General features: G+C 40.7%; 1 protein-coding gene across 3 annotated transcripts; it reads right to left on the bottom strand.

Moving 5' to 3' along the window:
• Nucleotides 1-27,334: 27,334 nt before the first annotated feature.
• Nucleotides 27,335-93,324, bottom strand: hnf4a (hepatocyte nuclear factor 4, alpha). 3 transcript variants are annotated; one of them, XM_068000546.1, is made up of 12 exons: nucleotides 93,137-93,324; nucleotides 78,520-78,564; nucleotides 66,091-66,265; nucleotides 62,018-62,112; nucleotides 49,472-49,578; nucleotides 43,941-44,096; nucleotides 40,211-40,298; nucleotides 39,921-40,073; nucleotides 36,143-36,379; nucleotides 34,406-34,528; nucleotides 31,993-32,174; nucleotides 27,335-29,426 (listed from the first exon to the last, which is right to left on the bottom strand). In XM_068000546.1, exons 1-11 carry the CDS (start codon nucleotides 93,207-93,209, stop codon nucleotides 32,032-32,034), a joined length of 1,395 nt encoding a protein of 464 aa, XP_067856647.1. In that variant the 5' UTR covers nucleotides 93,210-93,324; the 3' UTR covers nucleotides 27,335-29,426; nucleotides 31,993-32,031. The 3 variants fall into 3 exon arrangements, with proteins under 3 accessions (XP_067856647.1, XP_067856646.1, XP_067856648.1); XM_068000545.1 differs by lacking the exon at nucleotides 93,137-93,324 and adding an exon at nucleotides 92,446-92,687; XM_068000547.1 differs by lacking the exons at nucleotides 78,520-78,564; nucleotides 93,137-93,324 and adding an exon at nucleotides 92,446-92,686.
• Between the last annotated feature and the right edge of the window lie 50,855 nt (nucleotides 93,325-144,179).

Here is a 144,179-nt window from a genome sequence, read left to right as displayed (position 1 = left end):
GAAACATTCAGGAAACACTAGTCCTATCAGAAGGATTGAAATTAAAATAAAGAGGGACATAGAAATTTGGATTTCCAAAATTCAGGGCTAGGTTCCTTTCAGTTAACAATGAAATTGGGCTAGGGAGAAATAATATACTATGTAGCAAAAATATCTACAAGATGGATATTAGTAAAAAGAGAGCTGGAGAATCTTTTGAAGTCCATGATTTCTTGATAATATGGTACACTGCAGTTTTCTGTACAGTGTATTATGATTGTCTTTGTTTCTATCATGATGTGAAACATTTACCGAATGAAACTTAGAAGCAGTAAGAATATGTTGTGTGCTTATATAAACCTAATGTTGATAAAATGTAAACTCAAGATGATCTTAGGCAAGACCAAAAAGAAGGTTGAGGGATAAAGTGAAAATTGAACCAGAGTGGCTTCACTCAGGTTCAAGAGGAGGGAATGTAAGAATAGGATTTAAAACTAGGAATGGTCAAGTATCCCATCTCGCATAGAACTCCCAAGCATCTTAGCAAGTGGGCAGATGTTGGAGGGGGCAGAGTCGTGTCTTGGGTTTGAACAAAGAGACAGAGAATGCTGAAATTTCAGAACTGTAAAACACCCAAAAGTCAAGAGAGGGTCCGTATGTAGACAAGAGATGAGGTTGCCGTGCAAGGCTGAATAGAGGGGCTGTACTCAGATAAGAAGGAACATAACAGAGATGAAGGTTCCGGTCATTAGCTACGTTATGTAAAACAGCTTATCTTGAGTTGCTAATGCGATGTCAGCACAGTGGGATGACTTACGATTAGGAGATAAGGCCAGAAATGCTCACGTGCAGAACTACGCAGCCGAATAGTAAAAAGATAGGGCATGCTTCCTCCCAAAAGTTAGAGTTCTCGGGAGGACAGTCAGAAATCCATTGCCCAGGCAGCCAATGGAGGTCAGATCTGATCAGTCTGAGTTCGCAGGAAAACCAGATTGTATTGATTGCTCGTAATTTAATATAACCTGAAGACAGTGGTAGTGTTGTGAGTCAATCTATTAAAACTTGTTCTTTAATAACCAATCATGCCTAAATCACATGAGTAAGTTTTTGTTGAAGGATTAACAACCCTTTTGCAGCGACAGAAACAGGAAAATATCTGCTAACAACCATCTTCCTTTTTTAAAATTCGTTCATGGGATGTGGGCATCGCTGGCGAGGCCGGCATTTATTGCCCATCCCTAATTGCCCTTGAGAAGGTGGTGGTGAGCCGCCGCCTTGAAACGCTGCAGTCCGTGTGGTGACTGTTCTCCCACAGTGCTGTTAGGAGGGGAGTTCCAGGATTTTGACCCAGCAACGATGAAGGAACGGCGATATATTTCCAAGTCGGGATGGTGTGTGACTTGGAGGGGAACGTGCAGGTGGTGTTGTTCCCATGTGCTTGCTGCTCTTGTCCTTCTAGGTGGTAGAGGTCGCGGGTTTGGGAGGTGCTGTCGAAGAAGCCTTGGTGAGTTGCTGCAGTGCATCCTGTGGATGGTACACACTGCAGCCACAGTGCGCCGGTGGTGAAGGGAGTGAATGTTTAGAGTGGTGGATGGGGTGCCAATCAAGTGGGCTGCTTTATCTTGGATGGTGTCGAGCTTCTTGAGTGTTGTTGGAGCTGCACTCATCCAAGCAAGTGGAGAGTATTCCATCACACTCCTGACTTGTGCCTTGTAGATGATGGAAAGACTTTGGGGAGTCAGGAGGTGAGTCACTCGCCGCAGAATACCCAGCCTCTGACCTGCTCTCATAGCCACAGTATTTATATGCCTGGTCTAGTTAAGTTTCTGGTCAATGGTGACCCCCAGGATGTTGATGGTGGGGGATTCGGTGATGGTAATGCCATTGAATGTCAAGGGGAGGTGGTTAGACTCTCTCTTGTTGGAGATGGTCATTGCCTGGCACTTATCTGGCGCGAATGTTACTTGCCACTTATGAGCCCAAGCCTGGATGTTGTCCAGGTCTTGTTGCATGCGGGCTTGAACTGCTTCATTATTTGAGGGGTTGCGAATGGAACTGAACACTGTGCAATCATCAGCGAACAGCCCCATTTCTGACCTTATGATGGAGGGAAGGTCATTGATGAAGCAGCTGAAGATGGTTGGGCCTAGGACACTGCCTTGAGGAACTCCTGCAGCAATGTCCTGGGGCTGAGATGATTGGCCTCCAACAACCACTACCATCTTCCTTTGCGCTAGGTATGACTCCAGCCACTGGAGAGTTTTCTCCCTGATTCCCATTGACTTCAATTTTACTAGGGCTCCTTGGTGCCACACTCGGTCAAATGCTGCCTTGATGTCAAGGGCAGTCACTCTCACCTCACCTCTGGAATTCGGCTCTTTTGTCCATGTTTGGACCAAGGCTGTAATGAGGTCTGGAGTTGAGTGGTCCTGGCGGAACACAAAGTGAGCCTCGGTGAGCAGGTTATTGGTGAGTAAGTGCTGCTTGATAGCACTGTTGATGACACCTTCCATCACTTTGCTGATGATTGAGAGTAGACTGATGGGGCGGTAATTGGCCGGATTGGATTTGTCCTGCTTTTTGTGGACAGGACATACCTGGGCAATTTTCACATTGTCAGGTAGATGCCAGTGTTGTAGCTGTGCTGGAACAGCTTGGCTAGAGGCGCAGCTAGTTCTGAAGCACAAGACTTCAGCAACAGTCGGGATGTTGTCGGGGCCCATAGCCTTTGCTGTATCCAGTGCACTCAGCCGTTTCTTGATCTCACGTGGAGTGAATCGAATTGGCTGAAGACTGGTTTCTGTGATGGTGGGGATATCGTGAGGAGGCTGAGATGGATCATCCACTCGGCACTTCTGGCTGAAGATGGTTGCAAACGCTTCAGCCTTGTCTTTTGCACTCACGTGCTGGACTCCACCATCATTGAGGATGGGGATGTTTGCAGAGCCTCCTCCTCCCGTTAGTTGTTTAATTGTCCACCACCATTCACTACTGGATGTGGCAGGACTGCAGAGCTTTGATCTGATCCGTTGGTTGTGGAATCGCTTAGCTCTGTCTATAGCATGTTGCTTCCGCTGTTTAGCACGCATGTAGTCCTGAGTTGTAGCTTCACCAGGTTGGCACCTCATTTTTAGGTACACCTGGTGCTGCTCCTGGCATGCTCTTCTACACTCCTCATTGAACCAGGGTTGATCTCCTGGCTTGTTGGTAATGGTAGAATGAGGAATATGCTGGGCCATGAGGTTACAGATTGTGCTGGAATACAATTCTGCTGCTGCTGATGGCCCACAATGCCTCATGGATGCCCAATTTTGAGCTGCTAGATCGGTTCTGAATCTATCCCATTTAGCACGGTGGTAGTGCGACACAACACGTTGGATGGTGTCCTCAGTGCGAAGACGGGACTGTGCGGTGGTCACTCCTATCAATACTGTCATGGACAGATGCATTTGCGACAGGTAGATTGGTGAGGATGAGGTCAAGTAAGTTTTTCCCTCGTGTTGGTTCGCTCACCACCTGCCGCAGGCCCAGTCTGGCAGCTATGTCCTTCAGGACTCGGCCAGCTCGGTCAGTAGTGGTGCTACCGAGCCACTCTTGGTGATGGACATTGAAGTCCCCCACCCAGAGTACGTTTTGTGCCCTTGCTTCCTCAGTGGTGCTTCCTCCAAGTGGTGCTCAACATGGAGGAGGACTGATTCATTAGCTGAGGGAGGACGATAGGTGCTAATCAGCAGGAGGTTTCCTTGCCCATGTTTGACCTGATGCCATGAGATTTCATGGGGTCCAGAGTCAATGTTGAGGACTCCCAGGGCCACTCCCTCCTGACTGTATATTGTACATATTGAATAAGGCTGTGATTAAAACTGCCTTTGCCCTTTAAAAGTACTGGCACTCCCAGTGAACCACAGAGCTGGAAATTGAAACCAGTTTGTCCAAGATCTCTATTGTGACAACACTGGTGTTACTAGAGCTGTGAAAAACCTGTCTGAGTGTAGGAAATACTTTTGAAATTAGATATGCAGTGTTATGTTATCTAGGGCAAGTGTTTAGAGCATAGTTCACAATGTTAACATTTATAATTGCTAATTACATTAGCTAATTACATTTAATAGCAGATATTTAATGAAAATAATGGAACTGTCCCTTTTATTCCTTGAATCTGACTAATTTAGTTTTTTTTTGTCTATCTTCTTTTCTTATTTTTTTTTGCTTTGTGATGTTTCTTGCCTCACATCTTTGCTTTTGTCATTCTCTAATACCATATTTCTGCCTTCTTTCTTTCAGCTTTCTTTCCCAGGTCTGGTTTATTTCACACTCATCCTCCAAACTCTGTTCTTCAGCCAGTCTTTCAGCTCCTCATGTGTCTTGATCTTGTTATGAGTGCTCTCCAGTTTCTTTCTAACCTCTCCCATTGATGTTTAGCATCGCTTTAATATGCTTAAAACTTTGAATCTGCGTCAGTCCATCTTGTTGTCTTCACTTCGCTCTGTCCTGTATGATTTGTGTTTCTAATAATGGAATTCTTCTTTTCATTTCAATATCGTACTTGATGAAATTTCTCTATTCCGCTGAGAAACAGACAATAGAATCACTGATATTATAATAAATGAAAGTATAGCATTGAAAATATTAAATTGCAGAACACAAATGGAACAATATTGGACATGAAATAATATTTAGTTTTATGAACAATAAGAGTTCTGCTGTTTCTGGTTTTTGTGTCGATTCCTAAACATTTAGACTCAAACTCCATACTTAAGAAATAATTCAGTGGAGCAGTGCCTCATTGCATTGTGCCAGGATGCAGCAGGTCCATGCCCTCATTCTCAGCCGCATTGTGTGGGAAAGTATCAAGCAGAGGGCTGAGGGTATCCTGATGGAGATGGAGGGAAGATTGGAGGGAGTGTCATATCAGACTATTGTCACACACCAGTGACCAATTTTTGAGTAGCATTGCCAGAAGTCTGCAAGGAGGATGTCATTTGGTATTCTCGACTGGGAGTTGTGCATGATATTAGGAGATTTAAGGAAGGGAAAGATATGGGTTCTTATTAAACAAGTATTGTCGCAATGGAGAGTATTTTGGTAGGCTAAGTTTCTGCAACAGTTGGTCCATGTTGGTCATTGTATAAAGTTCATGCTGTTATATATGCATTGTGCATATAAGAATACTTTACATCCATTGCACTGTGTACTTTTGTCATGCAGTTTTTCTGCTTTTACTTCAGTTTTTAGTTGAACTTTACATAATGTTTATTAGTTGTAGAAACGGAACACAATCAGTGGTATCATGAATTGTGTCACTGCACATTCCTGTCTTTATAAATCAAACACACAACTTTGCTAGACAGTATGTTATATTACAACAAAAAAACAATAACTTAAATTTATTTATATAGCACCTTTAACATAGAAAAATGTCCCAAAACGCTTCATAGCAGCGTAATCAAAAAAATGAACACCGAGGCAAAAAAGGGCCGATTGATTGGGTTGACCAAGAGCTTGGTCAAAGAGGCGGCTTTTAAGGAGGGTATTAGAGGAGGAGAAGCTGAAGGTACAGAGGCATTCTTGGGAGGGAATTCCAAAGTGTGGAGGCTAGGCAGCTGAAGGCATGGCCTCCAATGGTGGGGTGAAGGGTGGTTTCACGTTTATGTGTAATATAAGACATTGTGGTTGTGGTTTGCTTTGCATTGGTGGAAGTAGGTGCAACATTCATTCAATGATTACAATATTTTTAAAAATCAATTTACTGTTATAATATTTGGTTGTGCTTCTACATAAATGTGATCACCATTAAAGTTATTGGAGGAGATTGTTGGTCTATTAACAGTGCAGGTGATTATACTGAAGGGGGTGCTCAGAGACCATTCTGTACCTTTTTTTCTTTCTGAATAATAATTTAAAATGACCAAATCCAGAAACATCTGAAAAGTAACAATATAGTGTGAATAAACTCACCTGTAATATTGTTTAACTATTGAAAATGTAAAGTATGCTTTAAATGTATTTTGTAAGCTAGCCACCAGGTAAACACTAGAAAAACAAAATCTGTGCCAAAACTGCAGTAACACAATATAAAGCAATCACATACCTTGTATCCAGGGCGTTCCCACTGATCTCCAACAGTGACTTGCCCTGGAACCACATTTGATTGGTAAGGCTGAAGTAGCAGGAGAATGTGACAGTTTTCAGGTTTATGTTGCTCCACTAGGTGGAACATGTAGACTGCATGAATCTCATTAAATCTGACCAAGCAGTGGAAAATCAAATTAGTCCAGTTGCTGCCAAACCGGTAAGACAAGGGAAAAATCTCTTTTACGACTTGTGGTGGTTAGTGGTAGTGGAGCAGCGGTGTGTGTGGGGAGTGAAATACATATGGATACCCCTGGGACCTTGATCCAGGCTTCAGATTTTAACCTCAAGTTTAACTATGATGATGGGATATGTCCTAAACTATTTGTTATGGCGTCAGACATAGGTGACAATGCCTTTTGACAATTATCAATTGACTACCCAAATGGAACATGAGTTCACATCACATTATACGGTTGTGATCTTTGAGCCAACCTGTCATCTCTTGCAGTTTTTGATAATCCTGATACGCCAACTATCTCTGAATTGATCTTAAGAGACCAAGTCAACAACAAGGGTGTATCCATTTCAAATTGTGATCTTTTTCAGCAGGACTTTGGCCTAGTTGTTTATGGTAACCTCCTATAGGTGATATTTGTAATCAAGTACCTTTAAAGCATTTTCAACAAAAACACTTTTTACTATTTGGTAACAATTTACCATTACTGCTTGATGATTGTCATTTTCCTATGTTCGTGTGTACCAATGCCAACAAAATTTAACCAATAAGGGTGTATCCAGAGCTTCTGGGCATTATATCTAATTGAACACTGATGCACTGATGTTGATGAACTGCCCTGGTTAATGGACTGCATTGGCCAGAAAATGGTTGGGGATGAGCAAAAAGACAATGAAAAATATCTCTGTGCTAAGTCACAATATGAAAAGGCTCCATCTTCAGCTTAACAGAGGTACAAGTCAGATCATCTCCAAGCTGTATGATTCTCAGACAGGCTTGGTGTAGCCCCTAACATTTAAAAAAATATTATTTATGAGAAAGTTTTGTACTATATCTGGATAGCACAAGGTAGCCACAGTGATGTTATTATTCCCAGAATGCACTGAAGGAAGAGTAATGATGGATTTCTCTACACTTCAGAATACTTGTCAGAGAAGCCAGAGGACCCACTTAAAAATCTAAAATTTATAAAGTTTGCATCATGTACTTTTAAAATATTTTGCAAATCCACTGTTTAGAGTTGTTTCTCATCCAATGACATCACTATTACTATGTCAGCAGAGCATTATGGCATGGTTTTATTCTGTAAAGTCCCACCTTCTCCACCACACCTAAAATGTGTATGTGGCATTGTAAGATAAGCTTTATTCAGGTTTAGTACAGGTGCCACAGTAATAATACATTGTGAGTTGTGCTGGAAAGTTTTTAAAATGTTACTATCTGGAGGCCTATTTCTGAAGACCTGGGAATAACCTTAAAGTTCCTTTTGTAAAATTATTTTTGGAAGAATTATTATTATAGTTTGGTTAATGGTAATAGGTTATTTATTATGCATAGGCACTATTAATCAACCTAATAGTTAGCTCATAAACTAAACAGTGGTCTGATGCACAAGCATTTTGTGAGCCCTAATAAATCTACCTGCCGACAATTAATAACTTCTTGCTTCTGGCACACATCCATTAGGTGTGGGAAAAGTTGGAGTTTGAGAACATTTTCGACATGCTCATGCAGCATGAATCATGCTGATTGGCTCAAACCTCTCATTCTGTAATAAAACGCCCACTGACTCTGTGTAAAACTATTTTCTTACTGTCTTTATTTTTCTTTCACTAAAATGTAACCAATGAACAACCAGCAACCACCATAAAAGCAACCAATCAAATCACTGATTTTTTTTAAACCATGCACTTTAGGTGACTACCTCACCATATGCCTGAAAATATTAAATGTGTAACATACTAAGCAAATTAAAAAAATAAGTTAGAAAAAACGTTCACAAACTTACTAAGAAACTTGGATCCAACAACTCCCCTTCCCTCTCCCCCACCACCCCTCCAATTTCACCTGGCTGGCCCTCTGAAAATCCTGGACTCTGGGTCCAACCTTCTCCACTCTCCATACTTCACAATCCCCATTCAGCAGGCCTGCCTCTTATGTTGGGAGACCCAATGTAATGGACCCTATGTAAACAAATTCCACATGCACTGGAGTCGTTCCCATGTAAGAAACTTAAGTGCAGCACATATCCTATTCCAACCAATTTACCTCACTGTTAAAACATAGATATTGTAATGTTTTATTGAATTTAATTTGTAGGTATAAATGATCAACTACTATGAAGCAAAAAAAATGTTATTGCCAAAATGTTCTGGGGAGGTGTGCCTCTGAACAATCTTAACACATGATGGCAGTGGAGCAATTGTGTACAATTTAAAATTTGCTACCTAAACCTGTGTAAATAGCAGTGTCTCCCCAACATGCTTTGATCATCCTACCTTGGAAACTTCATGGTAATAAAGGAGGTAATTTCAAATCAGGGTCACTGCCCTTTCTTCATAGCTGCAGCCATTGTTTCTGCTGTCAGTTTTAAAATGTACCACTGAGTGGCACATGACCTTTATCAGCTTTGCTTAACTGGACCCTGCCAGTTCTGGTGTGTTGAATAATATATTTTATAATAAGTAGTCAGGCAATCCCTTAGCAATATTAGCTGCTTAATTTTATATCATTAGAATTTCTTTGAGCAAATCATAGGCTGGGAATTTATATACAGTGTCACCACCACTTAGAAGTGCTGGCAGGTAAGTCAGTTGCCTTGTTTTCATAGCATTTCAGAGTGGTGAACGGCGGGATTTTTCTCTAACAGTCGGATTTGATCATTAGGATTCAGCCTAGAAACACAAGGCGAATTGTAAACCCGAAATTTGGATATGGGTGCTACCACTATTAAGAAGTGCTAGTTAGAATTTTTGCTATCCAAGGGTATTAAGGGATTATGGAGCCAAGGCAGGTAAATGGAGTTAGGATACAGATCAGCCATGATCTCATTGAATGGCAGAACAGGCTCGAGGGGCTGATAAGGCTACTCCTGTTCCTATGTTCCTAGCAGGTAAGTCAGGCGCCTTCTTTTTCATAGTAATATCCCCAACAATCCATTATTGAATTGTTTGTTTTACCCACCCACCAAAACAGACCAAGAACCTACAAGCGAGGAGCAGTGATGGTCAGAAAGTAAAAATAATACACCACTCTGAAATGGTAAGAGGAAAAAGGCAGCTGACTTACCTGCTAGCACTTCTAAGTGGTGGTGACACGATATGTAAATTCCCAGTCTACGGTTCACTCAACAAAATTCTAGTGACATAAAATTAACCAGCCATTATTGCTAAGGGATTGCCTGACTATTTTAAAATATATTATTGAACAAACCAAATCTGGCTGGGTCCAGGTCATGAGCCACTCAGTGGTACATTTTCATAGTGAATAAATAGAAATAATTAAATAAACAATAACTGAAAAAGAATATGTATTGGGTTAAATATATATGTATGTATGGTAGTATCAGAGTCTAGAGTGATGTTGGCAGACAGGGCAGGAAGCAGCAGAGCTAGATGTGTGACAAAAAGGGTGACATAGAGGAGGGTAACCATGAGCAACTACAGGGCATTGAGAAGCAAGTGGTTACTCCTGGGGGAAACAGTACAGGTATTAAGAGTAGGCAAGTAGTGATTGTGGGATTTATGAACAAAAAATACCATTTACCCATGGAGCTGCTTTGCTGAGACCTTGCAATAAAATTAAGGCAGCTCTGCTCAATCTCTAGCTTGAAGTTCACAAGATTACGAAACAAAGCAAAATAATTCTGGAAGTATTTTCAGAGTGTCAAAAAGTGCACAGTACTAAATCTAATACTTTTAAGAGCAGAGCTGTGGAATATTTTGATTTGATTTGAAGTAATAATTCATTGTGGAGATTATTGTTCAATTTATAAACTTTGCCTTGAAGGGTCAGTACACGCTGGCACATAAAATATCTGCCTCAGCAATGTGATGACTCTCTTCACTTTATCAGAGATTTTATGGTTATTTGCATGTGGGTGGAATTTACAACAGTAATTGCCCTCAACCCAACCTTTTTTATTTGATACAGTAAACTAAAATGATTATACTAATTGACAATCTAATATGGCTTTTACAGCTATTTTTTATATCCAGAAAATGCCTTAATTAAATGTACCATTTTAGTTATAGTGGGCTCTGTTTCACCTTGGTATAACAAATTTTGGCCCAAACTACTGAGATTGAGGAAGAATTTGTTCCACCCACTGAATCTAAGGTTTTAAAAAAAATTGTTCTTGAGATATGGGCAATATAACCCCTCCCTAGCTGCACTGAGAACATTAGTAGTCAACTACGTAGTGCGGGTCTGGAGTCTCCTGTAGGCCAGACCAGGTAGGTGTCCCTGAAGGACATTAGCCCACCATTTGGATCTTTACAATAAAATGACAACTTTAATGGTCATGTCATCCCCCTCTCAATCTGGCTGGCCTGTTGGACGGGAAACATACAGAAAAAAAAATGAAAGACATCCTTATGTCCAAATCGTAAGGACGTCCGGGAAACCTGTACTTCCGGATTTCCCGTCAGGAATTCCTCTTCACAACCCCACCCCCCCCCTGCCCTCTTCCCGGCTCCCTGTTAAAATTTGCCTCCATATGTTTGCTCTCTGGCTGACCCTATCAGACTTGCTAAGTAAGAGGCATTAGTGCTATACAAAGAATACAGGCTTGCATGCTTGGCACTAACCCCTATGCCACTTCCTTATTCCATCAAAAAAGTCACAATCTGCAGTTGATTTTTATTTTAAACTGGTGCAATATTTATTATTTAACAAAATGAATAAATCTAAGTGGACTCCTGTTTCCAGATTGACAACAGCTCATGGCCACCCTACTGCAATCTCTTTCCATGCCTCTGATTCCTCATCAAATTTAGTAGGGGAGAATTTCCATGGGGCTCTCCTAATCTCCCACTGTAATTTCAGCAGAAATTCTGGAAAACAATGTGAATGGCCATTATATTCCACTTATGCTGTTTCTCTGAGAGTTTTGCTAATCATTTGCTGAAGTTACGGCTACCTACCTCTTGCTGTCCGAGTGAGAATTAAAGCTTGTTGGTAGGAAGTGCTCTTTCAATCTTTTTAATGTAAATTAAACTACTTTTATAATAGCACAAATGATAAACAAGTTAATAACCTGATAAAGAGATGAGGAGAAACTTCTTCACTCAGAGGGTAGTAGGTCTGTGGAATTTGCTGCCCCAGGAAGCTGTGGAAGCTACATCATTAAATAAATTTAAAACAGAAATAGACAGTTTCCTAGAAGTAAAGGGAATTAGGGGTTCCGGGGAGCGGGCAGGAAATTGGACATGAAGCTGAGTTCGGATCGGTCAAGGCCCTGTGGGTGGTGGAGCGGGCCCAGGGGCTGAGTGGCCGGGTCCTGCTCCTACTTCTTGCGTTCTTTAGATTTGAGGTTAGGATCAGATCAGCCATGATCTTATTGAATGGCGGAGCAGGCTCGAGGGGCCGATTGGCCTACTCCTGCTCCTATTTCTTATGTTCTTATGTTCTTAAAGGGAAAGGTATGTTAAAAGTACTTTAAATTAAGAGAAAATATGTTAACTTCACACATCATAGAAAAAATACAGAAAATGTATGTGAAGGATTGTTTTGGATAAGTTCTAAATTATGCCAATTTATTTCTCATGACATCAACAGTAATAGTTTCTAATTCCTGTTCAATAAATCAATATTGGTTTGGAGACTTTGGGGGTGAAATTGACCTTTGGCAAGGGGGTGAAATTGACCTTTGGCAAAAGCGTGAAACAGGCAACAGAGAATTGGCTTCACTAGAAAAGATAATTGGGTGTAGTGTAAAGTGGGTTGCTGATTCAGTGCTGCAGCCAAACTTTTGTTTTTTCATTATATTCTGTGGGTGTACCATTCATTCTGCTATTTATTATGCTGCTTGCATAATTTTCATGAATTGACCTTGCAGTTTTGGTTCACTAACCAAGACTGGGTCACACATTTTGGCACCAGGGAATACTGGTAATGTAAATAAGAAATCTGCGCCATGACATATAATATACATAAATCTGTACTGTGTGCCATTTATAAGACAGTGCAGATGGAACAGAATTTATCCCACTGAGTTTCTAGAGTGATTCATGCTATAAAATGATCGATTTACTGATTAATGCTTTAGCCACCATAAATCTATAATTAGTAGAAGACGACCTCCAGAATGATTCTTCATAAATGTAGAATACAAGTAGACTTCCAGTAGCACCCTTTCGTGACCAGTCATTCAAATGCATATTGTGGAATTACAACATACAAAACAGGCACAGCTCCATAGAAACTTTAACAAACTAATAATTACTTGCCATAAGAATTTTTTAAAGCCAGTACTCTGCGCTGTAAACACAATTATTGGCTTCCATTTACAGATTTTCAGGATCAAAAGAATAAGAATGATTATTATGTAAGCACCTTGTAGTGTCATCAAAGTTGTTCACAGTACATAAGCAATCCTGATTTTCCCCTCTCCTTGGTTTATTCAACCATATGTAATTAAAAATCTTGCATCTAGTGCAGGCAATCTTGCATCTAGTGCAGGTACATAATGTTGCACCTCTCAAAGGTGTAATGTATCTACAAAAACAATGTGCTTTTCTCAAACAACTGCTCTCTGTTAAGTTAAAAAATATTGATTGGATCAAAAATCTGGCTGACTAAATGCAAACTAATCAAAAACCAGTTCCATTCATTAGCAAGGTAGGAAAACAAGCTACCTATGAACAACCACCAACCAATCAAATTGTTCAAAATGTTTGGTGTATTGCTTTTCAGGTCACTGAGTATATACATCTACAAATTATAGTTATAACATAAAACACATTAAGAAAATAATTCTTACAGATCTCATCAAATGTAGTCATAACCCACCTATTTTATCTTAGAAATCACCATAACAACTTTCCTCTGCCCAGGTTGTCCTTTTCTCTGAAGCTATGAGCTGGTTTTATTGGTTTTCAGTTCCTGCATTGTTTATCTGGGCTTTCCTATTAATATCTCCCAAGTTTTGAACATGTTCCACCTCAGTTGAGCAGCCTGTGTTTTCAGCCTGTGGCAGTTAGGAGCCTACCTTTTATGCCTGACAAAATCTCATCCTTTGCTTCTCTAATAACTAAATAACATTGAGAATTTGTGCAACCCAACTTTATTTCTCTATGGAAGTATCAGAAATATGTAAACTTAAGTTTGTAATGCTTACTTTATTTCTGAAATCTCTATTGCTGAAGAAAGAAATAAGGACTGAATGCACAAATAACTAACTAACTAAGTATTTAAAACTATCTTTCTTTCTTTCTCTCTTTCTTTTTCTTATTCTCTTTCTTTCTTTGTCTCTTGGCCAGATACCTAGCCTCACTGCCTCCAGGCCTTGGTCCAACCTTATTACTTCTTGGTTTCAACTCTGAGCTGTTTCACAACCATATCCCCGACACCACTGCCTCATGACTTCTAACCTCATTCTCCTGTTTTTCGCTTCTAGCATTGTATTCCCCACAAGTCTCAGCTCCCTGATCATGCAGACCTACTTTGTGTCCTGGACTTTGTTCCTCCCAAACACTAATAATAATTAATGCAATTATGTAATTATAATGCAAATTGTCCCCAACAAAAATAATAAAGGATCAATTTTTCTTGTATATCAATCATATTAATAGGTGTAATATTTTTGAACAGACAGAACACAACAATAATTATTAATAATACAATCCGAGCTGTGTCCCCAGGCCCTAGCCCCAATTCCCTTCATAATCCAGCCCCAGGCTCCAGCCACATGCTCCTTCCAATCTAGACATACACCAGCTCCCAAGTTTCTGAAAGATTAGATCATTTGTGTAGCTATCAGAGGTGTCAGATGAGAGAAAAAACATATAATGGGCACAGAAAAGAGGGAAGCATACAAAGGGGAAGTGCATAAGAGGCAAACAGAGTATCAGAAATACAGAATCAAAAAGAGAGAAAGGAAGACAATCAGAGTAAAGGACAGAAACTGTGAGAGATATAGAGAAGAGGGGAGAAAAAGAAAAGGAGCAATTTTTTTTTGTTTTATTTGTTCATGGGATGTGGGCATCGTGGTGAGGCCTGCATTTATTGCCCATCCCTAATTGCCCTTGAGAAGTTGGTGGTGAGCCGCCTACTTGAACCGCTGCAGTCCGTGTGGTGAAGGTTCTCCCACAGTGCTGTTAGGAAGGGAGTTCCAGGATTTTGACCCAGCGATGATGAAGGAACGGCGATATATTTCCAAGTTGGGATGGTGTGTGACTTGGAGGGGAACATGCAGGTGGTGTTGTTTCAATGTGCCTGCTGCTCTTGTCCTTCTAGGTGGTAGAGGTCGTGGGTTTGGGAGGTGCTGTTGAAGAAGCCTTGACGAGTTGCTGCAGTGCATCCTGTGGATGGTACACACTGCAGCCACTGTGCGCCGGTGGTGAAGGGAGTGAATATTTAGGGTGGTAGATGGGGTGTCAATCAAGTGGGCTGCTTTGTCCTGGTTGGTGTCGAGCTTCTTGAGTGTTGTTGGAGCTGCACTCATCCAGGCAAGCGGAGAGTATTCCATCACACTCCTGACTTGTGCCTTGTAGATTTACCTACAGGAGAGTGAGAAAAAGGGTCTGAGATATACCCAGGGATAGAAAGATGACGACAAATGTGTGTGAGAGGTATGAAGAAGAGAGTGGAAGACAAAGAAGGACAAGTAGAGAGATAATTACAGGAACAGAGATCGACATTTCTTCTACACTTTATCTGCAAGCAACACAATGATCGATTATTCATCATATGATAAATGCACCTCATTATAAAATAATATATTCTCCAAATTATTGTGTGCATTGCCATAGAAATTGTGCTTTTATCAATTATCTATCCTATGTTTGAAAATAAAGACTACAACTATCAACAGGAATAAATTAAGATAAAAAATATATCCACCTAAAATATGTTATTGTTTATTACAATTTTCCCATCTAGTGGGTACCATTTAATTTTCATGCAAACGCTATTAAATACAATGATATTCATTAGGGTTATCGCCCTATTTTACCTAAAGCCCTGTGGATGTCACTGAATAGTATCTAAATAAATTGTTTTAGTAAAACCTGAAGAAAAGGTATTTCTGCAGTCTGATTTACTGTTGCCGAACTCTGTCTACAAATCAATAGATCTATCGGACATTAAACAAATAACGTGATACTAAAAGTGTAGTTGACAGTTGAAATGGCTATAAGGTGTACAGATAGAGGATATGACATGGAGAGCCATATGATGTAATAAATATCTGCACAGGTGAGGCTGACAGAATGACTCACAAGTGAGAACTCATGCGTGAGGTCTTATAAATGGAAATTTTTATTCATGTCATGGCTGTAGAAGTTTTATTTGTGATACTTGTGTAAGTGTTCAAGTGAAAACAAAAGTCATTTAATTGAGTATTGTTTTTGTACCCCAAGAAAAATCTGCCATTTGTATTTCTTCACATGATTTAAAGGATGGATCACATTATGGGAAATAAAGAGCCAGGTTTTGCAGTCTGGAGTGGATATATGGATCAGTTCAGGAGTCTTCTAAAATTCTGATGGCTGACTAGGACAGGAACTTGTGTTAGATGCCTACATGAAGGATAAGGTTTGATATAATACACAGTTACTGAAATTGGTATGAGAGGATACAAACAGGTGGAATTTTTAATTCAGAGACAAAACTTTATTCAACAAGTATCAGTAACTTTCCTTTTCTAACCAAAGGATGAATAATTGATCCATTATGAAGTTTTCTTGTTGTATTTATATTTAACTTTTAGTTTCTTGTTGAACTTTTGTGTTTCATATTTATATTTACTTGTAGAAGCACAGCAGGGGACAAAAGGTGGACCACAGCTTTGAGGGGGGCATTTGTATAACATTTCAAATTAAAAGCACTGGACTTTGAGTAAATGTTTAATAATTCTTGGGATGTGATGAACTGTGGTAGCATCTGTTATTTTTCTCCCGAATTTGAGTTCCAATCAAAGAAAGAAAGAACTTGCATTTATATAGCACCTTTCATGACCTCAGGATCTCCCAAAGCGCTTTACAACAAATTAAGTACTTTTGAAATGTAGTCACTGTTGTAATGTAGGAAACACAGCAACCAATTTGTGCACAGCAAGCTCCCACAAACAGCAATAAATTAAATGATCAGATCATCTGTTTTTTTAGGTGTCGGTTGAGGGATAAATAATGGCCAGGATACCGGGAGAACTCTCCAGTTCCTCTTAGAATAGTACCATGGGATATTTTATGTCCACCTGCTAGAGCACACAGGGCTTCGGTTTAACGTCTCATTTGAAAGACGGTACCTCTGACAGTGTACACTCCCTCAGTACTGCACTGAAGTGTCAGCCTAGATTATATGATCTGGATTAAAAAAAAATTGTTTGTCTTGTCAGAAAATTGAGATGTGTGTTTAAAGCTAAATTAGCCTTTGGCAGGGCATATGAGCCCCCTCAAGCCTCCAGGTACTGTATTATACTGAAGAAAAAGAGGCAGCATTAAGTGGAATTCTGGGAGTAGTAGTCTATTGAAGTGACATTCACAGAGTGCTACTGGTACATTCTGGGAATCTGCTACTTGGTTGATAACTTTTTCACTCAATGACCAGGGGAATGCAGCTTAACTCAAGGAAAGGCCTATGTGGAGCAAATCACCCAGAGGGATTGCTAACATATATTGGGTGATTTTATGGGTAGGTTCAGTATTTTCTTTCATAATTACATTTTTTGTGAGTTTTTTTGTCTTATAGAAATGCTATTTCCATGACTTTATAGTCAGCTGGGTCACAAATAAAAATTGGGTCTGGAGCCACTTTGGTTGAAATGACAGCCCTTCTCTGGGATCTTTGTTGATCTATATTTCAGCAAATTGCCATGCTTAAGTTGCTTATTTGAGCATGACATTTGTTTTATTTCTGCTACAAGTTTTAATGTGCTACCCATAGATTTAATTTGTAATGTACTAAATGCAAGACTTTTAATTATATGGATATAACTGAAGCATATTTTTACTCCATTTATGAGCACAAGAGCTGGTCGAGAAATTCATTTGATTTTGAGGTAGAATGATATCTGAGTATGATGAACAGAGTCCATCTCTAGCAACACTAGAGTTCTAGTAAAATTATTTTCAATACAACAAGAACAACAACTTGCTTTTCTAACATGCCTTTAACCCCTTCCCCTCCTCTTACAACCAAACTCTCCCCACCACCATCATCTTCATTTGGCAAATCATCTTCCACCATTTTCACCACCTACAACATGATGCCTCGACCAATCACATCTTTTCCTCCCCTCCATCTCTGCTTTCCGGAGGGACTATTCCCTCCGTGACACCCCGGTTCCATATTTCATCACCCCAACTTCCAGTTGCACATTCCCCACCACCTTCCCATGTAAATGCAGGAAATGCAACATTCACCTCCACCCATACTGTTGTCCAGTGCTTCAAATACTTCTTCCGTATAATCTAGTACACGGTATTTGCTGCTTATGGTGCAGTCTCCTTTGCACTGGGGAAACCAAACGCTGATTAGTGACTGCTTTGCTGAACACCTCCATTGTGTCTGCAAGTGCAACCCTGAACTAACTGTGGCTCACCATTTAACCCCCCTTCCCAGCCCTACTCTGACCTCTCTGTCATTGGCCTCGTACACTTTTCCAAGGACGCTCAATGCAATCTTCAGGAGCAATATCTCATCTTTCTAAGGACTGTGCAACCATCTGGTCTGAACATTGTCCCCCAGTAGTATCTGACTTTAGCTATATCCTCATTTTCAAACTTGTTTTAATTTTATATCAGCCCCCCCCCCCACAGATTTTTCATGTTTTCCATCTCTTCCATTTTCACTCACTTTCTTAGCTATTCACATATCTTTTGTTTCTTAAAGGTCTTAATATTCCTGTCTATTACTTGACTGAGATGATCTGTAATATCATTCCACTGATATTTCCTCTCTGTCTGTTTATTTTATATACATACATACATACACACACTTTCCCTTTTTCCTATAGTATTAATATGCTTGTCTGCCTCTTATTTTTCTCTTCTAAGAAGGGTTCACACCCGAAATGCAAACATGCGTTCTCTGCACTGAACTGATCTTGTGCACCTGCAGTATTTTGCTTTTTACATTTATTTAGATATTGGGCAGGTAAAAGCATATTGTGGTTCATTGGTAGATCCTAGGTTTGCTTAAGGGAGTTGTCAGTAACTTAACCCAAGGAAGTACCTAGCCCAAAAACATAACTAAAACAAACAGAAAAACAGAGAGACATACTAAAAGTGAAAGTGTGTGACAGCAGCAGGCATTAAAAAATAAAGAAAAAGAAAGACTTGCATATATATAGCGTCTTTTACAACTTCAGGACGTCCCAAAGCGCTTTACAGCTAATGAAGTTCTTTTTGAAGTGAAGTAACTGTTGTAAAATAGGAAACGTGGCAGCCATTTTATGCACAGCAAGCTCCCACAAACAGCAATGTGATAATGACCAGATAATATGTCTTAGTGATGTTGGTTGAGGGATAAATATTGGCCAGGATACCGGGAGAACTCTCCAGCTCTTCTTCAAAATAGTGCCATGGGATCTTTTATGTCCACCTGAGAGGGCAGACGGGGTCTCGGTTTAATCTCTCGTCCGAAAGGCGCCACCTCCGTCAGAACAGCACTCCCTTGGTACTGCACTGGAGTATCAGCTTAGATTTTGTGCTCAAGTCTCTGGAGTGGGAATTGAACCCACAAACTTCTGATGGAGAAAGCGGAGCCACAGCTCAAAGAAAGAGAGAAAGTAAGCCATACAAAGAGAAAGTGTTTGAAAGGCATAAAGAGTTAGATACATATAAAACTGACAAGGAAAGACCCAGTTACCGTGAGTGTGAGAAAAAGAGTTGAGGCACAGAGATACAGTGTGTAAGAGAAATAGAGATAGAGGGAGACAGAAAGATTGGAAAACGGGAGGATGCAAGACTGAAAGAATTAGAGTGGGAGACAAATAGACTTAATTTTGTTTTACTTCTGTCTGTTATGGAGGATTAATTAGTTATTCTTTTACAATAAATTGTTATTTATCTTCTCTACAGGGCCAATTCAACTGGTTTAGTCCGTTCTATCAAATTCATAAAATAAGACAAAGTCTAGTCATACAAAAATAAATCAGCATTCCTTTTATTCTCAGAGAATAAAAAAAGTTTCCTACTTATGAAAAAATTGTGGAGCTTCTGCAAGTTAATCATTGATTTTATGTGGCGACTGATGAGTATATTAGCACTGCAATGCATTTTGGTTGAAGTACATTGTCAAAACAGATTAAACTGATTCTTAAAAACAGCTGCGAACTCCATTTTAAATACGATTATCCTTTTTATTCTAATGAATGGGAAATAAACCATTTGTTTGTAAGCTGTAGCAAGATGGTGAATTGATGATGTCAGCAACTCACAGCAGGCACTTTTCAGGGTATTCCAGATAACCACAGTCACAGACAGCATTGTGAAAACAAATTTAATTGGCTAATCATGTCATAAACTGAAACTCCATCAGGTCTGCCTATGTGGAGTTTATTATAACAGTTGTGCAATGTCATCTGGGTCATTGCCTTTTTCTGCTAGTACAATAGATAATGCTGTATGGAGCAAAATAAAATATTATGTCGAAACAACGGATCTTACTGTCCTGGCTTCAAATTACAGATCCGAGTTAAAATCCCCATATTATGCAGCTGATTTTTACAGCTGTTTCCTAAAGCTTTTTCTTTCCAGGATTTGTCTCTTCCTCTGTTGAAGGGTGTGGAGATGCCGGTGATGGCCTGGGGTTGACAATTGTAAACAATTTTACAACACCAAGTTATCGTCCAGCAATTTTATTTTAAATTCACAAGCTTTCGGAGGCTTCCTCCTTCGTCAGGTGAACGATGTGAAAATGAAATCCTCGAAAAGGATTTCATTTCGAGGATTTCATTTTCACATCGTTCACCTGACGAAGGAGGAAGCCTCCGAAAGCTTGTGAATTTAAAATAAAATTGCTGGACTATAACTTGGTGTTGTAAAATTGTTTACAATCTGTTGAAGGGAGTAACTCAGGCAGTGGTTCAATCCTGCAGGCACTGAGATCCCTTTGGTAACCCATCTAAATGGCCATTCTTCATCTGTAAGCCTGGAAAGTGAGCATCTGCAATCTATTCATCCATAGCGCACCATATCCTGGCCTCATCTGACCCCACTCACACAACCGTCAGCAGGTGTCATTGTACTGTGTCATGGTGAGGCACCTTGGCTGACTCCAACTCCTCCTTGTTGATCAGGGTCCTGTGGCAAATTGCAACACCACCCTGGCTGAGACCAGCTTACTGAGCATAGATTAGGAATCGAATGTGGGATCTTACTAGCTTGGTATCAAACTGCACAGAACATTTATCCACTGAACTCTGGCATTTTTTTCTCTGGGAAGAGAATATGATAGCCTGAAATTGCATAATACAAAAACAAAGATCACAAGAAAAATTACAGTTACAAACATGAGAGCCCCAAAACAAATTGGGGGCTGAGTTGGGCCATATAGCGCCAGTAGTGTAGGTGCTACGAGGACTCCTAAGCACCGAAAATGTGTGCGCATACTTCTGGCTTGACATGCGCAGGACACCATCTTGGTAAAAGTAGTTGTGCAGGCGCACCTAACGAATGCCGGAAGCATGTAGAGTAGGGAGATTATGATATAAATCAATGTGCATCACTGATTTGAAGCAGCCGGTGCCATTTTCAAACTCCCGCTCCAGCCTACAAACTGTCCTAACCACGCAGAACTGAACAGGAGTTAAACGGCATGAAGGACGTCACCCTCTGCTCCCAACCAACGCTATTTAAAGCGAGCATGCAGAAGGTACAGGTTAGTTCCTGGATTAGTTATTCTGGCTGCTGGTACAATTGTGGGTGTTCGTGGAAGTTTCTTATACTTGGAGAAAGTTGCAATATTATATAGAGAGTGGTTTGGGTGGTCTTGCAGCACTGTTAGTGGCATTTAAAATAGTGTGCTGAACAACATTGCTTCCAGACATGGGTAGCCTGCTAAGACTCCCTCTGGGAATTGAACATGACTGGGAGCATGCAGAGAGGCCACACAGAGCAGGACAAGCTGCTAGAAGAGGGAGGAGGAGAAGGAGGAGGCGCTGCAGTGCACTCAGCAGGAGGCTATATCCAACGAGGGCCTTCAGGGACTAATTTTCCTCCCTCAACTTCAGCGACGACCAGTGCATCCGACGGCTGCAGTTCACGAGAAAGGTCATGACTGAGATTTGTCACAAATGCAGCCTTAAAGCAGGGCAAGAACAGCATTGCCTGTGGCTGTCAAGGTTTACCGCTCTGGCTCCTTTCAGGCTGCTGCTAGCGATATAAACAACATCTTGCAGTTTGCAGTTCACCAATCTATAAGGGAGGTCACTGAGGCTCTGCACGCACTCCAAAACAGATTCATCATGTTCCCTCTTGCCAGAGACAAGCAGCAGGAGTGAGCACGAGGGTTTTCTCGCATTGCAGGCTTCTCCATGGTGCGGGTGTTGTCCCCTCATGAAGTGGCTCATGACTCTGGTCCAGACGCATGCGCACGTGTACAGCAGGCATACAATGAGAGCCAAGCTGTCACATGGAACATCATAGAGCACACCATAGGCGTCCTCAAGGAACACTTCCACTGCCTGGACCACTCTGAAGGAGCCCTGCAGTACTCAGCTGAGCGGGTATCAATATTTGTCGTTATATGCTGCATGTTGCATAAACTTGCCATTATGAGGGAACAGCCCTTGCCCCCGCCTATCAGATGAAAACCTGAGCTAGAGAAGGAGGAGGAGGAAGAGGGAGAGGAGGAGGAGGAAGTGGAGGAGGAAGTGGAGGAAGTGCAGCAGGAAGTGGAGAAAGAGGCAGGGAGGCAACAAGGTAGGCAGGCCTGTCTGCCAGGGCTCTGCGAGATCAGATTATTAATGAGAGATGCCAGTAAATTCAAGGACACCTCCCCATTCACCAATAGTCCCACATTCCTTACCTTTCCACTCCCACATGACCATCAAATCATCATCCTTATGATTACACATTGCTTCTTCCCTCAGCTCATCAAAGAAATGAAAGCCAACACCAAATGCAAATCCAAATCCAAATTTATCAATGAACATACACAGTAAAGCAAACAAAATTAGACTATTCACCCTTGTGCATTCCCTTAGTGCCTGTCATTCGTGTGCCTTTACCTGTCCTAGTGCTCCCATGAGGTGCATCCCCAGTGGCTGGAGCATGGGTGGTGAAAGGGCTGCTGACCTTCAATTGAGATGGCCATGGAGGACGACCTCAAGCAGCTCTGTGCCAGGATGGCCCGGCTGTAGACTGCACCATCTCGGCCTGGGCTGCAGCAGCCTGGCCTGGCTGGTTGACAGGCAATGGCAAGGGCACTGTCGAAGTGGCGGGGGTGGGAGAAGGAATGCTGTCATCTTGAGAGAGGACAGCAGGTTTGTTTTCCATGGCGCCACTGCCACTCTCCCGGGGCAGCGCCTCAGCAATCCTGGTGATCTGCTGGAGAATAGATCGCTGGACTGCTGTGACGCCCTGTAAGCCCCGTTCCGCAGTGATAACCGGAGCCATGATAGCAGCAGCCTGAACCTGTAACATAGCAGTCTGAGCTTCCAAAACAGCAGTCTGAGCTCCAAATGTAGCATGCAGACCATGGATGGCAGCTGTTTGTGCTGCAATGGAAGCTGTTTGTGCTACAGTGGAAGCTGAGACATCAGTCATCAGACGCTGCATCATGGTGGGTTCCACAGGTGTGCTGATGGAGGTGACCACCCGTTCCATGTGAGAAAGGATGGGCTCCAAGCTCTGCGCAAAGCCCTGTGCCAAGTTGGAGCTGGACTCCTCTATGCCCCTTGACATTGTGTGCAGGCTTTCTGACAGGTTTTCCAGTGCACCAAGCATTTGGTTGTGTATGCCCATCAGCCTTCTTTTATAGACTGGCCCATCGATGTCATCATGTGGCGCCTCTGTAGCAGAACTAGTGTGCGACCTCGCCCTCTGTCAAGTTGGCACCTACTGTATCCATTTCCCCTGCTCTGGCTCCTGCGCACTTGTGCCCGTGTCTCACCACATGTGGATCTCTCCTCCATCTTAGCCTCTTAACTACGTGCAGAGTCAGTGTCTGAGCTGGTGGCTGCAAGTGTCAGATCGAGTGTTGGTGTGTCTGCATCATCACTATTGTCTTCCTCTGCCTCGTCTGATGGTGCCAGCTTCAGGTCTTGGGTATTTGAAATGACAAAGGGACACGGGGTGAGTTGTGGTGAGGGGAGAGGAGAAAGTAAGATATGCGTGCTCACACCATCTGCAGCACATGAGTCAGAAAAGGTTGTGGGATGGGGGAGAAGTGGGAGGCGAGAATGAGGATTAGGTATGCAGAGACCCTCATCATTGATACCTCCAGCACCGCCAGTAGCCACGGCCCCAGCGATGGACGCATTGATCACCAGCACGGTGTCCTCCCTGGGGTTGAGGACGTGTAGGTAGGCCTGTCCTCCCCTAAGTCTTTCCTGCTGCATAGTGTTATGCGCAACATTCTCATGCAAGAAAGAGGGAAGTGTGTCAGTGTGTGTCCTGCAAGATGTTTGGGTGATGTGGCCATCATGATTGAATAGCTGTCAGTGTGTGTGAGCTGGGAGTTGTGGGATTGTGGCTTGCAAAAGTAGTAATGTGTGAGGGTGAGATGCAGCCTCTGATTTGCAGGGTTGCGTACTGATTGAAAGAGTTTGTTGGAAGGTGGGTGATGGGGGGTATCGCACATGGAGCAGTGGATGAGGCTAGTGGTGCAGTGGATGACGCTAGTGGTGCAGGTGATAGGATACGCCACGTGACAATTGAATGCACTCACCTTGACCACTCATGTGAAATCATTGAACTTCTTCCTGCACTGCATCCATGTTCATGGAGCAATGCTCTGGCATTTACCTCATCCACCACAGTCTCCCACTGCCTCTTGAGCATATGTCTAGAGGGCCTCCTGCCCCCTTGCAGATATAGGATGACCCTCCATCTGTCCACCTCTTCCACCAAGGCCTCCAGTGCACCGTCTGAGAACCTTGGGTGCCGCTTTCTCGCAGGCACAGCCATTCTCCAAATCTTCCAGTCCAGGAATCACTTCTCACACCACTTCCTGCAGTTACCGTCCACCTCCCCTTTAAGAGATGCAGGCTGCCTTTATGTAGTGCTAACCACGCCCAATATCGGCTCGCTGCTGGTGTGAGGAGACGCTCACAGCGCAGTTGGCTATGAGATCAATGGAGTAGTTTTTGAACTAAGAATATAAAATTGTACAATCATATGGGGTGAATGTCCATAGAATTATATAGAATCTATAGCACAGAAACAAACCATTTGGCCCAACTATCTATGGTGGTGTTTATACTCCACACAAGCCTCCTCCCACTCTAATTACCTCTTCCCATCTGTCCCCATATCCCTCTATTACCTTCTCCATCATATGTGCATCAAGTTTCCCCTTATATGTGTCAATACTATCTCTTTCAACCACTCCATGTGGCAGTGAGTTCCACATTCTCACCACTTTCTCTGTAAAGAAAGTCCGCTAAGTTCTTTATTTGATCTGTTAGTGGCTATCTTATAATTATGCCTCCTTGTTCTGGACTCACCTGCAAGTGGAAACAACTTGTCCACATCCATCCAATCGAACTCCTTCATAATTTTAAAGACATCTATCAGACCTCCTCTTAGTCGCTTTTCCAGAGAAAAGAGCCCAATCTGCTCAATCTTTCCTGTCAGTTGCATCCTCTCAATTCTGATAACATAATTGTGAATATTTTCTGCACTTTCTCCAGTGCTTTTTAATATCAATTTCGTAGTATGGAGAAAAGGATTGTGCACAGTACTGCAAGTGTGGTCTAACCAAGAGTTCATATAATTTTGACATTAACTTTTTGACATTAACTCTCTGCTTTTTATTCTATTCCTCTAGAAATGAACCTCAATAATAAAAACAGAAATGCTGGAAATACTCAACAAGTCAGGCAACATCGGTAGAGAATGAAAGAGTTAACGTTTCAGGTCGATGACCTTTCATCTGATAGGTCATTGAACTGAAACGTTAACTCTATTTCTTTCTCCACAGATGCTACCTGACTTGCATTGAGTATTTCTAGCATTTTCTGTTTTTATTTCAGATTTCCAGCATCCGCAGTATTTTGCTTTTGATTTAATGAACCTCAATTCTTTGTTGAACTCTTTATGGCTTCTGGCTCCAAATGCCCTGACCTATGTCATGAATGTCTTTTGTGGTACCTTATCAAAGGCCTTCTGAAAGTCCATGTATACTACATCCACTGCATTGCCTTTGCCTACTCTTTGTGTTATTTCTTTAAAGAATGCAATAATGTTGGTTAAACATAACCTTCCTTTTAGAAATCCATACTGACTATTTTTATTATATTCTGTCTCTAGATGTTTGGTTATCTCATCCTTTAGCAAAGATTCTAGTATCTTTCCTACCACAGCTGTTAAGCTAACTGCTTTTTAGTTTCCTGAAATAGTTCTATCTCCCTTTTTGAAGGTAGAAATTACATGTGCTGTCCACCAGTTCTCTGGCACTATTCCTTTTACTATTGAATTTTTATATATAGACACCAGTGCTTCTGCTATCTCCTCCCTAGTTTCTTCCATGGGGGCTCTCTGCCTGTCTGCTGTAACTTCGGTGGACATGCCATGGAAACTCTGGAAAAACGTAAATGGTGTTTACACCATTTTTATGGCATTTCTACGGCTCTTCTGTTGAAGTTATGCTGGACGAGCAGAAGAGTTCCCATGGAAATTTACCCCCATTGAATCTTAAAACTCATGCCCCCTTTGTCAAAAGGTCTTGACAGTCCAGCCTATGGTCAATATGACTGTGGCGCACTTGAATAAAGTGGATAGCAACCTTCCCTGAACAAATTATGTTCTCTTTGAAATTGGCTTATGCGTCTCTAGAGGGAGCCTGAGTGTAAGGGCACTCAAGATTAGGATTCAAACTAATGGCTGAGAACTTCATTTTCACCACCTGGGCTGTAATCTGGCAGAGTGGATTGTAATAAATTGGATAGCCAGGTGGTGAAGGATAGAATACTAGAGTCTGGTCTTCAGTTGCTTCCAAGCCTTTATTCACAGAGCTCCACATTACCCAATCCACAGCCTAGATAAGCTCTCATATAAATGGATACAGAGAGTCCCCAATTGATACGGACCACCTGAATACAATTAACACTAATTGATATAAATCATATGGATACAATTAACATGGATCACCCGCCCTTTATAGAAGCCAGCCCCATTTTCATTGCTTGTTTTAAGGCAGGTTTTATAAAGGCTGGGCGATCTGTTCCGCCAAATTACTGCCCAGGATGTGAAGACAAAAATCTACCCCCAAGTTTCCTAGTAGAGAATCTGGTGCAACACTTTGCCAACCTGAAGACATTCAGAAAAGCAGAAAAGTGGGTCTCTTCAAAACAAATATTAGGTCAATTATATAACAATGGGAATTGGTCTTTATATTTGTAAAATATTGTATAGTTTGGCTTTGAGATAGGTCATTTTTATTGAATATTATTATTGAAATACTACATGTAGTTAAATTACAAAACATTAGGGATCACCAAAGTCAAATAGTCTTAATTGCTTTTATTAGGAAACAGTGTCCTTAAGCACATTGAAAAGGTATATTGTATAAAGTCTACATATCTATGTTGAATAGTTGAATTTTTTCAGCTAGGATCCCTCACAGATCATTATTATCAATAATGATATTGTATCTCCAAAGTTCTCTATTAAAGTAATATTACAGCATTGTATATGAATGGATAATTGCAACAATTGATTCTCTATAGCAACAAGAACCATGTCCCCAGTGTTACGCATTAAAACTAATAAATTTACTGAGGAAGGGCCCGAAACCTGAAAAGTTCATCCATTTTTTCCCTTTACAGATGGTGATTGCCTTGCCATGTATTTCCAGCATTTTCTATTGTTATTTTAGTGCAATTGCTGAACTGTGTTTTAAGGCCAATGGTACAAATAGTCAGAAACAACGAAAAACATAGAAAAGACCTTATTTATTATTTTTGTTTTTACACAGGTTAAAGGAATGGCAACAATACATTAACAAGTACAGTATTTAGCAATGAGGCAGTATTCATCAGAGATTTACAGGCACTGTTTTCATTTGCAATGAAATATCAATAAAGAAATACCTTACACACAGTTAAAACTGAAAGGACGAAAACTATAAAATGTAAAATGCATGGTTGTGCTATTGTCTTAATTGTCATTAATCAGTGACATGATTTATAAAAATAATGTCATAGTATCATGAAAAATTATATCCATATTACAATAAATTAATTAGAACTATTGTCTTTATTTGTTATATGTACAAGTAAATGCTACCTGGCTGCAGGTAGATGAAGAACTATTTTCTTTTTAATTTTCTCATTTTAGAGCTTCTGGCAGTTGTGAGCACTGGAACCACACCCAGATGCTGTAAGCACTAAAATAGTTCAATATATGAAGTGCAAAATCTGTAGTTACAAATCTATTAATGCTTTATCATAGGCACTTCTGCTACACGCAGGTAAAGACCAAACTGTCTGTCAATGTGTGCTTCGTCACTATACTTGGTGGGACATTAACCCTTTGGCAACTGAACTGTGGTTTGTAAAACATGCATATCATTGTCATCAGAGCAGATGTTTAAAAGAAACATTTAATCAAATTTAATATACACAAACACATCAGAAGACAAAGAATGCTGTATTTTGTAAATAAATTTTGTAAATAAAATCGTTGGACTATAACTTGGTGTTGTAAAATTGTTTACAATTTGTAAATAAACACACACATTCAAACAATTTATTTTTGCTGTGGTATAGAGGAGCTACTGTCAACCAGAAAGATTATTTTGAGACTTGAGAAATCAGCCTGCACCCGAGATAACTTAAACTGGCAGTAATTGTGTAGAAAATTTTGGTTTTTGATTGGATAGTTTAGGCTTAAATGTCACCCCTAGCATGAATTCTTCATTCTGATTGGCTGAACCGTTATGTGTTAACCAACTGGCATTATCATACAACAATCTCCAGTGAGAGATAATTTCTCCTCAATCCACCAAACACTGTGAGTTAGAAGATTTCTCCAGTTATTGTTGAGCGACATATCATTTCGCAAAGCTAGCCACTCTGCGAATATTAGCCTACGTTAGGAGCATAACACTGCTATTGATTGTCACAAATGAGTCAGGGTATAAGGCATCTGCTAGCTTTTTGGTCTGAACCTCTATCAGCCTTTTCCTTTGCTATGGTTTTAGAATAAAAAGTCAGAGGCATAGCAATGTAAATATTGATTGTAGATTTTCAGACTCTGATTGCACAATTGACCTCAAGTGTGCAATATTGCCCTTAGTCATTAGCTTCAGGACACTCCTGTAACTGCAATCAATATTTTACAGAGTTGGCACTATGGCTTTGCCTGTGCCACACCAAGTATAAAATTAGGCCATTATCTTTTAGGTTGTTCAGCTATTATAGGGGTAGAATAATAATATTTCACAGACTATGTGCTAAGTCCACATTGCAGCATCAATGGGCATCTTGCATTATAGTGAGATTTCTTGAAAAAAAATCAGTACAATACTTGATGGATAAAACTAATTTGATTACTTAATAAACATTCAACCTATAAATTGTTTGAGACACAGGTCTTAAAGTAATGCAAGAATCAATATATTGTAACATGCTCAATCAAGGAGGATATTTTAAACACTGTATTCATTATTACATTATAAGCTGTGACTTTTAAATATGCTTTTTATAATGCAATAAGGATTTGGTTACAGTGCTATAAGTCCCCAATTTATTAAATAGGCCAAATGCTATCCCAGAATTAGTTTACATTAAGAAAGGTATTTCATGTTAATTGGAGTCTTTTTTATACATAGAAAGAAAAAAAGAATCACCTTGTTTTAAATAAAATGGCATTAATAAATATGCTTGAACACAAATATTCTGTTTGTAGACTTTAAGGAATTCACAGCACAATCCAGCTGTAATATCATACCAAAAAGTAATCGTTGCTGTCCACGTTTCAGCAAGTAGAATAATAATATTTCGGCATATTTATAATTCTGGTAACTGAAAAAGTAAAGAATTATACAAAAGTTACATTTTGGCCATGTTTTCATTAGCTCATTATTGACATTTTGAAAGAAAAGTTTCTCTTTTTTTGAATTAGATCACTGAAAGGAGCAGATCTGCTTATTTTTTTTTAACTTGAATTTTCATTTTATCAGAGGGTCTTTCTTTTAAATAAAATATTCCTGAGGTAGTGCACCCTAAATTTTTAATGTGTTTTGTAGTCCTTCTAAGTCATGTTGGAGCAAATAGACAGGCACAGCAGTGTCACTCTAGCACGCAGAGTAATGTAGGGTAGCAGGAAGGATGGAAGGGACAAATATTCAGCTATTGATTCCTCAAGCTGATGTGGATCCAAAATGGCAAGCCTGGTGGAGGAGGGGCTATAACAGGATAGCTCTTTTAATGTTTTTCAAAAGGGTGTATTATTGTCCTTGTAAAAAGACTGCATTTATCATTGTTTGTAAATGGATGTGTGCATTGATGCAATTGTTGATGTTGATAGATATATGAAACCCACATATTACTTGTTTGCACTGCAGCTGCAGCAACACCAACTTCCCCTGCACTCTTAAACAGATTATGGAACAGCCTGCCCCAGGAAGTACGCCTGCCCAAAATACTGTTTACACCGCTTTTCCGGAGTTTCCACGATTCTTCTGCCAAAGTTATGGTGGACAAGTGGGAGGACCCCCACAGAAATTCACCCCAAAAGTACATAAAAAAGAAAAAGAAAGACTTGCATTTATATAGCGTCTTTCATGACCTCAGGGCGTCCCAAAGCACTTTACAGCCAATTAAGTACTTTTAAAGTGTAGTCACTGTTGTAATGTAGGAGGTAAAGGTTGACAGTCCAATAGTCCTGGTTCTATATGATTCATGTGTGATTCCTGCACCTCTCTACTATAAATGAGATGACATATTGTGGCTGCTATGTGGGAGAAGCTGATATTTGAAAGCAGGACATGCTGTATTGGTGTAGGATCCACGTACGTGGCAGTTCAAGTAAGTACAGCTGGGATAAAAGATGTGAGGCTCCCACATGACATGTAAGGTACATGTATTTCACATATACTTGTATCTGTTTGTACAGATGTGCACTGTACATTGAAGCACAACTATAGTTTATTTTTAGACCTTTTCGATGGAATTACTGGATCAGCAAATGTTACCACTACTGTAACTGCATCAATGATAGATTGCTCTTCAAATCTTTTAAGTCCATTAAACATTTTATATAGTAATGTGTATAAAATCTCTTTTCTGATATATACATCTACTCAAAGTTTAACTATTGAAATGGTATAAAAGAGAATCTTAAAAATATGGAACAGGAAAGTACACTAATAATAAATGAAGAGAAAGAACAAAATAGCTGAATTTATAGAAAAATCCCAAATACTTTAAAATCATAAATATTAGACGAGCTAGAAGTTCAATAAGATAGGTGAGCTGGTTTTCCACTGAAGATAAGCAGTGCTCAGAGTCAAAACATTGCATATTCACCCTGAGTTCATGTCCAAAGCTAGTTCACATCTTAAAATTCTTTAAACATGTCAAGAACATACACTTTATTTGTGTAAATTCACTTGAAAAACTAAAGAGTCAATTTTAACTTGGGACATTTGTGGTCGGCGGGTTGCAGGGGCGGGAGGGAAACTCCCATGGAGAGTTCAGCATGAGACTCAAGCCATTTCAACATCCGGGCTTCATTTGAATACTGCAGCACTGTCTCCTGTCCGAAACCGGCGGGAGTGATGTCGGGGGGGAGCAGAAATTTGTACAGGAGCTCAAGAACACCAGGGACCCAAGGGAATGATCACTGGCATGAAGTTAATGTTGGGAGGAGGTTTCACGGGAGATACTGGCTCTGGGACGGAGAGGCAAGGCTGGGGAGAAGGCACAAGGACTCCTTGGGGAGCACTCCTGCTCTTCCAGGCCCACAAGAAATCCTCAGAAAAGTTCTATTTAAAATCTTACCCTGGCCACTCCGCTTACTCCCGCCAGGTCCTGCTGTTTGCTTTTGGCTTTGGCCCCGTGCTGGCCTCTTGTATTTTTCAGTTAAATTGGTGTTGCAATGCTGATGACATCACCGGGCCTTTGGAATGTAAAGTAAGCCCCTGCCTACCTGTGGCGGGCTGCTCTCCCATGTCTGTTCTCGGGTGAGTTAAGATGTGGGCGGGGAAGCATCTGGAACCTGGCATGACTCCTCCGCCATCTTAAACTCCACCATCATAATAACCTGCCTGTGCCATACCCGCCGGGCAGGCAGAGTTAAAATTGACCTTAAGATGCAGGAAATGATTGTCGTTATATTTAATAAAAATCCCAATTTATCAAATGAATTGAACCAACTTTTGCACACTGAACAGCAGTCTTTTGGATACTTAGGGGTACAGTATTACTATGACAGTCGGTTAAACACATATCTTAACATTATCCTTTTGCTTAGCTTTGGATTCATCTGCATTGTCTATTAAAATGGAACATTATTCTTATTATTAAAACACTTTTTATTATGTAATCTTCTAGGTATGGAAAATGTATTTCGTTATTTATTTATTACTTTTGCTCTCAGACGCTTCCCAATTGTGCAGGTAAGATGTTAAATTGCTTCTCGTTTTGGAATGGTTTGTTGAGGAACGGATGTTGGTGGTTTTGATACTGTAACTACAGAGCCTGCTACCAGTTTGTATGGCTCTGATGCAGAACCCCCAGGCGGAGAAGGTAATGGAGTTTCAGGCGTGGCTGTGGTATATAAAGAATATATATAAAAAAACAAAAGAAGTTGTTAATTCTTAAAAAAAACAAGTAATAAAAACAACATACTGAAAACATATAGGATTTGAAGTCACAATAATTATAAAGAATACAATACTATGAACTCTGTCAAACACATAGGAGCCGAAAATCAACAGCCCCTTATGGCACACTCTCACTGTACCTCCAGTGCGAGTGTGCTGGATGGGCCCAAAATTAGGGCTCTATCTGCTTCTTGCCAGGAGTCCCCATGTCCTCGACCTAGCCGCTGATCAGGGCATAATTGGCAGTATACCTGGATTGTGGTCTAGATCCCCAAAGAAAGAAGAATGAGATTTTAAAAAAATGATGCCTCCCCTTACAAAGTGGGTCGGGGGGGGGCATTTACTTATTCTTTCCAGGCGGGACCCCTCCCCGGACAGGCAGCATTCAGCCGTTTTTACGGCTTCTGGGGCAAGGTGGGCACCCTAGGTGCACCCATAGTGGCTCAGGCACCTGCCATTCCAATTCAAATGAAGGGATCTCTCCCTAACTCCATGAACTTTGGCAGGGTCAGGGGTGGAGGTTCTGAGTGGGTAAACCTGGGCGCTTATATCAGAAAGTGGCCCCATGAATTTTTGTCCCCTTACTGTTCTTAATTTTTGATAATTCAATTTTTTGTCCCTCTTTTGGTTATACTGTGAGCAATGGTACTGCTAATAGCCTCTGCTACAGCTACTTGCTGACTCGCTGCTAGGCAATGCTTAAAAGTGGTCTGGGTGATTCAGCCTCTGATTTTTCCTCTCTCATTTTTTCTGAAGCATCACTGCCTCCATAGTGTACTTAACTAAAACCATGGCAAAGAATTTCCTCAGAGCTGCTACCACTCTGCCACCGTAACTTTGCCATAAGAGTGGTGCTAACTCCATTTGTGTGTGTAAAAACGGGGTTTCCACTGCACTTCTGACAAAGTTATGGTGGTGGAGCAGGAGCTACTCCAAGGAAATTCCTTGACCATGACATTGTTATCATGAACCTCTGTCTAACCCTCTGTGGCATGGTGAGTTTGTGCCTTGTGGCTCTGCTCTATCCTTATATAATGGTCTCAAATCCATCAAGTTGGTTTGCATTAAAATTAATCATTGATTTAGATTCCCACTGGAAACATGTGGGCAGTAACCTAGCTGAGCACTGAAGAACAATAACAGCAATATGTATTGGTTGCATCTTTAATGTAGTAACAGACATCCCAAGTTGCTTCACCAGGGCGAGAATGCACACCAACAGTAGTAGGAGAGGATTTGGGAAGGTGACTGAAAATAAAGTCAAAGTAGTAGGTTTTGAGAAGGCTTTTGAAGGCGAGGAGAGAGGTAGCAAGATGGAAGGATTAAGGAAGAGAGTTTCAGTCTATATGGCTAAACTATTGAAGCTTCTGTCACCAAAGGAGCATCGGATGTTGGGGAGGGGGTGGAATTCAAAGGAGGCTAGAGTTGGAAAAGTGAAGGGAATGGGCTGGAGGGGGCTAGAGAGATAGAGTGGGGCAAATTTGATGAAGAATTTGTAAACCAGGAAAATAAGTTTATAATTCAATGCACTGAGGGCAATGGAGCCAATAGAAATCAGTGAAGACAGGGGTGATAAAGTTAGCATGTGGATGATGGAATTTTGGATGAATTGGAGTTTGTGTAGTGGAGCTTGGGAGGCTGGTGAGGACTGCATTGGAGAAGTTGGGGCCGGAGGTAATGAAAACATTGATGAGCATTTCAGCAATAGTGGGGCAAAGGTGAGCTAAGGGTAACTGGAAGCAATGTTGGAATATAAAAATACTACATTTTATGATAATTAAACATATGTGCCAAAAAAAAGTCAAGGTAATGTACTGATTAGAATGTAGACTTTTCTAATATGATGAGTTTACAGTCTTAGCAGGGCTATTGTTGGATGTGTCAGGCAGAGATTGGGTGCTTTTCATCATTGTGAAAGGGAACAATCAGAAGTCTGATTAAACTGGGCTGCTCCTGTGCATCTTATAGAGCAATATTAGCAGAGGCATAGGTACAAGTTGTCAATCTACCCTTTCTGTTGGAAAATGATTTATGATAAATTAAAAACAAAGTAGAAAAAATGTGACATTAAAAATATATAATAAAAGTTCATGTACTCTCAATTATGAAAAACACCTATTCTGCAGTGACAGCAGTGGTAATTTCAACTTTTGGTTGATATTACTTAATACTTACACATCTGCCCATTGTGTACTGGAGCAGGCATTGTGCTGGTCACTATCACATTACTTGCCAGATGCTCCTGGACCAGATGAGGATGTAGTGAATGGTGTGTATGTGGCGTTTCATTTGCAGTACCTGAAACACAAAAAGATACTTGAGAATCCATAAAAAGAGACTAAGAGGGTGAACTTCTGTGGGAGTTCTCCTGATTGTCTGCTGGAATTTCAGCGAAAGAGCTACAGAAATTACAAAACAACGGCATAAAAGCTGTTAACGCTGGTTTTCTGAGCTCTTTTTTCCACAGCTCTTCCGCCAGTTATGGTGAGTGATCGGGAGAATCCCTGTTGAAATTCATCCCCTTGGTTTCTAACATTGTATTAAATACTGAACTGGAAGACATCAGTTATACAATTTTGTGTGTGTGTGAGAAAAAAGCATAGAGTGGAAATACAATAAAGGCTCCTTGTTACCAGTTTAGGATCTGCCATAGATATTCTCAGGTACAGCTGAGCCTCTTAAGTTTAGGGGAGATGCCTGTACTTCCCTATATCTAATTATGATAGCATAATTCAGAGGTGTAACAGTGGGACCCCCATGTGATCTAAATTGGATATCGTGTCTTTCACATGTGCCCTCATGAATGCTTGTCCAATCTTTTTGAAGGTGGACCACAAAACACTTGGTAAGATGAGGGCAGATATAAATCATATAGCTGCTTTATTTCACATACAGCAAGTGAATATATGGAACAACAGTCAAAGAATATTCCACTTATTTAGCTCAATCTCACTTCTCTCCTGAAAAACATAGGGAAAAAATACTAAATCATGGACTCTATCCCCATCGTGATCTGATATTTGTTTTTAGCATTACCTTTCTTTCAGACTACTACTAACTGCACAAACTGACCTGCATTTTTTAGCTTCCAGTTCCAGGCCAATTGTTGTATCTCACAGACCTCTGTTCAAAATCTAACTGCACTTTGTGTCCCTTTTTTCCTTTTCTCTGTTAATTCTGGCCCAGGAATAGAATCGTCCTTGGATGCTTTTGTGGGAATCAACCATTGGAAACGGTGTTTAAAAAATAATTTGTAATATATAACACTATTCAGAAATGGCTGCAATTTTACGTTTTCACTTTAATTTTTAAATAGTCTTTAAAAATTTTACAGCATGTATTGATTTCCACAGAAAGAGAGCAGGATCTGAAACAGACCAGTGATGCTAACAAGTCTGTGCCAATGCTAAACTTCAGTTATTGAAGTAATGATATCACACTGGCCATGGACAATTTAATAATGTAAGGATAATTCCTGCTTCTGCATTATATTACACTCCAAGTATATTAGATGCTGCACGAACTACAGAGCACCTCTGATGCAGTATAACATTTAGGGTGGCACAAAAATTAAGAAGCCTGTCATTGTCAGGAACAAATTTGGTCAGTTGCTGGGTGGCTCATTACGATAGATACGGCACTTGCAAATAGAAAGGGAGGGGGTAATCAGACAAAAGTGGCATACTACAAACAATCCTATTGCTATCTGATGGGCTGGCACTGAAAGAGGTTGTGGTATGGTCTAAGGCCTCCAGCTGAAGGAGGGCTCTTAGCAGTGAGCAGCTCCTGCTAAAGCCACCATTAAAAGGGGTGTGTCAAATTCAAATCTTGTCCTCATCTTTAACATGAGTTTTATACTACACTGCACTGGGTCAATCTCAGTGATATATTTTGTTTAAAATTGTTCCTCACCTCCCAGAAGCATCTCTTGAAGCAGGTTGTCAATTTTAGCCATTCCAAAGAGTTTGACAAACTGGATTTGCTCTATCATTTGCCATGTGATGCTCTGTAGAGTGGGTAGCAGTAGCAGCAGCTCCCCAAATCGACCTCGAGAGTCATACTGTCTGTCATTAATATAGTCCTCCAAACTGACTTGTACCTGGAACCGCATACGTTTGATTTTGGCAGCGTTACTGAGTCCTTTGGCATCTATGGATAGAAGTTAATTCATAATTTTAAAGCAGCATTAACCCACCCTATTCCTTGAATTCACCAGTAAAAAGGAGAGACTATTTTGATTTATAAAGTTAATGCAGCCTCCATGTTGACATTTATTAAAATAAATTTTATTTGTTTCACACTATAATTATGTACTACGTGCTGTCTATGGAACCTGGGTCAGGCTGCATGTGGCTGGGAATGTATCAACAATGCCCAAGTAAGGCACAACACTCCTCTAGCACTGCAGGCAAACAGTATCAGCATCGATACTTAAATAATCCCTACAAATGTCAAAAATCATTTGAAGAGACCTTTTGTAGATAGATTGTATTTAATTTTCCTGACTCTGAAGTTTTCCCATCAAGATCTCACAAGAAATCTAAAGTAAGTTGCTATGAGTTTGGAACATAGACAAATATCGCAATTGATGAAAAACATATATTCTAAATTAAGTTTAGAAACTTTCTATATTGATTTCTAAAACAAACCAAGCAGAATCTAAGGCTGTGAATTTCCTCAGAGCAGCTCCTGCTCCGCCTCAGTAACCTGGCCAGTTTATACGCATAAACGGGGTTTCTGCTGCACTTGCAGAAAAGTCACGGTGGCAAAGCAAGAGTGGCTCTGAGGACATTTCCAGCCTAAATTTTGGTTTAGTTGGAGATTTTGTAATTTGGTGAGTGCTGAATTTCTGTGCCATTAGAGGGACCCGGTGCATATCCCTGCAGGCAGCAATGTTTTTGTTTTCCCTTTCTCCCCAGTTTTCTTTCCTGCCCTCTTCTGAAAATCCTGACTACATGCTGGGGAATGATTCCATTGGCACCTGTTGCTCAAGTGTTCATTATTCATGTCTGAACCATGGCATTGAGTGTTGGCAGACTATTCAATCAAGGGCTGACATCAAAGCCAAACCTGAGTCTGTCCTCATTGGCAGTCCACAGAAGCCCATTCCAGCAGAGGTCACTGGACTGTGATCAGGAGTGGAATCTTACTGAGGGAAATTGTAGCATCTCTACCACTGTCCCAGCTGCGATCAACTAACCAGCAAAGACCCAGGATGGAACCTGTAACCTTCCTGTTGGGTATGGCTCAGTTATTTACTGGATAAACTTGCTAAGCCATCTAGAAAGCTTACGCAGTAAGGATTAAATAGAAATTGGAGAACAAGTAAAACCATGCTTCTCTTATGCACTTCTCAGCAGTCAGTTACATATTGGTTTTGGCAGAAACCTTCAAACAGGTCTTCTGCCTCCCCATTCAGTTGGGAATGGTGTGTGGCCCAGGAACAGAAAGAGGAGAAGATAGTTTTAGAGCATTAAAGTTTTTTCTAAAATGATCTTTTAACAGCACAATATGTTTGGCACTATTTACAAATAGCACATTGGCCATAAACACTGACTGTGAAAATGTTACATTAAACAGCTGACGGCTGTGACCATCTACTTGTGTGGAAAAGTCAGCTTCAGGATGTCACGGCAAATTATCATTGATGCAAACATTCTTAGTTTTGCAGTGATGAGGAACAGTTCTTTAATGTGTACAGCTTGACATTCATGCTTCTATACTCAGCATTGTAAATACTGATCTGTTAATTGTTCATCTATGAACTAGAATCTAGCCAATGTAAATACACTGTCACATCTAATCTCTCTAAGCAGCCCTACGGAATCCCATTATTTTAAATATTAAACATTTGTCTGGATTCTTCTTTTGATTTATAATATATTTTATATTATGTGATATGTTTCCTGGTAAATTGTTTCACATAAAATAACCTGTTATTGTTATATATCACATATGTCACCAGGATCTCAGCCATTATTGTCCTGGCTATCCTTTCATCTGCCTCCCATAGTCAATGCTCCCAACAAATAATAGTAAGAATACTCAGTAATTATTTTTAAAAAATGATAGACTATGGCCTGAAAATCTGCGGCCGATCTCTGGCAGACTCCTGCTGTACCTTTGGCAGGAACAGCCATTGCCCGGCCAGTGAGTCGAAGTTTTCAATTGGCCTTTGCCCACCCCTTACAAGGCCAGTAATGTGGAGTGGGTAGGGACTCTGAATGTCGATGATCCTACGCTCTGCCCCACTTTGGGACCGGCAGAACTTCAGGGACTCCAGGCAACAAGAATTTGGCCTGTGAAAATCTAATAAATAGGTTTGGATGAAGAAAGCCTTTCAGCCCTTTCGATCTGATGCTTCCTTAACCTGTAACTGAATATATAATGCACCGATACACAAATGTCTGCTAGTGAATTTAAGGGAATAATTCAGTATCTCAGTTCTGGTAATATTATGAACTGTTTGCTCTTTATTAGCTGTTTATTCTCATATATGCTGAACGTGGGCACTGATAAAGGTTTTTCTAATGACCTCTATGTAGAACACATGATATCAACTCATAAAAAGCATCCTAATTTCAAATGAATTTTATGGTTTAGGTTAACTATTCACAATACTATATATAAATGAACAAGGACAAAACTTCATGTTTAGAACGGCAGTGGTGACTTTTGGGGTATCACTTGGATCAATAGTTTAGCACAGTGGAATTAACCATAGAATCTACAGCACAGAAACAAGCCATTGGGCCCAACAGGTCTATGCCGACATTAATGCTCCACACGAGCCTCCTCCCACCCCTCTTCATCTAACCCTATCAGCATAGCCTTCTATTCCTTTCTCCTTCATGTGCTTATCTAGCTTCCCCTTAAATGCATCAATGCTATTTGCCTCAACTACTCCTTGTGGTAGCGAGTTCCACATTCTGCCACTCTCTGGGTAAAGATGTTTCTCCTGAATTCCCATGGGCTTATTAAAGCAATAGAGAGGATCCATTTTATTCTTTTTATTTTACTTATTTGCCAATTTTCTCCTCTCCCCAAGTTGTTATTTACTGCTAGGACACTTCTAAGGGCACCAATTGCACTCTGGTACCTCAGCTGAGCCAGTGCTGACCTGACTTGGTGTCATACACATGTAAGTACTGGATAACAATCAGGAGAGAGAACTGTGACTGATTTCTTCCTCTCACTAGCCTAAGTGTGCTTAAGCTAATTATAGTGCCCCAACTGTTATCCTGGCACAGATCAGCTAATTGGGCACGGACCAGGGATTGAACCTTGAATATTCTGGTCTGCATAGCTCAGTATTATACTGGGACCTGCCTTTACCCAATATGGAAAGGTTTATGATTTTTAAATTCTGTTTTATAAACCTAGTTAAGGGGAATTGCAAAGTTCACAGAAATAATTTCACTGTTTTATATTTGATGATTACATGAATATAATATTTACTGACTGTTACCTCCCAATAATAAACTATGGATTATCATTTTATGTAGTTTCATCGAATGTATTACGATCAATAATGCTTCAGTGTAAACATCATTTTGCATCCATGACACGGAACACACTGACCATCAGTATATGCCATCACACCATACAAACCCATTTCATAAACTGCCATTCTATATAACAGACTTTGATTTTGACATAATTCATTTTGTTTCATGTGTCTGTTGCCTACCTGGATCAAAGAAAACAATTGCTTTTAAGCAGGCATATTCATTGTCGTCTATCTGAAGCTCCTGAAATGTCTGAACCAGTTCATCTAGAATCCTGGTTGCCACACGGTTTATTTCCAGCTCTGGGCAATTGTGGGGGATGATGTAATCATTTCCTTTAGAGAAAAAAGAAAACAGCATAGATTTTGGGGATATTTCCCTAACATTTTGATCAGACATTTTTTTTAGTTTAAAAAGGGAAATTAAAAAAAATGAACAATCCAAACAGAATGAACAAAAATAATGATTTTACCTAACAGCAGGACATCTTTGTACATCATGGAACGCTTTGCAGCTCCAAGCAGTAAGTGCTCCCCAGCATGGGCTCGTAATAAAGCAACCTACTCAAATAACACACATGACCATTAATCACCCTGCATTCCTAATAAACAGCATTGTTGATTATTATAAAAATCAGTGAACCTTGCTACTGAATAGCTCATTAGCCTCCTTGAATGCACATATAATGTAGGATTCATTTCTCTTTAAGTTATTTTATAGTCTTTGACTCACCAGATATTTAAGCTAGGCATCTTAAAATTAGGGCTAGGCCATTTAGGAGTGAAATCAAAAAACACTTTTTCACGCAAATAGTAGTGGAAATTTGGAACTTTCTCTCCAAAAGGCTGTGGATGTTGGGCTCAATTGAGATTTTCAAGACTGAGATTGATAGATTTTTGCTAGGTAAGTGTATCAAGTGATATGGAGCAAAGGCAAGTAAATGGAGTTGAGATATAGATCGGTCATGATGGCAGAACAGGCTTAAGGGGCTGAATGGCCTATTCCTGTTGCTATGTTCCTATGACAGTAAAACGTGCAGAAAGCAAGATCTATTACAATGAAATAATAGTGTGGTGGCATCGTATGGATTCACAGACCTTGTTAACCATTTCCTCAAATGCACTAATACCCAGTCTGCACTCAATTTACCTTTTCTGTTAACAGTGCACAAATTAACTCTTAGAACAGCCTGTGCTGAAGTTCCACCACTTTGGCCTCTTGGGAACAGATGGAGCAGCTGTTGCAGCACAGTCTGTTCCAATTTGAGCTTCTTCCCAGTGTTCTCTCCACCCAAAGACTGACTCAGTTTGATCTATGGTTTAAATGGTTCTCTTGATTGGTCTATGAGCTGATACAGGAATATACTTATTCAGTGACAAAATCATTGTGTTCACTCAGCATGGCTTCTCATTTTGCAAGTTCTTTTCAGCACCTGTTTTAATATATTCCTTTCATACAGTGTCAGTTAGGATGTTTAACAGTACAGTAATGGCATCCCATTTAGAAACTGGGCATAATACAAGCTACACATTCGAGTGCACCTAAGACGGTTGTGATTATGCCTCAATCATCTCTATTCAGATTTTTTTGTAAAAGGCTGATTTCCCTTTTCACTGAAAAATTCAAACCCTTCTTTTGAAGTTGCATCAACTTTCACCTTCATTCTTGGCTAAGCTCGGTCACTGGTTTAGATCTGGCACTGAGTTTGTCGGGTTAGGGCCAGCTGGGTTGATATAAAATGTAATTTACTGCACAACATCTTTGACCAAACTTGCTTAGTAGGAAAAATAAAATAAATCTCTGTCTGTTCATTGTTGTGGGAATGGAGCAACCCATCAGTTAAGCATCGAATTAGGAAGTGACAGGGAAGACCACAATCCTCTTGCTTTTGTTTACTGCAGATATGAGCACTAATAAAACTGAGAGAATTTTTGAAAAAAGTCAGACGTGTAGAAAATCCTGTGCAATGGGCTAACTTCAGGTATTTCTGGAGTATAGCCTTGAAAGTATAGGATGACGTCTAATTTAATACAGAAATTGTTGGAAGTGAGACTAGAGGATCCTTCTGGCTAGGTGCTCTTTCTGAAAAGGTAAAATAAGTTTCATGAAACTGGCATTAGCTAGTCTTTTAGAATAGAAATGCTGAGGTGTTCAACAAATCATATGCTTAACAATAAGTGACTTAATACTTTATTTGTCCAGTGTTAATGTTTCTCACAATTGTATAAAATTTAATGTTAAACTGGTAACAATGTTGTGTACAACAACAAAATGCTTAAACATTAACTCTAAGGAAGAATGTCAATGAGGCTCGTTTTGCTTTAGCAGTGAATTTTATGTTAATTACACAATTGACAGATTTAGTATTACCTGAGGTTGCATTTTATTTTTTTAAAACTTGCTCATTGGTTATTTCATCCATCTTCAGCTTGCTTCACACTACACACACCATTTCCTGGCCGAGAAAGATCGTAGGGAACCTCCTCTTTCTAGGCCTCGACCAATGCTGCTCTGTATCCAATAGCTTATAGGTGTGAGAAAATAGTCCAGGATGCAACTAGCATCTCCCCACAGAAACATGACTGAATTTGGGAACTGAGCAGCGACAGAGGGAGAGACAGGAGAGGGAGGAAGGGGATCGAATCTGTAGCCCTTGAGACCACATTTACTTTACCACACAGTTAACAAACATCATTCATACACTGTAGCTTTATCATAACTTTCAAGCTCTTTTAAGTCCACTGATTATTTTCAAATGCAGTAACTTCTGGTGATATTCAAGAAAATATTCTAGTTGAGACAGGGTAGGGATTTATTAGTGATGAATTTTCAGGTAGAAATTAGTATGGAATATATAGTGGACCTGGAAATAAATGGGCCTGTGATCTTGGCAATGGTGCCTGGCAGGAACCTCCATTACTGATGGCTGACACTGACTTTGCGGAGTCGGGGAGGTTCTCTATATTACATTCCAATGGAAGGTACCTGAACCTCTAAGAGATTAGCCTAATTTAGCCTAGTTAGCCTAGATTTTTTTTAATATTCATTCGTGGGATGTGGGCAAGCCACCTTCTTGAACCGCTGCAGTCCGTGTGGTGAAGGTTCTCCCACAGTGCTGTTAGGAAGGGAGTTCCAGGATTTTGATCCAGCGACGATGAAGGAACGGTGTTATATTAAAAGGGAGTAATCGGATCAGCTGCCCATTTTACACTCCACCCGATTTTACTTTTCATTGATTACAAAACATATTCCCCTTATCTCTTTCATATAATTATAAATGTCTTTCCCTCATTAGGTTCTTCCATACCATACCATCATTTCCCCATCCATGAGGTATTCCAAAGCCTCTGCTAATCCTAGTCTTTAACTGGTTGCTAGGAAGCCTGAGAGAGGGTGACGTTGATTACCTTGGCCTCAGATTTTTCTTTCCTCACTAAAAGAATGCATCCCGCCTCTGTTCTGTACCTCCACTTGCTGAATTAGCCAAGATTGGAAACATGGGGCACAAATTTCCACGGGTCTTCTCCTACACCTCCTTTTATCGGAAGAACCGTGGAAACCCTGGAAATTCGATGTAAACACTGTTTATGCCATTTTTTCAGGGTTTCCGTGGCTCTTCTACCAAAGTTACAATAGACAAGTGGGAGAACTCCTGTGGAAATTTACCCTACCCCCATGCTGTTTTGGTGAATCAGAATGGTGAATCCATGGCTTGCTGTGCTAGTGTACAGGTAATTGTTACATCAGTGGATTACAGTACTGGGCCATATAACTAATTTTATAGTCTAAAACAGTTATAAGTGAGGAGGAAAAACTCCCCAGTTCAGTTTTCCATATCAGTCTGCCCTCGAGTGAATCCAGCTCAACCACACAAAGCACAAAGTCTGAGATAAAACTTCACTCCATTCCATTTATTTTGTCAGTTCAACTCTGGATTTGTCATAGAAAAGAGAATTCTGCCGTTTTTCATAAATTAAACCTAATTAGCCAATCTGGGTTGGGTGGGCTTGACTTTTAAGTGAGATAGTGTATTCATGCTGATCTGCCTTATATGAGCCTTTGGGTGATGAAATTTAGGTTTGTATTCTATGAAGTGGTACAGATGTCCATTACTACCAGCGTAACATTGTTCAGCTGTGGCATTTTAAAAATCCTACTAAAAAGTCTCCGTAAAACTGAATTAAAACAAAAATGTTACAAACCTGGTCATCCAGTGGTAGCTCACAGAAAGCTGGGATATATTTGGCCCACTCCACCAGGACCAAAAGTTGCTGTTTCATGGACTCACATACGTCACTTATCGCTGCAATCTTTTTCGACCTGATATCACCATTTATAACTGAAATAGGAGAGGAGATCTGGAACAACACCACAGAAAGTAAACAGTCATTTAATATTCTGAACTCAGTTTATTCATTTTCTTTTGGATGAACAAAATTTATCCCTGATACATTGAAATCAATTTGTGTTATTTAATGTGAAAACTTTCTGGTTACTTTACTAATAGTCAATCCCAAGCAACAGCCACCATTCCTTACTTCAAGTTGCTTGAATGTGAAGTTTTAAAGAGAATGAATTGAAATATCCAAATGATTGTCATTCCAGAAGAAAACTTAGTCCAAATTATGGAAAGTCCAGATTCCAAGGTTTAAAGTAATACAGAGTGTGAAATTCGTTTAATGGTAAAAAGAGAATGTCTGGTTTCTTTTTATCTAAGAATCTGCAAATAAAATCACGTTCTCAGAAATAATATATTTCCAAGTTGTGTGTTCTTGCAAGTTCATTAGTGGGCTGTTAATTACAAACAGGCATCCTCCCAATTTTTAGTCCAAGAGGAGGGAGTGTGGGAAAGCTACTCATTCTGCAGCATGCGCCACCGGTTAAGAAACTTTTTAAAATTCAGCTCAATCAGTTCCCTTTGTAAAGGGTCAATATTAATCATGGAGCTGGAATTTTGATGGGGTCCTGACCAGAACCCGAGTCTGGACCCCTAGGTGGGCTTCACTTTCGCCGTTGAGCCAACCTGTATGTCAGGTTCAACCAAGCGTCCACATTGCTTGGCATTAGGGAACAGGGTTCGAAGAAATTCCTGGCATTAGAATTGCCTCCCCTTTGCCCCACTCCCTCTGACATCAGGAGCCACGTTTGGGACAGAAATTCCATGCACCATAGGCCCTTGTGCACATTGCTAGATGACAAAATTCTGAGTGAAGACTTGACATTGCCAGGTCCCACCAGAATTCCTGCCTTTGTTGTATCTCCAGCACTGGACTTGTGCCCCAGGATGGCTGTTGGGGCTAAGGATTTTTGGCTTCACTGTTCTTGAAATTTGTATTGAGCTTAACTGGAGCAGTGTAGGAGGCCAAAGACAGAGAGGTCAGTGGGAAAAGGAGGGGTTGTTTGGCAAATCACTCACCTTGTCTGCTTTTGGTCTCTCCAATGTGGAGGAGACAGCAAAGTGAACAGCGAATACAGGATACTCGATTTTTATTTATACAGTTTTTGTTTGTATTTTTTATTTTCTTTTTAGATCTTTTATTGTTCAGTTGAATTTCAGCTTCCCTTTGATTGATTAATACCAATTGGAAGGATTGTCATTTTCAAAAGCTTGAAAAAACTGTGATCAACAATTTTGACTCAGTTGGGAAGATTTTTAAAATGTGCGTTTCTGGTGGGAGCCTTGCCTGTCGGGAATGCATATCGGGAAATTGCTGGCACACACTCTGTAATTTCCATCCAATATAATTAAAGAATAGAAAATCGTAGGGAGCATATTTCCTGATATGTGCTCCAAATGGGTGAAGCTCCCTGCTGGGAGTGCGCATTTGTAAAATCAACCCAGGTCATTTTAGAATAGGAAGTCTTTGCCTAATGCCTGTCCAGCATAAGCATTATCAAGAGATAACATGTAACTAGGGCAGTATATCCAGATGGCCTAAGCAGTGTCAATAAACAGATTAAAGCTGATCTTGGATTTTAAAAGTTCAGTCGTCAGGTTTTTTTTAAAGAGATTCATCATAAGTGCTCAGTTTACCTCACAAAATTATATACATTATCACATTCTCTTAAATCAAGATTACTGACACTTAGGAGTAAAATTTCATATTCATCGCGAGGACAGCAATCTGGCAGATTGGATCACCCACCTGTTGTAGAACCACCCGATTTTCATTCTATTGATTTCAATTATGTGGCAATTGCTGCTGTGCTAAGAGGGACAGATTAAGGATAGATCTAGCAGCCCAAAAGTGGGCATCCATGAGATGCTGTGGGCCATTATTAGAAGCACAATTGTATACATCAGAATCTGTAATCTCTTGGCCTAACACATCCCTCACTCCTCCATCACCATCAAGCTGGGATACCTATTCTGGTTCAATGGGGAGTGTAGAGAAGCAGCACCAGACATACCTTAAAATGAAGCCTCAACCGAGTGAAACTATGACAAAGGGCTGCCCTATATGCTGAACACCAAAACGCAGCAGGCTATAGACAGAACTAGGAGGTCCAATAGCCAATGAATCAGAGCAAACCTCTGTATTTCTACCATATCCACTCAAGAATGGTGGTGGAAAATCAGGCCACTAACTGGAGCAGGAGGTTCTATAAACACCCCCATCCTTAACTATGGCAGGACCCAGCATGAGAAACAAGGCTGAAGTGTCAAGTGGACTCGGCTCCTTCCAAAGCCCCCACCACCATAGATGCCAGTGTTCAGCCAATTTAGTTCACTCCACATGACATTAGGTAGTGGCTGAGAGCACTGAACACAGTGAAGATTATGTCTGTAGTGCTGAACACCTGTGCACCAGAACTAGCCAGCACCCTAGCCAAGCTATTCCAGCGCAGTTGTGATACTGACAGCTGCCCAACAATGTGAAAAATTGCTCGGGTATGTCCTATCCACAAAAAGCAGGACAAATCTGACCTTGCCAATTACTGCCCTATCAACCTCCTCCCATTCATCAGCAAAGTGATGGAAAGAGTCATCCAAAGTGCCATTAAGCAACACCTACTCATCAACATCCTACCCACCGATGCTCAGTTCAGGTTCTGCCAGAACCACGGCTCCAGTTATCACAGTCTTGATCCAATTGTGGACACAAGAACTAAATATCATAGGACAAGTGACAATAGCTGCCCTCAATATTAAGGCAGCAAAGAGCAAAGAAAGCCACACGTGAGAAACAAAAGCACTTTTTCCCAATGCTGTCAGTCCTCCAATTGTAGGTCTCTAGAAAAACATTGATGAAATGTGGTGGCCCAGGTACATATCTACAGAAGTATAGACAGTCAAAACAGCATCAAGTTATTGAAACAGAACCTACTGTATACAGCTCTAGAGATGTGATGCATATTTGTTCACCATATCAGAATAGCACGCCATCAATTCGGTGATCAAAAATAAGCCGACAAGAATATAATTTTAAGGTATACCAATTTAAGACATTGCTGGTTTCGATTGTCTACAGGATATTGTCGGCAAATCCAGTTATTGACCTATTGCTGGTAGTTCTGTATGTCAAGTGAAGCTCTGCCATGTGCAGCTCCAGTTATTTCCATTTCCAGTGCCAGTAAATGTTTTGGTCACATCGAGTCCAACAAACAAGTAGTGTCAGCTAATATGTTTGTCTTGAAAGGAAAACTTCAGTTTAACATTTTATAAATGTTAATCACTTATACAATACTGTTGGTAAATGCAGAACTACTGTCAATCATAGTGGCAGTCAGTATGATTGAAAGAATCAAGTCAATCGTTTTCTTCTAGTAACTAGCACACTGAGATCAGGCCTATTCTGTTAAAATTGTTTTGTTCATTTTTCTGGCATGCATCAGAAAAGCTTTTAGGCTTAAACTATTGTGACTCTAATGTAAGATAAAACAGGATCAGTGTAGTACATTAATATCAATAAATTAAAATTGTGTGGCACAATTAGAGGTTACAACATTTGGGATTGAGAGGTCAGTCCTTTTCTTATTGTTTTCATTTACAAACTTGACATTACTGCTTCTACAACTTACCTAGTCTTTGAAAAATACATGATGTGTTGCAGGAAATTTTACAAGTACTCAAACTACTCAGGCAAAACTTCATCTTCAGAAGATGATTTGATGGCTAAACAATCAATTATATAAGGTTTACATAAATATGTTCCATGCAAGAAGTCTTAAAATGAATCAGATGCCAGTGACCTCTGGAAATCGTTTAAGGTATTAATTATCTGCATGACTGACTAGATGCCAATAGCTAGCTTGGATACATGTGCATTAATGTACTGGAAGATAATTCATGATAGATTCTGCTAGCTGTTAAAATTGTCAATTCATATTCACCATTACTATTTGTTAATGGACTAACATGTCCTGCTTTGTATTTGCAGTCAACGTACTCCATTCCCAGTATGTTAAAAGTATAAATTATTACACAATAAAGTTGTCAGTCTTCATATGGCAAGCAACTCCAGTCATTTAGGGATTTGAACATTACAAAGTAGAACCAATTAAGGCTATGAGAACCACTATCCCTAATCTAACTAAAACTGTGGATGGCGCAGACCAGCTATGGGGGTGTTGGTTACAATAATCGTTGTTCAAGTTTAAGAAAATTATAATTATGTTTGGTGAATGCTAATGGATGAGTGAGTACTGGTGTAATGTATCAAGCCCAGCATTCTATGGTTTAGGCCACCATCAAGTTTTAATCAGCTTTTGGCTCTAGTCTGAATGTTTTTAAAGAGGCAGATTCCTCTTCTCCACAGAGATGTGTAATATTTGGAAATATTTGGAAAACTTGCATTCATCAGTTTTAATAATGGCTGCAGCCCAAGTTAATAGATGGCTAATTCAGCAGCAGGATCTATAATAGCTACATTTAAGTAGTTGCTATAAGAAATGTTACCACAAAAGTTTCTAAAGCATTGTTTTATTTGAAACAATTTATTTTTCAGAACATTTATTTACTGTGGCCTGAATTAAAACAGAGGCCATATTAAAGGAATTGCTTTTCTAGATGAATTAAAAAAAAGTACAAATTACAGCCTGGAACTTGACGGAACTTGGAGAATACAAATATAAAAATATACTGAAAGAAAAGAGAATAGTAAAAACAGAATAGAAACACAGAAAGAAAGAGACAAGAATTGAAAATAGACAAAAAAATAGAAACTGAGGGGGTAATTGTAACTTTAGGCAATAGTGTAAAATGGGCGATATCAGATCGGCCGCCCGTTATATACCTCTCCCAATTTTCACTTCCATTGACGTCATAGTGACTTGACATTATCCCGGAGAAAGAAAGAGAGACAAGCAAACAAAGACGTGAATGTTAAAATGGAAAAACTTAAAGAACAAACAGATGAACAAAATAAGTAAAATAGAAAACAACAGATTAATTCATCTTTGAGTCATGGAGAGAACGGAATGCATCAAAAGCTATTGCCATTGGCTTTGATTAGAATCAACAACAGCTGATTTTTCTAGGTGATCAAACCAACCATTCATTATGGCTCTTACTGAAATCAGTGTTCTGTTAAAGGGTTGGCTTCACTTGTCAAGATTTATGCTTGTGACACAATATTATTGAAGCAGTGAAACAGCAAGCAGAAAGCAGTCCTCATGTTGTTTACTCTTTAGTTAGTGAAAAGAAGCTTTAGCCACAAGTGCCATCAAACTTTCATTCTACATGATAGTTTATTTGATAAAAGCATAATAACATAAGTTAAGATTACTGTACCTGACGAGAAAGAACCTCTGCTTGTATGAGTGCATTAATTGAAGGCAAACTGCTATCCTCATAATTTGACCTCCTCGTACTTATTCTGTCTCTTTCATTCTGCACGGCTAGAATGAAGATGAAATGTTAAAATCACTTGTGTTTTATAGAAATACATTCTAAATAGCATGGTCTTAGAGCCAAAATCTCAAAGTATTCAGATCTAAAAATCAGACTGTTTGGCATTTGAAATCATGGGCGTATTACTGAATTTATAAACCTGATCAAGTTAAACATCAGATTAGGCATTGAACCAATGTTTTAACACTTTTAAATATTTTAAAACATTTCTAACACACTGTGGTGAAACATGTGCAATGCCCATCTCTAGGCATTGCCTAATATAGTTTTTAAAAACAGATTCCCCATCCTGGGGTGTTGAATACGCCTCATTTGGCCTGTCTGATAAAGTATGGTGAAAAGCCTGAGTGTGGATGTCATTTAATCATAAAGGTAAGTACAGATGAAGGAAACCAATGGCCCACCCCTGTAAATGCTTCTTGAATGATCCCAGAGTTTATGGGGGTAATTTTCACTTTGGGCATGGGCAGAAAACTGGCTGTGGATAGGCTACCCATTATATAACCCTCCCAATTTTTCCTTTCCGTTGCTGATATTTGGGGCTGAATATTCCTTAATCTGCCCCAACAGGGTAGGGGTAGGACTTCCTCCCACCATCCCAACCCTGCCATGGTCCCGGCCCAGTTTCTTAGGTCAGGGGTCATTTTGTATTCATGGCGGGTTCCTGGTGGAACCCCTACCAGCAAGTGGGGGCCTGCTGGTGGCCCTGAGGAAAATTTGACCGGTGCTACAACGGGACTATCGCTGCAGCACCAGAGGAGGCAAAAGGTCACTTAAAGGGGCTGAAGATTGCAGCAAATCTTCTACGGAAGGCCTTGGCTGTGGCAGAGACATTCAGCAGTTAAGTGATCAGGCTGAAATAGAAGGAGGAGAAACCGCTCCCTTCATTAGGAGATTTTGGGGTCTTCCCGAAGGTCCCTCAGGAATTACCAACCAGGCTTCACTGAGCAGGCTCAGGGAGCAGCGGTAAGAAATGCAGACAGGAGGTAAATGGATTGGGAACCTGATCCCTTCTGGCATTTGCATGGAGTGAGTGGACAAAGGGCAGCCAGTGGTGTTTTTGACAGGGGCAAGGGGAGAGAAACTAAGGTCAGAGCAGGAAGGTGGCTGTAGGCTTCGTTGCCTGATTTTCCCACTGTTTCTGCTGCTATCTTGCCCAATTTGTGGAGGAAAATCTAGGCCTTTCTGTTTGCTCTCATTTGGGGTGAGGTAATTGGGGATGCCAGTGCCCATTGAATCATAACCCAGCCTGAGTCATTGCCTCTAAGAGGAGAATAGGGAGAAAACTGGGAAGAGGATACAAAGTTTCCATTTTTTAACAGCATATATAATGGAAATCCTACAGGAATTTACCCTTTGAATGTGATTCAAACCTACTGCCATTGTTTAGCTAATTAGATAATATTTTACATTTAGTTAAGCTCACAGTAACTAACAATATCTTAGGAGGGGCATTTCTTTAAACAAGAGCTTTCACTGAGCTCTAAACCTGAGCCATGTGATCATATTCCTATTAATGAAACAGATGCAAAACCACTTCATGGACATAAAATATACACTGGCCATAGAATTTTGCAATAACAAACTAAATTATTGTTGGAAAATCTGCAGCACTGGCATGTTAATTCTGCCGCGCGAACACTTCCATGTATCAATGTGGGGTACAGGAGTAATTAAATCGAATATCTACTTAAAATAGTGATTAATATTGGGGCTCAGATAACAGTTATGAACCATTCAAAATTTCATCTTGTATAATTGATGTAATTTGGACCCTTTGTTTAGGTTACTGCTAGATCATTAGATTCAGGAATATATTATTTACTATAAAATGCCTTGGTTATTTTGTAAACAAATAGTACTAGTTAATGACACATCAATCCCAAAACCTTGAATTGTTGTACATCTGTATGATGTGTATAAAATGTAATCAGTTGGATACAATGAATAACTTTTATGAGAGAAAAAAGCAGGAGTGCAGTCAACTGTCATAAAAGAAGTTCTCAAGGTTATGCATTGGTTTATCAGTGGAGACACTGTGTTCAGTCACAGAATGCTGCTTTCTGAATGTTTGCTCAGCACTAACTGGTCATGGACCTCAAGTAAAGTCTATTTAATATTAACAGATTTGGGAAAAGATTCCAACAGACACTGGGAATGCCTTACTTTCGTTTCTCCAGTTTCTGCTGGACTATGGCATCTGGGCATGCAACTTTAATACTAAGAGGTAGAAATTGGTTTGCACTGGTAGGTTGGCACAAACTAGGTGCAGGGAAAGACCCCAGCGCGGGAACATATAGGTGCAAGGCCCGATTGATATTGGGCTTCAGGCCTCATTTTAATAAGACTGAGCTGTGGATGCCCGCTGCAAGTCACCAGGCAGCTCGCCAGTAAAGCAAGGATGAATGTTGGCATTTGTGACGCCAGCAGCAGCCCACAGGTTTGTCCTGGGGTTGGGGGGGGGGGGGGAGGTGAGGGGGTGGAGGCAGTTGGGAGGGAGGCCAAGTGGAGCCAGCAGTAGTGCTAAGGAGGTGGATGGAGTACCTTTTTGCTGGCAGCCTCCAAATGTCCCTATGAGGATCACTAGTTAGGCTTCATGTAGACCAAGTAATCCTGAGCAGAGCAGACCTGACGCCTTCTTCGCTCGAGAAAAGTGAATTTCTGAAATGGGTTCAAATACAGGTAATAGGCCCCTTATTAGCATGCCCAAGGGGCCTAACACCTGTTTAGGGTGACATCAGGGACCCCTCTGCAGCATGTGAAACAATGTGCCATTGAGCGTGTTTCTGACTCTGTTCGGGTGCATTGGCCCCCTAAATTGGACCTCTGACTTCTGTGCCCCTGTTTCCTGCTTAGGGACAGGCCTAACGAGGTCCAATTTTGCCCCAAGTGTATTTTAAAAATTGGCATAAACCCTTTTTCTCTCTGTAGCTATGAATCATTTCCTGTTTTGTGAATGAGACTCAATCACAAACAAAATAGTACAGTGTTCATTTCATTCATAGGAATGATATGAATAGGAGGGAGTTCTAGAAAACTGGGGAATAGTGACTGAAAAAACACCTGTGAATGTTGAAGCAGAGGGAGTGGAAGAGAATTAAGAGCCCATGGCAGAAGAATAGAGGATGTGCACAGAGTTGTGATGGCTGAAGGAGATCATTGGGGTGGGGGTGAGGCCATGTAATGATCGCATGATGAAGATAAGGATCTTGAAATCAATTTACTGGGGCGCAGATGCCAGTGGAGTTTTTCCAAGGATGGGGATGGGGAAAATGCAGGCATTTATATGGGTGAGGACATAGGCTGGCACATTCTGAATAAGTTATAGTTTATGAAAGGGAAGGTGAGGAGGCTATTGAAAAGAGCATTGGAGAAGTTGAGCCTCAAGGTGACAAAGTATGGATTAGGGTGTCAGCAGTTGGGGAAGAGTCTGACACGGGCAATGTTTCAGAGGTAAAATAAAGTGGGCTTGGTAACAGATCAGATATGCAGAAGGAAGCTGGATTCAGGCTGACCGGTACATGAAAGTTCAATCCTTCTGGATTTATCTTGAGATGGCAGACAGGGAGAGTGATTGAATTAAAAGTGATGACATGTAAAAGACTGATGAGAGTGAAGAGGATGGATTCCATTTTTCTTATCTTTTTTTACTTTTACCTGGAGGAAATTTCAGCTCATCCAGATGTTGGGCAGGGTGGAGGGAGTGTAGCAATAGCCTTGGGACTGATGGAGGATGCAGGGAAGTAGAGCTGGGTGTTATCAGAGTATGTGTCAAGAGTAACTTCACACTTCTGGATGATATTGTCAAGGGTAACATGTAAATAATGAAGAGGAGGAGACCAAGAATGGAGCCCATGGGTATATTGGAGGATATGAGAGAAGATGTGATAGGTGTAAGTGGAAAAATAAAAGACCAGTGCCTCAGAGTGGACAGAGAGTAGAAGAGATAGGATTAAAGGCAACAGAGGCCAATGGGGATGGGGAGAGACAATGAGCCATGGTCACAGTTGCACAGGATGGCATTAATGACTGACCAGAGAAATCTCAGTGGTATGGGTCAGATTGGAAGGTGTCAAACAAGGAATGGTGGACAAGGTGGCAGTATAGTTTCATGGCAATGGTGCATTGCAGAACTTTGACGAGAAAGTGATGGTTGGAGTTCGGTTACTACTTGCAGAGAATAGAATGATTGTAAGTGAGCTTTTCAAAGGGGGGTTTGATAATGGTGGTTTTCAGGAAATGAGTACAGTGCCAGAGATCAGAGGCAGTTGATGTCGGTCAGAATATGGTTGAGGTGGGGAGGTTGGATAGTCAGAAGTTGGAGGAGACTGAAGGAGCACATGATGGTTTTTTTCATGGAGGAGGAGTTTAATGATGGCTGGGGGAAATGGAGAAGAAATTACAGATTATGTGGAGGGCGAAAGCTTTGTTAGGAAGAGGCTAAAGCAGAGGACTGAAAATTAAGGTGATGGGGAGGACAGTTGTCAAAGGAGGCAGAGACAGCTGAGCAAATGGTTTGGATTTTGGACACAAAGGGGGAAAAAAAATTCAATAAGGGCCATTTTTGGGCATAGGTAGCGTGATGTGCTATTACCCCGTGACCGATGGACCTTACACAGGCAGCACGTGAGTTTCGAGCCGACTGCTACTTACCATGATATCTCCGCTGCTGTGCTGCTGCACGGAGAATGAGGAAGTTGGAAATGGGGCGTGATCAACGCACATCATCAGCAGCCTTCACCTCTTAAAGGTGCAGGCACACATTTTAAATGGAACACGCACAGTTCACTAGCAAGGATAGCAGGACTGGCACAAGAGAGGGACCCATGCTTCTCCGATGATGCACTGGAGGCCCTGGTGGAAATGGTAGACAAAAGGAGGGCTAACATATACCCCCAGGGTGGCAGGAGACCCTCCAGACTGCAGCTCCGCAGGCTGTGGCGCAGGAAGTGAACGCCAGGAGCATGGCACCGCGCACGTGGGTGCTGTGCGGAAAGAAGTTCAATGATTTGACGAGTGGTCAAGGTGAGACAATGCAAGTATCAAGTGGCACATCCTACCAACTGCACAACTGCTCCACGTATAACACTCCCCATCACCCACCCACCAACAAACACTGCCCATCCGTATGCAATGCTGCACTTGGCACGCTGCATCTTACCCGCACATAGTACCACACTTGCAGGCCACACAACCACCACTCATAGGTCACACACACTGGCAGCTATTCTACCATGATGGGCACATCAACCACACACCTTGCAGGATACTCACTGCCAGTGCCCCTGTTGTTGCCTATCGGCCAGCCAGGCCAGACTACTGCAGCCCATGCTGAGATGGTGTAGTCTGAAGCCGGGCCCTCCCAGCCCAGAGCTGCTCGAGGTCATCCTCCAAGGCCATCTGCACGCTCCTCCATTGAAGGCCAGCAGCCTTCCACCACCCATGCTCCAGCCACTGGGGAAGCACCTCATAGGAGTACTAGGATAGGTAAAGGCACACTAACAACAGGTACTAAGGCAATGCACAAGGGTGAATAGTTCTGTTCTGTTTCCATAATTTAATTTATTCATTGATAAATGTGACTTTGAATTTGTATTTGGTGGTGGTTTTTATTTGTGCAATGAGCTGAGGGGAAAACCAATGTGTAATCAGACGGAGGGCGATTTGATTGTCTTGTAGGAGTGGAAAGGAGGGGAGTGTAGGACTGTTGGTGAGTTGGGGGATGTAGTTGACATTATTGATAGCGGGCATGGATCAGGCGAGCACACAGAGCCCTTGCAGACAAGGCGTGTGGTCCCTGTTGCACCTTTGCGTCTTCCTCCACTTCCTCTTCCGGCTCCTCCCCCTCGTCCTCCTCCTCAGCCTCTTCCTCCTCAGCCTCCTCCTCCTCCACCTCTGGCTCGGGGACTTCTCCGATCATTGGTGACAAAGGCTGGTCCCTCATGGTGGCGAGGTTGTGCAGCATGCAGCATACCACCATGAATCTGTCCACCGCTCAGTGGAGTACTGCAGGGCTCCTCCAGACCGGTCCAGGCAGCGGAAGTATTGTTTGAGGAGGCAAATGGTGTGCTCCACGATGTTGCATGTGCAGCATGGCTCTCATTATAGGCCTGCTGTGCACGTGTGCGTGGGTTCCCTGGCCGGAGTCATGAGCCACGGCGTGAGGGGATAGCCCTTGTCGCCCGGTAGCCAGCCTTTGACTTGCTGAGGCAGATGAAAGATAGCTGGCATGTTGGACTGCCGCATGACGAAGGCGTTGTGACTGCTCCCAGGGTAGCGGGCATCGACCTCCGTGATTCGATGCGGGTGGTTGCACACCAGCTGCACATTGAGGGAGGGGAAGCCCTTTCGGTTGACGAAGATGGTTGAGTTGATATGCGGGGTGTGCAGGGCAATATGCGTGCAGTCAATGGCACCCTGCACCATGAGGAAGCCAGCAATGCGAACAAACCACCCTGTTTGCTCATTCTGCTTGTCTCTGTCAAGAGGGAAGGTGATGAACCTGTTCCTCATCTGGTACAGTACGTCTGTGACCTCCATTATGTAGCAGTGCACTGCATACTGTAAGATGTTGCACATGTCGCCAGCAGAGGCCTGAAATGATTCTGAGCCGTAGAAATTCAGCGCCATGGTGACCTTCACAGCCACAGGCAGTGCTGTCCTTGCCCTGCTCTGAGGCTGCAGTTGCGGCCGCACCAGTTGACAGATCTCGGTCACGGCTTCCTTGGTGAACCTCAGGCGTCAGATGCAATCCTCCTCGGTCATGTTGAGGTAAGAGAATTGGTCCCGGAAGACCCTCTTTGGATAGGGCCTCCTGCTCAGTGCCCTGTGCCTCCTCGTCCTCCTCCTCCTCACAGCTTGACCTGCTATGCATGGCCTCTCTGCATGCTCCCAGTCGTGCTCAATGCCCAACGGGAGCCCCAGCAGACCGTCCATGATTGCCAGGAATGTTGTTCAACCACGGTTGTAACTTTCCAAACTGTAAGGCAGTACCTGCCAAACCACTCTCAAATATACTCACGGAAATCTCAGTAAGTATAGGGAGCTTCAAAAAACACTTCCTATTCAACCAGCAGCGAGAAGCAATAATCAAGCAACTAACCTGCAACACTTGCATGGTCCCTTTAATTAGCACTGGTGGGGAATCCTCCAGGCACTCCAAGACACATTCAGATGGTCGGGTTTAAGACTGCGCGTGGCGTTGAGCGTTAAGTGCCAAAATGGTGTCTATCACTTTTAATCAGCGTTGCACACTGTGCACATTTTCTCCCACTGTACATGCTTCAGGCCTTCGGTATTTGCGCATGTGCTAACTCCTATACCAAGATGGCGTCCGGTGTACGTCACGCTGGAAATGTGCGTGCGCAGCCAAAATGCCATCTTGGATGTTGGAGAGGCTGCGTAGCGCCGAAACAATGGCTGCTACATGGTCCAATTTAACGCCCAGAGATCCATGAGTTTTCAGTAAAGAAGACACCTCAGGAATTGTAGACAAGTAAGATCTTGAAGGAGAGATGGGAGTGATCGAGTGAGGTATTTGAATGAACGGAAAGAGTTGGAAGAATGAGGGGATAGGCCAAATTGGGATCTGGAGATGAGTGCTACACCATCACTGCAGGGTTTGGGGTGGAATATGTACTGGGAGGCAGCCTTGGTGAGAGAGAAGAAGTTGCCATTGATGAGCTAGATTTCAGTCAGTCTGAGGATGTTGATGCACTCCTCCAGAATAAAGTTATAGATGGGGAGGGAAGTGTTCCTAAAGGATAAGAGAATTTGTAGGGTGATACCGAGTGAGAGGAGAGCCTGGGGCGATGATGGGAAAGAAATTCAATAGAGGAGTAATGATTGGTGGTGCCAGGGAACAAAGTGAACAGGGAGCAGTTTGTAGGAGTGGAATGGGGGATAATGAGAGGCAGAGACAATGGGGAGAGGGGCACATGGTGGAGAAAGGGAGGAGGATGATACAGGAAAAAAAAGTGGGTATGAGGTGGAGGATGACGAGGAGCTGCTTGGATCTGAGGCAAAAGTCATTATGTGCATTCAGTATCATGAAAGCAAGAGTTGTTATAACAATGACAACAATAAGAGTCAGGTAGGTGGGAGGTCAGAGATGCTGTGATGGGTGCAGCAATTAACTTTGGGCCAGAAAAGAGTTGTCTGGGCCTGCTGGGAAAATCAAAGTTTGAGCCCTGCGTGGAGGTCATAGAGAGTTCTAGGACCAGTCAAGAACAAGAGCAACTACCAAGGTCAATATAGTTCAGGTGAAAGGTATACACAATCAATGAGGATAACCTGTATTAATTTTGAGAAGGCAGTTTGTGTCCTGTGCCTGTCAGATGATTGGAAAACTGAGATCAGCCTGAAAGGCTGATGTATTTTAAGTGTGTGTGTAGATATATATGTATGTATATGTGTGTGTATTTACATACATATATCCATAATGAAATATGTTTGGTTACTGACCTTGATTAAAAGTGACAATAATAAATATTTTAATTTAATTTAACAACTGCTGTGTTGCATACATTTTTATATATCGATATATTTTCACAATTAATCTATTACAGCCTATATTCAAGTTAGGTTGAGATTAAACAATGATTGGCAGAAGAATTAATTATACAGAAAGGTTAAAGGAGTTCTGTTTGTTTAAAAGGGAGCACCAGATGCTGTTGTAAAGAATAGCACCTGTGTGCACAAGTGATCTTAAAGGAGCATGATCACCTGAATAGGCGCAGCAGGGAAGTGAATGACTCTGGTAACAACTTACAACAGTCTCTCATTTTACCAGTAGTTAAACCAATAGCCATCTTAGTGATGGAATGCAAGATCATTCCAATCTTTTTAATATAGCTGACTCTACTTAATTGAAGATTTCTATTGGGTGAATAGAATTGAAGATCCCAACTCAGTGATCCAGCTCTTTAAAATGTTGAGAGGCAAATGTAAACTGACTATTTGATTTAGGTTGTGATTTTGCAGCTATATGGGTTTTAAACTACACGCTGTAAGCGGGGTTAGGAACATAGGAACATAGGAACAGGAGTAGGCCATTCAACCTCTCGTGCCTGCTCCGCCATTTGATAAGATCATGGCTGATCTGTGATCTAACTCCATATACCTGCCTTTGGCCCATATCCCTTAATACCTTTGGTTGCCAAAAAGCTATCTACCTCAGATTTAAATTTAGCAATTGAGCTAGTATCAATTGCCGTTTGCGGAAGAGAGTTCCAAACTTCTGCCACCCTTTGTGTGTAGAAATATTTTCTAATCTTGTGCCTGAAAGGTCTGGCTCTAATTTTTAGACTGTGCCCCCTACTCCTAGAATCCCCAACCAGCGGAAATAGTTTCTCTCTATCCACCCTTTCTGTTCCCCTTAATATCTTATAAACTTCCATCAGATCACCCCTTAACCTTCTAAACTCTAGAGAATACAAGCCCAATTTGTGTAATCTCTCCTCGTAACTTAACCCTTGAAGTCCAGGTATCATTCTAGTAAACCTACGCTGCACTCCCTCCAAGGCCAATATGTCCTTCCGAAGGTGCTGTGCCCAGAACTGCTCACAGTACTCCAGGTGCAGTCTAACCAGGGTTTTGTATAGCTGGAGCATAACTTCTGCCCCCTTGTACTCCAGTCCTCTAGATATAAAGGCCAGCATTCCATTAGCCTTATTGATTATTTTCTGCACCTGTTCATGACACTTCAATGATCTATGTACCTGAACCCCTAAGTCCCTTTGGACATCCACTGTTTTTAACTTTTTACCATTTAGAAAGTACCCTGTTCTATCCTTTTTTGATCCAGAAGATACTTTTCCACTTTCACTAAATAATGGGTATGTGAGACAGGCTCCAAGTAAAATCAGTTAATGCTTCAAAAAAGGAGCTGACATGGCTAGGCATAGACTGAGTTGATCAAATAGTCCATGAGACTGAACAGTTTCTGTGTTATTGGGAGTGATGTTGAACATGAAGGGAAGCAAGTCAGGAATGAAAAGAAGGATTAGGTAAATACTCTGGAGTTTTGTTCAGTTATCACTAGGGGTCGGAGAACATTTCCCCTCAAGCGATTAAATAGGTGGGATAGAGGCCATGGTGAGGAATATTGCACATGGTCTGTAGAAGGATCAAGCATCATGCTAAACAGTCTTTGCTTATTCCTTGCCTTTCTCCTCCTCTGAACTTGACTTACATTCCCTTTCTGTCATTTTAAGTGTTGGCTCCTTGCTGAGCTATAGTTCCATGGGCATAAGTTGCCTTCTGGTACTTTGCACATGTGGCCATTCTTCATGTGTCAGCATAGATGGTGAGGTGGTGGTAGGTGTTTTTCACCAAAGAGGTTATTACAGCTGAACCCTGTCCTGCTGTTGCTGATGGCTGCAAATGTCCCCTTTCAGTAGCTTTTGCTGGATTGTGATCAGGAGTGGGTGCCTTTGCTAACTTTCTCATCATAATCCTAGATACTGAGGCTAATTCTAATGTCCCTACTGAAATCAATGTAAATAAAAATTGGGAGAGATTCGCTATTGCCTGTTTTACACTATAGCACAACGTCAAAATTACCCCCTAGATGTCTTCTGTAGCTAAGTGCAGTGAGAAAGCTAACTTCTGAATGGAACAGGCTAAAAAATGATTTCTGAACTTTGCTGGCTCCAGATGTAAAAATGGGACTCTTTTCAAACCCAGAATCCAAGTTCAGGTTTAAATTTTTCCAACATGGTCCAACCTACTCTTCAGGTAATATTCCTATTAGCCAGTTCCTCCGCTCTCTCTACCAAGACATCTCAAGCCCTAGACTGCTTTGCAAGCCTCAGTGAATCAATTGAACTCAAGCTATGTAAAATAGAAGATACTAGCAAGAATTCTGTTCAATTAGATATGTATCATACAGGTATGAAACAAAATTGCCATGTTTCAAGCCAGTGGTAAAATAGTGCTTAATGGGGCTATTTCTAATGTCCCTACTGAAGTCAATGGAAATAAAAATCGGGAGAGATGTATAATGGGCTGTCGATTCGCTACTTGATTGGTGTGAGTGAAGCACATTAAGTACTTCTGCTAGCCAAGTTATCTTTACTGTGCATGTTGGACATTACAGTATATGGTAAAACTTAGAACACCAGTCTGTATGTGTATTTTGCTTCATGCACTGCTTATATACCTGAAGAGGCACAGTGGTGCTCCAAGTATTGGAGTGTATGTAGTGTGCTGCACACACGTTGGCCCCAATTTTTGTGTGTAGATTACATCGTCTGTCCAGTGGGCAGAGCAATCACAGCACCCATCTGATGATGTCATTGGAAGGCTCAAACAATTTTCGTAGTCATTTGAATGTGAGTGGCGAACTGCTAGTGTGAATCGTGTTGCTTATAGGCAGCTCACTATTTTTGGGGGGGGGGGGGTAAATCTGGCAGGGGAGACACTGATCATGGGCCTACAGCAGCATTTAAAGAGGAAGGCTTTAAAGATTGGCAGGTCAACAGAGTAACTTATTTCAGCATTGGAAAATTTAAACTGGACACCCAAGAGTTCAAGTTAAGGAAGCCTTAAGGCTCAAAACTTGCAAAAAAAACCAAGAAAAAATGAGTGCCCTGCCTGTTTCCAGCTTTCCCTAACTGTTTCCCTTTAAATAGCACTTGAACTGGACATTTCTTGCCCTGTACCGCCCATGATTTCAGAGTGGGTCCTGTTTATTTCTGGCCAGAGTGCTGGCCACCTATATCAAGACCCACTTGAAAACCACAGTAGGCCTTGGGTGGTAAGTCGGCGATTTTTTTTTTACTTCCAATTTTCATTCTGTTACTGCCCTATTCATGTGAAAGATGGAGTAGAAAAGAGATGACAGTTGCTCCCATTATATCTATTTATAATGCATCTCTACTGGCTCATGGGGTCAGACCCCTGAAGATAGGTAGTTATAGACAATTTACATTCTTGAACATTGTGTTAGCACCTTTGTTAAGACAACAGCTGACGTAATACTACTACTCTACTGAAATACATTCTTTCATGGTCTGGTTGGGGATAACATAGCAAATTGGATTGAAATTTGCTGACTCCCTGCATATGTTTTTGCATCAAACTTATGTTGCTGTAATTACAAATTCAGCATGAATCCTTTAGTATAAATTCAAGCACTAGCCCAACAAACAAATCAGTATTGTTGTCAAACAGACAGTGTGTGGCAATGGAACATCCCTCCATTGTTGTTCTTCTGGATGCTATGTGGCTGGAACCTAACCTCTGTTGCATGTAAATGCTGCAGATTCCAAGTAGAATAGGCCTCTCCATATCAGTGAGTTAAGAGTATTGCCTGTACACAATGCACTGTGGCTACCTTCTTCAAACACTCATGAAAATACCTATGCTGTGTAAATGTCTCATTATTAATGTACTCTTTTTCACATATACACTTCAGTTTCTTACCTTCCTTTTTCATCCCTGCTCGAAAGCACTTTTTTAATCTGCAGTATCTACATTGGTTTCGTTTGTCCTTATCTACAATGCATTGTCTGTTAAACCTTGAAGACAACACCAAAAAAAATCACATTATTAGCATTTACAGATCAAATGAGACACTTTATGATCTCCATACAGTTAAACATATCCAAAGGAATGTGAACACTTTCAATTTTTTGTGTGTCACCATTCCAGCATGCTGTGAATGCGGGACTCTAACATTGAAACAAGTCGCTACTGACATTTTTATAACCACAAAAATACTCTCCCCAATCGGCAGGAACAAAGTGGTGGAGCGGCAGCACTTCACTACTTTTTACTGTAATTTATTTTCTTACTAAAATTAATAAGGTTAGGAATTTTAGCCCCATAAGTGTCTGTCTTTGAAATATTTGTGCCATGGGAGTCACAGTGGAATTCTCAGTTCTTTGATGGAACTGCTGAATTAGGTTGCAGTTAAGATTAAACATACCCTGCTCAGTTAAAAGGACTGGTTGCCCGTAACAACTAAAAGGTTTCATTCTTTCCAATATAAACTGCATTTAGAGCAGAGTACAACTAAAATCTTTCAGTTAAAACATTTTCTATTTTCTATTTTAATCATTCCCATAAATTAGAGGACACATTTTCTGGCTGACAGCATTTCTACCTATACATGCATTTCTTGATGATGAGGGTGTTAGTTATTTTCTTGAGAGAAAATTGATTTTAAACATGATTATTCTTTGGAGACCTAGCCCATTAGCCATAACCAAAGTTTATACTTGAGATTCTATAAGAACGAATCATACTTCAAATCAAGTATTTTAGACCTAAATTATAGTCCTTTATTTCGCCCTCCATTCCTATACCACAAAGATTCTACCAACTACTGTGAACAACAATCCTGTTTAACAAAAACTAGCAGCATTAACAAACATGCACAGTTAATTTCTCTTTCCTTACTTTATTTCAAATCATTCAGCTTTTGTGAGGCCCATCTGGAACCCAGCAAGATCTGCCTTTATATGTGTTTGTTAATGTTATTTTTAATTAAGCAGGGTTGTTGTTCACACAGCGACTTGATGAGTCTATGATTGTGGCATGGAAGTGGGGAAAACTTTTGTCACAACTGTAGCCCAGCATGCAGTCAACACTTGAATGAAAGGAGGATAGAATGGCAGGAAAAGAAAACATGGAATGACAAAAGGTCATTCAACCCCTCAGGTCTACTCCTTCCACAGACAATGTACAATTTACCTCTTTATGTTCAATTTACCCTATCATGGATTCTACCCCATCTCTGTCAGGCAAGGACAGGATAGAGCTCAGCTGTGATGTTCGCCAATGAATGGCTTGATGCTGTTAAGGTTTAAACATGATTACTAGCCAATTGGATGGCTTGCAACTTGCACACTCTATTTGCAAGAGATAAAAGAGGAACATGAAAGCATCCACCAAATTGCAAAAAATATAAATGCTGAGACCACTCCAAGAAGGTCATTTTAATGTAACCCTCCCCTCCCCGCTCCCGGCTTGAAACTGACAGGCCTGTGTTACATCCCACCCGATTTTATTTTCCATTATAGTCAGGGAGAAAAGCCACAGCTGCACATCAGCTACTGCTGTGATATAATTTGATGCAATTTCTATCGTCATATTGTTTTACTCAATACTTCTGCGTGAAGGCAGTCATCTTTAAACTCAACTATCTTTGTTGCTGTAGCTCTAGTCACTGTTAGCAATTGCTTGACTGTTACCTACCAAAGATTGAAAAACCATGATGGGATATGGAAAATGACCACATATGTGTATAGTGCTGTACACCACTGATTGTACATGATGCCTTGCAAACCTGGTCTGCTGCTCATCTCCAATTACTATAGTGAACTCTTACAGCGGTCTGCTCAAATCAAACCTAGGAAAGATTAAATCTTTCAATGCAAATAAGAATTGCTGTTCAGACCTCCAAAATTAACAACGAATCAGTCCTAGGACTGTTAATCAGGCTGGATGCCCCTGTATTTGAATAGACATGTTTAATAATGATAAACAGCCACAACTGGAAGAAAAAAAAACATGGAGCCATATCATAATTGCCTTAGTATAAACTTGCAACTGAGTATCATTTGCCTTGCTGTATGCAAGTACATATTTATACCAGCTTAATTTCCTTGTATATTATTTTTAAATATACGTGATAATTTTTATTATATTTTTGTGACACAGATTCTGAATGAAATTTTACATTTGTGACTGTATGCCAGACTTGCTAGGTAGATGGAATTCTACCCTTCTTTCACTAACCTGAGACATAATTGCTATGGAATAATAATTAATGCTAATCATTAACAGACTGACTATGAAGGAAAGAAAACTGTAGACATAATTCTTTTGAAACTGAAACTAATCTTTGTAAAAAATCCCTGGTTGCTATGGCAGAGTCTATTTAGTTGTTGAAATAAACCACTATTATATATCATGGACATATCATAAAGATGTTATCAATGGAAACTCTTAACAAAAGTGGCTGGCACCAAATGTAATAGTAGCTTGACTTGGATCAGATCCATCCTTGTACATTGTAGTCGTCTTAAGATCATTTCTCATTTGGCAGGGAAATTTAATGCCCTCAAGGGTTAATATATGTCTTGCAGAGTTAATCTTAATCAAGAAAATTTACATTTTAATGAATGGAAATTTCTTCAGGTGGACATTTTTATAGGTTTGTAATTTGTTCTCTGCTTCAGACCTGTTTGCTACCTTTTCACCTTTGCATACTTTGACTTCAGTTAGGAGTATGAGATAGTCAAATTAACTGCTATCAGTGCTGCTCTGTTTTGGATGAAAGAAGACATGCTTTATGGAATAAAATAGGTTTCTCTGATTTAAAAAAATCTCAGGTGGAGCACTCCACTATGATGAGACGTTCTACTTGGCAGTCGAAGAAGAAAATGCCATTACTTTTCCACAGAGTACGTAGAAAATGTTGGACCTAAAGCAGGAATTGTTCCTTTCAGAGTTAATCTTGCGTAGGCTCTGCTGTGCTATGTTTTCACACATAAATCAATAACGATGTTGAAATGCGCAAATCCAAAACTAAACTGAACTGAGTCAACTTTGTGTAATGTGTATCATAAGTTATTCTGGGGTTGCTGATGTACATGATCTATTTTCTAGAATTCATTTGACTTTGATATACAATATTAGCCTCTTGTAAGAGTCTCCTTAGACTTGAAATGCCTGTGACTTTCTTTCAATTGCTAGCCATGCTTACACCTCTGAACTGTCACTTTCTGGAGTGTATTGGCATATGCACTTAGCTATGAACCTCCTCTCTACAGGCTTGTAGATAGAGCACTTATGCCATTACTCCAGTCACACAGAACAGTTTGACACTCATACTAGATGCACGAACCATCCAGAATCATTGTTGTAGAAACCATATCGGGCTGAGTTGCATTGACTTTTTTTCATACCCTTTATACGTTATTGCAGTCATGATCAAATTGACAATAAACTTTTTCTTACAACTGGTGACCTTCCTTCCAGCCCTCCTCCCATTCACAGAAACCAGACAATCATTTTGTGATAAATTATAGTTGAGTAATGTGTAATACTGAATATTATTATCGTGTAATAATTTAATCTGACCATGTGAAAATCTCTTTTTCTGATTTGCTAATTTTAGAAATGCACATCTAATCAAATAACCCAAGTGTCTGATTGAATCTATTAACTTCAAAATGTCATGTTAAACTATATTTATTCAAAGTACTGCCTTCGTGTATGTATATCTATGTATGTACAGGGATAATCAAGGAACTTATAACATATAATAGTCTGCAAAGCTCTATAACAGACAAAGCCCTTCTTTGCCTTTTGTCAAGATACAATATTACCCTATTTCATGATAAAGAGCTCTGGGGAAGCATGTAATGTGCTTGCAGTAAAGTCAGAGTGGAGAAGTACCTGAACGCTGACCAATGTTGTGCATCACCTTTGTGAAGTATATAAGGAATGAACTGTACAACCTACTAAATTAGTTTGAGGAATTTTACCTGCAGGAATACATATGATTTTTTCGGACACTTCGCCTGAAAAAACCTTTGCAGCCGTCGCAGCTGGAGGCACCGTAATGTTTTCCTGTCGCTCGATCGCTACAGATTGCACAAAGAGCGCTGACCCCAATGCTGTTAGATGCATTCATGTTGGTGGCTTCAGCTGGAGATGTATCTGAGAACAACAGAAATTGATACTTTTAAAGGGAGTTCAGGTGCAATTAAAAATTAAAGTAGAAGCTAGATAAATACAGTTGTAAGTTGGATCTTGTTCATCTTAGAGGGATAGGTGGCCTGGCGCTTGGACGTTTTGATGGTCACCATCAGTGTCAATTTGTACTGGCCAACTGGTAGGGTGCTAATGAAACAGGGCAGTTCTCTGACAATTTTAAGGCCAAAAGCTATTAGATTGCAATAAAGTAACCAGTTTATTTTGTAAAATAACTTCAGACGTGTTGAAGTTTGTGTAATACAACATGTATTGGTGTTTGCAAAGAAAAAGCTTCACCTCTGTAGCATATATGAATCAAGTTACAATAAATATACGGCCAAATTTTACTGGAGTGGAGCATTTTGCGGCGTGCGCCATTAGGCTTTTTTTATTTAGAATGTTTTTTACAAATCCTGCAGAGAGAATGGGGAAGAGATATTTAAACTGGGAGGAATTTAAAATGCAGGAATGAGTTAAAAGGGTGATCAGAGGGGCAAAGAGAGACTTAGAAAAAAAGTATAGCAGCAGAGGCTAAACATCACAGGAAAACGTTCTTTCAGTACTATAACAGCAAGCAAGCAGTCAGAGAAGAGTAAAAACCAGAAAAGATGCAAATGGAACCAAAACTGAGGATAAGCACAAGATAGTTAATATTCTGAATGATTACTTCCTCCAAGTATTCGCAAGGAAAGATATAAGCAGCATATCCTCCTGAAATAGAGTTAACCAAAGTAAAATTAACAACTTAGATATAAATGAGATGAAGTCCAAGACAGGCTAAATTGTCTCCAAAGAGTCAGAAAATCAGGGATAGATAGTATTATAATGCTGATGGAGACAGTGGAGGAAATTGTGAGGCCCTGACCACTGTTATCAGGGAGTCAAGGGACACTGGGAAGGTACCAGTAGATTGGAAGCAGGCCAATGTAGTGTCCATATTCAAGAACGGGGACAAAACAACTACAGACCCATCAGTCTTGCCTCCATTCTGTCTAAAATAATGGAATCAATTATTAGGAGCAAGCTTGAGAATCATCTGTACAATAACCCAGTTAGTACCAGTCACTATAGATTCAGAAGGGGAAGATCATGCCTGATTAACCTTTGAGGAATTAACATCCCAAGTTGACAGTGGAAAGCCCTAAAACGTGGTGTACCTAAACTTCCAAAAGGCATTTTACGAAGTCTCATTTGAAAGGCTATTAGTCAAACTCAAAGATATGGGGAGTCAGTGTAAACCCTGGGAATGGATAAGAAACTGGTTGAAGGACGAGAAACAATGAATGCTCATTAGAAGAGTTCTGTTGGACTGGGGAGAAGTGCTGAGTGGGGCATCTCAGGGTTTGGTGCTAGGACCACTACTGTTTCTAATTTACATTAATGACCTAAATTCAGAAACTCGATGCAAAGTGACTTCAGCCAGAAGTGCCGAGTGGATGATGCATCTCAGCCTCCTCCTGATATCCCCACCATCACAGAAGCCAGTCTTCAGCCAATTCGATTCACTCCACGTGATATCAAGAAACGGCTGAGTGCACTGGATACAGCAAAGGCTATGGGCCCCGACAACATCCCGGCTGTAGTGCTGAAGACTTGTGCTCCAGAACTAGCTGCGCCTCTAGCCAAGCTGTTCCAGTACAGCTACAACACTGGCATCTACCCGACAATGTGGAAAATTGCCCAGGTATGTCCTGTCCACAAAAAGCAGGACAAATCCAATCCAGCCAATTACCGCCCCAACACTCTACTCTCAATCATCAGCAAAGTGATGGAAGGTGTCGACGACACCTTCCATCAAGCAGCACTTACTCACCAATAACCTGCTCACCGATGCTCAGTTTGGGTTCCACCAGGACCACTCGGCTCCAGACCACATTCCAGCCTTGGTCCAAACATGGACAAAAGAGCCGAATTCCAGAGATGAGGTGAGAGTGACTGCCCTTGACATCCAGGCAGCATTTGACCAATATGGCACCAAGGAGACCGAGTAAAATTGAAGTCAATGGGAATCAGGGGGAAAACTCTCCAGTGGCTGGAGTCATACCTAGCACAAAGGAAGATGGATAGTGGGTGTTGGAGGCCAATCATCTCAGCCCCAGGACATTGCTGCAGGAGTTCCTCAGGGCAGTGTCCTAGGCCCAACCATCTTCAGCTGCCTCATCAATGACCTTCCCTCCATCATAAGGTCAAAAATGGGAATGTTCACCGATGATTGCACAGTATTCAGTTCCATTTGTAACCCCTCAGATAATGAAGCAGTCCGAGCCCACATGCAGCAAGACCTGGACAACATCCAGGCTTGGGCTGATAAGTGGCAAGTAACATTCATGCCAGACAAGTGCCAGGCAATGACCATCTCCAACAAGAGAGAGTCTAACCACCTCCCCTTGACATTCAATGGCATTACCATCGCCGAATCCCCCAGCATCAACATCCTGGAGGTCACCATTGACCAGAAACTTAACTGAACCAGCCATATAAATAGAGTGGCTACAAGAGCAGGTCAGAGGCTGGCTATTCTGCGGCGAGTGACTCACCTCCTGACTCCCCAAAGCCTTTCCACCATCTACAAGGCACAAGTCAGGAGTGTGATGGAATACTCTCCACTTGCCTGGATGAGTGCAGCTCCAACAACACTCAGGAAGCTCGAGACCATCCAGGACAAAGCAGCCCGCTTGATTGGCACCCCATCTACCACCCTAAACGTTCACTCCCTTCACCGCTGGAACACTGTGGCTGCAGTGTGTAAGATCCACAGGATACACTGCAGCAACTCGCCAAGGCTTCTTCGACAGCACCTCCCAAACCCGTGACCTCTACCACCTAGAAGGACAAGTGCAGCAGGCACATGGGAACAACACCACCTGCACGTTCCCCTCCAAGTTACACACCATCCCGACTTGGAAATATATCGCCGTTCCTTCAGTGTCACTGGGTCAAAATCCTGGAACTCCCTTCCTAACAGCACTGTGGGAGAACCTTCACCACACGGACTGCAGCTGTTCAAGAAGACGGCTCACCACCACTTTCTCAAGGGCAATTAGGGATGGGCAATAAATGCTGGCCTCGCCAGTGACGCCCACATCCCATGAACGAATAAAAAAAAAATTTGCTGATGATACCAAACCAGGAGGAGTAGTGGAATTGGAGAAAGCAGCTGAAAAATTAGAGTGTATTGTAAAAAATATATGTGGGCAGATAAAACTTATTGCAGAAAAGTGCAGAGTACTACACATTGGATGGAAAAATAAGAGCAGCAGTACACCATGAATGGTGCTGAAATAGCTAAGCATGATGCGGAAAGAGGCTTGGGAAACTTAGTAGACTCTACACTAAATGTGTCTAACCAATCCAAAATAATAATCAACAAAGCCAATAGAAAGAACGTCACTGAAGGTTGAACTACATAGCCAAGCAGTAGAAAATCATAGAATCATAGAATGGTTACAGCACAGAAGGAGGCCATTTGGCCCATCGAGTCCATGCTGGTTCTTTGTAAGAGCAATCCAGTTAGTCCCATTCCTCTGCTCTTTCCCCATCGCCCTGAAAATTTTTTCCCTTCAAGTATTTATCCAATTCCTTTTTGAAAGCCACGATTGAATCTACTTCCACCACCCTTTCAGGCAGCGCATTCCAAATCATAACTACTCGCTGCGTAAAAAAGTTTTTCCTCATATTGCCTTTGGTTCTTTTGCCATTCACCTTAAATCTGTGTCCTCTGGTTCTTGACCCTTCCACCACCAGGAACAGTTTGTCTTTATTTACTTTATTTAAACCCTTCATGATTTTGAACACTTCTATCAAATCTCCTCTAAACCTTCTCTGCTCTAAAGAAAACAACCCCAGCTTCCCTCATCCCTGGGACCATTCTAGTAAATCTTTTCTGCACCCTATCTAAGGCCTTCACATCCTTCCTAAAGTGCGGTGCCCAGAATTGGACACAATACTCCAGTTGTGTCTGAGCCAGTGTTTTATCAAGGTTCAACATAACTTGCTTTTGGACTCTATGCCTCTATTTATAAAGCCCAGGATCCCATATGCTTTTTTAACTGCTTTCTCAACCTGTCCTGCCACCTTCAAAGATTTGTGCACATATACCTACAGGTCTCTCTGTTCCTGCACCCCCTTTAGAATTGTACCATTTTAGTTTGTATTACCTCTCCTCATTCTTCCTGCCAAAATGTATCACTTTGCACTATTCTGCATTCAATTTAATTTGCCATGTGTCCGCCCATTCCACCAGCCTGTCTATGTCCTCTTGAAGTCTATTACTATCCTCCTCATCTGCAAATTTTGAAATTGACACCCAAGTCCAAGTCATTAATATATATCAAAAAAAGCAGTGATTCTAATACCGACCCCTGGGGAACACCTTTGTATACCTTCTTCCAGTCCAAAAAACAGCTGTTCACCACTGCTGTCTGTTTCCTGTCACTTAGTCAATTTCATATCCATGCTGCCACTGCCCCTTTTATTCCACGGGCTTCAATTTTGCTGACAAATCTATTATGTGGCACTTTATCAAATGCCTTTTGAAAGTCTATATACACAACATCAACCACATTGCCAACATCAACCCTCTCTGCTACCTCATCAAAAACTCAATCAAGTTAGTTAAACACGATTTGCCTTTAACAAATCCGTGCTGGCTTTCTTTTATTAATTCACACTTGTCCAAGTGATTATTAATTTTGTCCTGGATTATCGTTTCAGAGAAAGTCATGATCAAACTGTATCGTGCTCTGGTCAGACCGTAACTTGAGTACTGCATTCAGTTTTGGTCACCGAGACACAAGGGAGACTTTCAAATGCTGAAAGCAGTGCAGAGAAGAGCCACAAAGCTGATCCACAGTGTCAGGGGTTTAAGATACTTGGAAAAATTGGAGAGACTCCGGCTTTTTAGTCTGGAAACATTTGAGAGGTGATCTTATAGAGGTATACAAGATAGTAAATGGTAGGGAAAAGGTAAATCCAGAATATTACTTTAAATTAAATTGTAGAAGTAGAATAAGGAGACCAGTTCAAATTAGTAAAAGATAACTTTAGGACTGATCTCAAGAAATTTTTCGTCAAGCACAGATCTAGGCAGAGTGGTGGATGCGAAAGTTCTGGATGCACTAGACACAGAAATGGAGGGACTGCAGGTGTTTCTATGGATGAAATAATATGGGCTATATGGTCTTCCTCCATGAAAATTTTGTGACCATCCATCTACCCCACATATTCATTCAGCCTTGTATATTGTGGGATACCTAAACTACTTGCAGTCTGAAAGAAATCCAAAAATGGTTTCACTTGTGTATAAAACAGGCAGAATTTAAGATTAAGATTATATTAAGATTAAATCCAGTTTAATTGCCTCCAGGTAAATAGAACTTTGATATCAGTTATGAAAGATACAAGACATTATGAAAAGTAATGAAAGTGAAATAACTACGCCAGAGCAAAAGCAGCAAAGAAAACAAGGTGCAAGAGAAAAAAGGAATCTCTTTAAACCTAATTCTAATTAGTCTGAGTATTATAAAGCCAACACCTGCCACTAGATTCTCATTGACTTAGACTCTCACGTTTACCACATTAAAAGGTTGACATGTTCAATGACTTTCTTTCTGAGTCACTGCCTATTCATTGCAACTAATTACATACTTCAGTGAAAAGCATCCTTCCCTGCTACATTTGGAAGAGTTAGAAGTTAGTTTATAATTGGTCTGCGAGAGGGGTTGCCACTGCAACTTTCAAAATGTCTTGTTAGACAGTTCCTTGTTAAGGAGGAGAATTGTTGTTTCATACATTGCAAATTTCAAAGATTTTTAAAAATCTGTTATCCTCCACTCTGAAATTAGCCTGACAAAAGCTGGTCAGAAATAGATAAATTACAAATATATATTATAATCTTATGAATTATGAAATTAACATTTTAAAAAGTTGTAAATTACAAAGAAGATATAGAACATTACAATCTGAATCTAGATAATATACTGCAAATAATTTAGAATTAAGCCACACTTACTCATAAATAAACTTTCCTTAGAATGTGGGGAATTGCTTGACCTAAATTGATGGCGTAACAACCAAAAAATGATCTAAAGTTAAATATTTCACAAAGGGACAAATTGTTTCAAGACAAATTTAGTTTTTAATTCAAAATTACTGCTCAACCAAATGTAACTTTTTTTTTGCTGTTCTTCCCTTTTTCTAACTCCTATTTCCTCCTGACAAGAGTACTTTTTTATCCATTATACTAATAATTTACACCTAAAGGTTTGTATTTGTGCTTCTGGTTTTTCCTTCCTCTATTCTCTGATCCACAAGTACTGACTTCCAACATTGGCCTGTTTGCACTGCAATGTTTTAATTACAAAGAGCGCACGATAATTATCAAAAGGATGTTTTTAATTTTAAAAAATGATGACTTTTTTGTGCTAATTAAGGTGAGGGGTATTAGTGCTGTAAAATGGAACTTTGCTTTACTTTGGGGACTCAGTACTATAACCAATTACTCGATGGACAGGCGTAATATGAAAAGCTGCAGAGAACAGATCGCTGTGCTCTGACCAACAATGTGCCTTAGCCCAGCCCTTAGAAGAATACCTTTGCCTATATCAACAACAGCTTATATTTATACAGCAACTTTAATGTAGTAAAATAGCTCAAGGTGCTTCACAGAGGAGTAATCAGACAAAATGGATACTGTAACAAAGAAGGAGATAATAGGAGGGGTGACCAAAAGCTTGGTCAAAGAAGTGGGTTTTAAGGAGGGCCTTAAAGGAGGAGAGGGAAACAGAGAGGTGGAGGGGTTTAGGGAGAGAATTTCAAAGCATGGGACTTAGGCAGCTGAAGGAACAGTTGCCAATGGTGGGGTGAAGGGTGGGAGGGATGTACAAGAGGCCAGAATCAGAGGAACGGAGAGATCTGGGGGGGGGGGGGGGCGTTGTAGAGTTGGAGGAGGTTACAGAGGAAGGAAAGGTCAAGGCCACGAAAGGAATTAAACATGAAAATTACAATTTTAAAATGGAGGCGTTGGAGGACTGGGAGCTAATGTAGGTCAGCAAGGACAGAGGTAATGTATGAGAGGGACTTGGTGTGTGATAGGATAGGGGCAGCATAATTTTGGATGTGCTGAAGAGGGTGTGGGATGGGAAGCCGGCGAGGAGAGCATTGGAATAATTGAGTCTGGAGGTGACAAAGGCATGAATATGACATTTCTTCATTGTACACCAGCTAAACCAAACTATGGCCTTTGAGTGCCAATTGGTGGGTAGTTTTTATTATGGACCCATGCCCACTAGGAACTGGTTTGAAACATCTAAATTAACTTTTATATAGAATCCTTACAAATGGCAGATGAGGACATTTTCATCTCATCAATCTCTGCTGCATTGGAGTCTAGGTCTTAGAGATGAAAAGAATGTGTGCTAGCTTACTGCACTATCCAGTCATACTGTTTGGGCTGTTTCTGCCTTTTTAATAATTTTGTTTACTTATTCACAAGGCAACAACATAATTATAGATAAGCTAGGCCATTCGACCCATCTTCATAAATCCAGAGAGATCGTAACATCCCCCATTGTAGTGTCCAATTGTTTCTTAAATGATTCTAGGGGTTTTGCTTCTACTACTCTATCTGAAAGTTTATTCCACATATTCATCACTCTTTGTAAGAATTAGAATTTCCTGATATTCAGTCCTAAAATTATCTTTAACTAGTTTGAACATGTTTCTTCTCCCACAGTTTAATTTAAAGTAATGCTCCAGGTTAACTGTTTCTAGACCCTTAACAATCTTATATACCTCGATAAGATCACCCCTCAGGAGCCGCCTTTTCAGCTGAAAAGCCCAAGTCCATCTGACCCTTTCTTATAACTCAGCCTTCTGACATTGGGGATCAGCCTTGTAGCTCTTCTCTGCACTGCCTCCAGCATTTGCATGCCTCTGTTGTTTCTTGGTGACCAGAACTGGGTGAGTTTCAAGGTGCAGTCTGACAAAGCATCTTCATTACCTTCTCTGACTGTTTTGGCTATGTAGTTCAACATGCTATTAGCTTTGTTGACTGCTGCTTTGCAATGGTTGGACACGTGTAGTGTTGAGTGCACAATGACTCCTATGTATCTTTCTGCTTCATCCATAGCTATCACAACACCATTCATGGAGTATGCATGTCAGCTATTTTTTCTTCCTTGGTGTAGCATTTCATACTTTGTTGAAATGGATGATAGAGAACTCTGTTCAAAATTTCTAATTATAGTTTATGTTCTGATTTACCAGCTGTCTATCTTGGATCGTAAATATGTGAAAATCAATGCTAATAAATAATACTGCAATAAAATGCTAAATGCTTTTTTGTAATTTCATTGGAAAGACTCAAAGCCACAGTCAATATTCAACAAGAAATTATAGCCCAGCGTGATTTTGGGTCCTCTGTGAAGAGTAGTCAAAAGCAGTGAGTAGTGTTCTTAGCTAGTGTCTTGATAGGAACTGTCCTTGCAGCTAGGAACTAATCTCTGTTTTGTTGGCTAGTGTTTACATACATATTAATACACCTATGACTATTAGATTTCGTTTATGCATTATATTATTTGTATGGATTATGATTTATGTTTAATTTAGATTTTTCACATTTACTTGGAAATGGGCAAGAATTAGCAGTGCATAGATAGGAAAGTTGACTTCAACTATTTTCCGGTGGTTCTCTGTTCTTACCTTGTGAACACTGGTTGGATCTGAAGTATTACTGCAGTTCCATTGAGCAAGATATTAGGTTATTATTACCATAATATATATTATGTATTATTAAACAGGTGTCCCAAGGATTATTGACAATGTTCAGGATTGTCACAATTCTTCTCTCTATACTTTTCACAATTCTGGAAATGGAACATTGGGTGAGTAAGAATCAAATGCCACGACTCTTATTTTACAATTTGCATTTGTGGGGTGGAAGGGGTTGAACAAAAAAAGAGACTTTTTTAGACTTCTGACCGTTGACATTATCAACAAATCCCAAACATACTCTGTCCTTTATCAAAAAATTCTCAATAGACAAGGCTGGCAACTGTATGTGGTCTGGTCTGTTCAAGAGCTCTAAGCTCCCTGGATCCATGCAACTTTGATGGTTGATGTCATTATACTACACAGGTTCAGTGTACAAACAGCCCAATTACAGTTGGCTTAGATAGGCTTGAGAAAGCTTAGTTTACTGAACATTTTCCTCCCACTGCAAGACTTTCTTAATCATAAAGACAGTTGAGTTTTGAAGGAAAATGGTCAACTCTTTGAGTACTGAAAGGCGTCTTAGGCTTAAAGAGACACTGGCCTGGATTTTGACTTGGAGCCGGGAAGAATGTGAGGGTGAAAGTTTATCGAACGCGAAACCCAGAAGTGAGGTTAGCGGGTCGGAATCTGCGATCGCAACTTAACTGTAGGATAAAAAATTTATTTCTAGGTCTTGTGCCTGGCAGCCAGCCAAATTGACTGTCGGATGGGAAAGCAGCCGGGGAGAGATCAGAATCTTCGGGGTTTATATGGGGGAGGTCGGGGAGAGATTGGGATCTTTGGCGGTTGGATGGGGGGGTGGTGGTTGGGGAGAGATTGGGATCTTTGGGGGCTAGAGGGGGGCCGCCAATCGTTTGTGGGGGGGAGGTGGGGAAAGGTGACAAGTTGGTTATCGTTGGAGGTGAAAAGTCCGCCATCGTTGGAGGTGAGAAGTCGGCCATTGTTGGATGTGAGCAGTTGGCCATCAGGGCGGTCTTGGACATCGGCGGGGTCTTGGTCATCGGGCGGGGTTGGCCGATCACAGGGGTCCGATTGTGACAGATAAGTTTGTTGGGCCTGGAGGAAACACTCCTGCTCCTCCTGGCCCACAAGCAGTGCAATAAAGACACTTACCTCATGATCTGGCCCTTCTCACCGCCTTTTCACTGGCGAGAGTCACGAGCCTCGGGAAACCCGCGCCGGAGGCATTAAATTTAAAGGTCAGTAGCATCCAATTTAAAAATACCTAATTAACGCCTCATAAGAACATTAATTGATGCTATAACTACCCACCCGTCTTAGCTAATTAAAGTCCAGACTGTGGCCAGTAGGTTTCTCTAACGCTTCCAAACACACCTCTGTTAAACCCAGAAGTGGGCGCGTTGGCGCCGGGATGTGGTCGCGCTCCAAAAATCAATTATTTTAACTACTCATCCACCCCCAACCCACCTTTTCTTGGGGTTAAAACTCCCCCCACTGTCTTTGTTGTAGGAAAGGAGAAGAGCCACATATCACCTTTGCACCCAAGTTTAACATTGGTAGCTTTGTAAACCAGTGACATGGTTTATTGTAAATTATGTTGTCCTGTTGAATATTTTGATAACAAAACAATGGGATTGCAAGTGCTTTTCAAAGACTCTGCCTTTAAGGTATGCCCGCTCTCCTTGTTTGTGTAATAGATGCAAAAATGATTTCTGAGGTTTTGTGATGGTGAATGTTACAAAGTATCATCAACGAAGCATTCCAAAACAAAAACTACATACCTACGGGAAAAAAATTGTACTAGTTTCAATTTAGTCCTAAAATGGTACTGCAATCCTTAAAGGATTAGATATTTTGGTTCGTTCAGCCTTGCCTGATAAGTATGTCCTCTCAGTTTTGGTATCATCCTTGTGAATCCTTTTTGCACCCTCTCTAATGCCTCTACATCCTTTCTATAGTATGGACACCAGAACTGTGCACAGAACTCCAAGTGTGGTCTAACCAAGGTTCTATACAAGTTTAACATAACTTCACTGCTTTTCAATTCTATCCCTCTAGAAATTAACCCCAGTGCTTGATTTGCCTTTTTTATGGCCTTATTAACCTGCATCGTTACTTTTAGTGATTATGTATCAGTATCCCTGGATTCCTTTGCTCCTCTATCTCATTCAGACTCTTATTATGCAAGCAGTATGTGGCCTCCTTATTCTTCCTACCAAAATGCACCACTTCACACTTACCTATATTGAAATTCATTTGCCAATTACACGCCCATTCTACAAGTTTATTAATGTCCTCTTGCACTTTGCTGCATTCCTCCTTTGTATTAACTACACCCCCCAATTTGGTGTCGTCTGCAAATTTTGAAATTGTACTTCCAATTCCCAAATCCAAATCGTTAATGTAAATTGTGAACAACAGTGCCCAGCAATGATCCCTGTGGAACACCGCTACCCATCTTTAGTTACACTTAATCCCTACTCCCCGTTTTCTGTTTTGTAGCCAACTTCCATTCTGCTACTCCACATGTTCTGACCTTAGTTATGAATCTACAATGCGGTGTCTTATCAAAGGCCTTTGAAAATCCAAATATATCACATCCACTGCATTACCCTTGTCTACGCTTTCTGTTACTTCTTCAAAGGATTCAATAAGGTTGGTCTGGCATGGCTTTCCCTTCTGAAATCCATGCTGACTATTCTTTATTATATTTTCATTTTCTAGATGTTTTTCTATTACATCTTTGAGTAAAGATTCCATTATCTTTCCTACCACCAATGTTAAGTTGACTGGTCTGTAGTTTTCTGGACTTGTTCTATCTCCCTTTTTAAATATGGGAATAACATTAATTACTAGATTTAACTTTCTGTGACGAGTTTAGTGGGCAATTAATGTGCAAATTCAGCAACTTCACAAAAGTCACGGGGAGGTTAAGTGCGAGATGATGTTTTCGCGATGCTAATGGCGGAGTGGTGCAAATCGTCCAGCAACTTGTGGCAACTCACAATTCACGGGGTATCTCTTCCTCACCACAAGTTCCTGGCCAATTTGCACATTAATAAAGCTGTGCTTCATTCACAAGCTGTTACTTTTCCAACAAATTCTGGCCCATTAGCAATTTAGGTGACTTCCAGTGTAGGCTGGTTTAAGATCAGCTTGGTTGGATATGCAAATGTGTGAATCCTGACCTGACCTAATGTAGTATACTTCAATATGAGTGTAAAGACTCCCAGCAGCAAGTCTGAATGCCAGTAAAGACTGGTAGTTTGTCTAGGGAAAGACCACTACCTGAGTTAGTAGTCCACTGTTGCAAGATTAATTGAAAGACTTAATAATGTAAGGTAAAGAATTTGATTCCCAAACAAAATCCTGAAATTTGAATCTCAGCCTTTACATTTACTGGCACTCAGGATAGTACAATGGATTTCTTCTGAAGGGAGAGGAAGGAAGAAAAATCTGGCCAATTTGACTCCACAGGAACTTGCCTTCTCTCTTCATTATTTTTCTGTTGTACTGTTCTGGCATCCCAGCTGGAAGAGGAATGGAAAAAGCAGGTAGTAAATGTGGGAAATGAAAGAGTTGGTGCAGTGGGTTAGACACTGGTTTTTCACTGTTAAGACCATAGTTCAAATCCAGCCCCGCCTGATTAGATGAAAGTCTCTTGTGTCTTCTGGTCTACAAGGATGTTATGTGAAATTAATTTGGGTAGCTTTAATCTAATTCTTGGTGAGCAAGAGCCAACAGCATAAAACTGCTCTTACATTAAACTGGTAATCTCATGTAGAGAGGCCATAAGGTGAATGGTGTGAAATATTTAAAAATATTGCATTCGTGCAGTAGGGATGTCATTCTGAAGCTGGAGCTTATGCATATTTTTGGGGCGGAGTTACAGTGCTTTATTCTATGGGGCTAATAATTCAATGACAGGCACCTGATGCACTGAACCCAGTGGGTACCTACTCCCCATATTATTTGATGTGGAGACCTAAAACACGCACAAGGTGTCTAGCGTATTTCAACGAGGCCAACTATTGAAAAGGGAATTAAGACCCTGTGCACAATCTGAGAAGATACGGTCACTGGCATGTAGATGTGTTGGGCCGATAGAAATGGTTGGTGGCATTTTGCCACCTGTACCAATCACACATTGCTGGACCTTGATTATCCTAGCATGCCTTCTTTCCTGCAGTACCATGTAAAGCATGGCATGCATAATGATTAGTCAGGCATTCACATCTCTTAGTGATGCACTGGGGGTCTGCTGGTGCAGCTTCCTTTAGGATGAGCAGTCTCCAACAACACATTTGTCAAAGCGAGGTAATTCACTTCTCTCTGCAGATGTGGAGGTGTGGGTGTCAGCAGAAGGGTACAGAGCACTTCAACTAATACAGTCAAGGCCAAAAAAACACACAGATCCAAGTTCAGGCTTTTGGGAAAGGCTGAAGCCTTCAAGTAAATACATTAATGGAGATACTAAAAAATACAGTGAAAATTAAGTGAGTAAATTTAATTATGTTATTGTGAAATTTGTAATTGCGTTATGTTTTTCATTTAGCTAAAACCTTACTTTGGACATCAGTAATTTCAATTACTGAAAAAAATGTTGGCCTTTTTTAAAAAAAAGTATTATGAGTGATTCAATTGGTTCACCTTTTATCATCTTAAAAAAAGTTGGTAGATTCTCCTGATTGGTCATTCAGGGTTAGTTATTTTCATAAATCCTCGACTGTTTCTCATTGGCAGTGTTCTAGCTTATTTCCTTGCTTTTGCTCTGTACATTCCCTACCTCTTCAGTCATGATTTTCTGCTGTTTTACTTTGTGCTAATCAACAAAGTATGACAGTGAAAGTGAGATGGGAAAAGTATTCCATGAAGTAAGTGTGACACTTAGAAGTGTGATCTATGTACAAGATGTTTAATATATAAATAATAGTTTTAAAACCCATCACACATTTTTCCTATTTGTCCACCACTGATTAGGAATGAGTTCTTATATTTGCCCATTGCTATGGCTTCATTCATTATAGGGCAAAGTGAGAGTTTAAATGCAGAAGTGGATGTCACCTACAGATCTGGCCATTTGTGCTGTTTTGTTTGGCCTGGATGTAACTAATAATCCCTTCAGTTTTCATAACAATGATACATTGTAAGTTTTCAGCTGCTTCCTATTTCTGGGTGTTCAAAGATACATTCATGTCAAGTTAGTTTGTTCGGAAAGAGTTAAGTCATTCTGTTTGTATTATACTATGAACCCACAGACTCAAATAATGTACAGGGCAATGACACATTGCTTAAATACTATACAAATAAATGGAAAGAAGTATAAATACTGAACATTGTGCAAAAACTGTACATTACTAGTTAAAAAAGATTGTAGCAACCAAGTAGGCTAGCCAAGAGTTTCTAACACTTCATGTCAAATTAAGTTTTAAATTTTATCAGAAAAACTCCACTTCATTTTAGAAACAGAGTCTTCTTTTCAATGTGTAACAGTGAGAAGTGTAGCATGATCAAATCCTTACAAATGCAATTCAGTTTTGCCAAAACAAATGTAAAATTTTAAACAGGTACCAACACTGAAGAAAACTTGACCAATCTTTTTACAGATATTTCCATAGGTAAAATGGAAGTGTCACAATCCACAAAATTATTAATATCACAGTCATATCTCTGTAAAAATGTTTTTAAAAGTACATTAAAATAATTAACACAATTCCCACAAAATTATACTGGGAATGTTGGACGGAGTATTAATCAAGAAATAATAGGAGCTTGTACCAACGATAATGCAATAATCACGGAGGCCTTTAATCTTCATATAGACAAATCAAATTGGCAACGGTAGTTTGGAGGACGACTTCATGGAATGCATTCGAGACAATTTCCTAGAATAATACATCATGGAACCAACAAGGGAACAGGTTATTTTAGATTTTGTCTTGTATAATGAAACAGGGTTAATTAATAATCTCATACTAAGGGTTCCTGTGGGGAAGAGTGATCATAATATGATTGAATTTCACATTGAGTTCAAGAGTGGCATATTTAAGTCAGAAACTAGAGTCTTAAACTTAAATAAAATCAATTACATAGGTATGAGGGGTGAGTTGGCTAAGGTAGATTGGGAAATTAGGTTAAAAGATATGATAGTAGATAAGCAATGGCAACCATTTAAATAAATATTTCATAATTCTCAATGAATATACATTCCATTGAGAAATAACTCCAGGGGAAAAGCGATCCATCTGTGGGTAACTAAAGAAGTTAAGGATAGTATTAGATTAAAAGAAGAGGCTTATAATGTTGCCATGAAGAGTAGTAAGCCGGAGGATTGGGAGAGTTTTAGAAACCAGCAATGGATGACCAAAAATTTGATAAAGTGGGAGAAAATAGAATATGAGAGTAAACTAGCAAGAAATATAAAAACAGATTGCAAGAGCTTCTACAAGTATGTAAAAAGGAAGAGAGTGGGGTAAGTAAACGTGGGTGCCCTAGAGGCTGAGAGAAGAGAAATTATAATGGGGAATAAGGAAATGGCAGAGATGTTAAACAAGTATTTGTATCTGTCTTCACAGTAGAAGACACAAAACACATACCAGAAATAATGGGGAACCTAGGGTCTAATGAGAGTGAGGAGCTTAAAATAATTAAGATTAGTGAAGAAAAAGTACTGGAGAAATTAAGGGGATTAAAAGCCAACAAATCCCCTGGACTTGGTGGGCTACATCCTAGGGTTCTAAAGGAGGTGGTTGCAAAGATAGTGGATGCATTGGTTGTGATCGTCCAAAATTCCCTAGATTCTAGAATGGTCCCAGTGGATTGGAAGGTAGCAAATATAACACCACTATTCAAGAAAGGAGGGGGAGTGAAAGCCGGGAACTACAGGCCACTTAGCCTGACATCAGTCGTCAGGAAAATGCTGGAATCCATTATTAAGGAGGTGGTAAAAGGGCACTTAGAAAATCATAATATGATTAGGCAGAGTCAATATGGTTTTATGAAAGGGAAATTGTGTTTGACAAATCTATTAGAGTATTTTGAGGATGTAACTAGCAGGGTAGATAAAGGGGAACCAGTGGATGTAGTATATTTGGATTTTCAAAAGGCATTCGATAAGGTGCCACCCAAGATAAGGACTCATGGGGTTGGGGGTAATATATTAGCATGGATAGAGGATTGGTTAACGGACAGAAAACAGAGAGTAGGAATAAACAAGTCATATTCAGGTTGGCAGGCTGTAACTAGTGGAGTGCTGCAAGGATCAGTGCTTGTGCCTCAGCTATTTACAATCTATATTAATGACTTAGATGAAGGGACCGAGTGCAAAGGGATATAGACAGGTTAAGTGACAGGGCAAGAAGGTGGCAAATTGAGTATAATGTGGGGAAATGTGTGGTTATTCACTTTGGTAGGAAGAATAAAAAAACAGAATATTTTTTAAAAGTGAGAAACTATTAAATGTTGGTGTTGAGAGAGATTTGCATGTCCTTGTCCATGAAACACAGAAAGTTAACATGCAGGTAGAGCAAGCAATTAGGATGGCAAATGGTATGTTGGCCTTTATTGCAAGGGGATTGGAGTGCAACAGTGGGGAAGTCTTGCTACAATTGTACAGGGCTTTGGTGATACCACACCTGGAGTATTGTGTACAGTTTTGGTCTCCTTACCTAAGGAAGGATATACTAGCCTTAGAGGCAGTGCAACGAAGGTTCATTAGATTGATTCCTGGGATGAGAGAGTTGTCCTATGAGGAGAGATTGAGAAGAATGGACCTATATTCTCTAGAGTTTAGAAGAATGAGAGGTGATCTAGAACTAGGGGGCATAGTCTCAGGATAAGGGGTGGGTGATTTGGGACTGAGATGAGGAGGAATTTCTTCACTCAGAGGTTTGTGAATCTTTGGAATTCTTTACCCCAGAGGGCTGTGGATGCTGAGTCGTTGAGTATATTCACGACTGAGATCGATAGATTTTTGGACTCTAAGGGAATCAAAGGATATGGGGATCGGGCAGGAAAGTGGAGTTGAGGTCGAAGATCAGCCATGATATTATTACATGGTGGAGCAGGCTCGAGGGGCCGTATGGCCCGCTCCTGCTCCTATTGCTTATGTTCTTAGTTAATTGAGGAGCTAACATCATACCAGCTATTGTCAACATAGTGGATAAAAATACGAGCCCTAAAATCCACAGGACTTCTCCCTCAGTGGAAGTGCCAGGGTGTGCCCGTTGGGAACCTTTGCTCCTGACCCTGCCAAACTATCCAAGGTAGACAGAGGTTTCCTAATTTGAACATGGACTGGTGGGCATCCATGCTGTATGGGCACATCTTGGATTCCTGCCAGAACAGGAGTGGGAGGTGACTAATGCAACACTGGACTGTTGCTCACTCTTCAGCTGGCAGATCTGGCCCAATCGAAATACCACCACCTTCTAAAGGGGGCTGATCTCTCCCCTGTTTTCTTAGGGTTGCAGACCAGGACCCAGCCCTGGACCCCTAGGTGAGCACCACTTACACCAGTCCAGTGTATCATCCATCCAGCGTAAACCATGCCTGGGAATTCCCTCCCCTGGCCCTGCTTCCTCTGATGTAAGAGACCATGTTTGGAGTAGACGAAGATTCCACCCAAATAGGCCTATCTGAAAACTCGTTGATGAGGGTTGTCTCAGCATATATCAGTCTCGGTCTAATTCCTAGACCTTCTGCCACAAATAGGTCCATGGAGTTTTGGACCCCAGAACTTTTAGGGTCGTTTGATCTGGCTGTTCCAAAACTGAATCTGCCTGAAAACTCTTTGAAAGGGAGTTGAGACCTCTTTATAAAAAGAGGAAAATTGGCTTCTGAAAGATGAAATCAAATTAACTAAAAATGAATAAAAATAATGAATATAGTGAGATGATCAGTTATGTAGAATAGCCGATTAAATAAGTAAATAGCTTCATTCGTTTTGGTGCTAAAGTGAGTTTGGACAGATAGTCACACAATTATTATCACTTAATTTTGGTCGAGGTCACAGAGACATAAGAAAGCACAGAATGGGGAAATGCCACTCGTTCAGTCAATTCCGTTCCTTTGACAGACCATAAATAATCTGTTCTGTGATGGACTCTACCCATCTATTTAACCTCCAGAGGAAAAGTCCAGAAAAGTTTCTTTCATCAATAATACCTTGCGTGACACTCCTAAAGACTGACATATATGTCATATATATACATATACTAATTGCCCATTACTTATTGTAATGTAACATTTTACGAAGTGGAAAATTGTTTTCTATCAATATGTCATTTGTGAATAGCGTAGAAGATCTTTTTAACCTATAAAAAAATCCCTGATTTTATCAGCATTTTAAATAAAGTGAACAATATGCCTGAGGACAAACATTTCCAAGTTATGTCAAGGAATCTCCTAGGCTCCCCCAGTGATAAAGTTTTTGAAGTCACAACGAAATGAAACATCCCAGGTAAATCAGATTTTTTTTTACATAACTGAATGCTCTCAATTCCTTTTTGGAATACTAGGAATTGCCAAGATATTCTGGCATTTAATATATTTGATTTTTCACATTGCTATTTAATTTCTATCATCGTTTAACTTTTCCTTCATTTGTTCCTGAGCCTCTGCTCCCCAAGTTAACTTCCTTACAACTATTCAGTTCTCAATTAGCAATGTGGGACAGTTAAGCCATAGTTATCTTCATAGATCACATCAGTACCACCCCTTGATTTGGATTTCCTCCTGCAGAATACCTAGCTGATGATTTTGAAACTTGGCCAGTTAGGGAAGCCCTCGTACAAATGTTGGTAAAGATTGGGGTTGAACTCAGGTCTCCAGATCAAGAATGCAATACTTTGCATTCTTTTTGTAACCACAGCTTTTGTAACCACTGGATTGATTCTGCTTTTGCTATTTGACCCCTATATTAGCTACATATGTATGGTAACCGTCTCTGAAGGAATAAATGATGTTCTATTAAGTAGTTACCAATATATTAAATTTAGAAAGTCATGCCATAGCTTGGCAAATAGAGAATTTGTATGGCATCTCCTGTCTTCTATTTTAACCCATTTATTTTAATTACTAATGCCTCTGCTAAAGTAGCAGTAAAATGGCATGTAAATCAATTGAGTATTCATCTGCCAAAATTGTCAACAGTAATTCCTCATAATATTTATTTTCCAAGTTGGGAAGTGTGGGTGTGTAAGAGTAGCCCAAGTTGACTGGACCTGTAATGATCCATCCTTTACTCATTGCAATTGCTTCTCTAGATAGCCTGGCCAATCCAAGGAACTCAACATGAGAAGAACCACAGCTGTGTACCTTTGCCCTCTTTGGTACTCTGAACACTTTATGGGGTTGATCTTTCGAGTCCATGCTGCCGGTGGGGAATCTTTTCCACCCACAGTCCATATCAGAAATTCGGGCCACTTTTCCAACCATTAATCATGGGTAGCAAGCACTCAAGCTTCCACAATATGCTTCTGACAGGCAAAGCTCCCCAGTGGCAGCATGGACTCATAAAATTATCCTTTTATGCTATGGCACCAGTCAGGGCTCTCTCCTGTGTACATTGCTTTCTTTTAAGATGGTCAATATTATAGCTCACAAAATAATTCTTCAGAGATTAGTTCTGCATATCATAATTTCAGATCATATACTTAAAGTTTGATGTGTTTTCAAAGTTTCATTAAATGGGCTGAACTCTCAAATAATTAAGATTTTGAAATTCATTTTTTGAACATTGCTCTCACTTTTGTAAAACATGTTGTTTTTCTCAGTGAAGTGAATGAGAAAAGGGAAATTGAGACTTTATTTTTGCACATTTTCTGGCTGTACTAGTTGCAACTGTTTCTAATCATGGCTTTAATTATAATTTTTGTGATTACATTTTTTTCAGAAATCCTGGTTAATTATTTAAACCTGTATAAACAAGAGCAATATATTGATCTATGTGTATTATGCAAATAATCAAAACAAACATTTTTCAGATAAGTAGTAAATTACTATGGAAATTTCATCTGTAGGTTTGATACAGTACTGCATGGAAATATATACAAGTGCTGTGTTTGGTTTAAAATTGGACTTGGTGGCCTAAGCTTTCTGCCCCTCACTCCCAGTTGCTTGAGGCACATCTCTGGGGAGAGTAGTGATGGTACTTCATCCTGCCACAGAGATGTACCTTAGACTATGATCGGCTATCTGACCTCGGGGTCGTTTAAATACCAGAGTTGGGTTCCCTAGACTTCGCCAGGGAGTTCTGCTCCAATACTGCTGGAGTTTAGCTGCAACAGCCGTCATGCACCTTGCCAAAAGTAATTTAAAAAAAATTATGGAGTATTCTCTTTGGCCTAACATAGAAACATAGAAAATATGAGCAGATGTAGGCCATTCGGCCCTTTGAGCCTGCTCCGCCATTCAATATGATCATGGCTGATCCTCTATCTCAATACCATATTCCTGCTCTCTTCCCATACCTCTTGATGCCTTTTGTGTCGAGAAATCTATCGAACTCCTTCTTAAATATATTCAGTGACTTAGCCTCCACAGCCTTCAGTGGTAGAGAATTCCATAGGTTCACCACCCTCTGAGTGAAGAAATTTCTCCTCATCTCAGTCCTAAATCTCCTACCCTGTATCCTGAGACTGTGACCCCTCATTCTGGATACCCCCAGCCAGGGGAAACATCCTCCCTGCATCCAGTCTGTCTAGCCCTGTCAGAATTTTATATGTTTCAATATCCAAGGTCTCACTCTCTGAGCACTTACATAGGGTCCAGATTCCCCCAAAAACTGGGACTCCTACCAAAACCAGGAGAACATTGGGGGATGTAATTTGCATATCAATGGCATATGCCCATCCACATATGGTTGTTTGTACCCTCCACTGCCAGGACTGGGCATTGGGAAGTAGGAGGGAGGGGCAAGGAGGTGAGGACATAACAAAGCACATCCCCAATCACCTGCTCACCCCAGACCAGCCGAAAAAGTGGCTGGGGGAGGGCATGGAAAGCCTAAACTGGTCAATGTAAAGTTTTCAAAAAGAATCCCATTAATAGCCATATATCCTACTTAAAGTCCTAATCATCATAATCTTATCCTTTTAAAATGTTTTGAAATCTACTTTTAATCCACCCATACTCAAAATCCAATATTTAAGACTAGACAAAATAACACATAACTGATACAAGAATTTGAAAAGCTTCTCATATTTTAAATGGTTGCAGAAATGCTTCGTAATAGTCAGATATGTGTATAGCTTGGCAATTTGATCACTCAATAAATCCTGCTTAAAATCTTTAAAAACCTGTCTGATTGGAATCCAATCTTAAATTGTTGTTATAGACGGTTCTCAACACTGACAATAGACCCAGATAGAATGTAAATAACAAGACCACCATTCACCAAAGTGAATGAACATTCTGATGGTTAATTTATTACCATGGATAATACACATAGATTCATCCGGTTAACCATTGCCTGATGGAGATTTTTAGACACAGTGATCTTATCACAAACATTTAAATTAAGCATTTACCATCTTTCCAAAGTTGTAAAATGCCATTACAACTAAGGAATTGTGTGAGAAAAAGGACAAAAGCAGGACTACTGTAATACACAGGATAACTTATTCTGACATACATGTTTACCAGGATATTGCACAGATGTTTAACAAAGTGAAATTCAACATGAAAGTAATTTCTGCACTCAAAACCTTTGTATTTACTGTGACATACTTTCCCTTATTTAAAAAAAAGGATTGGGAAGAAGGTAATTTCCAAATTGTCTCTCATTATCAGAACTTAGCACCCCCAGGATAGATGCAGCATTGTTCAGGTATAGGGTGAAGCAACTTTTACTCTGCTTCAATAATATGCTTTAACCCCAGTCTCAATGTCACGAGTGGGACATTTCCATTTCTTATACAAGCAGTCCTCATGGCATCTCTGAGTGCGCCAATTTATGCCAAATTATAGTAACTTTTGTTCCTAACCATTAGGCAAGTGGATGAAATTGCTATGATTGGGGATGGTCAGACTTTTTATGTGTACTTGCATATATTTCTTATACTTACATGATCATTTTCCCTGTATCAATACATTTAATGATCTGAGAACATTTTAATAACAGCATGGGAACAAAAAGGTTTCATTACTTCTCTTGATATATTTACACTGTGTATGGGGAATTTTTTGAACCAAAGTTATAGTTTAGCATTTATTTTTCTCTCTTGACCAAAAAGCTATTAGGTGGCTGAGTCAATAGTTAGGCTTTTGTCTGCACAGAATGCTGCAGCGTATGAGATAGCACAGAAATAGAAATGAAAAAAAAATTGAGATTCGCAGAGACAATGGGGTGAATTTTGCAAGGCCTTGCTGCTCGGGAACGAGGGCAGGCATAGAGATTTGCAAGTACAATTTGCTGCATCCCAGATTTCACAGGAATTTTAAAAAATCATTTTGTGAGGCTGTGCTGCTATTGAGCGTCATCCTCATTACATTTTCAAATATCACACAAATGCTCCCATGCTGAATATCGCAATTTTGGAGATATTCCTGTCCTGTAGCACTGCTTGTCCACATAAAATGGGTGCATTCCTATCTAGATGGCCTAGCCTTTAAGATTTGGTTTACTCTTCATCTTAACACTTCTATAATTTTACATTTGCATTTCCCTTTGTTTACTAGTTTATTTCAAAAATGCATTGATGATAAAAGCATATTCTTATCAATCCTATTAGAAAAATAAAATGTAAAAGAGAGCTAGTTATTGGATGCTTCACCAACAACTAAAATTTCAAACACGATAATACTGTGTTTAAATAGTAACCCTGAAATGTTTATTGAAATTATCTATATTTTTAGTGAAAAAGGTAATTGGTGCAATGGTTTTACTTCACTGTAAAAGACAGTTCTGTATTGGTACCAATTGGTATACTTCTATTCTGGAAATAGGATAAGAATAATAGAAATAAGATGGATGTATGCCCTGTATTTTCATTCAGATTTTTATAAGATTTCTGATTTCAGGATAACCAGTATAGTTTAAGCTTTGTATGATGACATATCTGTTGTGTATTGGGATTTTTTTGACCATTTTTCCACAGGAAGAATTTGGAAATGAGAACTAATTTTGAGTGTTGCGCTTCAAAGGCGAGTAGAGTCAGGTTTGAAAAGGAAGGTCAGGTGCTTTAGACATTTGCCGAATGTGTACTAAAGCCAGACATTGATGTTGTTACCCAGGATCAGTAAGGGTGTAGTTGCCTCATCCCAGGGGACCCAATTAATACTCAGTGAGGTGAGACGTGACACAAATTTTTAAACTGCTTTATTTGATAACGAAGTGAATATACAAAGCAACAGTTACGATTAGATTCACGTATTTCAATCAATACATTCCCTCACTGTTCATACCTGCAGTCTGTGGCCTCCCTTTTCAAACCTGTATGACTCAACTCTGCTTTAAAACCCAACACACAAAATTAACTGCCATTTCCAAATCCTTTATGTGGAAAAATGATCAAAAAATCCCAAAACATGACAGTACCATTGTTGAAATTTGAAGTAAAATATTATTCTTGCATTTGCAGCAGTGGAGTGGCAACACTATTAGAGATATGATGCACTAACACAGAATGTAGTACAATATATCAGAGCAGAAAAGTGCTAGCCCCAAATTTCCTCTCTTCAGCATAAAACACCATAAGCCGGTAAAATTTCAATTCATAGTGGAGATGGAAGCATAATACCTCATATGGGAAGGCAAATTATAACACCATACAAATGAGTGAAATACATCTTACGACATATATCCCGTCATTAGCACTTCAGCAACACTGCGCATCCCCGGTGTCCGGTGTTGCTAAAGGCCTCAAGTTATTTAAATTAAAAAAGGCTGGACTCCCTACTGCAATCTAGTGATTAATTGCAGTAGAGAAACTGGCCTATTTAGAAAAAAATTGCCTATTTAAATTTTTTTTAAGTCTTCAGGCTGGCCGTCGGAAAGCAGGTTAGGGAGTTTCCTCCCTCTCCACCAGAGGCAGGCGCGCCCAGCTGTGTTTTAAACGTCATGGACATGCAACCAAAATATTTAATGCCTCAGATCCCAGAAGCGGGATGGGGTTGAATAACAAATTTTGTACTGGGGTCCTTCAATGGGCATTGGGCATACTTAAGGGGCCTAACGCCTGTTTTCGGTGGCCGTCTGATATGCCTAAAAAAATGGTCCTGACAAATTTAGCAGTGGGCCCAATGCCTAGGCAGATTGGGGGCTGGCTGTCCCACTGCTAAATTGGTATGTTTAAACCCGTTTTATGCCCAAAAAACAGGTGCAACACATAACAATTTCTACCCTGAAGAGTCTTAATCTGAAGCTGGTGAGAGGGAGGTGGAGATGAGAAGGCCTCTTTTAATGTGTTGGCTGTCAATATGGCAAAGTATTACTGCAGAATGGATAAATGACAGAATAGCATTATGCTTGTGCCACAGGATATTTTTCTTAAAGGGACAGCCCCCTAATCCAAGTGATTAGAATCAGGCTAATTTTTTTCCTGAATAAAATTCAGAATTAGACCAATTCACAAATTGAGTTTGGAACTCATAGCTATCTAATGATCTAGCTGGCCACTGCTTCAACTGAAATAAGCAAATGTCAGTGACAGGCAGCCCTGGCCCAACCAAGCAGTTGATTATTTTTTAAATGAATTTTGAATTTTGAATTTTCTTAGAGAGCTGTAAATATAAGTTTTTTTATGAACTTATACATACCTTTAAGCCCTCTATTGTACAACAGCAAGTACTGCTGTCTGTGTAAAGTTATTTACCTTATTGACAAGCTGTCAACTAGACTGTATTACCTCGTGCAAAGATTTGAAATAAGTAAAGGCATCAGGTGTTCAGTGAGAATTTAAAGGCATACTTAGCTATAACAACCTAACATCCGAATTGTAAAGTAAAATCTGCAGTTTAATCTTAAACATAGAAACATCTACATAATAGTTATCACAACATATTGTCAATTTTAACCTCAAAGGTGGCATTTATCCAGGATTTAGGCCCTGGAACCAGTTTTTTTCTAGTGTGCATTCCATGTCAAACTGATTTGTGGTGGGCCACTGATCAGTGATAAATGCCTATGTTGTGGTTGATTACTGATCTATTTTAAGACCATTTGAGGAATTTGAATTTCATAATTTAAAAAAAAATTATTTAAGCAGGCAATATATGAGCATGTACATCGACGAAAATGGTCTGAATAGGACACATGGTCCAGATTTGTTTCTTTTTATCAGTAAATGTTATGTGGTCACTTGTGCAGTATGGGTCAGTTTCTAATGGAATGCGTTATAATAATGGCAATTCATTACATAGGTAGAATAAGTAAGTATCAGTTCCCAGCTCAGATGATCCTATAAACATTTGTATATGGCGGGGGTTTTCTGATACTCAAATTACAGCCTGAATAATCCTTCTTAACATTTTGATGCATGTTTCAATTGGAGTTTTTAAATGATCTTATTAGTAGTCAGTAGGGTAACTGTAAGATCACCGATAACATGGATAGTTCCGAATGAATTAAAGATTTGCCCACACTGAGATTTGTTTTTCTCTCTTAAATGAAGTTGTGGTCAAAATGGAGGATGGAATTTCATAGGTAGATTTTGAGGCCAGAATTAACCAGCTTATCACCATTCAATTATCTTTGCTGGTTTTGACATAAAATAGAACCAACACCTATTCCAGATGCTCTTATTCTAAGGGAATAATAAATTATCCAGCAAGCAAAGGAAAGTAATTTCAACATATAAAGGTTCCCACCTACCCTGGTACTAAAGATAGCCCTTTAGGAGCCATCTCATTTTTATACAAGACTTGAGAAAGCAACACGACTTTCAGATAAATGTCTGAATCGGAGAATTAGCCTGTAGGATGGGTATAATGTCAGAGAATACAAATTAAACTGATGATCTTATAAGTGCGTTCCTTTCAAAATACTTTTCTCTGAGTGTTAATTAAAATGTATCATTAGACAAGTTACCGTATGTGATTGTTTATAAAGATTAACCGTTTCATGAATGTACAAATATTGGAATTTGTTCTTGACTTTCTTCACTTTAAAAAAAGACAAAAATAAATGAACTTCCAGACAGTCCTTGATATACTTGTGAAAATATCAAACTGCTTTTAACATGTATATTGCAATAGATCACCATAGTTTCAAACCAACTATCTAGAACATGAGGTATACCAAAATCAGTTTAACTTCTGTTATAACAATTCTCAAGATTTTATATTTATTTTTAACATTTGATTGTTACGCAAAAGCAAACAGAAAATGCAACTTCTTTAGAGAGAATCACACACTTTATCAGTACCAGTATTAAACCCTATAGACTGACAGTAAAATGTTTGGAACTCACCATTACCCATGGCTAACACTTGCATATTCTCAAACTCCAGAGTTGTGTAGGCAGGGTCTAAGGCTGCAGTGTAATCTGGCAAGTCCATTTCTATCAAAGCTTTAGACAAGCGCATTGTTACCAAAAACTCCAACAATCCCCCTTTCAGTAAACTTCTCTGAAGGTTGACGGTCACTCTGCCAGACTTACATTGAGTGTGTCTCTATCAGCTATGATGTTTAACAAGCATCTTACTGAAATGAAGCACTAGCTACTAGAGCTATATGCTGATGAGGGGTGGAGGGGTTTTCATGTTAATATTTAATCTCTTCTCCTATCGATACATTTTTTTTTACAAAAAGAAAGCACTGATTTCTGAAGCAGCTTATTATTTAATGACATGCAGTTTGCTGATCTCAGCTACTGTTTGCTTAATAATTGTTAGCAAAAGATGATTGGGCAGAGCACACATTATATACACTGCTTTCTTTCCACAGCCAATCCTTTACTGTCATCTGCCATTGCTAAACAGCACACCAAGAAAGAAGAACAAGAAGAAAGATAGTGTAGTTTCCACGACCAATATAACATAAAGCTCTGGTGTATTATATATTCTACAGGTAAGTGAAATACTGTACTCTGGCTGACAACCAGAAAAGCTCAGTTTGCCCCATATTATTAATACACAACAATATGATTATAAAATACTCACAGTCCAAAGTCAGTAATGAACTTATGCTGCACTCAGTATCAAAATGGTGCAGGTGAAATAAAACTGACAACATAGCTGTTTATTGTTGTTTTCACCGAACATAAAATGATCCTCACAAACTGCAGTTAGTGGTTGAATGAGTCGACAGTGTTCTCCTGAAATGACTTTCAGTGATACAACTCTTTTTGAACTTTTCTACGATAGAAAGATGTCCTATGAAAAGTCCATAACTATAAGCTAGCTTTTGTAATGGCTGAATCAGTGTAAGATATGATATGGAACAATGCCTTTAACTGCACATCTCTCTCTTCTACAGTAATCATTAATGGCTCAATTTTAATTGATATTCTACTGGTTGTTTGCTTCTGTTAACTATCTAAACAGTCCCACCCACTGCACATTCATTTGTGCACTCTGTTTCCTCTTCCTGCTTGCAGTGGCTGCTTCCCAATTCCATCATAGTCTGACTTGATCTTTTTTGTAATGATAAACTATGTTTCTGCCATGTATATTGTTGCAAATGTATTTTCACCCTGTTGCAAATAAGATTGAAAAAGTTCCTGTTGAGTTATCTGATCAGTCCTGGAACAAATCAGAAAGGCAATATCCTGATAACTGAAGAAACACAATATTCTAGAAATTATTTTTGATCTGTTACTAAAACTTTGTGTTTGGACAAGGTGAAGAATTCAGGATTACTAAAATCTGGTGTAGGTTCCTGTTACTTAATCCTTAATGCATGAATGCATTTCCCAGCAGTGCTTTGTAGGCTGCAGTTTTAATGGCACACTCGCTGCCAAACATCAACAGAATCATTTTTCTTCATTAAGTAAAATGATCTCTATTTAAAGGATTTTTTCACCTGATGTGACAAGAGTCTGCAAATCCATTTTGGGCTTTTCTTAAATTCCATTTTCTTTGTTTTATTATTATAAATAGCAAATTTGCTACAAATATTTGCTGCTAACGTCAGAGGGAAACTGTCACCTTCACCTCTTGGGCTTTAAACTGGCACAGTGGATCATCGTTAAAAACGTGCCTGATTTTAATTTTGATTGATCTGCTCTGCCAGTTTAGCACCCAAGTGGTGAAGGTGAAAGTCACCCCCCATCATAACTAATGGGGATAATTGAGTCAGTACGACTGGATAAAAGGATTCATATCTGGTATTGTACTATATTATAGAGTATTGTCTTAATGGCGACTCTTATACATGTATGTTGCAAACATGATTGGATGTAACTACACCGTAGCGGAGGAGCCTACTTGTGAGAGCAAAAAAACCATAACCATAAGTTATTTTATGACCAGCCAGCAGGAGTTGCTGAAATGAAACCTGAGTTGCTGCCTCTGCCAATTTTTCCCTCCCTTCCACTGACTAGAAGGTTGGCATTTCTTCTCTGCTTGGTTTCTGCCTCAGTGTAACTCAAAATCTGGTGAGCATATATATTTCCAGCGAGTGCTACACTTTTTACTTCCGTGCCTACCCCGATGCCTTTCTGTACTGTTCTTAAACCTATCCTAGTACTGTGCTGAAACCTGATGGCCGGGGAGGCTACTGGTGCTTGGCTTCACTGTGTTATCATGAGCCTCTTGGGATTGAGGTGGCCCTTATCTCGGGGCTTCTGAGTGCCAGGAGAACTTTTCAGTAGGCTGTGTTGCCACTGCAGGTGCACCCATAGCTTCGTCCTGTATCCTGACACTCACATCAGGAGAGAACACAGCATCATGAAAGTGGACTCTAACCTTGCCACATATGCTGGATCCTGATCAGGAGAGCAGACCTGATGGTATGAATTAGATCCTGCAGCCTTTGAGATGGTGCCCTGAAGCTGATTGTCATTGTCATTGTTCTCTTCGAACAGTCACCCAGGGCCTGAAGGCCACTTGTCAAAGCACCCACCCTGGGTGCACTGACTGGTCAGGAGGACTCTCCATTGGGGGAGATGGATGCAAATATTCCTGGTGCTGTCACTTACTCCAAGTAGACTGCATCCTCTAGATGGTCCTCAGTCACCTCCGTGCAAATGTGATGCTCATCTACCATCCTTTTCTTTTAGAGCAGGACCCTAGAAATCTGAGTCTGCAGGTTTTGAACCAACGGGATGACTCTGCAGATCCTCTATTCCCCACTGTCAAATCCTATTTTCACCTCTGACTTTTCAGGCACTCTGTGTTCTGTGTCTCACCCAGTGAAAAACCCTCCTCAGAACTATCTACATCCCTGGGTAGATTTCTCTGGATACATATCAGTTCAGCATAGTACTGAGGGAATACTGCATTGTCAAAGACGCCGTCTTTCGGATGAGACGTTAAACCGAGACCCTCTCAGGTGGATGTAAAAGATCCCTAGGCACTATTTTGAAGAAGAGTTGTGGAGTTCTCCCTCATGTCCTGGCTAATATTTATCCCTAAACCAGCATCACTAAAGCAAGATTATCTGGTCATTATCTCATTGCTGTTTGTGGGACCTTGCTGTGCACAATTTGGCTGCAGTGTTTCCTACATTACAACAGTGACTACACTTCAATAGTATTTCATTGGCTGTAAAGTATCCTCAGGCATGAAAGGTGCTAAATACATGCAAGTTCTTTCTTCTCTTTAGTGATTGAGAGAGAAAGGAGGAATGACAGCATGGGATGAGGTTGTGAGGTGGAAGCCTGCTTTCTTCCTACTTCTCCTCAGTCAGATCTTGCTTTGGGTTATCCAGAAGAAAATAAAATGAAACAGGAATGTTTCCTCTATGCTTTTTGAAGGTGTCCAATCATGTTGCTTGTTAGTGTGTTTGCTTTCCAAAATCATTAAGTATTGCCTGTTGTTGTGGGGCCTATCACCTGTGGCCGGAGATTGCCAAACATTATAGGCCACTTTCTCCTGTGAGAGAGAAGGAAAGAGAAAAAGAGATGAGTATGGGGTGAACACTGGGCGGACCCCTTCATTGGAACAGTTTGACACAATGGTTTTAACAGATGCAGAAAGCAAGAAAGGGTGGGTGTTGTGAGTTAAGGAAGCTTGCTCATTCATGGCACATAGTGAGGGAAGGTGCATTCGTAGGTAGAAGATGAAGCATGATGGGCGAAGGGATGGGAGATTCAGAGTACAGCGTTAGCGCGTTGAGGGGGTGAAATTGGTCTTAGGCCGTAGCACAAAATGGTCGATAGCAAATCAGCAGCTTGTTTTATACATCACCTGATTTCCTATTCCAGCGAAAAGAAAATCAGACAGGGTGTAAAATGGGCTTTGCACTACCACCGAAGACCAATTTCACCCACAGAGAGAGTAATGACTGAATATAAAGAGACTGCAAGGAAGGGTTTGGGGAGCATGGCTTACTTAGGCTGCTCTGGTGAAGTCTTAAAACTTCTTCCTATGTTGCAATGGAGTCCTGAGTTCAAGCAGGTAGTACTCACTGTCACAGCCACCTCCTTCAACAAGTGTGCACCATATGCTTGGTCAACCTCAAATGACCTGTCCCAAGACAAAGTCATCAGAGACACTTTGAGTAATGACTGATCATATTATACCTATACAACATATGTACTAACTAGGATGTTTCATATAATTTAAATCTATAATCTTTCAGCACACTCCATTCATCAATAAAAGCAGAAGTCCCAAGAGGGCCAAAGTCTACAAACATCTTTTCCCATTCCAGTGCCACTTTAAGTTTCCACCAAAACAATAATAAACATCATCAATATATTACAATCAGCAACACGCATTTAAGGTTTTATAACTGTGAATTCCCCTTGTGCCTTTCTAGTTTTTCTTTTTCATATTGGAGCCATATCCTCACCTTCCTGAAGTCTGCTTTAAGAGCAGCCCAGCTTTAAGTCCTGCAGCTGCGTCCTCAGAAAGACTTACTCCCTCCCACTCCACAAATTTTCTGGGCCTTCTAGGTGCATCTCAAATTGTTGGCAGGAGTGACAACTTTGTCCTGCCCAGCAATATTATAATGAGCTTACTCTGGGATTTCTGACAAGTCAGCATTGGGGCCATAGGTCAAGTGCAAGTCCCATCCCGCTGCACTTCCAGCAGCGGACTGTGGGACTTGGAATTTCAGGGCCTTGGTTTATAACAAACCACAGAGAAATGTCATAGAAAACTTCCCCATGGCAACATAAAAGCCAGATTTTAGGAGGGAGAAGCTGACATTTTATCTGGGGAGGGCTACAAACAAGTAGTCATATACTGTTACATATTGGTAAAGAACATGCAATAAACTTAAGTCAACAAGAACAATGTGCATTTGCATACCATCTTTAATATAGGAAGACATCCCAAGGTACTTCACTCAGGTGTAAGGAAAAGTTTGAGAGGTGAGCGAAAGCTTGGTTAAGGCAATGGATTTTAAGGAAGCTCTTAAAAGAGGAGAGGGAGGTGGAGAGGCAGAGAGATTTAGGGAAAGAATTCCAGAGGGGCCTAGGTGGCTGAAGGCATGGCCACCAATGGAGGGACAAATGGAGGTCATATTTATAGGTACAGAGAGTTGGGTGGGGTTGTCGGTCTGGATGAGGTTACAGAGTGAGGCCAAGCATGAAGGGATTTAAAAACAAGAATGAGAATTTTAAATTTGAAAGGATTGGGAGGCAATGATATTCACAAAGTGCAAAGGAAAGTAACCATTGTTGGCTTAACCTAGTTGCTAGGAAAATAACATAAATAGAGATTGAATGGATAAATGAAAGATCCCAAACTTGTGGAAAAAGAGTTGCTATTCACTTTTCAGCCTGAAATTTCCACAACTCACTGAAAATCTGTTTTGGATGAAAGAGATTTCCTCCTATGCATTTGCAGAGTTGCGACACTTTTGAAGACTCACCCCACCCTATTTGTTTGACTAAGAAAAACTGCAGAATCCTCTAGCCATACTTATGTTTGTTGTCTAGAGATTTTTTTCTCTTTTGATGTGTTCAGTGTGATAAGCTATGAAGTGATTGTGGTGGGGGCTGAGTGGAGGTCATCTTTGCATTAATGTGCAGATTAAAACTTGGATATTTGACAACCTTACAAAGTAATTTTTCACCTCTTACAGTTTATGCTCCTCTTAAACTTCAGCAAAAGAGTTCCATGTGGAGACTTTTATTCATTTAAACAATACTTATAAGTTTTGAACTATGTTAATGATTTATCTATGATGCTCATCTCAGTCATTCAGCAAATAAACAACACTGTATGAACATAGCTAGATTCAAAACAGTTTGTGGACATTTTAATCTGCATTTGTACAGTGTTCCCAGTAAGCAAGATAAGCATTCCTGTTTGAAATAGCAAGCGTTTTCTTTTATGACTTAATAAGTGACAGGTTTAACATGATAGCATCCTCATAGGCAATGATCAACTTTGTACAAGCCGATATATCCTTCTCCTACTGAGACAGATACATTGGTATCTGTTATTTAACATCCACTTACAGTAATGTACAGTGGAACCTCCTTATTACAAACCTCTAATACACATAGTTACACACAATATTGGTCCCAGCAGATACTACATTAGAACTGTTAAAGCAGCTCAAGCCTCCATGAGATTAACCCCTGATAAGGAGTACTTTGTTGTTTCTCAAAGCTTTGTAAAGCATGCATATTCATCCCTGTGTACTATACATCTTTCTCTCTTTACTGGCATCCTTCTTGAGTATCTCTCTTTTATCCACATGAGTACAGATTCAACAAAAAGTACAGAAACAATTTAGGTATGAGGCTATTTTACTAAATGCTAAGGAAATACAATAGTGCATTAACCTATAAAGGCTACTTCCACAATAGATCTCATGCGTTGCAAAATGCTAGTTTGATGAACCTTAGTTAAATGCCACAGGAGGGTATACATATTCTACCTCTATTTTTCACACATTCTGCAATGCCCTAGTTCACAAAACCGAGTGGGGTCGATTTTAACTACCTTCGCCTGGAGTTAACAGGGTGGTAACAGCTTCAAAATGGGGTCGGTAGCCTTATCGCCCGTTAAGTGTGTGCAGGGGCTACAGCACCTAGACACTCTGATCGATTTTCCAATCAAAGTTTTTATGACATTTAAGCATCTGTTTTCACTTATTTGACACTTCCATCTGCAAGAAAAGTATGCCACGCAGCTTGGGCACAATGAAAGAGATGAAAGAAAGTGAGTAAAAGGGCAATGGCTGTGCACATTGCTCGAAATTCTATCTCCCAGAGGTTTAGTGAGTTTCCAACTTTAAGTTGTACCACACTTGATGGTTCTCCCAAGAAATATGTACTAAAGCGAGGAGCCACTCACCTTCAATGTGTTCCTGTGAGCAGGACACATCTTCCTTATTTGCAACCAGGTTCAAAGGCGCTTCCTCCATATAGCTGACATCTCTACTTTTAGTGGAAGGTGCTGTACAGTCCCAAATAGGACCACCCTTCTTAGTTGCACCCGTTACAGTAGGATCCCCAAACCTTTAGCATCAAAGGAGCAGTGTTGTCCACATTTCTTTGCTGTGCCATTGTGAACAATTATGTACCTTTTCTGTCACCACCACCACTTCCCTTTTTATGATGAGCTGCAGCCCTTTAAGAACTGCTTCTGTGCCCAATTTTCTGATCTCCAGCCAAGTGTGCTGCAGGCCAAGCTCACCAGTCACCTAGTCAAGATAAGGGGTAGAGCTTATATCACATAATTATGAGTAGCCCATCCCCACAGTATAGGCATAAGTGCCCTTAAGGTTTGAGTCAGCACAAATCCATTTAACCAAGATTGGATCCCAAATCTCTGCCCCCAGAAATGTTGTAAAATCTTCTCTACTTACAAATTTCAGATTTTGTTCTTTGCAGAACTCTCTAGGAACTGCAAAGCAGCTGTAAATAGAACAACATCCGTATGACATATTGCAGAAATATCAAGTTAAATTGGTAACATGTTTTCCAAAGAATAGGACTGATCAATATTCAGAAAATAACTTCTTCCAGCCAAGCAGCCCAAAAGTGCCCTATAGGCCAGATACTTGCCTGAAAGCATTTTCATTTTTTGATGACTAAACATCTGAAAAAATGATTTTATAATACCTTCTAAAACAAAGTATTATGGATTAGCAATGAATTGTCTTGTATTAAAAACATTTTATTGGTGTTCACTAGTTCATATCAGAGTTCTGTAAGTGAGGTAAAACAAAACAGAGATTATTACTCAGTGACATCACAAAACACAAGTTATAACCTGTTCCAGCAGTCTCTCAAAAAGACTTTATTCACAACAAACCTAGCCCTAGGATGCAATGAAACAATACATTGTGGGAGCCAAATATATTTGGACATTTGTATTAGCATTTTTAGTGGAATCTCAAAAATGTGCTCACCTTGGACTGCTAATATATTTGAAATATCTGACCTTGTGGCTGTCATTTTTTTTAATGATTAAACATTTTGCTTTTAAAACTATTTTATTGAGTATTGTACATTTTTTTCAATTTACTAGAAATCCCATAACACTACAAGAATGTACACAGATTAATAAAGAATAATACTTGATAAAAGGGAAGGAGACATGTAGTAATTAACAGGCACAGTATTGTGTTCTGTTAATCTATATAGTGCATTGGATCATCAACTGGTTAGTTTCTAACTTTGCTTTTGTAACCTCAGGTTTCACTGTGCTTTGAATTAACAGATCTGTTGTACTTAAGTCAAAGAGAGTGTATGAGAAAAGATTAGCGGGTAACATAAAAGGGAACACTACTGTCCTTTATAAACATGCTCGAGGGGCTGAAAGGCCTACTCCTGTTCCTATGTTGCTTGAAATTAGATTTAGGCAGGCCCTGAATCAGAGGGCCAGTAAATTGTACCCTGTCCCTGTGTTTGATCACGCCTGAACAGAGTTCTACCATCGGTTCCCATGTACCCATGAGAGTGCCAAGTGTAAATGAATCCTCCTCGCCCACACAACGGCATAAAAGGAGAGCCTGGGCAGTCTAATATCAGCTTTAAATGAAGGACAGCAATTCTACCACTTAGAATAGATGGACAGCGCTTGCTACTACAAGAGTAATCCATGTGGGAAAGTCCAAAATTAGGGGCGATAAATATAAGATAGTTACCAATAAATCCATAAAGGAATTCAGGAGAAACTTCATTACCCAAAGAGTGGTAAGAATGTGGAACTCGCTACCACAGGGAGTAGTAGAGGCGAATAGCATAGATGCATTTAAGGGGAAGCTAGATAAGTACATGAGGGAGAAAGGAATAGAAGGATATGTTGATAGGATGAGATGAAGAGGGGTGGGAGGAGGTTCGTGTGGATCATAAACAACGGCAATGACTGGTTGGGAAGAATGGTCTATTTCTGTGCTGTACATTTGATGTAATATAAAGAGTAAATGGGTAGTCAAAGGAAGGGTGGGGCGGACTAGGGACCAAAAAGGAAATTTTCCTGTGGAGGCAGAGGGCATGGCTGAGGTATTAAATGAATATTTTGCATCTGTCTTCAAAAAAGAAGAGAATACTGCCAATGTCACAGTAAAGGAGGAGGGGGCAGAGAAATTGGATAGGATAAAAATAGATAAGAAGGAGGTACTGCTGTTCCAGTACAGCTACAACACTGGCATCTACCCGACAAAGTGGAAAATTGCCCAGGTATGTCCTGTCCACAAAAAGCAGGTCAAGTCCAATCCGGCCAATTACCACCCCATCAGTCTACTCTCAATCATCAGCAAAGTGATGCAAGGTGTCATTGACAGTGCTATCAAGTGGCACTTACTCACCAATAACATGCTCACCGTTGCTCAGTTTGGCTTCTGCCAGGACCACTCGGCTCCAGGCCTCATTCCAGCCTTGGTCCAAACATGGACAAAAGAGCTAAATTCCAGAGGTGAGGTGAGAGTGACTGCCCTTGACATCAAGGCAGCATTTGACCAAGTGTAGCACCAAGGAGCCCTAGTAAAATTGAAGTCAATGGGAATCAGGGGGAAAACTCTCCAGTGGCTGGAGTCATACCTAGCGCAATGGAAGATGGTACTGGGTTGTTGGAGACCAATCATCTCAGCCCCAGGACATCGCTGCAGGAATTCCTCAGTTCCTAGGCCTAGCCATTGCTGCAGGATTTCCTCAGGGCAGTGCCCTAGGCCCAACCATCTTCAGCTGCTTCATCAATGACCTTTCCTCCATCGTAAGGTCAGAAATGGGGATGTTCGCTGATGATGGCACAGCATTCGCAACCCCTCAGATAATGAAGCAGTCCGAGCCCACATACGGCAAGACCTGGACAACATCCAGGTTTGGGCTGATAAGTGGCAAGTAACATTCGTGCCAGACAAGTGCCAGGCAATGACCATCTCCAACAAGAGAGAATCTAACCACCTCCCCTTGACATTCAACGGCATTACCATCGCCAAATCCCCCACCATCAACATCCTGGGGGTCACCATTGACCAGAAACTTAACTGGACCAGCCACATAAATACTGTGGCTACAAGAGCAGGTCAGAGGCTGGGTATTCTGCAGTGAGTGACTCACCTACTGACTCCCCAAAGCCTTTTCACCATCTACAAGGCACAAGTCAGGAGTGTGATGGAATAGTCTCCACTTGCCTGGATGAGTGCAGCTCCAACAACACTCAAGAAGCTCGAGACCATCCAGGACATAGCAGCCTGCTTGATTGGTACCCCATCCACCACCCTAAGCATTCACTCCCTTCACCACCGGCGCACAGTGGCTGCAGTGTGTACCATCCACAGGATGCACTGCAGCAACTCGCTAAGGCTTCTTCGACAGCACCTCCCAAACCCGCGACCTCTACCACCTAGAAGGACAAGGGCAGCAAGCACATGGGAACAACACCACCTGCACGTTCCCCTCCAAGTCACACACCATCCCGACTTGGAAATATATCGCTGTTCCTTCATCGTCGCTGGGTCAAAATCCTGGAACTCCCTTCCTAACAGCACTGTGGGAGAACCTTCACCACATGGACTGCAGTGGTTCAAGGAGGCGGCTCACCACCACCTTCTCAAGGGTAATTAGGGATGGGCAATAAATGCTGGCCTTGCCAGCGACGCCCACATCCCATGAACAAATAAAAAAAAGCTCGACACCATGCAGGACAAAACAGCCCGCTTGATTGGCACCCCATTAACCACCTTAAACATTCACTCCCTTCACCACTGGTGCACTGTGGCTGCAGTGTGTACCATTTACAGGATGCATTGCAGCAACTCGCCAAGGCTTTTTCGACAGCACCTCCCAAACCTGCGACCTTTACCACCTAGAAGGACAAGGGCAGCAGGCGCATGGGAACACCACCACCTGCACGTACCCCTCCAAGTCACACACCATCCTGACTTGGAAATATATTGCCGTTCCTTCATCGTCGCTGAGTCAAAATCCTACTAACAGCACTGTGGGAGAACCTTCACCACACAGATTGCAACAGTTCAAGAAGGCAGCTCACCACTACCTTCTCAAGGGCAATTAGGGATGGGCAATAAATGCCGGCTTTGCCAACAACGCCCACATCCCATGAATGAATTAAAAAAACATAATAGGTTGGCGGCGCTCAATGTAGAAAAGTCACCCGGTCCGGATGGGATGCATCTTAGGTTGCTGAGGGACGTAAAGGTGGAAATAGCGGAGGCTCTGGCCGCAATCTTTCAATCCTCCTTGATATGGGAGTGGTGCAAAAGGACTGGAGGGTTGTAAATGTTACACTCCTGTTAGAGAGGAATAAACCCGGTATCTTCAGGCCAGTCAGCCTAACGTCTGTGGTGAGGAAGCTTGTAGAGATCAGAATTCAGGAGAAAATTAACTGTCACTTGGAAAAACATGAGTTAATAAATGACAGCCAAAATGGATTTGTTAATGGCAAATTGTGTCTGACAAACTTGATCTTGTTCTTCGATGAAATAACGGAGAGGGTTGATAAATGTTGTGCAGTTGATGTTGTGTACATGGACTTTCAAAAGGTATTTAATAAAGTGCTGCATAATGGACTTGTTAGCAAAATTGAAGGGACTTCACTTATGAGGAGAGACTAGAGAAGCTGGGCTTTTTCTCCTTAGAGCAGAGAAGTTTAATAGAGGTGTTCAAAATGATGAAGGGTTTTGATAGATAGGAAGAAACTGTTTCTACTGGCAGGAGGGTCGATAACTAAAGGACACAGATTTAAGATAATTGGTAAAAGAAGCAGGTGGGAAATAAGGAGAATTTATTTTACGTAGTGAATTGTTATGATCTGGAATACACTGCCTGAAAGGGTGGTGGAAGCAGATTCAATAGTAACTTTCAAAAGGGAAATGGATATATACTTGAAAAGGAAAAATTTGCAGGGCTATAGGGAAAGAGCAGGGGAGTGGAACTAATTGGATACCTCTTTTAAAGAGTCGGCACAGCTTTGGCGGCCTCTTTCTGTATGATTCTATAAAGCCTGAAATGAAACAAAGATGGCTGCAACTCACTGACTTACACAGATTCAATGATCACTTTACGTTGTCAGCTCAACTCAATTGATAGCACTGTTAATTACTGAACACCAAGTTATGGGTTCAAGTCCTACTTCAGGACCTGAGCACACCATGTAGGTTGACACTGAAGGAATGCTACATTATCAGAGATGCTGCCCTTCAGATGAGAGTTAAATTGAGGGTCTGTCTGCTTGCTCAGATAGAAGTTAAAGATCTCATCTCACAATACGAAGAAGATCAGGGAGATTTCCTGGTACGCTAAACAATGACGACAACAACAACAGTCACTTGCATTTATATAGCGTTTTTAACGTAGAAAAATGTCCCAAGGCTCTTTACAGAGGCATAAACAGACAAAAATGGATGCCAAACCAAAGAAGGAAATATCAGGAGGGGTCAAAATGCTTGGTCAAAGATTTGGGTTTTAAGGAGCATCTTAAAGGAGGAGAGAGAAGTGGAAGAGTTTAGGGAGGGGCCTAGGCAGCTGAAAGCATAGCCACCCAATATTTCTCCTTAACAAAGAACAGAATCATTCTTCCTATTACTGATTGTGGGATCTTGCTGTCTGCAAAATAACTGCGATGTTAACCTACTGACCTTTATTATACTTCTGGAAACTGATTAATCCTCCAATGAGATTTGAACATTACCAGTTTTGGATGAGATACCCAATGTCTAGATCATCTCTGGACTACAACCGGTAAACTATTTCTCCCCCAGGTTACAGAAAGCAATCATAAGTTGCATTTATGCCTTTAGTCACCTTCATAATCACGGTTACTTAGGCAAACCTGGGAAAAAAATTATAGTTAAAGAACTCAACTGCAGTGAAGATTTATATATATTACAAAGTAAGGTGATCATAAAATATTCCTTGACTATGTGTGTCTGTGATGTCTCAGGTTTGGGTGAACTTTGGGGCTTTTGATCTGACAACATCATTACTAGATTATAAGCAGAGATAAAGGAAGGTGATGGTTAGTTGAGAACCATTTTAAAACTGATGGTGAATACACAGTTTAATTAAGCCTTGGAACTTTTTAAAATCAACATTCACTTTGAAGTATTTGTGGCAATTTTCTTTCCTTTGTGGTTTGTATGCCTTACATTTGGGAACAGACAGAAGATTGTAAATATCTCCAACACCTGTAAATCACCCTGTGGTCAAATAGCTGAAGGTCCTGAAATATAATACGATAATCTGAGATGGATTCTCTGACCACCGTTCTTCCCTTCTGCTGATTCCTTAGTGCCACACTGGAAAGACCTGCCAAGATTGGATACTCGCTATCTGAGGGAAAGCCCAAATGTGAATGTGAATGTGAGACAAGTCAGGGATTGAAACCCAAGTCAATGATATGGCAGTCCATTCTGGGTCTGTAATTGGCAATACTGCTGGATAAAGAACACAAATCTGCAGTGTGACTATATAACCTACACATTATTGAATCTATCTCCGCTATGAAAACTTTTGTACAAAACATATGCCCCGAACTTGCTGGAGTTAAACTTCTCTAGCTTCTACTCACGTGTGGGGATATAATTACAGGGCATTGTTTATCAACTCATCCAGACTCAACATTGATTTCAATAACTTCAGATCATAACCACTGCTCCCATTTTTTCAGACACCAGGTGCTGGTAATGGTTCTGCTGTTGTCATTTACAACTCCTCTGGACCCATCTTTGGTTTCTTAACCTGTCCCATTACCACCCTTCTTGCCTTGCACCATCATCCCTTTTGTCATTTAATCACTCCAGCCATCCACCCTATCAGAGATCTTCCCTTTTGTTCTTTCCTGCCCTTCCCTTCCTCCCCCCACCCCACCCCGCCCTCCACCGGCTAGCTCAGTATTTGTTTAAAAACTGTTAAATCTTTAACTTCTTCCAGTTCTGACGCAGGGTCATCAACCTGAAATGTTAACTCTGTTTCTTTCTCCACAGATGCTGCCTGACTTGCTAAGTATTTCTAGCATTTTTTGTTGTTATTTCAGATTTCCAGCATCTGCAGTATTTTGCTTTCGATTGTTTCTTTAATGTCATATATAAAGAGAGTTTTAAAAGATTACCAGTCTCCAAAATTGCTAATCGCTTGCTCTGACATCCATCCTCAAGGATATTCTATCCAAAATTAGAATATGTAGAATATTCATGTAGAATATTTACTAATTTTTTTTATCATTGACACAAAACCTAACCTTCGGGAAGATTTGAGTTTTTTTCAGATCATTGCATTGTGCTAGTTACTTAGGTGAGAACTGTCCAGCACAAACAGGGATTTACAGGGTCCATTTCTTTACGTGCCTTATTCCACCTCTTAATAATCAGGTCTCGCATTGATTCTGTTTAAATGGATCTGTGACCTGAAAGCTCCAGCATTCCTAATATCAAGCATCATAGAATCCTGCCTTACTCTTACACTGTGTTCTGGACCAATCTCAAATGTTTTCTTGCAACCATGGCATTTGAGCAATCTAGATATGTGAATCTATTCTACTGATCCTTCTTCAGCTTTCCAGTGTGATTTTCATTTAGACCTTAATTAAACACATGAGGATTGTAATGATCAGATGTTTCAGAGATACCAAACATTTCCCAGAGGCTTGCAGCATCTAATTTTTAGGAGACAAATGCAACAATTTCCCTGTTTCTAAACAAGTCAAGCTTAGCATAAATATGTCTGACTTGTGTTTAAGTACTGTTTAGATTCTCCAGTGACACCTTCCTCTGCATGTGTGCACTGTATGGAAAGCTTAACATGCAAATAAGTTGGTTCTGATCATCCACCATGTTACTTTTGGAGACCGGAGAAAAGCTGGGATAGAACTTTCTTCTTAAGAAGTTGATCCTGCTCGATTTTTAAAATCTCCTTTTCCTGGCAATGTAGAGGAGAGTAACTATCAAATGTGAACACAAGTAGTTAGGTTTTTCATTAATGATTTTTAAAAAAACTTATCTGCCTTTAAAATTTTTCCGATATTGTGGAGGAGAATATTCTGAAGTGCAAATACAGCTTTCCTAAGTCTACAGTGCTCTGGGTAACTTGAGATCTTCTGTACTGGATTCCAACAAATCTGAATTAACTCTGAGAATACATTATATAAAACAGTTGAGATGGTGTATCTTTAATTCATTCCAAGAAAAATATTGGGGGTAACTTTCAACTTTGGCAATAATGGGATCAGCCACCTGTTATGCTGTTTGAATTCAAAGGAACGAGAAATCGGGCCAGATGTATAATGGGCGGCCAATCCGATACCACTCCAGTTTTCCACCCCAGCTGAACTTGAAAGTTACTCGCATTATTTTATACAATACCTTGTCTGATGAACAGTTTCTTAAAACCGTAAAGTGCAATGTTGTCCATTATGGCTGTGAAGTCTGCCATAATAGACCATTATAATCTTTTGCAAATTAAAACAGTTTTTACAGACTGTACTATTAAGACTGGAGATAACAACATTGCTGATGAAATCTTCATCTCCCTGGCAAGTAAGGTGCCACTGGAAATGTATTTTGCTACTAAAAATGTATTTATTTTGTTTGTATGTTATAATCTATTTATAATCACTGATTCTCTGTTGTATTATTGGGTGGGAAAACAACTACTAACACATGGGAAAGCTTGTACTTGTTGAAAAAGCTTCAGTTCAATTTAGTATTCCCTGATTTCTTAGAGCTGAATGCAAATAAAATTTTATTACAAGGCTTTATTGCTCTTCCTGCAAGTAGTAAATTTACACTTTTCATCTTGTGAAAATGTATAAAAGTACTGCCGGCTAGGAAGGTAGTGAACTCTTAAAATAAAGTTTTATTGTCAGCCAGCACGCAGTTCAGTTTTGAAGTTGTGGGAATATTGGGTTTGTGCCCAACACTCCCATATTATTGTACATCATTTTTTTAGCTGCTGTAGTGTAGGAGAACTATGATGGCCACATTAATTCTGTAACCTGCGATAGCCTCTGTGAAATTAAGACACTTGTTCAGTTACATTCAAATTGTATTTTTTAGCTATTAAAAAACACTAGCTACTCTGGGAAGGCTCACAAATTGAAGGGATACGAGAGAATTAGATAAACAGTATCAGTTCTGATAAAAGGCCACACCTGAAATATTTTGTGCAAAATAAAAACGGCACATGCTGGAAATGTACAGCACGTCAGTCATCTGAAAGGGAAAGACATGGGTCCTGCTCGCTGCCATCTCCACTTTGCTAAATATCAAACAGAGATAACTAGCAAAGTGGAGGTGATAGTGAGCAGGGCCTTTTAGATGATTGACGTGCTGTACATTTTCAGCATGTCCTGTTTTTATTATACACAAAGGGACAGAATTTCCGATCAGGCTCAATCGGGCATTAGTTGGGTGCATTCTTATCAGCACTAGCCTGACCATTAATGTGCCAATCTGCCTGATTTTACGAGGCTAGCTCTATTTACACGCTTTGGGTAAACTTGCAGCACTTTTTGGGCCTAGAGTAGGGAGCTCACCAAAACAGGTTGTGAGATTGAGTGCAAGCAACCCTTAAAAATTGTTTACAAGGGATGCTGGGTAAATTTAAATGGAAGCTCTCATTTAAAGGTAAATAGCTGCATTTAAGTATAAAAATGTTGGAAGTTTTCACAAAGGCTGCTAATATTTTTAATGTATGTTTCAGCCTTTGAAAAGACTTTGGGTGACAAAAATACATGGTGTAACCCAATGTTCAGCGTAATAAATGAAATAGGGATCTGAGTCTGTGCCCACATGATGGAGCATCACAACATTCCAAACCTCTATTTGATAGCTCGCAAAGTGAAGGTAGTAGTGAGCAGGGCCTATGGGACAGCATTGCAGAATGCTTGGACAGTGGCAGAGGAAGAGTGCAGCTAACTATTAGTGCCACTGGTGGTGTCATCCTTATGGTGCATGTTAGCTGCAGTTCTGCTTGCAATAGATAGCACATCTATGCATCTGCTGACCTGGAACCTGTGCATCTGGTTTTGCATGGTCATTGGCAGGTGAATATGTGTCTACCTGTAAATGTAGGTGGAATCTAGTATGAAGAACTATGGGTCATTGTTAACTCAACGGGGATAACCCAGGCTCGTCTAACATTCACACTCAGCCTTTTCAGGCCAACTTTCCCAGCTAGGTCTTTGTATGGGGCGGCAGAAATCCCTCATGTGTGCTGGATGTGGGTATAGTGTACAATTGCTTATAATCTACAGCATCGAACCTTAAACCAGAAACACAGAGTTCAACAGTAAACCTATTACATAGAATGACATTGAATGTACAGCACAGAAACAAGCCATTCAGCCCAATCAGGTCCATGCCGGTGTTTATGCTCCACACGAGCCTCCTCCCTCCCTACTTCATCTAACCCTATCAGCATATCCGTCTATTCCTTTCTCCCTAAGTTTCCCCTTAAATGCATCTATGCCGTTCACCTCAACTACTCCTGGTGGTAGTGAATTCCACATTCTAACCATACTCTGGGTAAAGAAGTTTCTCCTGAATTCCCTATTGGATTTATTGGTGACTATCTTATAATTATGACCCTTGGTTCTGGTCTCACCCACAGGTGGAAACATCTTCATTACATCTACTCTATCAAACCCGTTCATAATCTTAAAGATTAGGTTGATTCCTGGGATGAGAAGGTTGTCCTATGAGGAGAGATTGAGTAGAATGGGCCTATACTCTCGCGAGTTTAGAAGAATGAGAGGTAATCTCATTGAAACATATAGAATTCTGAGAGGGCTTGATAGAGTAGGTGCTGTGAGGCAGTTTCCCCTGGCTGGGGGGGGGGGCTCTAGAACCGGGGGTATAGTCTCAGGATAAGGGGTCGGACATTTAGGACTGAGATGAGGAGGAATTTCTTCAATCAAAGGGTTGTGAATCTTTGGAATTCTCTTTCCCAGAGGGCTGTGGATGCTCAGTTGTTGAGTATATTCAAGATTGAAATCGATAGATTTTTGGACTCTAAGGGAATCAAGGCATATGGGGATCAGGCGGGAAAGTGGAATTGAGGTCGAAGATCAGCCATGATTTTATTGAATGGCAAAGCAGGCTCGAGGGGCCGTGTGGCCGACTCCTGCTCCTATTTCTTATGTTCTTATGTACCATCAGGTGGATGTGGATTAAATTTTCTGGCATCCTTCCACTGCTCCTCTTCTTCCTCCAAAAAACATAAGCAAAGAGGGATTCCCACTGTTGTCCCAATATCATGGACAATACAAAAGCATGGCAGGGCGAGAACATTTGGGATAAAACATCTTGAGCAAGAACAGGAAAGAAAGCAAAAAGTGCAAGAAAAATAACTTCAGAAATAGTCCCAAAATGCTGCTCAAAGTCTCACTGTAGGCCTCTTTAGATGCACAATCCAGCTGCCCTAGATGCCCATTTTTATAAACCTGAGCACTACACTAATGTAAATATAGACAAATTATGTGGCCACTTAAGTGACAATATATGAGCCTAATTTTAATATAATTAACTGTAAACAAGTGGGTGCTTCTGCCCCAGTAGGAGCACGAATTAGGTGGAAATAGGCAGGAGTGCTCCTTCCGACCCCACATTCAAAGCATGTGGGACACTGCCGGCCACTGTTCAAGATCGTGACCTCGACCCTACTCCCTGATCGCGACCTCGACCCCACCCCCCCGATCGCGACCCCGATCCCCCTGATCGCGACCTCAATCCCCCAATCGCGACCTCGCAAACTGCACCCCCCCACCCCCGATCGTGAACTCGACCCCAACCACCACCACACTACCCCCTGGCCAATCACAGCCTCTTCCCACTAGCCGCTCCCTCCCGGCCACTGCTGCCTCCTGACCCGAACGCTCTCCCTCCTGACCCAATTGCCCCCATTCCCGATCGTCCCACTTCCCAGTCGACTTAAACTATTTACCTAAGGGCCACTTTTCTAGCGAGCTGCCTAGGGTTGCCTATTAGGTATCCGCAGCCCAGCGCCTCGATGATAATGAGACCTGAGGCCCAATATCGGGTGCGCCTCGGGCCCTTCCATTCGGGTAAGGGGATGGGTCCCTGCGGCCCCTCACTCCCAAAAATGGGCCGTTCGAATTTCTAGGCCAATTACTTTTTAAAACATACGTAACTATCACATGTTGCAGTGACTTATTTTCAGAAAGTAAATACAAATGTATTTTGTTCAGGTGTTGAATCATTTAAAGATTTGATCACTTAGAATGAGTTCCATTTTCTGCTTTGTTTTATAATCTTACATATTTTTTTCAGATCTACACAAAGCAGTGTCAGTGTTATTCATTGCATTGTCCGGCACAGTGTTTGTGAGCATTTAGTTATCGTGAAGTGACTAGCAGTATAATTTAATCTAACTTTAGATAAAATCTGTTTTCCTATTTGATCTAAGGGTCCTTTGTCTGCTGTCTGGTTCTGCAGGTATCCTCCTATTCATGGAAATGTGAATCACTGTCTTTCGTACAGCAAATTTGAAGGTAATCAGCGGAATTTTAAGGGGCAGTGTGATGGTACTGGGGTATTTTCAGAAAGGACAGGCACCTGGAACAGCTAGGAGTAGTCTGTTCCGAAAACTATGACAAAGTCCGCCATCTGTGCTTCAATGCAAACTTTTGAAACGCCTTACTTTTTATTTCTTTGTATGTTTCTTTGAAATGAAATGTAATGTCCTTGCAAATCTTTGGGCACCGATCCCGGCAACTACGCTGGCATCGCGTCCGCTAGAGATCTCCAGTGCAGACCCTGTCACTATATGCGGGGTCAATGGGCGGACCCATGATTTAAATATCCACGGTGGGTGTCAGCACCACTCGGGGTACATCTTGGGTGCCTGCCAGCCGACACAGGCTGGATCATCCAGTGCCTGTTGCTGGTTCTGCCCTGCCCCCGGAAAGAAGATTTTACATGCCCCTTGCTTGCCCCCGTAAAGGGTCCGCTAATATCAATGCATACATTTTTTTTTAGATCTTTGTGGGTCCATACCATGTCCCAGGCTTGCATTCCCATTGTGGACTCCAATACCACTGATCCTGAGGCCAATACACCATTGAAAGCCAATGAAAGTGTCCCGACATTCAGTAAAGTAGAGGTCATGGGCACTCTCAGCCCCCTTTGCGTCACTGGCCTTGTAAGGGGTGAACAGAGTCTCTGCCTCTTACAAGGCCATTTGGCAACTCCCAACAGAGACTAGGACCCTGCATATCTGGGTCCCGGCCTAGTTTGTGGCCCTTCTGCCACACTCCTGCCAGAGTTTCAGTGTGTATGCGCTGGAAGGGCCATGGAATTTTGATGCCAATATATTTGTAACAGCAGACACAGTGATAACAACAACAACTTGAATATATATAGCACCTTTAATGTAGTAAAACATCCCAAGGTGCTTCATGGAAGTGTTATCAAACAAAATTTGATACCAAGCCACATAAGGAGATATTAGGACAGGTGACCAAAAGCTTGGTCAAAGAGGTAGGTTTTAAGGGGAATCTTAAAAGAGGAGAGGGAGATAGAGAGGCAGAGAGGTTTAGGGAGGGAATTCCAGAGCTTAGGGCCGAAGCAGCTGAAGGCACGGCCGCCAATGGTGGAGCGATTAAAATAGGGGATGCACAAGAGGCCAGAATTGGAGGAGCGCAGAGATCTCGGAGAGTTGTGGGGCTGGAGGAGGTTACAGAGATAGGGAGGGGTGTGGCCGTGGAGGGATTTGAAAACAAGGATGAGAATTTTAAAATCGAAGCATTGCCGGACCAGGAGCCAATGTAGGTCAGCGAGCACAGGGGTGATGGGAGAAAGTGACTTGGTGCGAGTTAGGATATGGGCGGCAGAGTTTTGGATGAGCTCAAGTTTATGGAGGGTAAAGGTGGGAGGCCAGCCAGGAGAGCATTGGAATAGTCAAGTTTAGAGGTAACAAAGGCATGGATGAGGATTTCAGCTGAGGTGGGGCGGAAATGGGCGATGTTATGGAGGTGGAAGTAGGCGGTCTTGGTGATAGAGCGGATATGGGATCGGAAGCTCATTTCAGGGTCAAACAGGATGCAAGGTTGCGAATAGTCTGGTTCAGCCTCAGACAGTGGCCAGGGAGAGGGATGGAGTCGGTGGCTAGGGAACGGAGTTTGTGGCGGGGACAGAAGACAATGGCTTCGGCCTTCCCAATATTTAGTTGGAAGAAATTTCTGTTCATCCAGTACTGGATGTCAGACAAGCAACATGACAAATCAGAGGCAGTGGAGGGGTCGAGAGAGGTGATGGTGAGGTAGAGCTGGGTATTGTCAGCATACATGTGGAACCTGAACTTGTGTTTTCAGATGATGTCACCGAGGAGCGGCACGTAGATGAGAAATAGGAGTGGGACAAGGATAGATCCTTGTGAGACTCCAGAGGTAACAGTGCGGGAGCGGGAAGAGAAACCATTGCAGGTGATTCTCTGGCTACGACTGGATAGATAGGAATGGAACCAAATGAGCGCAGTCGCACCCAGCTGGACATTAAAGGAAAGGTATTGGAGGAAGATGGGGCGGTAGTTTACAAAGACAGAGGGGTCAAGGGTGGGTTTTTTTGAGGAGAGGGGTGATGATGGCAGATTTGAAGGGGAGGGGGACAGTTCCTGAGGAGAGGGAACCATTAACAATAACAGCTAACATGTGGGCCAGGAAGGGAAGTTGAGTGGCCAGCAGTTTGGTGGGAATAGGGTCGAGGGAGCAGGAGGTGGGTCTCATGGACAAGATGAGCTCGGAGAGGGCATGAGGGGAGTTCGGAGAGAAAGTAGAGAAAGGTGCAAGTTCAGGTTTAGGGCAGGGGGGACCCTTAGTGGAAGTTTGGCTTGGTGGGTTAGGGGAAGGGAGAGAAGCAGCAGAGTCAGCTGACCGATAGTCTCATCTTCGTGGCAAAGAAGTCCATGAGCTCTCTAGGAGGTGCTGTCTGATGAGGTTATACTGAGGCCCTGTCTGCTTGTTGATTAGATGTAAAAGATCCATTGCATTATTCAAAGAAGTGTAGGAAGTAATCTTCCTGGTGAGTTGCGCAACATTCCTCCCTCAACTACCACACAAACATATTATCTTGTCATTCATTTATTTGCTGCTTGTGGGACCTTGCTGTGTGCAAATTGGCTGCTGCATTTGCCTACATAACAACAGTGACTACACTTCAAAAGTAATTAATTGGTTGTAAAGCATTTTGGGACATCCTGAGGACGTGAAAGGCATTACATAAATTACAAATTCTTTCTTTCCATAATAACCTGTTGGTTAGTTTAATTAGCAAATACTGCTGCACACTTATGTATGGAGGAATAATTATCAGTAAGACAAGATTATGAAATAGGTAAGTCCCAGGAAATGTCATTTTATAGAGAACCATGGTTGTGGCATTCTGCAATTTTCCTTTGAAACTATTTCTGTTTGGCTGTTTTTCTGTCTGAGATTCTTGCCACCATGAATGTTCTTTGTAGATTTCTGTAGCAGTTAACAGTCAAAGAACAATTGTAGATGTGGATTAAGGTCAACAATCACTGTCATTGACTGATGTAACTGTTTTTCCTTTGAAATTTCAAACTCCAGTTTGTGGACAAAGTCCTGTCTACTTTAGTGTATGGATCTCCGACCACTGACCAAACTCCAGGTGAAACAACTGCCTATTTATACTTTCTCAGGCACACTGTGGCACTTACTCTCAGTCTGATACCATTGGTGAACTTCGAGGAGGAAAAGAGAAAGGCTGCATAGTAATTTACTCTTTTGAGACTGGGATCTGGTGCCCATTTCTGAAATAAGGCATTTACTGAAGTGTTACAGAGAAAAAAATGATTACATATAACTGGGAAACTGATCATGACTCCTCAAAGAAAAGGTATGTTTTAAGAAAGTTCAAGAAAGGATCCCTGCTCTTGGCTGTTTTATTGGTTTTGTGCTTGCACAAGCAGTTTTGAGCAGTTACATTTAGTAGACAACCAGCCTGCTGTATATGACTGTGATATGGGGTTTATTTTGTGGTAACAGCACTTCACTTGGTTAACTGATAACTAAGAGGAGCTTTCATCTTGTAGAACTGCTTCTGAGGTGAATGCGATACAGTATGGATGTGAATTGATAATCTGCACAATTAGAAACTTCAGACCATTTAACAATAAAATCCTTACAGGTTCTCAAATGACTGACGAGTTTAAAATAAAAACATATTTATTGAGTACACAGTTTAACAGAGTACAGTTACCCTAAGCTCCCCAACCTTTCACGCAGTAGGTCCTGTTAAAATGTGTGCCCTTTGCACGACAGTGATTCTGGCTCTGCAGTATAATAACTTTAAATGATAGGCTATTAGTGTGATTCTAATTATTTAATTAATTGTTTGAATTATAATGTTATATGACAAATGAAACAAACATTGGGACACCAATCAAGAATGTGAAAATACTCAGTTTTCCAATAAGTTACCTATATTTGGCTAGACTTCAAGAGAAGTTCCACAAGGCGAAAACTTGGTAAATATCCTATTTTCTTTGAATCTGTTTGATAGTTTTGTTTTGTGATAAATACATAAATCAAATTAGTTTGACAACATAATATTGGAAAATTGTACACCACCCCCACACAAAAAAAAATCAACACAAACGTCTCTTCATTAATTAAGTCTTGCAACAGCAAGCACAACCCATAAACTTATTTCCTAGAACCCTGATAGCTGTAGTCATTCTCGGCATAAATAAATATTAACAACATGTTTCTGAGATGCAAATGTTGAAATGTTTTCTTGGGAAATCTAAGTGAAGGGTCAAGGCCCAAGAAGCAGGACACCACCGAGGCTGAAGCGAATAGCAGAAATGAGGCAACTCAAAAAGCAGTGATTAGTTAGCACAAGCCTTGGGTTTTTGAAAGCGTCTAGATTATAACTAAATTAACTTAAATGTAATCAAGCATAGAATTGTCCACTGAATTCTATATAAAGTCACCATTGATACCACCAAATCATTTTCCATCCTAAATAATGATTTAAAAAACAGTAATATCTCAGAAAATGCCAACTTTTTCTTTGACAAAATTGAATTGGTATGGTTCAGTTGAGTGAATAGAAATATAAGGGGTGATTCTGCAATCCTGCATTCCCTGTGGGGTGCTACTTTCGACAGAAATGCAGGTTGGAGAATCAGGACTACACCATTATAGCCTTATCTCCATGTCGTTCTCCCTTCAATCACAGTTTTCTGCTGGGAGAGCAAGATTGTAGAATCATTCTTATACATTATGCTATATGCATTAGACACTTAGGTTGCAGTTATACTGCCATTTTCACATTGATGCGTTGAAACAAAACTGGTAGTATATTTTTGGACTCAGATACAATTCTAACTTCAGAATGCACTAAAGCCCAGTTGTTTGAGGTGGCCTAACAGCACATGTGCAGAGCTCCCTCCTGGCAAGTTTTTAAAAAATTCATTCATGGGATGTGGGCATCGCTGGCAAGGCCAGCATTTATTGCCCATCCCTAAGTAGAGTGCAATTCACAACCTGTAATGTAACTTGGGTGTTGCCACTTGCACTTCGCCCTCTATGGCTACTGGGCTCAAACAAGCAGTGCAGTAAAATAGCAGCCTTAACTCCGGTGTAATTTTCCTTTAGGCGAGCAAATAATTCCCATTCTGCAGATCATTATGCAGTGTTGATGTAATTGTAGACTCTCAGAAATTTCAATCAATGTCATTTTAACTCTATTTATAACTGTTATAAGCATTTTTTAATCTTACTGACACCTTTGTATTAAAAATGATAGATTGTGGAGCTTGAGCACAAAACTACAGTTTAATCTTGGTGTTTAGATCAAATCCAGAAGGAAATAACTTGCATTTATATAGCGCCTTATAATGTCTTCACGGTGCCTCTAAGAATTTCACATTTGATGAATTACTTTTGAAATTAAGTCACTGTTTTTATGTAGGTGGATGCAGCATGATCCCACAAACAGTAAATTAGATGATTGACCTGTTAATCTGTTTTTGGTGGTGGTTGAGGGAGGAATGTTGGCTAGAATACCAGAAGAGTCCCTGCTCTTCTTCAAATAGTGCCCTATGATCTTTTACATTTACCTGATTAGGCAGACAGGTTTAACGTCTCATTTGAAAGACGGCACCTCCGAGAATGCAACACTCCTGCAATACAGCAGTAAAGCATCAACCTAGATCATATGCTCAAGTCCTGGAGTGGAGCTTGAGCCCACAACTTGACTCAGGTGAGGGTGTCATCAATACAGCCCAACTGACACTAAACCACATAAGCTTTGGTTTTGTAGTTTGGGATATCAGTTGAACCCTTTGATTAACTTTAGCGTTTTTACCTAATTCCAGACATGTATAATTCTATATTTAAAATGCACTTCTAAAAATATAGTAATACATTTTACTCCTGTTATGTGAACAGGTCTAGCTGTTCATTCCTATCAAATAATTGGCTGGGTGATGTTAGGTGTTACACTACAGGAATTGAGCTAACTGTCAAAATACAGGAATTCAAAAGTAAGATAAAAGCATGAAGTAATTTATATTTCAAAATGCTTTTGTGACAGTATACTTATACTCCAGAAATAGTGATAGAATGCAGTTACTCATATTTAACTGTAAGTTGCTGCTAGTTTAGTACTCCTTGTAAGCAGACCTTGTATTCTCTTCTTTCAGATGCTGAGAAACTTCAGGTATTGATATGAAAGTGCTCTACTTTGTTTTTATGTTTCATATGTGGGGAGATTAAGCTGAGGTTAAAATGGGCCACGACAGTTGGCAAAACCATTCCGGATCTTGGTTCAATGGGTACTTAAAGCACCAGTTCTTCATTTTCTTTCCAGATTTCCAGAGTTGGTCTTTTCCATTGGCAAGATTCAGCCTGGTTCTTCAGACTCCTTGCCTTGTGCTCCCAGATCAGCCCTTTGTTAATACTGGCCAGTTTATCTTTGGTTTTGATGTTGAGCCATCCTACTTTGCTACCACTGCTTCCAGCTTTGCCGCTGCTCCCTCTCACCTTGCCACCATGCCCTCTTGCTCTGCTACAACTTTGGGTGGCCTTGTTGTTGCTCCTTCATGTGTTGTCTCCTCTTGTCTAAGTATACTATTTAAGGGATTTATAATGTTGAGGAAAGTGGTGATGTGTATGCCTCAAAACCAGCTAATCACTGTTTCAGTGAGATATTTCCAATTCTTTAAAGAAAATGTAAACAATTTCGTCCCACTTCATATGCTACAGCTTGATTTGGTGCTTTGGAGTGAGATCCTTTTCTCTTGCTATTATTTCTGAGGTGACAATGACAGTGTAGAAACTGTAATGTCAGGAAGTGGTGAGGCTAAAAGAGGTTATCAGCTTTAGAACAGGCTCGCCTGGAAGAGAATGGAGCATAGAATCGTAGAATTTACAACATAGAGGGAGACCATTCAGTCTATCATGTCATTGCCAATGCTAGATCTTCAACTGCAACTTTCTACTCTAATTCAATTTCTCTGCTTTTTTTTGCATATCTTTTTACATTCTTCCTTTTGAAAGACTTCCCCAATTCCCTTTTGAATGATGTTATAGCCTCTGACTCAATGGCCATTTATAGTAAAGTATTCCATGTACTAATAACGCTCTGTGTGGAAAACATTCCTCTAACTTCCCCTTTTATTCTTCAAAAAGAGTTTATTACCCTTTATTACTGATTCACTGCTAAATCCTTTGGGTTTTAAGATGGTATTTGTAGTATTCTGGCAGACGTAGATCGGCAGCTATCTAATTGGCATATCTAATCTCTGTTTGGGGCTTGGTTATTGTGAAATCAAGAGGAGTAAATTTATGAAATGGCACTTCCAGCTTGGAACCTCAACTGACAGGGGGACACAGTGGGAATTTAGGCCTGTGCTCTCCATAATTTTCTATTCATTAAAATATAGATGTTGCTACATTCACAGAACTAATCCAGACCACATCATATGGTGCCTTAGAGTGCTTGAAAGTAACATTAATTGCAAAAAGCAAAAAAATGTTACATTACCAAGCATGTTGATGAATACAGAATTCACAAGAAAAAGGTTTTAAGACAATAATAACCACAAATGATTTTTGACTTGGAAATACCATCGAAACCCGTCATATGCCCACATAAAACAATTCAGAGGTAAATTCCTGGTTAAATTCAATTCTGAAGTAAAGACAAAGAGCTTCTGATAAGGTGGAGGCTGATTCAAAGCAGTTTGATCCCAATACCCACTCATCTTCCCTTCGTTGTGCTATAGTTTTCATATAGTAGTTTGATAGTTCTCTGACAATTGAACGAACAAAGGTGTAAAATAAATGTTGAGAAAATTGAATTCAGGCCATATTAGTAGAATATTCAAAATTTAAGTTGCTCCCAGGCAGAAATGGGGCAGGGTTGCAGTGAATGAGCTGCTAATAGTAAAAGTACTTTTTTATGTTACCTAGCAATTTTTAACAACATTTTGCGATAATCAAGTGTGTTATTGTAATCTATTGTTAAGCAAAATAATAAACTTGTTTCTTTACTCTTGTTTGAAGTTGTTTCTTGCTATACCAGTATAGTTTTTTGAGGATAGAAATGACTAAATAGTGATATTAGTGGATGAACACACAATGCATTCATATGGTAATTGTCTGCTACTTTAACAAAGACATTAACCATTTTATCTTAAACAGATTGATACCCCTTTTAAAGCAGCAGATAGAGGAAATGCACATGAACAATAATTTCAAGGCTTTGGTCTCAAATTGAATCATTGCCAACAATATAGTATAGAAATAGTTCTTAATTACAATAACTGGTACAGAGCTTTAAAATCTTCATCAGATGGTGGCTGCCCAGATCACCTTGACTTCGTATCATTTGTCATCTTGTGCTTTTGGAGCCAAAATCTGATGTACTTCTTTGGATCCCACAAGAGAGAAAGTGGTCCATTTAGGTTCACAGCTCAAGACTTGCCATGTTTGAGAGAGGAATGCTGTCATTTCTCTTTATCCTTCATCAAATCATAATTATTCTGCCCCTTCATTAATATATAACTTCAAAATCAATATTAAAAGTTGTCTCAATGAACTCACTGAGCCATGTTATAGAGTTTCATTGAAAAAATCTTAAATATTTCAGAACAATGCCTTCCAAACAGAGCTAATAGGATCAAATACCTAAGTCACTAATTAGATGTCAGATTTGAACACTAGGTGGGGATAAATCAATTTATGGGGCATAGACCATTCATAATTATCCATTTAATAGCATGCTGAGAATAATTACTTTTAGTATGAAATGGTAATAGGGACTGTTAATGAATGTGGATTATATGTAATGTATAATAATAACAATCAGGTATAAATGAGGATCAAACATATATGTATGTGGTGGATATGTTGATGAGGCCTAAGCATAACACACTTGCTTAATCTCCATTTGTACCTTAGCCTCCAAAAATGAAAAGTGGGAATACTCGGTATACCCTCCATATATATTCCTGCAGGCATCCAATTTTGAATCCATGCCAAAGAGAGGGAAGGAAGACCTCCTGCATCATCAGAGCAGACTCAGTTCAGTTCTTTTTGGTCATTAGTGCAGCATAAATCATTGTGGAGGCTCTGGATATCAGGTTTACCATCAATTTTGCCACTGTCTAAAATCCTCATTTGTCCCTCATCATGAGTTAAAAATAAACCATAGGATAAATTTTTTGATTCCAGCGCTAAAGCGGAGAAGCCTTACAGCAGTGATTGTAATGCTTCCTGAAATCATGCTGGGCTAATCTCACTGGATTTCCTGAGGTCCCCTCAGTACATATTCATGGTGAGCTCCCGGCCCACCTTGGGTTTGCCTCCAGAAGCTTGCTGTGAGGGGGTGGGGGGGTTTGAGGCATAAATTAGCATGCAACTGCAGCTCTTAAAAGCTGGAGTTGCTATTTAAAGGGGTGGACTAATGTTGCTGGTTGCAGAAAGGAGCAGATCAATGCATCGCCCTGCCTCTGTTTAATTTTTAAATGAAAGTGAACATACCCTCCTTTGTTTTTCATTATTTGTTATTTTATTAATTCAATTAACTTTGAATTTATATTTAAATAATTATGGAATTGATTCACTAATCATGCTGATCTTGTCTCTCTCCATCGTGTTTTTGGCTGATTTAGAATGAGATGAGATGGTAGACATTTCTGTCATTGGATCATTTACTACATGGGAGATTGGGTTAGGCTACAGGTGAGTCGAAGAGTTTGCATACAATTGACAAAGCCACATCTAAAGTGGCCCCACTGATAAAGTAGAAATTATTTTTACTTAAAGTAATTGTTGTACTGTGTATTTTTATTTGCAGATTATAGTGTTAGAATAATAGCATTTTTACCATTAACAATACCAAATTAAGACCTCCAACAGCTTTAATGAGTGTTCAGCAGCCAAATGGTTTAAACCTTTTATAAACAAGAAACATATTATTTTCAGTTGCAAAAGGATCAGAAAGATTTTCAGGGCCTAGTTCTTATGAATCTGTATCCTCCAGTCCAGTCCAGTTCATGTTGTGTTGACAATTTAGAGATTTTCATGTGGAACTTTGGCTAATTATAAACTACTGGATGTGGTTCAACTATTTCACAATACATTCCAAAAATAAGATTGATTGGGCATTGCCTAATACATGTTTTCCAGATCAAAAGTATGTAATGGCCTCTCTTTTGCACAATGTACTAAAGCTATTACAAACTGATGCATTTTGTTATTTTTAATAATCTATTGAACACACCCTACCCTGAATGTAACACTTCCCGTTATAGTGTTATCTCTGTTATAATAGTAATGGACCTTGGCTCCTGACGTTTCCAGTTGTACTCACTGTATTTTAACATGTGGCAATTCTGTGTCCTCAAGATCTCATTTAATAGGGGTGGCACATGATTGATTTCATTATGATGATGATGAAGTATAATTGATCAGTAGGGAGTGTGACAAAAATATATTCTACATGGAACATCTTTTTAAAATTTATTCTCAGGATATGGGCGTTGCTGGCAAGGCCAGCATTTATTGCCCATCCCTAATTGAGAAGGGGGTGGTGAGCTGCCTTTGTGAATCGCTGTTGTCCATATGGTAAATATATACCCACAATGCTGTTAGGTAGAGAGTTCTAGGATTTTGACTCAGTGACAATGAAGGAATGGCGATATATGTCCAAGTCAGGATGTTGTGTGACATGGAGGGGAACTTGGAGGTGGTGGTGTTCCCATGCACATGTTGCCCTTGTCTTTCTAGGTGGTGGAGATTGTGGGTTTGGGAGGTGCTGCCAAAGAAGCCTTGGTGACTTGCTGCAGTGCATCCTGTAGATAGTACACACTGCAGCAACGATATGTTGGTGGTAGAGGGAGTGGATGTTTAAGCTGGTGGATGGAGTGCCAATGTAGCAGATTGCTTTGTCCTGGATGATGTCGAGCTTCTCCCACCCAGGTAAGTGGAGAGTATTCCATATACTCTTGATTTGTGCCTTACTCTGAAAGATACATTTTGAGATTGTGATCCATGTACCAAGGAACGAGGAGGCTTGGTTTATTCACCTTCAAGAATTGTTACATTCCAAGTGACTGTAAAAAGGCAGCTGTCTGATAAAATTACATTAATCCCTTGTGTACTGATTCCAGATCTTTCTTTTAACAATGTGCTGCTTAGTATTTTGCCATTTTCTTTTACATTATCTTATTTGTAAATAAATCTGAAATGGTAGTTTAGCCTTCATAAAGAAGTCTACTGGTGTGATACTTTGCATTGTTCAGTTACATAGGGAACGTAGTGGGCATGCTACATATCTTCTAGAAAGCAACTTGTGAAATAACAGGACACAGCACACCTTGAGAGGAACCGATGTATTTCTACTTACAAGCTACTTTTTGTACTTTGATACTGAAACATCCGGCCCAAAAATCCGTAGATTACCGTTACATAGGGCCAGTGCCTGGAACCTCTGTCCCTCATCCTGGAGGATCATCCCCCCACAACCTTCTTTGCAAGTGGCCATATTCAAATTTTAAAAAATATATACCTCTTTTTCTTTGGAGGTCCAGGCCACGATCCTGGCCGGGTCCCTCAGATGGTCCCATAACCGCAATGGTAAGCAGGTAAGCTTTGTCTGAAAGCCAAAGGTGTAGGAACTCCTGATGTAGGGAATTTCACCCTGATCTATCCCCCTTATGACGAATGCCATGTTTGGGACGGGCAGTGATTCTGCCCCCAAACAGACCATTGAAGAAACTAGACACAATGCCGGGACCTGGCATATCCGAGTCCCAGCCTAGTTACTGGCTGCTCTGATAGACTCTCGCCGAAGTTAGGGTGGGAGTATGCTACAATGCCGCAGATCTTCAGGGCCTCTCTCAGTATAAATACTACACTAAAAAGGAATGTAACTTTTAATAAGCCCCCACCAACCCTGGGGATTATCTTCTGGATTGGAGCAGACAGGCACTCTTGGTGGATTTTCAACTGGTTTTGAGGACAGTTTCAGCCCATCACCTCAGGTGCAGGACGGAAATATAAATATTTCTTCTGGGGGAGAGCTTAAAATCATTTAACAGCCTCAATAATCACAGTTACACAGCACAATGAGAAAGATAGTAGACCACTGGCTACTGTAAAACACACGTGCAGAACCACCAGCAGCAAAGCGGACAAAACACCAGGGAGAGAATTTCCTAAACAATGTAGTAATCCAAGTTTCCAGAAACAGGGCTGATGTACTGATGCAGAAGTGATGGCCAGAAGTGCAGCAATATTAGGCACCAACAACACAACAATGAATCCCAACTATAAAATGGAGGTATGGGAGACAATTATATCTGCCACACAGTGAACCTGGCAAGATACCAAATAATGGTCTACTGATATTAAATGGATAGCTTATTAAATAATGCCCTTCAACAAATGAATCCAAAGAAGCACAGCACTAAAAAGCACTACCAATGGTAGTGGAAAAATCCTGTGACCCTGCTAAAGCCTTTTATGTTGTAGGGATGCTGAGAGGGGTAACCTAAACAGACTTGGTAAGTTTGTCATTATATTGTGTTTGTTTACAATGTCATTCTACAATAACTTTTCTTGCTTTTCCAAATGTAATGAATGCAGTGCAGATAAAGATACATTAGGAGAAATGTGGAAAGCTTCTGAAGGTGGGATTTTCTGCCATCGATAGATACCCCTGGAGCATCTGTATCAGAAATTGCTACAACTTCCAATGACATTTGCACCACCCACAACTCAAGCCACACTAAATAGTGTTTGTCACAATATCATTTAGACCTTATGAGCACAGAAAAATTATTACCAGTTCAGAAAGACAAATTGGACAGTTTTTAGCGTTGCTATAAACAATCTATAAAACAAGGATCCATCTTTGACGTGAATTCTCATACAGGTTATTAAGAGAACGGAGTTACAATGATCTGATTGCAATACTAATTGGTAATTCACACAATCCAAGATAAGCATATTATAACTTACACTTATTAAGCATCAGTATGAAGAATGTCATTTCAGTAAGTAACACAAAAAAGGACGGTTTGTCACAATAAAATTTAGTTTCTTTATGCAAAATAGTTTTCATCCACGTGATTATGGAAGTCTCTATCCAGTACTCGGACATCATCTTCTGGGATACACTGATTAAATTCCTTACTTCAACTACTTAACCAATTGTCCCCTCATAATTCTGAAACAGACCCCCTTCACCTTTTTTATTGCCAAGTTGTGTGTCTGACAGCACTCAGCAAAGATTCTGCATACCTTGAAAGGCTGTTTTAATTAAGTACCATTAGGTTCATCAAGACAACATCAACTCAGTTCCTGTGCTGCAGTGTTGCAATGATATGCTTGACAGGTGATTTGCTTTCCTTATGTGTTTGATTGTAATTTTATCTTCTTCAATTTATGGGCTTTACACTGGTGTCATCAGCCAGGTTTCCAGACCATACCTTACATCACCCGACAACTATTGTCATTCTGCTTAAATAATGCTAGTGCATGAGTTGTGCAAAATAAAGGAATCTCGTGTCAATTCACAGAATTCTGTGGAAATCAACATAATGATATTCTGTCCATCAGAGAGTAACAGCATGATTAGGGATTGGAATGCTTTGTAGTTGATTTAGACCGAAGGACAGTCAGAAGGTTCTGTATCTCATTGTTTGCAGTCGAGAACACGCTGAACTTTTGGAAACTCTGCAGTGGTATAAAACTTATGATGCTTTAAAGCCTTATTTCTTTTTTTTTGAGAATTGACAAAGCATGAAAAACTATGAAACTCGCAGTCAAGACCTGAATACAGTGTGACATTATGCTCTATGCAATGACAGTAGAATCTTTGCTTGGAGCTTGCAGTGACTCTGTAGCAAAAACATGCAAGGTACAGTATCTGTGAATTTGTCACAAATTAGTGTGATAGAATTGACTGAAACTGTATTCACATCTGGAACAAACAACTCCTAGGTCTGTTCCAGTGTGACAGACAGGACGAAAGAAATTATTCCCATATATAACAACTAGTAAATTGCTTGTGCCATTGTCGACAGTCAGTTGATGAATCCAAGTTTTTTTTATATGCAAGATGGTGATAGTTGGGAGAGAGACTTCAGAAATTCCCTCTAGAAAGCCACCTAGTGGCTAGAAGCTGCAACTACACGATCTGTTGACATAGCAAAATAACTGGGAAATGCTAACATAGCAATTTCTAATGGCGAATGATGACAAATAAAATGTGACCAATAATCACGACAAGAAGAGGTAAGGTTCGGGGACAGGTTGTGTGAGCCCTACACAAGATTTTTAATAATATATAGTTATGTAACTCCTACATATCCTTTTACTAGGTTTGAATCTATTTAAATGTTCTTGTTCTCACAGAAAATAATTGCTGTGGCTATTCCAAATAGATGTGCAAAATGGTAAAAACACATTAATGGAGATTCTGTGAATTTTTTTAAAACTTAGTCTTATTAGGTCTTAATTTTGTTTCAAATATAGTGGACAATCTGCTCACTATATAGATTGGGATCACCCACTAATGGTTGGTTAAACTGGAATATTTCAGCACTGAGTGGAAAAGTTTTCCCACAAAAAAAAAATTCCATTCAGATTACTTTGGAATAGATGGTGTAGATTGGAAGAAATTCAGTTAAAAACCAATTTTGTGTCATCTTTCATTTTTACACTTGGTGGAAAAAGTGGATTTTTACTGATGCCGAGAACAACTTTGGAACTTCAACAGTGAAACCGGAGGAGGAGCCAAATCTTCAGACTTCTAAAAACAAACTTGATATAAAAGGGCCTTATAGGGGCTACTTTCCTGAAATGGGGGCTCACCTTCAGGAGTTAGTGTAAACAAAATGTTAAATTGGTGTCAGAATGGTATTGGGGCCATTCTGTAAAAAAAAGTTTACAATATAAATCCTAATGGAAAATGGCTGGTTCATTCTTATTAAAGAATTTGGAAGTATATTATACAATTTACCCTACCCTGAGTCTAGTAGTTAATAAAGAAGGCAAGTTAAATAACAGATTAATGACAATCTTGCATTTACAAAGCGCTTTTCGCGACTTCAGGATGTCCCAAAGAGCTTTACAGCCAATGAAGTACTTTTGAAGTGGAGTTACTGTTGTAATGTAGGAAAGGATTAGTATTTATAAAGGTACAAATAAGGGTAAAGAATTTGCTGCTTAATCATGTATTGTGTGCAAAATATATGTAAAAATGTCATTTATTATTATACATTTAATCATTAAAGCATACTCATACAATTTAACCAATGGGACCCTTGAAAATAACAAATGCCACTATCTAAGCTAATCTGCCCAAACGATGGAATGAGAACCCTTACCTATTGAATGTTGGCCATTATCTTATCGAACCACATTAACTGGGAAAAACAACATACACTGTGACAAAACAGGGGTCTGTAACTATGCCTCCTGCCGTGGAGAAAGTACCAATCACAAACTATTTTTATAGAACTATTCCTTCCCTTATATGAGCATAACAGAAGGTGCTGAATGTTTAAATTCCAACAGCTATTTCCTTTCATCCATGTGCTGCAGGTAAGTCACATGCTAAACAAATGTTTCCTTAGCAACCACAGTACCACCAATGAACAAGAGCTGTATGTGAACCAATGAAAACAGTCCTTATACTCACAGCAATTAAGCTATGACAGAAACAATGATTTTTAAGTTGCTTTTAAAATGCTGTCAAGATACTACTATGTGCTATATAATCTCAATTAGAAATATTTCTATTTTCTGATCCTTTCTAAGCTATAACATTTATTATTTTTATTTCTGTTTACATCCACAATAAATCAGAATTCAAAAACTAGTTTACACCGTGCCAGAGATTAGGTTCTAATACGCATTAGCGATTATTTTACCATCATAATTATTCATTCTAGACTTTAGCAATGATTAGGTTTGCAGTAGCCGTTAGCTTTATTGTCACCTCAGCAGTGAAAGTTGCTGACAGAAATACTATCGTTGCCTTTAAAATGCATGTTCTCCTTGGCTGAGGTGCGCATACACTTAAATGCACAAATATCAGCTGAATGATCCCTTTAAAATTGTGGGTGCCGTTATCATGATGGGTACTGTCAAGTACTATGCAGAAAAGCAGCAGATAAGCAGCTTTTTATGAGTTTTCAAAAATAAACTTTGGAGACCAGTTTGACTGGGACCAACCCTGCTGAGGATGTGACTCCAGGTGCTCAGGAATAAGGGAAATTCAACCTACCAATTCTTCCCACTGCTGAGAGGTGCAAAATAAAATGATATTAGTTTTTCTCAGAAGTACTGATGATGGGAAAATTACAAATATCTTTGAAAGCTTTAACTTTATTAGTCTCAATATAACAATATTACTTTGACATCAACCAGCACAGACACAATGGGCCGAATGGCCTCCTTCTGTGTTGTATGTTTGTATGATTTCTTAGGATTGTTCACAAAGGGACGTCATCACCTCTGAAAGTTAGTAGTAAGTCATTTTGACCCTGTTTTGTAAACACATGATGCAATTATGTAATTCATATCACAATTATAAAATTTGTATTAAAAACATTATCCCATCACTTGCTGTGTGACATCACTAGCAGAAACCACTCTTGCAAGTTTTCTCTGCCTAAAACAGTGAGGATCTCCTCATAAAAAGATAAAGAATAAAATGACTATTCCGATGAAGTTTTGCTAGAGACTTATCCCAGATTGAACGTTTACCTAAATGCAATGGGCTACTGAGAGTTAAATATATAAAAGTACTACGTTGAGTCCTGTGAACCAATAGAGTTCATCATAACAAGCATGAAACAGAATAGTCCTTTCTGGTAAATCATTATAAATTTAGTTAAAGCAAGCTGGTACAAGTGACTTAAAAGAACACCAGAGGATGATCAATAAATCATGTGACACATTTTATATTTAACTTAAAAAAAGGTTTTAATTGCCTTGTTTGTGAATGCTGAGTCAGGTAACCTAGCACCAAAAACATATCTTAGTGCAGCATAAAGAATTCAAGTATAACATGGAAATACTGCTAGCTAAATTTCTATAGCAATCCTATATTTTGTCCTAAACCAATTAGGACACAGAGCCCAATAAAAGCTGCAGTTTGAGTACACAGAAAGTTAAAGTGAGCGTACTGTTAAATGTTTAAACCAAGCCATTTTGCAAATCAATCACAGATTTTGATAAAGTGGATCAATTATTAACAGGAATGCTGCTGACACTCGTTCCTCTGCTTGATGACTGAACACAGAAAGGTAGTAAGCATTTGCATATCTTAAGTTGTTAATACTCCACTGGAACTTTAAAAAAAATCTGTTCCACATTCAAAGTACCAAGTTACCAAGCCTGTGATTTGAAACCCCTTTTACATTGGTTATTGATCCATATTTCATAGTGTAAAAAGACACACAATAGGATTTAGTATAAAAAGACACATAATAAGATTTAATTTCTATCATATGTAATAGACCAGGACAAAAGTGGAGATAAAATTGGGTATAACCAAACTCACACTCACTTACAGCAGGAACATCTTATCAGTATTTACTAAATCAGGAAGTTTTTTTTACTGTAACCATCACCATCTAGATATTGGGCCAGATTTTGCTGTAGCAGGGCACAAAACAGCATCTGCCATTAGTTAGACTTGTTCCTGCACAATTCACTTCAAAACATTTTTGCCCACTAAGTTGATGGAAGTGTGAGCTCATAATGGCGCAGTGAGGGAAACAGGGCATCTAGGATCTGAGTGAACAGGGCAAGCAACAGTGTATCTCCTTCACCAATCAGATTGAAGGATTGAGAAATAAACAGCATCGGGACTGAGGAGGAAGTGTAAATTCAAATGGATGAATTCAATGTCAAATCAAATACAGAAAGGTAAATAGAGAGAGTGAAAGAAAGATTGTTGGATTAAGAGAGAGAAAAAAAGAGACAGAAAGGTAAAGTAAAAAATATATTTTAAATTTTAAATGTGACATTTTAAAAATCTCCAACAATTAATACCTGAAGGAATGAGACTCCACACTTGTAATAGTTAATTTTCAGTGCCAGAGAGGTTGATTGGCAGTAATTAACAATTACCATATCATTAAAAGGGTACTTATGCTTGAAATGACAAGACTTAACTTTCTGTGGTGAGTTTAGTTCATATCTACCGCACAAATACAGCAACTTCACGCCGTTCAATGGTGAGGCAGACATAAAAATTCTGTTTTGTGAAGGTAACAACAAAGCGGCACAAGTCGGACAGCAACTTTTGGATATTGGCATTTAACCAATAACTGCTCTTTGCCTGAAGTTGCTGTACCACTTACACCGAAATAACAGCGAGCGCCATTAACCTCACCGTTACTTTGGCAGCAAAATCAGGCCCATTAAAGTTTCCTCATTTTTCAACCTTTGTTTCAGGAGTTGTACTTTGTAATGTTTGCAGAGCTTCCTCAAGCCTCTAACCCCACAAATGATGGTCACCTAACAGGGGATGCTGCTTCTCTTTTGATCACTCCAATATAATTATTGCAAAAGCTATGTTTTTGCATAATCTTGCAAGTCAGAAGCTTTTCAGGGAGGAAGTATCCAGTAAGACTTTACCATATTATTTGCAAGTACAATGTTGATCAGTTTTTTCAAACATCGTACCTATTTCCTAGGATGTTCTGCATCAGCCGCTTCAGATTGGAGTTCTGTGTTCCTTAAATTTCTTTAAACCTTACAACTGAGGTTTTACTTACAGCAAAACAGATAAAACCATGCTGAAGTCATCATCATCTGTCTTTTGAGTGGCTTAGGTCAGTCTATTAATTACCACTAACCCAGCCTAAATGGCTTAAAGTTATCTGATTTCACACCAAACAGTCATGTTCTATCTATTGCATGAGGAAACACACCCAGTAGGGATAACTGAATGGCTGGCAGCTTTAGCAGGTACAGGATGGGGATCTTAACTGCCACTGTTAGCCTGTGCCCCCAGACAATAAGATAATGATCATCTTATAAGTAGTACTTGTTATCAACATATTTTGTTGAATTATATAAACATAAAACATCAGTGCCTAAATAAGTGTCTTTTTCAAGTATTTGTAATGTTAGTAGGATTAATTAAACAGAAAGTATTTTGTGTGCATAGGCCTTCATGACTGCCTTTATTGTGTACAACGGTAACCATAAGAGGTCTTTTGATTAAGCGATCAAATCACACACTTACAAACTAATTCCTTTGCATGCACTACAGTAAACTCTTAGATTCATATGGAACTCACTTTTCTTAGTCTATGCTAATGACAGAGATCTTGATACCTGGTGTGCCATCGAGTAAAATGCTATCTTCGCCACCGACACTCACGATGTCCGTTATTCAGCTGTGACTCATTGGCGAAGACGGCCAAATTGGCATCAATACATTAATGCCTAGCAAGCTTCTGAAGCTCTCTGTTAGCACGTTGTTTTAAGGCGAGTGATAGATCCTGAGCGTGTGGGTTGTAGGCATAATCCTTTAATGCCTGTCACACTGAGATTTGATTGGGGACAGAAATTAATAGTCTAATGGCCCATAATGCAGAGCTTGCTTTGTTGTATCATTCAACAGTCGTTTCTGATAGTTTATCCACAGATTAGACACACATTCAACATTAACCCTTTTTTAGCACAGGAATTCTTTGAATTTTAAGGTGATTTTCAAAATTAAAAATAAACAAACAACAGGGAACGGTAATTTAGAGAAGAAACATTATTGATTGACTTCAGACGACATGAGAAAATGGGTTATGTAGCTCACCATTCAACAACAGAACTGTACTGGAGAAAGTTTCCCTTGCCAAATATTATTATTATATCTAGGATCGTTAATGTTAGTTTAAATTATGTGTTCACTAATCTTTCTGAAATGAGTTTTTGTCCCTCCATTGAAAAAATCTTTGCTTTTCCCTGCCTCTAACTTAAAGAAATGCATCCCTCTGAATTGCACCATAATCATAAGTGTTACCAACTGATGCCTCACAGGCATCCTTATTCCTGTTCTGAGCTAGCCTCGAAGCAGGCATTGCATGCAGAATCCCTTATAAAAGTGCACAATAATTGCATGTATTAGGAGTGGAGCTCAGCGCTTTCTTTCCCCATTCATGTTGTTAATGGAACAGAATTTAAATTTATCCAACTAAAAAAAAATGAAGCCCAAAAACCATGAGAGTGAAAGAGAGAAAGAAAGAAAGAAAGAGTGAATTTAAATAAAAATGAATTCCATAATCAGAAAATGCACCCTCTGGAATTGGATTAACCATATTCAAAGTCATACAACAAAACTGCCAGTTTCAAGTAGATAAATCCTCCCTAGACCACCAAGGAATCTGGGCCACTAACACATATGTCTAAAAGAGAAATAGATATCTATTCCTAGACCAGCAGGGAATAAGAAAGCAAAGATGCATTATTATGACATACAGAGAAAGACCAACATTGATGAAGCCTTGGAGTAACCTGTGTACCTATCTCCTCAGCTTGGGAATGGTGTGACAAATGGAGACCTAAAAGGGTAGAAGATAAAATACCTTGAAAATATAGTGTAGGGGATTCTTTTAAACAGGTTTGAACTAGGTTAGTTTAGAATTTTTGTCTGATTACACTTCTGTGAATCATCTTGGGACATTTTCCTACGTTAAAGGCGCTATATAAATGCAAGTTGTGTATGCTCACCGGGACAACTTGCTGTTTTTTTCTCCTTACTGCAGGACTGTGATACCTCTATCATGCAAGTGGTTTCCTACTTCCATCAATGTAGTTGGCATCAATTGACAACATACTGTTAACATACAACAGATTAAAATCAGCAACAACTTTATCTAGCACCATTAACATAGAAAAATGTCCTAAGGGCACTTTTCAGAGGTATGATGAAAAAAATAGATGCCAAACCAAAGAAAAAGATATTAGGAGGGTAACCAATAGCTTGGTCAAGCAGATGGGTTTTAAGGAAGGTCTTAAAAAAGAGGAGGTGAGAGAAGCAGAAGAGTTTAGGGAGGGGATTTCAGAGAACGAGACCAAGGTGGCTGAAGGCACAGCCTCCAATGATGGGGCGGAGGGAAGAGGGGATGTACAAGAGGGGGGAGTTAGAGGAATGGAGAGATTGGGGAAGTGGTAGGGCTGAAAGAGAATACAGAGAGGGGGGTAGGGGGCAAGGTCCTGTGAGGAATTGAACACAAGGATGCAAATTTCAAATTTGAGGTGTTGGGGGACTGGGAATCAACATAGGTCAGCGAAGACAAGTGTGTTAGGCAAGTGGGACTTGGTGTAGGATAGGATACAAGAAGAACCAACATTAGACTAATTGAGCCTGGAAATGACAAAGACATGAATGAGGATTTCAGCGGCACATGGGCTGAGGTAGCGGTAGCGATGGGCAGTGCTACGGAATTAGACAGTCTTTGTGATAGAGAGGATATGAGGTTCTTCTTCACCATCCTGCCTGAAATTGGGCAGAATAGCAGAAGAAATTGAGGGAAAGTTTGGACAGTGAGGGCTACTGCTGCTTCACTTGGCTTTCTGCTAAATTAGCAGTCAACATTTGGTAATTTCAGATTCCACGTAATTTTATGACAAAGTAATTTTTAAAAAAATCATTAAATTGCCAGATCAAACGAATAACAAAAATCAGTACTAAAAATGTTCTGTAAGATTTTACTATTGGGGCTTTTGAAACTTCTTCCAGTTTGAGTCTGTTTCCTTGCATTATGTGGCACCTTGTCATGCAAACAGAGGTGCAGTGTTGACATTTTCTAAATTGAAGGAGTGCATACACATTGACAGATGCGTGCCCAATCTGTAGCCCATCTGTATGTCAGTAAGTAATCTTGTATCATGCACCTGGTTGTGTTATAATTATTTTATACATAAAGACCTTTGAAGATGGGAAAGTGCCAAGGGTTTCCATTGTAAGTTGCACTTGAATGTGTGCCCTGTTGGAGAATGGGTATGCACGAAAAGCAATGAAAGAGCCGCAAGATTGTATGTGGTTGGGTGAGCAGTAAATGTGAACAGGTCGAAAGCAACATTTTGAGGCATGCATCCCTGAGGCATGCATATGGTAAATGATACTGTTGAGTAGTTTTAACTTGGCAACTGTTCCTGGGTCATGTGGATAGTGTCCACAGCATTGTGGCTGATATGCTGCACTGCTGTCCTCAAGGGAGGATATCCTGGACTGCCAAACAGGGAAACATTCCTTGCTCCCACCTCAAGCAGCAGCATGTCCATTTTGTAGCTACATCATCTCTTGCCCACAGACTCCGTTTCCTGCCTCCATATTTGTTTTAACTTCTCTTAACTTCTTTCCCTCCATGCAGCCTTTGGAAAAGCTGAAAATACATTAAAAAATATTTACAGCCTTTGGAAAGGCTGAAATAATTTTTGGCACCATATGCGATGAGTTACCTTTATGTGCCCATTGTGGAGCTCACTTTGACTATTTACAGAGAGCTGACCTAAGGAAATCTAGCACGGTCACTCTGGTGGGATTTCAGTGAGCGCTAAACTCGCTTTGCTTTGGTCTTGCTACTTCAGCGCTAGGAACGGAAAATTTACCCTTGAACCTTTTTGGATTTCATCAGCACAGTCAGAGGTTCTGCTTGAGGCATTTTTATAAGAGGTTTTGTAATTTCTGTCTAGTTTATAATTTGCCATTTTAGCCTTTTTAAAGTGCTGAGGCTGACATTCCACTCAGACATTTAACACCTAAAAGTTAAAGTGTTAACTGTATTCATAAACAGGTTAGAATGTGCAAACTGAGATAATTGTTGTAGATAATAAATGAAAATATATATTGCAAAAATAGATTGAATAATGAAAATGGACCCAAACATTTGAAGTAAAAGCCATTATCATTACATTAAATAACTCAATTCTTGAGCTGAATCTGATTTCTCTCTTATTGGTTTTACTGCAGGTTTTGCTTGGATTCTGCTTGCAATAGTCTATCATTGCAAGTAATGTTATGCTTCTTCTTGAGGCTTCCTGGAATCAATCATTTCACCGACTGACATGCCTGAGGAACTAACAATGATCAAGGCCTAAATCTGTGCTTTGATATAAGCATCCACTTTGTAGACAGCACATTTCATAAACTTATTCACACATAAATAGCAGCTAATCTATCTGACCTGAGCATACTGACTAAAGAAATGAGATGGATAGTGCTGAGGAATGGAACATCTGTCCAATTTTGGCACCTGATGTCAAAATACAGGCTGGGTGCAGGGCAAATCTCCCTCCAGTTTGTCCTGACAGTATCTTCATTCCAACCTTGAAAGCACATGTCTCACTTTTATTTGCAACATGCGTATCCCCTGGGCTTTCTGAGCGAAGCTGACAATTTGGGCTGTTTCCCTATGGACTTGTGCCCACAGCCAACTGAGTATGAAATGCTCAAAGCTGTTGGGAGTGAATTTCCATGGGGATTCATAATAAGAACATAAGAACATAAGAAATAGGAGCAGGAGTAGGCCAATCGGCCCCTCGAGCCTGCTCCGCCATTCAATAAGATCATGGCTGATCTGGTCCTAACCTCAAATCTAAAATCATGTCCAATTTCCTGCCCGCTCCCCGTAACCCCTAATTCCCTTTACTTCTAGGAAACTGTCTATTTCTGTTTTAAATTTATTTAATGATGTAGCTTCCACAGCTTCCTGGGGCAGCAAATTCCACAGACCTACTACCCTCTGAGTGAAGAAGTTTCTCCTCATCTCAGTTTTGAAAGAGCAGCCCCTTATTCTAAGATTATGCCCCCTCGTTCTAGTTTCACCCATCCTTGGGAACATCCTTACCGCATCCACCCGATCAAGCCCCTTCACAATCTTATATGTTTCAATAAGATCGCCTCTCATTCTTCTGAACTCCAATGAGTAGAGTCCCAATCTACTCAACCTCTCCTCATATGTCCGCCCCCTCATCCCCGGGATTAACCGAGTGAACCTTCTTTGTACTGCCTCGAGAGCAAGTATGTCTTTTCTTAAGTATGGACACCAAAACTGTACGCAGTATTCCAGGTGCGGTCTCACTAATACCTTATATAACTGCAGCAATACCTCCCTGTTTTTATATTCTATCCCCCGAGCAATAAAAGCCAACATTCCGTTGGCCTTCTTGATCACCTGCTGCACCTGCATACTAACCTTTTGATTTTCTTGCATTAGGACCCCCAGATCCCTTTGTACTGCAGTACTTTCCAGTTTCTCGCCATTGAGATAATAACTTGCTCTCCGATTTTTCCTGCCAAAGTGCATAACCTCACATTTTCCAACATTGTATTGCATCTGCCAAATCTCCGCCCACTCACCCAGCCTGTCTATATCCCCTTGTAGGTTTTTTATGTCCTCCTCACTCTCTACTTTCCCTCCCATCTTTGTATCATCTGCAAACTTTGATATGTTACATTCGGTCCCCTCCTCTAAATCGTTAATATAGATTGTAAAGAGTTGGGGACCCAGCACCGACCCCTGCGGAACACCACTGGCCACTGGTTGCCAGTCCGAGAATGAACCATTTATCCCAACTCTCTGCTTCCTGTTAGATAACCAATCCTCCACCCATGCCAGAATATTACCCCCAATCCAGTGATTCTTTATCTTGAGCAATAATCTTTTATGTGGCACCTTGTCGAATGCCTTCTGGAAGTCTAAATACACTACATCCACTGGTTCCCCTTTATCCACTCTGTATGTTATATCCTCAAAGAACTCAAGCAAATTTGTCAGACATGACTTCCCCTTCGTAAAGCCATGCTGACTTTGTCCTATTAAATTATGTTTATCCAAATGTTCTGCTACTGTCTCCTTAATAATAGACTCCAAAATTTTACCCACCACAGATGTTAGGCTAACTGGTCTGTAATTTCCAGCCTTCTGCCTACTACCCTTTTTAAATAACGGTGTTACATTAGCAGTTTTCCAATCTGCCGGGATCTTTGCCGAGTCCAGAGAATTTTGGAAAATTATTACCAAAGCATCCACAATCCCTACTGCCACTTCCCTCAAGACCCTGGGATGTAAGCCATCAGGTCCAGGGGATTTATCCGCCTTGAGTCCCATTAATTTACTGAGTACCAATTCCTTAGTGATTTTAATCGTATTTAGCTCCTCCCCCCTAGAGCCCGTCGTTTGTCCACTGTTGGGATATTCTTAGTGTCCTCTACCGTAAAGACTGAAACAAAATATTTGTTCAGCATTTTTGCCATCTCCATGTTTCCCACCATTAATTTCCCGGTCTCATCCTCTAAGGGACCTACGTTTGCCTTAGCCACCCTTTTTCTTTTTATATAACTGTAGAAACTCTTGCTATCTGTTTTTATATTTTTTGCTAATTTATTTTCATAATCTATCTTCCCTTTCTTAATCAATCCTTTCGTTACTTTTTGCTGTCTTTTGAAGACTTCCCAATCTTCTATCCTCCCACTAAGTTTGGCTACCTTATATGTCCTTGTTTTTAGTCGGATACTATCCTTAATTTCTTTACTTAGCCACGGATGGCTGTCATTTCTTTTACACCCTTTTTTCCTCAGTGGAATATATATTTTTTGAAAGTTGTAGAATAACTCCTTAAATGAACACCACTGTTCATGTACCGTCTTACCCTTTAAACAATTTTCCCAGTCCACTTTAATCAATTCTGCTCTCATACCATCATAGTCTCCTTTATTCAAGCTCAGTACGCTTGTTTGAGAACCAACCTTCTCACCCTCTAATTGGATATGGAATGTAACCATGTTATGGTCACTCATTCCAAGGGGATCCTTAACTAGGACATTATTAATTAATCCTGGCTCATTACACAGGACCAGGTCCAAGGTTGCTTGCCCCCTTGTAGGATCAGTTACATACTGCTCAAGAAATCCATCCCTAATACACTCAATAAACTCTTCCTCAAGGCTGCCCTGCCCAATTTGATTTGTCCAGTTAATATGATAGTTAAAATCCCCCATAATTATAGCTGTTCCCTTATTACATGCCCCGACAATTTCCTGATTAATACTTCTTCCAGCAGAGTTGCAACTATTAGGAGGCCTATATACTACGCCCACAAGTGTTTTTTCCCCTTATTATTCCTTATCTCTACCCAAATTGTTTCATTATCCTGATCCTTTGTCCCAATATCTTTTCTCTGTATTACAGTGATTCCTTCCCTTATTAACATAGCCACCCCACCCCCCTTCCTTCCTGCCTGTCCTTCCTGATTGTTAAATACCCTGGCATATTTAATTCCCAGTCGTTGTCACCCTGCAGCCATGTTTCTGTAATGGCCACAAGATCATACCCATACGTCGTTATTCTCCTGCTCTTCTACCATAACTTCGGTGGAAGACCTGCGGTAACGCCGGGAAAACAGTGTAAACATCACTTATGCTGTTTTTTCCGGGCTTTCTGTTGTTCTTCTGCCGACGACGATCAGGGGAACTCTCATAGAAATTGATCCCTCTTTTGTTTAGGGCCCATATAACTAGCATAAAGTATTATCTCATTAATCTGGTTTGGATTTAAACACAGGTCCCAGAGGTGACAGCACAGTCAAGACTTCCTTCTTCATTATAAGTAGGATTATACTACACATTATTCTGTAATCAATAGAAAGTTTGGATCCAAAATTCCAATATCTTTGGTGCAAATGTGATGTAGTTCTGGCATAAGGGACAAGAATTTGGGATATAGATTGGAAATGCCAGAGTTGCATCTATTCCAAAATACACCTCTAAATTCCCTTGGAATTGGCTAATGACAGACGATGTGTCCACCTCCAAAGGGGTGTATATCTGCATATGTCAGGCTAATGAGGGCAAAATCTGCTGTTCGAGAAATTATACCTTTTACACCAGAATGACACCTGACTTAAGTTGGGCTTGTGGAAAAGAGGGATAAGTGACTTATCAAACCAGGAAGTGGTGAGTCCACAGGCTTTGAATGTCCTCAAATTTTGTCTGAAATATCAGTTTTGACTGAAGTGATTAGAAAAATCTTTTCTCAGCTGTGGAACTAAGAAAGGATTCTGCAAACTGCCTTTCATCAGTTTTGGCTGAGAAATCTTTTGCTTCTCACACTTCCTGTCGTGGAGCCCTTACCATGGGATTCCCTACGAGCATTCTACATATTCCTTCTGATGAAAGCTGAACAGAAGCAGGTAGAAGAGGAAATGAGAGAGGCACACAGGATAAGGCTACACCAAAGGAGAAAAAGACCAGGATCTTGTACTGTCATTGACCCTTTTCAAACAGGAGGTGCCCTTCCATCAGAGTCCACAGACACCACTCTCAATGATCTCAGAAGAGATCTGCTTAAGGAGGCAACAGTTCAGTAGAGAGGCATAGAAAGAACTCTATCTCCTGTTGCACTCTGACCTCCAAATATCCTCTCAAACACAAAAAATGGACTTCATGGGGTAGAATTTTCATAGGAGTTCTTCTGATCTCCCACTGTAACTTCGACAGAAGTTTGGCAGAAACCCTGGAGAAACGGCGTAACTTGCCCGGAGAACCCCTGCAGAAATTCTTCCCTCATATCACAAAGTTGTTTTACCATACACATATATATTTACAGCATGCTTCTTATTACCACAATGCCTACCCTTGGTGTCTCCCTGTGCTGTTCTTGAACCTATCCTGGTGTTGTGTCAAGGTAATACGTAAGGGCGAGGTATGCCAGTGGTGCTTGGTTGTGCTGTACGATCATGAGCCTCTTGAGATTGAGGCAGCCCTCATCCCAGTGTTCTGAGTCCCAGGAGGACTCATCATTAGGCTGCATCACTATTGTAGGTGTATGGGCAGCCTGGTCCTATATCCTGACACTTACGTGAGCGGCCATCTGAGGGGATTGGCTGGATAGGTCATATGAGCTGTCAGCAGGAGCGTGCAATGCCTCACGAAGGCAGACTTTAGCCATGTCACATGCTGGTTCCTGCATCTGAGTGCCCACTGATCAGCAGGAGGTTAGACCTGATGACAAGAGTTAGATCCTGCAGACCCTAAGAGATGGTGCCCTGAAGTGCTCGGAAATCGGTTTCCACCATACTCTCCAATGATCTGCCAAGGCCTGAAGGCCAGTGATCAAAGCATCCACTTTGGATGCACTGGCTGGTCTGGTGGACTCTCTGTTGGGGAATGGATGCAGATGTTTGTGGTTTCACCACCTGCTCCATGTAGATATTGGCATTGGACTTTCCCATGACCCCTGCTATCTGTCTCAAGTCCTCTGAAATTGTCCTCATTGATTTCATGTACATGTGATGCTCATCTAGCATCCTTAATTTTAGAGCAGGAACCCCTAAGATCTGAGTCCACAGGCTTGGGAGCCATGGGCTGACTTCTGCAGAGGCCCCATTCCTTACTGTCAAATCCCACTTTTACCTCTGATTCGTCCAACATCAGGAGGGTGATGAATGAAGAAATACTGCACATATAAAGACACTGCAAGGAATAGGTGGGGGAGCAGGTAGCTTACCTTGGCTGCTCATTCTGCACTGCTAAGGAATCCTGGGGATTCAAAGAGGTAGCACTCACTGCTACACCACCTCCCTCCACAAAGTGCATGTTATTCTTGGTTAATATCTGGCCCCAACCCCAAACAGATTGCCCTTCCTGCTCCATATCTCCATATTGAGGGCATTCAGATCTGGCTCACTGAAGTTTGCTGCTTGTTTCTTTTTTTTTTATTCGTTCACGGGATGTGGGCGTCGCTGGCAAGGCCGGCATTTATTGCCCATCCCTAATTGCCCTCGAGAAGGTGGTGGTGATCCGCCTTCTTGAACCGCTGCAGTCCGTGTGGTGACGGTTCTCCCACAATGCTGTTAGGAAGGGAGTTCCAGGATTTTGACCCAGCGACAATGAAGGAACGGCGATATATTTCCAAGTCGGGATGGTGTGTGACTTGGAGGGGAACGTGCAGGTGGTGTTGTTCCCATGCGCCTGCTGCCCTTGTCCTTCTAGGTGGTAGAGGTCGCGGGTTTGGGAGGTGCTGTCGAAGAAGCCTTGGCGAGTTGCTGCAGTGCATCCTGTGGATGGTGCACACTGCAGCCACAGTGCGCCGGTGGTGAAGGGAGTGAATGTTTAGGGTGGTGGATGGGGTGCGAATCAAGCGGGCTGCTTTATCTTGGATGGTGTCGAGCTTCTTGAGTGTTGTTGGAGCTGCACTCATCCAGGCAAGTGGAGAGTATTCCATCACACTCCTGACTTGTGCCTTGTAGATAGTGGAAAGGCTTTGGGGAGTCAGGAGGTGAGTCACTCGCCGCAGAATACCCAGCCTCTGACCTGCTCTCGTAGCCACAGTATTTATATGGCTGGTCTAGTTAAGTTTCTGGTCAATGGTGACCCCCAGGATGTTGATGGTGGGGGATTCGGCGATGGTAATGCCGTTGAATGTCAAGGGGAGGTGGTTAGACTCTCTCTTGTTGGAGATGGTCATTGCCTGGCACTTATCTGGCGCGAATGTTACTTGCCACTTATCAGCCCAAGCCTGGATGTTGTCCAGGTCTTGCTGCATGCAGGCTCGGACTGCTTCATTATCTGAGGGGTTGCGAATGGAACTGAACATTGTGCAGTCATCAGCGAACATCCCCATTTCTGACCTTATGATGGAGGGAAGGTCATTGATGAAGCAGCTGAAGATGGTTGGGCCAAGGACACTGCCCTGAGGAACTCCTGCAGCAATGCCCTGGGGCTGAGATGACTGGCCTCCAACAACCACTACCATCTTCCTTTGTGCCAGGTATGACTCCAGCCACTGGAGAGTTTTCCCCCTGATTCCCGCCACTGGAGAGTTTTCCCCCTGATTCCCATTGACTTCAATTTTACTAGGGCTCCTTGGTGCCACACTCGGTCAAATGCTGCCTTGATGTCAAGGACAGTCACTCTCACCTCACCTCTGGAATTCAGCTCTTTTGTCCATGTTTGGACCAAGGCTGTAATGAGGTCTGGAGCCGAGTGGTCCTGGCGGAACCCAAACTGAGCATCGGTGAGCAGGTTATTGGTGAGTAAGTGCCGCTTGATAGCAATGTCGACGACACCTTCCATCACTTTGCTGATGATTGAGAGTAGACTGATGGGGCGGTAATTGGCCGGATTGGATTTGTCCTGCTTTTTGTGGACAGGACATACCTGGGCAATTTTCCACATTGTCGGGTGGATGCCAGTGTTGTAGCTGTACTGGAACAGCTTGGCTAGAGGCGCAGCTAGTTCTGGAGCACAAGACTTCAGCACTACAGCTGGGATGTTGTCGGGGCCCATAGCCTTTGCTGTATCCAGTGCACTCAGCCGTTTCTTGATATCACGTGGAGTGAATCGAATTGGCCGAAGACTGGCTTCCGTGATGGTGGGGATATCGGGAGGAGGCTGAGATGGATTATCCACTCGGCACTTCTGGCTGAAGATGGTTGCAAACGCTTCAGCCTTGTCTTTTGCACTCACGTGCTGGACTCCGCCATCATTGAGAATGGGGATGTTTGCAGAGCCTCCTCCTCCCATTAGTTGTTTAATTGTCCACCACCATTCACGACTGGATGTGGCAGGACTGCAGAGCTTTGATCTGATCCGTTGGTTGTGGAATCGCTTAGCTCTGTCTATAGCATGTTGCTTCCGCTGTTTAGCATGCATGTAGTCCTGAGTTGTAGCTTCACCAGGTTGGCACCTCATTTTTAGGTACGCCTGGTGCTGCTCCTGGCATGCTCTTCTACACTCCTCATTGAACCAGGGTTGATCCCCTGGCTTGTTGGTGATGGTAGAGTCAGGAATATGCCGGGCCATGAGGTTACAGATTGTGCTGGAATACAATTCTGCTGCTGCTGACGGCCCACAGTGCCTCATGGATGCCCAGTTTTGAGCTGCTAGATCTGTTCTGAATCTATCCCATTTAGCACGGTGGTAGTGCCACACAACACGTTGGATGGTGTCCTCAGTGCGAAGACGGGATTTCATCTCCACGAGGACTGTGCGGTGGTCACTCCTACCAATACTGTCATGGACAGATGCATTTGCGACAGGTAGATTGGTGAGGACGAGGTCAAGTAAGTTTTTCCCTCGTGTTGGTTCGCTCACCACCTGCCGCAGGCCCAGTCTAGCAGCTATGACCTTCCGGACTCGGCCAGCTCGGTCAGTCGTGGTGCTACCGAGCCACTCTTGGTGATGGACATTGAAGTCCCCCACCCAGAGTACATTTTGTGCCCTTGCTACCCTCAGTGCTTCCTCCAAGTGGTGTTCAACATGGAGGAGGACTGGATTCATCAGCTGAGGGAGGACGGTAGGTGGTAATCAGCAGGAGGTTTCCTTGCCCATGTTTGACCTGATGCCATGAGATTTCATGGGGTCCAGAGTCAATGTTGAGGACTCCCAGGGCCACTCCCTCCTGACTGTATATCACTGTACCGCCACCTCTGGTGGGTCTGTCCTGCCGGTGGGACAGGACATACCCAGGGATGGTGATGGAAGAGTCTGGGACATTGGCTGAAAGATATGATTCTGTGAGTATGGCTATGTCAGGCTGTTGCTTGACTAGTCTGTGGGACAGCTCTCCCAATTTTGGCACAAGTCCCCAGATGTTAGTAAGGAGGACCTTGCAGGGTCGACTGGGCTTGGTGTTTTGCCGTTGTCGTGTCCGGTGCCTATTGGTCCGATGCCGGGTGGTCCGTCTGGTTTTATTCTTATTATGACTTTTCGTAGCGAGATTTTACAACTGAGTGGCTTGCTGGGCCATTTCAGAGGGCAATTAAGAATCAACCACATTGCTGTGGGTCTGGAGTCACATATAGGCCAGACCGGGTAAGGGCGGCAGGCTTCCTTCCCTAAAGGACATTAGTGAACCAGATGGGTTTTTACGACAATCCGGTAGTTTCATGGCCATCATTACTGATACTAGTATTTTAATTCCAGATTTTTATTTAATTAATTGAATTTAATTAATTAATTGAATTTTAAATTCGCCAGCTGCCGTGGCAGGATTTGAACTCATGACTCTGGATTTTAGTCCAGGCCTCTGGATTACTAGCCCAGTAACATAACCACTATGCTACCGTACCCACTTGATCTGCTTCCTCCAGTACTGTCATTGACCCTTTTCAAATGGTTTCATAAAATTCCTGCCTATTTGACAGTTTC

This window comes from Heptranchias perlo, chromosome 19 (genome assembly GCF_035084215.1).
Source record: "Heptranchias perlo isolate sHepPer1 chromosome 19, sHepPer1.hap1, whole genome shotgun sequence".
NCBI lineage: Eukaryota > Metazoa > Chordata > Chondrichthyes > Hexanchiformes > Hexanchidae > Heptranchias > Heptranchias perlo.
The sequence above is the reverse complement of the archived record's forward strand: the minus strand, read 5'-3'. Positions and strand labels throughout refer to the sequence as shown.

Coding starts and splice junctions, on each gene's coding strand:
- hnf4a (XM_068000545.1), bottom strand. CDS start 92,560: ATGCGCTTGTCTAAAGCTTTGATAGAAATGGACTTGCCAGATTACACT. Junction 40,299..43,940: donor AGCTACCACTGGATGACCAG/GTTTGTAACATT, acceptor TTATTTGAGTAG/GTTGCTTTATTACGAGCCCA. Junction 36,380..39,920: donor AATTGTTTTCTTTGATCCAG/GTAGGCAACAGA, acceptor TTCTATCCATAG/ATGCCAAAGGACTCAGTAAC.